Here is a 108,475-nt window from a genome sequence, read left to right on the forward strand (position 1 = left end):
ACCCAGGCAGGGCAGAGCTGAGATTCAGAGATAAAATCCAAGCAAGGCCTGCAGAGAGCTCCCCTGGGACCCGACAGCGATTCTGCCTCCGGCGCAGGAAGAGCCCCAGGGTGCAATTACCTCCTGGCTGCCCTGGGGATGGAAGTGCCACCAGCAGCCCCACTGAGACAGCTCTGGCAGGCACCCCCCGGGGTGCTGGGGACGCCCAGCAATGCCACAGCACCCTCCTGGATACTGGGGGTGAGGAGGAAGAGCTGTGGTCCGTGGCCTCACTCTCACCACCAGCCCCTGGGAGCCTCTCTGTGCCCTCCCTGCGCTGCACCTCCCCTCCCGCTGCACCCCACCCCCACCCCCCCGGGCACTCCCAAGCCCATGGCACCCCACAGCTCCACATCCCCCCTGGCTTCTCCAGCCCCTGGCAAGCACCAGTGCCCCATGCACAAGCCCAGGTACCCCCCTGCCTCAGCCACCCCCTGCCTCAGCCACCCCCCTGCCCCAGGCACCCCCTGCCTCAGCCACCCCCCCTGCCCCAGCCACCCCCTGCCCCAGGCACCCCCTGCCTCAGGCACCCCCTGCCCCAGCCACCCCCTGCCTCAGCCACCCCCCTGCCTCAGCCAGCCTCTGCCTCAGCCAGCCTCTGCCTCAGCCACCCCCTGCCTCAGCCACCCCCCTGCCCCAGACACCCCCTGCCTCAGCCACCCCCCTGCCTCAGCCACCCCCTGCCCCAGCCACCCCCTGCCTCAGCCACCCCCCTGCCTCAGGCACCCCCTGCCTCAGCCACCCCCTACCCCAGCCACCCCCTGCCTCAGCCACCCCCTGCCTCAGCCACCCCCTGCCCCAGACACCCCCTGCCTCAGCCACCCCCTGCCTCAGCCACCCCCTGCCCCAGACACCCCCTGCCTCAGCCGCCCCCTGCCTCAGCCGCCCCCTGCCTCAGGCACCCCGGAGACCCTGCAGACCCGGACACCCCGCAACGCTACAGCTCCCCCACCGCACAGGCCCGGGCGCCCCACAACCCCCCAGCTCCCCAGCTCCACAGATCTCTGTAATTATTCTCCGCACCCCCCAGGCCCGGGAAGTCCACAACCCCCCAGGGCTAAGGGCCCCACAGCTCCCTCGCCCCACAGGCCCGGGCACCCCATAACCACCTCACCCCACAGGCCTAAGGAGCCCACAGGACCCCACCTCTTAGGCCCGGGCCCCCCTCAGCACCAGAGAGCCGCCCCCTAGCCCGGAACCACCCCCCGGGCCGCGGCCCTCACCCGGGCGCCGCTCTGGGCCCCGCCGCCCCGGCCATCCGCCCCGCGCAGCCGCCCCTGCCCGCCGCCGTGGCCCCGCCCCGCCCATTCCCCATTGGTTCACACGGACGGCACTCTGGAAGCGGCGGTGTTGATTGGCCGCCGCGCCGGGCGCTCAGACGCTGGCTGGGCGGGACGCACTGCCCGCGGCACCTCTCCATTGGCGGAGCGCGGGGAAGGCGGGACAGGCCGCGAGCGAGCCGTGACGTGTCCGTCCTGGCTTGGGGGGCCCCCGGGTCACGTGAGCGGATGCGGAAGCGGGGCCGGCCCCGCCACGTGAGTGGTGCCACGTGGGCACCGCCCCGGGCAGGCAGCGGCCGCGGGGAGCGGGGGCAGGACTGGGGGCTCCCCGGCGGCACAGCGGCGGTGTTTTGACGTCATGGAGGCACCAGGGAGACCCCACCGGCCCGGCTCAAAGACAGGGGCAGGCGCAGGACAGCTGCGAACCGTGATTTCTCCGTTTAATGCTTCCGTGTGAAAATACTAGAGAAAAGTTGATAAACCGGCCCAAAAATCCAAACGGGGGTCGTGTGGGGACGCCACCGGGGTCGTCACCGGTTACGTCGTCGGCCCTACGGTACATGCACGGAGGGAGGGGTAGGGGGGAGATGGCACGGGGCGGGCGTCGTAGAAAAAGTCCGCTAGAAAAGGAGCAGCCGGCTCTTGGGGGCGGGCAGAGGGGTGACAAAAACACCGGCTTTCCCCCCAAAACCGCCGCCGCGAGAGGCTGGGAAGAGGCAGAAGTGACGTCGACGCCCGGGCGGGTGTCGCCTCTCCCCGGGGCTGGGCAGGGGCTCAGTGCCCCGGTGCAGCTGCTGCCGTGTGCTTGGCAGGGGAGGGCTGGGGGGAGAGGAGGCGCTCGGCCGGGGGAGAGGAGGAGGAGACGGAGGCGGAGGAGGAAGGGCCGCCGAGGGCGGACTGCAGGTATACGGTCTTGTGGAAGAGCCGGTTGCTGAGGAAAACCACCAGGGAGAAGAGCCGGAGCTGGAAGTGGCTGGAAGGGAAGAGAGCAGTCAGCTCCCGCCGGCGGGAAACACCCACTCTGGGGTAATGGGGGGGGGGGGGGGATGGAGTTCTGGGGTAAAATGGGGGGGGGGGGGGCGGGCTGGGGTTAATGGGGGGAGGGGGTGGATACTCACTAGGTCTTGCCGGGGGTCCTCGCTTCGTTGGCGCTGATGATGAAGAGAGGGAAAAGGATGGAAAAGAGGCAACCGCTGGAGGGAGAAAAGAGCAGAGAAGAGCTGCAAATGGCATAAACTAGAACCCAAGGGCACGAAGGAAGATGAAAGCACAGTAAAATAACCCCAGGAAATAAAGAGAACAGAAGAGAAAGCAACCAACCAGCACAAAAGGACCTTAAATCCCCACAGGATGAATTCAAGTGCGAGACAAAGCCACACACAGCCTGGTGAAATGAAATGAAAGAGAGAAGCTTCCCCTCAAGTAAACTGCAGTGAATTAAAACCACCACACACACACACACACACAAAAATCCATGGAACAAAATCAAGATGAAATGGAAAGTCACAGAAAGTAACTTAGACACAGTCTCACAGTGTCACCAAGGTTGGAAGAGATCTCAGAGATCACCAAGTCCAACCTGGCACCACAGACCTCATGACCAAACCATGGCTACAAGTGCCACATCCAATCCCCTCTGGAACACCTCCAGGCACAGGGACTCCACCACCTCCCTGGGCAGCACATCCCAAGGGCTAACAACTCTCCCAGTGAAGAACTTTCTCTTCACCTCCAGCCTGAACCTCCCCTGGCACAGCTTGAGACTGTGTCCTCTTGTTCTGCTGCTGGCTGCCTGGCAGAAGAGCCCAACCCCCACCTGGCTCCAACCTCCCTGCAGGGAGTTGCAGAGAGCAAGAAGGTCTCCCCTGAGCCTCCTCCAGGCTAAGCAACCCCAGCTCCCTCAGCCTCTCCTCACAGGGCTGTGCTCCAGACCCCTCCCCAGCCTCCTTGCCCTTCTCTGGACACCTTCAATTCTCTCAATCTCCTTCTTGACCTGAGGAGCCCAGAGCTGGACACAGGACTCCAGGGGTGGCCTCAGCAGTGCTGAGCACAGGGCACAAGGACTTCCCTGCTCCTGCTGGCCACACTCTGCCTGCTGCAGGCCAGGATGCCCTTGGCGCTCTTGGCCCCCTGGGCACACTGCTGGCTCATGTAGCTGCCAACCACTCCCCCCAGGTCCCTCTCTGTTTGGCTGCTCTCAGCCACTCTGCCCCCAGCCTGTAGAAAATGTAGAAAATGGTGCCACAGCCAGCTGGCAGCTAGGCACCAGTGGTGTGCCCCAGGGAGCAGTGCTGGGCCCCAGCCTCTTTAACACCTTCATTGATGATCTGGAAGAGGGAGTCGAGTCAGTCATCAGCAAGTTTGCAGCTGACACCAAGCTAGGAGCAGATGTTGGTCAGTTAGAGGGCAGCAGAGCTCTGCAGAGGGACCTTGACAGACTGCACAGATGGGCAGAGGCCAATGGGATGGCATTCAACAAGTCCAAGTGCCAGGGGCTGCACTTTGGCTATGGCAACCCCATGCAGAGCTACAGGCTGGGGGCAGAGTGGCTGAGAGCTCCCAAACAGAAAGGGTCCTGGGGGTGCTGATTGACAGCTGCCTGAATATGAGCCAGCAATGTGCCCAGGTGGCCAAGAGGGCCAATGGCATCCTGGCCTGCAGCAGGAAGAGTGTGGCCAGCAGGAGCAGGGAAGTCATTGTGCCCTGTACTCTGCATTGGTTAGGCCACACCTTGAGTCCTGTGTCCAGTTCTGGGCTCCTCAGTTTAAGAAGGAGATTGAAACACTTGAAGGTGTCCAGAGAAGGGCAAGGAGGCTGGGGAGGGGTCTGGAGCACAGCCCTGTGAGGAGAGGCTGAGGGAGCTGGGGTTGCTTAGCCTGGAGAAGAGGAGGCTCAGGGGTGACCTCATTGCCCTCTACAACTCCCTGAAGGGAGGTTGGAGCCAGCTGGGGGTTGGGCTCTTCTCCCAGGCAGCCAGCAGCAGAACAAGAGGACACAGTCTCAAGCTGTGCCAGGGGAGGTTCAGGCTGGAGGTGAGGAGAAAGTTCTTCACTGAGAGGGTTGCTGGCCACTGGGATGTGCTGCCCAGGGAGGTGGTGGAGTCCCTGAGCCTGGAGATGTTCAAGAGGGGATTGGATGTGGCACTTGGTGCCATGGTCTGGTCATGGGGTCTGTGTTTACAGGTTGGACTCAATGATCCTCGAGGTCTCTTCCAACCTCAGTTATACTGTGATACTGTGAATGAAGCAAAGCCAAGCAGCAATGAACCAAAGCACAACATCAAATGCCCCAAAGTCACAAAACCTCAGGAAGTACATTGGGAAAACGAAGTTATAACAACATAAACCCCCCAGAACATGAAACAAACCCCACAAATGATCAGAACAAAGTGCAATCCCCATAGAAGAGCCTAAAACAACCCTCAAATCACCTATTTCAAATGAATTAAACTAATCAAAGTGATTCAATTAATTTCAAACAGCCAAATATAACCAAATTCCAACCCCCAAAAAAACCCCACCCAAATTCAAACTAAACAAACTCAAATCCCACCAGAGGGGAATCTGTTTGAAGTGACAACACCAAATAACCCAAAGAGCATGAATGGAATGCAAGGGCCCAGGTGAGACCCTAAACATCTCATCAAAGTAATGCAAGGCAAAGTGACATCATGGAAAGAACAAAGGGATGGCAGAAAATGGCAAAATACTTAGAAGAGCACAAGAAGGGCAGAGGGAGAGCCAAGGAGGGGCACAAAAGGCCATTAATAAATGAACCAACCCAAACAGAGCCAAGGAGGGGCATGGAGGGAGCCAAGGAAGGGTATGGAGGGAGCCAAGGAGGGGCACAAAAGGTCATTAATAAACCAACCCAAACAGGAAGATCCAAGGAGGTGCATGGAGGGAGCCAAGGAAGGACACAGAGCCAAGGAAGAGCATGGAGAGAGGCAAGGAAGAGCATGGAGAGAGGCAAGGAAGAGCATGGAGAGAGGCAAGGAAGAGCATGGAGAGAGGCAAGGAAGAGCATGGAGAGAGGCAAGGAAGAGCATGGAGAGAGGCAAGGAAGAGCATGGAGAGAGGCAAGGAGGGGCAGAGAGAAAGCCAAGGAGGGGCAGAGAGAAAGCCAAGGAGGGGCAGAGAGAAAGCCAAGGAGGGGCAGAGAGAAAGCCAAGGAGGGGCAGAGAGAAAGCCAAGGAGGGGCAGAGAGAAAGCCAAGGAGGGGCAGAGAGAAAGCCAAGGAGGGGCAGAGAGAAAGCCAAGGAGGGGCAGAGAGAAAGCCAAGGAGGGGCAGAGAGAAAGCCAAGGAGGAGCAGAAAACACCATTAATAAATTAACCAGTCCTAACTAACTCAAAGAGAAAGAGCCAAGGAAGGGCACAAAATAACATAAACAAATAAACCAACTCAAACCAACCCAAACAGAAAGAGCCAAGGAGGGGCATGGAGGGAGCCAAGGAAGGGCATGGAGGGAGCCAAGGAAGGGCACAAAATACCATTAATAAATGAACCAACCCAAACTAAACCAAACAGGAAGAGCCAAGGAAGAGCATGGAGGGAGCCAAGGAAGAGCATGGAGGGAGCCAAGGAAGGGCATGGAGGGAGCCAAGGAAGGGCATGGAGGGAGCCAAGGAAGGGCACGGAGGGAGCCAAGGAAGGGCACGGAGGGAGCCAAGGAAGGGCATGGAGAGAGCCAAGGAAGGGCATGGAGAGAGCCAAGGAAGGACACGGAGGGAGCCAAGGAAGGGCATGGAGAGAGCCAAGGAAGGGCACGGAGGGAGCCAAGGAGGGGCACAAAACACCATTAATAAATGAACCAACCCAAACTAACCCAAACAGGAAGAGCCAAAGAGGGGCAGGGAGGGAGCCAAGTAAGGACACAGAGCCAAGGAAGGGCATGGAGGGAGCCAAGGAAGGGCATGGAGGGAGCCAAGGAAGGGCATGGAGGGAGCCAAGAAAGGGCATGGAGGGAGCCAAGGAGGGGCATGGAGGGAGCCAAGGAGGGGCATGGAGGGAGCCAAGGAAGGGCATGGAGGGAGCCAAGGAAGGGCATGGAGGGAGCCAAGGAAGGGCATGGAGAGAGCCAAGGAAGGGCATGGAGAGAGCCAAGGAAGGACACGGAGGGAGCCAAGGAAGGGCATGGAGAGAGCCAAGGAAGGGCACGGAGGGAGCCAAGGAGGGGCACAAAACACCATTAATAAATGAACCAACCCAAACTAACCCAAACAGGAAGAGCCAAAGAGGGGCAGGGAGGGAGCCAAGTAAGGACACAGAGCCAAGGAAGGGCATGGAGGGAGCCAAGGAAGGGCATGGAGGGAGCCAAGGAAGGGCATGGAGGGAGCCAAGGAAGGGCATGGAGGGAGCCAAGGAGGGGCATGGAGGGAGCCAAGGAAGGGCATGGAGGGAGCCAAGGAAGGGCATGGAGGGAGCCAAGGAAGGGCATGGAGGGAGCCAAGGAAGGGCATGGAGGGAGCCAAGGAAGGGCATGGAGGGAGCCAAGGACGGGCAGGGAGGGAGCCAAGGACGGGCAGGGAGGGAGCCAAGGACGGGCAGGGAGGGAGCCAAGGACAGGCAGGGAGGGAGCCAAGGAAGGGCAGAGGGAGAGCCAAGGAGGGGCACAAAAGGCCATTAATAAATGAACCAACCCAAACTAACCCAAACAGAGCCAAGGAAGGGCACAAAGTATCATTAATAAATGAACCAACCCTAACTAACCCAAACAGGAAGAGCCAAGGAGGGGCATGGAGGGAGCCAAGGAAGAGCATGGAGGGAGCCAAGGAGGGGCATGGAGGGAGCCAAGGAAGGGCATGGAGGGAGCCAAGGAGGGGCACAAAACACCATTAATAAATGAACCAACCCAAACTAACCCAAACAGGAAGAGCCAAAGAGGGGCAGGGAGGGAGCCAAGTAAGGACACAGAGCCAAGGAAGGGCATGGAGGGAGCCAAGGAAGGGCATGGAGGGAGCCAAGGAAGGGCATGGAGGGAGCCAAGGAAGGGCATGGAGGGAGCCAAGGAAGGGCATGGAGGGAGCCAAGGAGGGGCATGGAGGGAGCCAAGGAAGAGCATGGAGGGAGCCAAGGAGGGGCATGGAGGGAGCCAAGGAAGGGCACAAAATGCCATAAACAAATAAACCAACTCAAACCAAGCCAAACAGAAAGAGCCATGGAGGAGCATGGAGGGAGCCAAAGAAGGACACAGAGCCAAGGAAGGGCATGGATGGAGTGAAGGAGGGGCATGGAGGGAGCCAAGGAGGGGCACAAAATGCCATTAATAAATGAACCAACCCAAACTAACCCAAACAGGAAGATCCAAGGAGGGGCATGGAGGGAGCCAAGGAAGGACACAGAGCCAAGGAAGGACACAAAATATCATAAACAAATAAACCAACTCAAACTAACCTAAACAGAAAGAGCCAAAGAAGGGCATGGAGGGAGCCAAGGAAGGGCACAAAATATCATTAATGAACCAGCTCTAACTAACTCAAAGAGAAAGAGCCAAGGAGGAGCACAGAGGGAGCCAAGGAGGGGCACAAAACACCATTGATAAATGAACCAACCCCAACTAACCCAAACCCAAAGAGAATGAACCCAACTGAGCCCAAGGGCAGCCGAGGGAAGGGCCCTGAGCGCCCCGGGGCGCTGGCAGGGTCAGGCCGAGCTCGGGGCAGCCGTGGCCTCACCTGATGATGTAGGAGGACTGCATGGCGGTGAGGAAGGCCAGGGGCAGGCCGAAGCCGAAGTAGTAGGGCCAGTTCCTCTCGATGTTGGAGAGCCGCTGGTGCATCTCGATCCCTGGCGGTGGGGGAGAAGGCGTTGGGGAGGAGCGCGGGCGGCGCCGCGGCCCCCGCCTGGGGCGTGCCCCGCTCACCTTTGTTGAACCAGCGGTACTCGAAGCAGTAGAGCGAGTAGAGCAGCGACATGTGCAGCAGGCTCACCAGCTGCCCCACCAGGTCGATGGGGAAGAGGCTGACGATCATTCCCTGCGGGTACCGAGCAGGGAGAGGCGCTGGGACCGGGCAGGCGGCGACCCGCGGCCCCCGCGCCGGCACGGCTGGCAGCTCACCGCGGTGAGGAAGAGAGCCTGCAGCAGCAGCAGGCTGGGTGGGAGCTCACCTGGATGAGGAAGAGAGCCTGCAGCAGCAGCAGGCTGGGTGGGAGCTCACCTGGATGAGGAAGAGAGCCTGCAGCAGCAGGTTGAAGAGCATGTCGGCGATGATCTTGCTGACGCTGGGGAAGGGATGCGGCTTCCTGCCCGACACCTCGAACGCCAGGTCTGCAATGTCCTGGGAAGAGATGGGGAGGGCTTGAGGGAAAGGCAACTGCACAGAGGGGACAGGGAATTGCAGGGAGGAAAAGGGGCTTGAGGGAAAGGGAATTGCAGAGAGGGAAAGGGCTCAAGGGAAAGGGAACTGCAGAGAGGGAAAGGGCTCAGTGGTCCCTTCCAACCCTGAATGAAACTATGAAACTATGAAACTATGAAAGGGAACTGCAGAGAGGGAAAGGGCTCAAGGGAAAGGGAACTGCAGAGAGGGAAAGGGCTCAAGGGAAAGGGAACTGCAGAGAGGGAAAGGGAACTGCAGAGAGGGAAAGGGCTCAAGGGAAAGAGAACTGCAGAGAGGGAAAGGGAACTGCAGAGAGGGAAAGGGCTCAAGGGAAAGAGAACTGCAGAGAGGGAAAGGGCTCAAGGGAAAGGGAACTGCAGAGAGGGAAAGGGCTCAAGGGAAAGGGAACTGCAGAGAGGGAAAGGGCTCAAGGGAAAGAGAACTGCAGAGAGGGAAAGGGCTCAAGGGAAAGGGGACTACAGAGAGGAAAAGGGGCTTGAGGAAAAGGAACTCCAGGGAGGAGGAGGTTCTTAAGGCCAGGCTGGATGTGGCTGCAAGCAACCTGCTGTAGTGTGAGGTGTCCCTGCCCATGGCAGCGGGGTTGGAACTGGATGAGCCTTGAGGTCCCTTCCAACCCTAATAATTCTATGATTCCATGAAAAGGGGTTGAGGCAAAGGGAATTCCAGAGAGAAAAAGGCACTTGAGGGAAAGGAAACTCCAGAAAAATGGGGGCTCAAGGGAGCTGAACATCCAAAGAGGAAAAGGACTTCAAGAGAAAGAAAATTCCAAAGAGCAAAAGGAAATTCAAGAGAAATGAGGCTTGCATGGGATGGAAATCCAGAGGGGGTTGAGAGGAAGGAAATACAAAGAGAAAATAAGGAGAAATGGGGGGTTGAGGGAGCTGAAATTCCAAAGAGCAAAAGGAAGTTCCAAAGAGGGAAAGGGGGCTGAGGGAAATGAAATTCCACAGACAGAGAAGTCTTGAAGAGAAAATGGGGCAGGGAAATGCCAAAGAGAAAGAGGGAACGGAAGGAAAGGCAATTCCAAAGAGGAGATGGAAGAGAAAAATCCCATCCCTACCTGAAACCAGATAGCATTGACAACCTTGCTGAGCACAAAGAGGGGAAGGACCCAGAGAGCACTGAAGATGGAGGTGAGGATGAACTCCAGCCAGGACCAGACGTCGCCGTGCAGGGAAGGGTCACCTGGGGGTGGCGAACAGGGGGAAGCGTCAGGGAGCGGTGGAGGAACCTCCTCATTGCACAGCACAAATACTTCCCAGTGGGGCTTCTCCACACCACGGGGAGCTTCTGATGAGGACAAACCTCCACCACCAACCTTTGGTCTTCCAAAGAAGATTCCCACCCCAGGGAGCCTGCAGCGCCCCGGGAGAGGCCAGCAGGAGGCACTCACCAATGATCTGCGCCGTGACCGACTGCAGCACCGGGATGAACACTCGGTAAAACAGGAAGAGGCTAAGCTGAGGGGAAAGCAACAAGGAGGGGCTGGTGAGCTGTTGGGTGCTTGGGTTTGCTGCTCCTGGAACCACCCAGCAGAAGGCAGCTCCCTGGTTAAACTTTGTGAGGTTCCTTCACACACACTGAAGACCAGGAATCTCTGCAGCCCACATCTACACTCCAGCACTTCCTGCTATGGTGCAATGCCCAGGGGGGGTTGGAAGCTCTCCACACCAGGACACTCCACAACCTCTCTGGGCAGCCTGCTCCAGGCCTCCAGCAGCCTCCCAACAAACAACTTGCTCCTCCTCTTCCCCTCCAACCTCCTGGCCTCCACTCTCTGCCCACTGCCCCTTGGCCTGGCCCTGGCCACCACTCAGCAGAGCCTGGCCCCAGCCTCTTGCCCCCCAGGGGCCCTTCAGCTCTTGCTGAGCATTGCTGAGCATTGCTCTGGGGCTGCTCTTCTGCAGGCTCTCAGCCCCAGGCCTCTCAGCCTTTGCTCCTGCCACAGCTGCTCCAGGCCCCTCAGCAGCTTCCCAGCCTCCCCTGCACTCTCTCCAGCACTTCTCTGGCCCTCTGCAGCTGGGCAGCACACAACTGCCCCCAGGGCTCCAGAGGTGGCCTCAGCAGGGCAGGGCAGAGGGGCAGCACAACCTCCCTTGCCCTGCTGCTGCCCACACTCTTCTCCATGCCCCCAGCACAGGCTTGGCCTTCTTGGCCCCCAGGCCACCTTGCTGCTGCTGGGCAACTCCTTGTCCCCCAGCACTCCCAGCTGCTTCTGCTTGGAGCTGCTTGCCAGCAGCTTCCCCCTGCCCTGTGCTGCTGCAGGAGGTTCTTCCTCCCCAGGGCCAGGCCCCTGCCCTTGCCCTGCTTCACCTGCAGGAGGTTCCTTCACAAGAACCCATCACAAAAGCAGGGAGTCTGTACCCAAACTGGGTCCCAGTGCAGCCCCAGGACTGGGAATTCAGTGCCTGCCCCCAGTGGTGCTGGCAGAGGCTTTCCCAGGGCTGAGGGCAGGAGCAGAGCAGGCACTCACCCAGAAGACTCCTCCGTTCCAGGCACAGCACTGAAAGATCCTGCTGACGATCCGCGGTTCGCTGCCGCCGGAGGGGGGAGAGACACAAGTGAAGGTTCTGGCCAAACAGCCCCTAAGGAGTGCCAGCTGCCTCTCTTCCTCACTTCAGGAATGCTGCAGCTCACCAGTGACCAAGCACAGGAATGCTGGAAGCAACCCCCCCCCCCCTCAGACTGGCAGCAGGTGCCAGTCAGAGCAAGCCTCCAGCTGCCTCTATGCCAGAGAGACTCTGAGCCTTTATCAACTCCTCATGTTTGCATGGAAATGGAGCAAAGGCAGATTTTCATCCCAAACTTGAAGGATTCATTGGAGATCTCAGGCTGTGTCCTCCTCAAACTCCCTCCACAATACATTTAGGAGGTTTCAGCTGCTTTTTGCTCTTGGGAGAGGCTGTTTCAGCTCAGGGGGCTTTGGCTTTCCTCTCTTTGCAGCCTATGGACGTGGAGCTCTCTGGGACTTCCCCAGCTTTCTGCTCCCACAGGGACTTGGCTCCAAGGAAAACCATCAAAATACAACCATTTGGACCTCCCCAAAGGTAAATTATTCCTCAAAGGAAGGTGCAGAGCTGCAGGCACCTCTGGGGAGGGGGAGGAGGAGGAGACTCACTTCTCTTGCTTCTTCTCTTCCATGTGAAACCTCCGCTGGGCCAGCGCGCTGTTCGCTCTCCTCCGCCGCTGCTCTTCCCTCTTCTGCTGGATCCGGGCATCCAGCTTGGAGATGGTGCAGATGCCCCAGATGGAGTCCTTGATTCCCTGTGGAAACCAGGAGAAGCCCTCATGCTCTGCAGTAAGAGCAGGAGGTGGTCCACCCAGGCCACCAAAGCCCTCCCCAAGAGAGGGATGCCAGAGCCAAGCCTGGAGCAGCAGCACCACCTGCTTTCCACGGCCCACTGGCCTAGAGCACCAGACCCTCCAGCACCCTGAGGCACACCAGGACGTTCTGGGTGTGGAACTGTGATTTCTCAGCCAATCTCCATTAGTTATACCCCTGGCAAAAGCCAGGGAGTCTCTTTCAGCCTTTTTCCTGCCTGGCAGGAAGGCCTCCATCCCCTGCCAGCACTTTCACGGCCAACAAGGTGGAATTCTACGAAGTCCCTCAGATGTGGCCCAGAAACCACACAGCCCTGCAGAGCTCTCAGCAGGGAAGTGCCTGGCAGCCTTTTCCTTACTCCCCACTTTAAAACCCTCCAGTAAAAGTACTCCACAAGCAGCTGTCTGCAGCTCTAGATGACACTGCAACCACAACTGCCACAACTTCACTTCCAAGTGATGACCACAGGACACCAAGTGGGAGCCAGGATGGTGTCATAGTATCATAGCATCAGTCAGGGTTGGAAGGGACCACAAGGATCAGCCAGTCCCAACCCTCCCTGCCATGGGCAGGGACACCCCACACTAGATCAGCCTGGCCACAGCCTCAGCCAGCCTGGCCTTAAACATCTCCAGGGACAAGGCCTCAACCACCTCCCTGCACAACCCATTCCAGGGCTTCACCACTCTCATGGGGAAGAACTTCCTCCTCCCCCCCAGCCTCAATCTCCCCACCTCCAGCTTCATTCCATTCCCCCTAGTCCTAGCACTGCCTGAGATCCTGAGCAGTCCCTCCCCAGCCTTCTTGTAGGCCCCCTTCAGATCCTGGAAGGCCACAATGAGGTCACCTGGGAGCCTTCTCTTCTCCAGACTGAACAGCCCCAACTCCTTCAGTCTGTCCTCACAGCAGAGCAGCTCCAGCCCTCTGCTCATCCTCCTGGCCCTGCTCTGGACACCTTCCAGCACCTCCAGGTCCCTCTTGCCATAGGGGCTCCAGAACTGGACACAGTACTTCAGGTGGGGTCTCCCCAGGGCTGAGTAGAGGGGGAGGATCACCTCCCTCGACCCAGCCTGCTGACCACATGATGCTCTGGTAAGTGGAGTTCTGCCCCCACCAGAAGCAATTTTCACTGAATGGTTTGGATTGGGAGGGACCCTAAAGATCATCCAGTGCCAACCCCCTGCCATGGGCAGGGACACCTCCCACTAGCTCAGGGTGCTCAAGGCCTCATCCAGCCTGGCCTTCAACACCTCCAGGTTTAGAGCCTCCACAATCTCCCTGTGCAGCCTATTCCAGTGTCAACAATTTCTCCCTCATCTCCAGTCTCAGTCTCCCCTCTCCCAGCTCAAAGCCATTGTTCCTCATCCTGGCACTCCAAGCCCTTGCCAAAAGCCCCTCCCCAGCTCTCCTGTAGCTCACTTCAGGCACTGGAAGGCTGCTCTAAGATCTCCTGGAAGCCTTCTCTTCTCCAGGCTGAGCAGCCCCAACTCTCTCAGCCTGTTCCCACAGAGGAATTTTGATGCCACAAGGGTATCTGAAATTTCAGAGGAGCACTGAGCCCCTTGTGCCAGACCCAGCAGCCAGCTCAGGGGGGTGAAACTGTCCCACAGAATACCTGGGGAGCAACACACCCCACGCAGCCACATCAAATGTGAGCAAGGACCCGGCCTACAGCCACCTCTGCTTGAAAAAGAAACCCTCAGAGCCCCTTTTGCTGCTTTGCTTTCTGTGCAGGAGGCAGAGGAGGAGCTGGCAGACTCACCCTGACGAGGTCATGAAGGAAGGTTTTCACGCTGTCTGCCATCTCGACTCCAGCATCACCTCTGCTTCCCAAACTATCAACTACAGGGAGAGGGGAAAAGCCGACCCCAAACCTCTCTCATCCTGGAGAGATGGGAAATGGATGGAGCCTGTGGAGGGAGAAAACACCAGGAGCACAGCAGGCCTTGCAGCATCGCTCTGTCGTGAGCACAGCCTCCATCCACAGCCTGGAGATGCCCAGCAGGCTTCCTGCCCATCCTTTGCTCCCCAGCAGCCAGGCCAGCAGGCAGAGGAGGGATCCAGCCTGCTGACTCCTTGGCCACAATGCTGCTTGCAGACTGCCCCACAAACAGCAAGAGTACTAACAGAACCAAATCAGCAGCCAGTACAGGTCGTGGCAGCTGTTCCAGCAGGATCCCATCTGCTCCAAGACTGGAGCTACCTGCTCTGGAGCTGGCTGCTGTCACAAGCCCTGACTTGTCAGCAGGGCTGCTGCTCTGCACCCACTGTGCAGGGCACAGGCAGTTAAAAGCAATAGCTAAAGAGAAAGAGAGAGATAGAAAGCCAGAAGGGGTTTTTGGCTGGGTTGCTCTGAGAGCAAGCCTGCTGGGGGTGAACTCTGCTCCTGCAGCACAGCCTGGGGGAAAGGCAGGGAAGCAGAGATGGCCTCCAGCTGCGTTGCCACCAGCTTTAATCCCCCCGAGCCCCAGCCTAGGGAGGCAGAGCCCCGGCAGAAACAGCAGGCAGGAAGGAGCCTGTGCTTTGTTGCAGGCAGCTGCTTCCCACCAGCCTCTCAGGCAGGGGAACCTCCCCGCCGAGGACAGCTGCCCCCAGCTGCCATATGGCGCCGGCTGCGGCTCAGCCCTGCCTGCTTCGCTGGGGTCCCCGCGGGGAGCCCCCACGAGGGGCTGGGGTCCCCGGGGGTCCCTCTGCACCCAAAGGTACCTCAGGACTGCCCCTCGTACCCACAGGGGTGCCCCCAGATGCCCTCAGGCTTCCTGCGCAGACCCCTGCGGACCCGGAGCGCCCTCCGGGCTGCCTCAGCGCCTCCCAGGAGCGGAATTGCCTCAGTGCTGCTCCGCAGATCCCCCCGCACCCAAACGTCCCTCGGGGCTGCCCCACAGCCCCCCGGGGGCTTACAACCAGCCCGGCCTTGCCCCGGGGACCTCTGCGGACCCCCGATCAGCTGAGGGCTGCCGTACGGCCATCCCCAGCCCCCAGCCCCTCTCGGCCACCCCCAGCAGCCACCTCCGGCATCAGATTTGCCTCAGCGCTGCCCCCTCGGATCGCTCCCGACCCAGAATTACCTCGGGCTTTCCCCTCGTGCCCGAAAGCATCCGAGGCTCGCCCCACAGATCACTGCGGACCTGCACTGGCCTCAGCCGTGCGGCACGGACACCTTCTGACCCACATTCACCTCCGAGCTGCCCCGCGGCTGCCCCAGGGCTGCCCTCACGGCTCCCGGCAGCGACTCCAGCCACCCCCCACCCCCCGCCCGGGGAGGGGCGCACGGCTCCCTCTGGGCTGACCCCACCCCGGCCCCGGGGCTCTCCCTCCCGCCCAGGCCCGCGCACTCACCGGCGGCTGCGGGCCGGGGGCGCAGGGGGCGGCAGGCGGGCCCAGCTCCCGCCGGCCCGGCCGCCACAGCACCGCGCATGCGCCGCGACCGCGCAGCCGCGGCCCCGCCCCCCTCCCGCCATGGCCCGCGCGCCGGCCCGCCCCCTACGTCCCGCCGCTGCGCATGCGCCCAGGCCCGCCGACCCCCTCCCCGGTACAGCACTGCGCATGCGCGAGCGCTGCTGCTGGCTGGCAGGCAGGCAACGACTGTCCCGCTAGGGGGCACCAAAACGGGCTGAGGGGCAGTCGCGATGAGCGGGGACAATGCGGGGTGATGGGGGGTAATAGGGGATAGTGGGGGGTAATAGGGGATAACGGGGGATACTGGGGAGTAATAGGGGATAAGGGGGGATAGTGGGGGGTAATAGGGGATAACGGGGGACAGTGGGGGGTAATAGGGGATAAGGGGGGGACAGAGGGGGTAATAGGGGATAACGGGGGACAGTGGGGGGTAATAGGGGATATGGGGGGACAGAGGGGGTAATAGAGGATAAGGGGGGACAATGGGGAGTAATAGGGGATAAGGGGGGGACAGAGGGGGTAATAGAGGATAAGGGGGGACAGTGGGGGGCAATAGGGGATAAGGGGGGACAGTGGGGGGTAATAGGGGATAACGGGGGATAGTGGGGGGTAATAGGGGATAACGGGGGACAGTGGGGGTAATAGGGGATAAGGGGGGACAGTGGGGGGTAATAGGGGATAACGCGGGATAGTGGGGGTGATAGGGGATAAGGGGGGACAGTGGGGGGTAATAGGGGATAACGCGGGATAGTGGGGGTGATAGGGGATAAGGGGGGAACAGTGGGGCTAATAGGGGATAAGGGGGGACAGTGGGGGGCAATAGGGGATAACAGGGGACAGTGGGGTGTAATAGGGGATAAGGGGGGACAGAGGAGGTCATAGGGTATAAGGGGGGATAGTGGGGGGTAATAGGGGATAAGGGGGGACAGTGGGGATAATAGGGGATAACGTGGGATAGTGGGGTGTAATAAGGGGCAGTGGGGGGTAATGGGGGATAGCAGGGGATGGGAGGGTAATAAGGGATATTGGGGGCTAATGGGGGATAGTGGGGAGGCTGGGAACTGGGACTGGAGGTAATGGGGGACACTAGGGATACTGGGGGGTAGTGGAGATACAGGGTAGGAGGTCATGGGGGCATACTGGGGGGTAAAGGAGGCTACTGGGGCACAATGGGGACACTGGGGGTAAAGGGAATGTTGAGAGCTAACGGGGGCTGCTGGGGATAAATGGGAGACAGTGGGGACAGCAGGGGGTGATGGAGATACTGGGGGGACAGAGGGGATACCCCAAGGGTAATGAGGATAACAGCTGCTGGGACTGGGGACACTGGTGGCTACTGGAGGACAATGGGGATACTATGGATACCAGGACTGGGGGCAGTGGGGGGTAATGGTGACACTGGGGTGGCAGCAGGGGATAATGAAGGCTCTGGGGCTGGAGGCAAGGGTGGCACAACAGAGCCACTGGGACTGGGGGGGCTGGAACATACCTGGGGCCTTGGGGGGAGGGGGGAATAGGGGCTACTTGGGACACTGGAGATAGTGGGGGGGCACTGGGGCTAGTGAGGACACTGGAGATAGGCTGGGGGGCAGTGTGGGGACCCTGGGGATTAAGGGGAGCACTGGGGTGGTAACAGTGACAGTGGGCCTGGGTGCACTGGAGAGGGATAAGGGGAGCACTGGGGCAGGGGACACTGGGGACAGGGGGGGCTGGGGATGCGGGGGCAATAGGAGAGCCTGGGGGAACAGCGGGGGTGCTGGGAGGGGAAGGAATAACAGATACTGGGGTGAAATGGGGACACTGGGAGGAGGGCATGAGAGATGCTGGGGGTGAAGTGGGGACAGTGAGGGAGGTAACAGTGGCACAGGAGTGACACTGGAACTGGGTGAGCTGCGGGGAAAGTGGGACGGTCCCCCCCGGGAGGGTCCCCCCCTCCCCCATACAACCCCCAGCACGCAGCAGCTGTCCAGTTTATTCCTGCAGGGCAACAGCACCAGCCTGGGGCAGGGGACAGGAAGGGGGTGGGAAGGGGTTGAGATGGAGCTGGGAAGGGGTCTGGAGGTAGCTGAGTCGTCAGGAGAGGCCCCACTGCCATCTCCATTTCCTACATGTCCATGCCCCAGTCCCCCCAGCAGTCTCACAGTCCCCTCGCAGCCCAGTGGCGCCCCCAGCAGTGTGTCCTAACCCTCCCCCCAGCAGTGTCCCCCAATCCCCCCAGCAGTGTGTCCCACTCCCCCCAGCAGTGTGTCCCAGCCCCCCAAGTGTCCCCCAGTTGTATCCCAGCCTCCCAGCAGCGTCCCAGTCCCCCCAGCAGTGTCCCAGTCCCCCCCAGCAGTGTGTCCCAGTCCCCCAAGTGTCCCCCAGTTGTATCCCAGCCCCCCAGCAGTGTGTTCCAGTCCTCCAAGTGTCCCCCAGTCATGTCCCAGCCCCCCAGCAGTATCCCAGTCCCCCCAGCAGCATCCCAGCCTCCCCACAGCCCAGCAGTGCCCCCAGCAGCATGTCCCAGTCCCCCCAGCAGTGTGTTCCAGCCCCCCAACAGTCCCAGTCCCCCCAGCAGTGTGTTCCAGCCCCCCAACAGCCCCAGCCCCCCAGCAGTGTGTTCCAGCCCCCCAACAGTCCCAGTCCCCCCAGCAGTGTGTTCCAGCCCCCCAACAGCCCCAGCCCCCCAGCAGTGTGTTCCAGCCCCCCAACAGTCCCAGTCCCCCCAGCAGTGTCTTCCAGCCCCCCAACAGTCCCAGTCCCCACAGCAGTGTCTTCCAGCCCCCCAACAGTCCCAGTCCCCACAGCAGTGTCTTCCAGCCCCCCAACAGTCCCAGTCCCCCCAGCAGTGTCTTCCAGCCCCCCAAGAGTCCCAGTCCCCACAGCAGTGTCTTCCAGCCCCCCAACAGTCCCAGTCCCCCCAGCAGTATGTTCCAGCCCCCCAAGAGTCCCAGTCCCCCCAGCAGCGTGTTCCAGCCCAACAGTCCCAGTCCCCCCAGCAGTGTGTTCCAGCCCCCCAGCAATCCCACCGCCCCCGCAGCCTAGGGGTGCCCCCAGCAGCATCCCAGCCTCCCAACAGCATCCCAGCCTCCCTGCAGCATGTCCCTGTCCCTCCCCACAGCGTTCCAGCCCCTCAGCAGGATCCCAGCCTCCCCGCAGCCCAGCCGTGCCCCCAGCAGCATATCCCAGTCCCCCAACAGTCCCAGCCCCCCAGCAATCCCACCGCCCCTGCAGCCCAGGGGTGCCCCCAGCAGCACCCCAGCCTCCCAAAAGCATCCCAGCCTCCCCGCAGCCCAGCGGTGCCCCCAGCAGCATGTCCCAGCCCCCCCAGCAGCGAGTCCCAGCCCAACAGTCCCAGTCCCCCCAGCACTGTGTTCCAGCCCCCCAAGAGTCCCAGTCCCCCCAACGGTGTGTTCCAGCCCCCCAACAGCCCCAGCCCCCCAGCAATCCCACCGCCCCCGCAGCCTAGGGGTGCCCCCAGCAGCACCCCAGCCTCCCAACAGCATCCCAGTCTCCCTGCAGCATGTCCCTGTCCCTCCCCACAGTGTTCCAGCCCCTCAGCAGGATCCCAGCCTCCCCGCAGCCCAGCAATGCCCCCAGCAGCATATCCCAGTCCCCCAACAGTCCCAGTCCCCCAACAGTCCCTGCCCCCAGCAATCCCACCGCCCCTGCAGCCCAGGGGTGCCCCCAGCAGTATCCCAGACCCCAGCAGCATCCCAGCCTCCCCACAGCCCAGCGGTGCCCCCAGCAGCATGTCCCAGCCCCCCAGCAATCCCACCGCCCCCGCAGCCTAGGGGTGCCCCCAGCAGCGTCCCAGCCTCCCAACAGCATCCCAGCCTCCCCGCAGCATGTCCCTGTCCCGCCCCACAGTGTTCCAGCCCCCCAACAGTCCCAGCCCCCCCAGCAGTCCTCCCCCGCCTCCTCCCGGCGGTGTCCCCGTTCCCAGCCGGCCGGTGCGGCCGGTCGCAGCCCGCCGGTGCGGCCGGTGCGGGTCAGACGACGCCGTCCTCCCGCAGGCGGCTGCCGTCGAGCAGGCGCTGGCAGCCCAGCCGCGCCAGGTCCAGGCTCTCGTAGCGGCCGCGCAGCAGCAGCTCGGCCAGCGCCCGGCCGACGGCGGGGGCGTGCTGCAGGCCGTGCCCGCTGAACCCCGCCGCCACGAAGAGGTTCTCCAGCCGGGGGTGGGGGCCCAGCACCCCGTTCTGGTCGAAGCAGTTGTAGTCGTAGTAGCCTGCCCAGGAGCTGCGCGGCCGCAGCGCGGCGAAGGCTGGGACCCGGGCGGCCAGCAGCGGCCACAGCCGCTCCGGGAAGAAGCTGTGGTCCACAGAGAGGTCGCTGGGGTCCGGCTCCTCGTCCTGGGGGGCAGAGTTGGGAGGGGCTCAGAGGAGGAGTTGGAAGGGAGGGGGTGGGGGTGTTGTTTTTAAATAACCCAAGGAAAGGGTTAAATAACAAGGGGTGCAATAATAAAGGGCCAACTAATGCATTAATATTACTTACTACTTGTATTTATTACGCATTAATTACCTATCAACTACCTCCTCATTTAATTGCCTATAAATCACCTATTACTCCTACCTCCTACTTATTTAATTGCCTATAAATCACCTATTACTCCTACCTCCTCCTTATTTAATTGCCTATAAATCACCCATTACTCCTACTTCTTATCCATTAAGGGGTTAAGTAATAAACTTGAAAGGCTCACAGTAATGATTTGGGAGGGGGTAAATATATAAATCAAGGGGAGAAATAATGAGTTAATAAGGTGTTAAATAAGGGTCAAGTAATCAATCAAGGGGTCAACTAATAAGGGATCAACTAATAAACTGAAAGGGTCAAATAGTGATTTTGGGGGATAAATAATAACTGAAGGGGTAATAAGGAGTAAAATAATCAGGGGTCAAGTAATAAATCAAGGGGTCAGGTAATAAGGTGTCAAGTAATAATGGGTCAAGCAGTAAGGGGTCAAGCAGTAAGGGGTCAAGCAGTAAGTTAAGGGGTCAAGTAGTAGGGGGTCAGTAATAAGGGGTCAAGTAATAAGGGGTCAAGTAGTAAGGGGTCAGTAATAAGGGGTCAAGTAATAAGGGGTCAGTAATAAGGGGTCAAGTAATAAGTCAAAGGGTCAAGTAATAAGGGGTCAAGTAGTAAGTTAAGGGGTCAAGTAATAAGTTAAGGGGTCAAGTAATAAGGGGTCAAGTAATAAGTCAAGGGGTCAAGTAGTAAGGGGTCAAGTAGTAAGTTAAGGGGTCAAGTAATAAGGGGTCAAGTAATAAGGGGTCAATAAGGGATGAAGTAATAAGGGGTTGAGTAGTAAGGGATCAAGTAAGGGGTGAAGTAGTAAGGGATCAAGTAGTAAGTTAAGGGGTCAAGTAATAAGGGGTCAAGTAGTAAGGGGTCAAATAATAAGGGGTCAGGTAATCAGGGGTCAAGTAATAAGGGGTCAAGTAGTAAAGGGTTAAGTAGTAAGTTAAGGGGTCAAGTAATAAGGGGTCAAGTAATAAATTAAGGGGTCAAGTAATAAATTAAGGGGTCAAGTAGTAAGGGATCAAGTAATAAGTTAAGGGGTCAAGTAGTAAGGGGTCAGTAATAAGGGGTCAAGTAATAAGGGGTCAAGTAATAAATTAAGGGGTCAAGTAGTAAGGGGTCAAGTAGTAAGGGGTCAGTAATAAGGGGTCAAGTAATAAGGGGTCAAGTAGAAGGGGTCAGTAATAAGGGGTCAAGTAATAAGGGGTCAAGTAGTAAGGGGTCAAGTAGTAAGGGGTCAAGCAGTAAAGGGTCAAGCAGTAAAGGGTCAAGTAATAAGGGGTTCAATAATAAACTGAAAGGGTCAAGGCGATTTGGGGGAGCAAAATAATAAGGGGTTAAATGATAAATCAAGGGGTTAAATAATAAACTGAAAGGGCCAAAGAGTGATTGGGAGGGGTAACTAAGTAAATTAAGGGGTAAAATAATGGCTTACATAATAAATTAAGGTGGTAAGCAATAACGTGAAAGGGTCAAAGAGTGATTTTGAGGGGTAAATAAGAGGTTAAAGAGTAAGGGGTTAAATAATAAAGGAGGTCAAGTAATAAATTGGGTTGAGTAATCAACTGAAAGGCTCAAATAATGATTGGGGGGGTACATAATAAAATAAGGGGCAAAATAATAAGGGGTCAAGTAATAAATCCAGGAATCAATAAACTGAAAGGGTCAAATAATGATTTGGGGGGGGGGGTGTAAATAATTAAGGGTAGAATAATAAAGGGTTAAATAAGAGGTTAAGTAATGAAATAAGGGGTTAAGTAATGAAGGGTTAAATAATTAAGTGGGGCTGAATAAGGGGTTAAATAATGAAGGGTTAAATAAGGGGGTTGAATAATTAGGGGCTTGAATAATTAGGGGTTAAGTAATGAAGGGTTAAATAATTAAGGGGGTTGAATAATTAGGGGTTAAACTGAAAGAGTCCAATACTGATTGGGAGTTAAATAATAAAGAAGTTAATAAAGGAGTTAACTGATAAAGGAGTTAACTAATAAAGGAGTTAACTAATAAACTGGAAGGGTCAATAATTGGGGGCTTAAATAATTAATGAGTTAGATTAAGAAACTGAAAGGGTTAATGCTTGGAGGTTAAATAATAAGGGGTTAAATAACAAACTGAAAGGGTCAAACAGTAATTGAGGGGGTTGAATAATGAAGGGGTTGAGGAATGAAGGGTTGAATAATTAAGGAGTTAAGTAATTGAGGGGGTTGAATAAGGAGGTTGAATAATTAGGAGTTAAGTAATGAAGGGATAAATAATTAAGTGGGGTTGAATAAGGGGTTAAATAATGAAGGGTTAAATAACTGAGGGGGTTGAGTAATTAGGGGCTTGAATAATTAGGGGTTAAGTAATGAAGGGTTAAATAATTAAGGGGGTTGAATAATTAGGGGTTAAACTGAAAGAGTCCAATACTGATTGGGAGTTAAATAATAAAGAAGTTAATAAAGGAGTTAACTGATAAAGGAGTTAACTGATAAAGGAGTTAACTAATAAACTGGAAGGGTCAATAATTGGGGGCTTAATGAGTTAGATTAAGAAACTGAAAGGATTAATGCTTGGAGGTTAAATAATAAGGGGTTAAATAACAAACTGAAAGGGTCAAATAGTAATTGAGGGGGTTGAATAATGAAGGGGTTGAGGAATGAAGGGCTGATTAATGAAGGGGTTGAATAATTAAGGGGGTTAAGAAATTGAGGGGGTTGAAAAAGCAAGTGGGTTGAATAATTAGGGGCTAAGTAATGAAGGGTTAAATGATTAAGGGGGTTGAATAATTAAGAGGGTTGAATAATTAAGGGTTAAACTGAAAGAGTCCAATAATGATTTGGGGTTAAATAATAAAGGAGTTAATAAAGGAGTTAACTAATGAAGGGGTTAACTAATGAAGGGGTTAACTAATGAAGGGGTTAACTAATGAAGGGGTTAACTAAGAAAGGAATGGAGTTAACTAAGAAAGGAATGGAGTTAACTAATGAAGGAATGGAGTTAACTAAGGAAGGAATGGAGTTAACTAATAAAGGATTTAACTAACTGGAAGGGTCAAATAATAATTGAAGGGATAACTAATTAAGGGGGTTAATAAATAAAGGGATTAAGGGATAAACTGAAAGGGTTAATCACTAGGGAATGAAACAGTAACTCAAGGGGGGGGTAAATGAGATTGGAAGGGTTAAGTAATGCATGAGGAGGGAGGTAATCCATTGAGGGTGCATATATAATAAATTAGGGGGATTAATAAACTAGGGGGGGATTAAATAATACATTTTGGGGGTAAATAAGGCGGGGGACCCCCCTGGGGGCTCACCTCGGCGGGGCTCATGCCACCAATGTAGTTGCCACCGATGCCCTCCCGGCGGAAATAGGCTCCGGAGGTGTCGATGAGGAAGGGGCAGGAGAGGCCGGGGCCGTCGGGGCAGTGCCAGGAGAACACATACCTGGGGGGGGGGGGTTCCAGGGGGCACCCCCAAAATGTGTAAGGGGAAGGGTGCACACCCCCCACCCCCCCACACACACTCTGCTAAATGGAGGGGAATAGGGATGGGGGGGTTGTGCCCACTGAAAAATGGCACTGAAGGGCTGGGTGTCACACTGGAGGTGGGTGCTGGGATGTGACCCCCCCCAGCCGTGACCCCCTCAAAACAAAGCAGCAATTGGGCTCAGCCCTACCTACCTAAGCCTCCCCTGGCACTATCTCAGGCCATTGCCTCTTGTCCTGTCCCTCGTTCCCTGGGAGCAGAGCCCAAGCCCCACCTGGCTCCAGCCCCCTTGCAGGGAGCTGCAGAGAGCAAGGAGGTCTCCCTCAGCCTCCTCTCCTCCAGCCTCACCACCCCCAGCTCCCTCAGCTGCTCCTCCCCAGCCCTCTTCTCCACACCCTCCCCCAGCTTCCTTGTCCTTCCCTGGCCCTGCTGCAGCCTCTCCAGCTCCTGCTGGCAGCCAGGAGCCCAGAGCTGAAGGCAGCACTCCAGGGGTGGCCTCAGCAGCGCCCAGCCCAGGGGCACAATCCCTGCCCTGCTCCTGCTGCCCACACCATTGCTGCTCCAGGCCAGGCTGCTGGTGGCCTTCTTGCCCAGCTGGGCACCCCCTGGCTCCTCTTCAGGCACTGTCAGCCAAGGTCAACTGAAAGCTCACCTACTCCAAGCCCCTACAGGCAGCAGGGACATCTCCAACTGCAGCAGGCTGCTCTGAGCCTTGTTGAGCCTGACCTCGAGTGTCTCCAGGGATGGAGCCTCAGCCACCTCCCTGGGCAGCCAGTCCCAGTGTCTCCCCATCCTCACTGTGCAGAACTTTCTCCTGGTGTCCAACCTAACTCTGCCCTGCTCCAGTTCCAAACCACTGCCCCTGGTCCTATCCCCACAGCCCCTTCTGAGCAGTCCCTCCCCATCTCTCCTGGAGCCTTTCAGGTACTGGAAGGTTGCTCTGAGGTCTCTCTGAAGCCTTCTCCAGGCTGCACAGCCCCAGCTCCCTCAGCCTGTCCCCACAGCAGAGGTTCTGCAGCCTCTGATCTTCTTTATGTCCTACTCTGGAGCCTCTCCAGCAGCTCCAGGTCCTTTCTGTGTTGTGGTCCCAGAGCTGGCCCCAGCCCTGCAGCTGAGGTCTCCCCAGGGCAGAGCAGAGGGGCAGGATCCTCTCTCCAGCTCTGGCCACACTGCTCTGGCTGCAGCCCAGGCTGCCCTTGGCCTCCTGTGCTGCCAGTGCCCATTGCTGGCTCCTGCCCAGCTGCTCCCCCCCAGCACCCCCAAGGCCTTCCCTGCAGGGCTGCTCTCACAAGCTCTCCTTTGCCCCCCAAGCACAGCCAAAGCTCTGTGCCCAGCCAGGCCCTTCCCTGCCAGCTCAGCTCCAGCACATGGGACCTGTCCCTCTGCCTTTTGGACTTCCCCCTGTACCTCCAAGGTTGCCTGCCAAGGGACTTTGCCTTCCATGCTGCCCAGCAGGCCCAGCCCTGCCCTTGTGCCCAGGTGGCACTGCTGACCCCTGCCCCCTCCCAGCTCTGCCATTTCCTGAGCGCTGTGTGGAAGCTGTTGGGGTGCCCCCAGCTGAACCAAAGCACCGAGGGGTTCACTCCTCCAGCCCTGAAGCTGTTGGGGTGCCCCCAGCTGAACCAAAGCACCAAGGGGTTCACCCTTCCAGCCCTGAAGCTGTTGGGGTGCCCCCAGCTGAACCAAAGCACCGAGGGGTTCACCCCTCCAGCCCTGAAGCTGTTGGGGTGCCCCCAGCTGAACCAAAGCACCGAGGGGTTCACTCCTCCAGGCCTGAAGCTGTTGGGGTGCCCCCAGCTGAACCAAAGCACCAAGGGGTTCACCCCTCCAGCCCTGAAGCTGTTGGGGTGCCCCCAGCTGAACCAAAGCACCAAGGGGTTCACCCTTCCAGCCCTGAAGCTGTTGGGGACCCCCAGCTGAACCAAAGCACCAAGGGGTTCACCCCTCCAGCCCTGAAGCTGTTGGGGACCCCCAGCTGAACCAAAGCACCAAGGGGTTCAGCCCTCCAGCCCTGAAGATGAGAGATGGGTGCTAGGGTGTGACCCCCCCAACTATGGCACCCCAAAAATAGACACTGACTGACAGGTTCCCCCAGCCTGAGGGAGGGACGGTGGCTGCAGGATGTGCCCCCCCCACACTGTGGCGCCCCAAAACCCAGCACCGAGGGGTTCACCCCCAACCTTGAAGAGAGATGGTGGGTGCTGGGATGTGCCCCCCAGCCCGTGGCAGCCCCACCCCCCCCCCGCTCACCTCTTCCTGGGCTGGATGGGCAGGGGGGGCTGCCGCAGCCCCTCGGGCAGCCCTGCCTCCTCCAGCAGCTTCCCGGCCCAGGCGCCCGCGGCGTTCACCACGATGGAGCAAGCCACAGGCTGGTACTCCAGGCTGTCCCGCGTGTGGATCTGGGGGGGACACACACAGGGGACCCTGGGGGGGTCAGGGACACTCGTGGGGACCCCCCTCCCCGGGGTGGGGGCCAGGCAAGCGCTCACGTGGATGTATTTGATGCGTGCGGACATCGGCGACGGTTCCCCCGGCGCCAAGTCCCTGGCTGAGGTGACAAAGCCTTCAGGGGGGGGTCAGCTGGGGGGCCCTGGGGGCTTTGGGGTGGGGGCCACAGGGGGGTACCTGCCCCCTCCTCACCTCGCACCTCCCCGCAGCAGCTGTGGGCCCCCAGGGAGGTGGCCTTGCGGCGGAAGGCGTTGAGCAGGGTCCAGGGATCAAACCAACCTTCGTCCTCCAGCCCTGGGGGCAGGCACAGAGTCACCCCCAGAGCACCCCCCAGAAACACAGCTGGCACCCACTGGGGGTGGGGCTGGGGATGGGAGGAGGGTGAAACAGGCAATGAGGATGTGGATGGAAATGGGAGCGAGGAGGATGAGGAGAGTGGAGATGTAGATGGGAGTGAAGAAGGTGAAGGAGAGAACAGGGATGGGGATGAGAGAGAAGAATGGAATGGAATGGAATGGAATGGAATGGAATGGAATGGAATGGAATGGAATGGAATGGAATGGAATGGAATGGAATGGAATGGAATGGACCAGCTTGGAAGAGACCTTCAAGATCATGGTGTCCAACCCATCAACCAATCCAACACAACCCAACCAACTAACCCATGGCACCAAGCACCCCATCAAGTCTCCTCCTGAACACCTCCAGGGATGGTGACTCCACCACCTCCCCAGGCAGCACACCCCAATGGGCAATCTCTCTCTGTATAGAACTGTCTCCTCACCTCTAGCCTGAACCTCCCCTGGCACAGCCTGAGACTGTGTCCTTTTGTTCTGCTGCTGGGTGCCTGGGAGAAGAGCCCAACCCCCAGCTGGCTCCAACCTCCCTGCAGGCAGTTGCAGAGAGCAAGAAGGTCTCCCCTGAGCCTCCTCCTCTGCAGGCTGAACAACCCCAGCTCCCTCAGCCTCTCCTCACAGGGCTGTGCTGCAGACCCCTCCCCAGCCTCCTTGCCCTTCTCTGGACACCTTCCAGCAGCTCAACCTCCTTCCTAACCTGAGGAGCCCAGAGCTGGACACAGGACTCAAGGTGTGGCCTAACCAGTGCAGTGTCCAGGGGCAGAATGACCTCCCTGCTCCTGCTGGCCACACTCTGCCTGATGCAGGCCAGGATGCCATTGGCCCTCCTGGCTGCCTGGGCACACTGCAGGCTCCTGTTCAGCCTACCATCAACCAGCACCCCCAGTTCCCTCTCTGCCTGGCTGCTCTCAGCCACTCTGCCCCCAGCCTGTAGCACTGCCTGGGGTTGCTGTGGCCAATGTGCAGCCCCTGGCATTTGGATGTGTTCAATCTCCTGCCCTTGGCCTCTGCCCATCTGTGCAGCCTGGCCAGGTCCCTCTGCAGAGCCTCTCTGCCCTCCAGCAGATCAACTCCTGCCCCCAGCTTGGTGTCAGCTGCACATTCACTGCTGATGGACTCAATGTCCTCCTCCAGATCATCAATGAAGATGTTAAAGAGCACAGGGCCCAGCACTGCTCCCTGGGGCACACCACTGGTGCCTGGCTGCCAGCTGGATGAGGATGGGGAGGAGAAGGAGGACAGGGATGAAGATGGAGGTGGAGATGGGAATGAAGAGGAGAATGGGGATGAGGAGGAGGAGAAGCATGGGGATGCAGATGAGGTGGGTAACAGGGATGAAGATGAGGGTGGGAATAATGATGGGGAGGAGGCTGAGGATGGGGATGAGGATAGGGATGAGCAAGAGAATAGGGGGGAAGGTATGGATGGGGGTGAGGATGGGGATGGGTGCTGAGGGGGGGGTCCCCACACCACCCCCATACCATAGGAGGCCACAGCCACCCCCTCTGTGTTCATCCAGGGGAACCTCTCCTTCAGCTGGGCTGGGGACAGCAGAGCCACTTGTGCCCCTTCCTCCCTGGGGACAGCAGCAGGCAGAGGGAGGGTCAGGTTGAGACCCTCCCCCTCCAGCACACCCCACCCCGAGTGGGCTCTGTGTGCCCCCCACCTCTGGAGCCGGACGGTGGCCTCCAGCCTGGCAGCAGCTTCTGTGGGGGCGAGGAAGAGGTACCCCGAGGGCTGGAACTGGATGTCGATGGGGGGCTCGTCGGGCACCCCGAGGTACTCCTGTGGGGGGGAGGGGCACTGTGGTGAGCGGGGCCGGCGCCCCCCGCCGCGGGCGAGCCCCCGGCGCCCCCCGTTGCCCCCCGCGGAGCGGCACTGACGTCGATGCGGCGCAGGAAGGCGGCGGCGAAGCGCGACATGCGGATGTTCTCGGGCAGCGAGAACTGCTGCCGGATGCCCCCCGCCGACAGCACCGTGGAGGCCTGGGAGTACTGCGGGAGCAGAGCGCCCTCCCCGGGGTCAGCCGGGCTGCAGGGGCAGCCCCCCGCGGGAGGGGCAGCCCCCCGGGCGGCGCGGCGCGGCGCGGCGCGGCGCTGTCTCACCGTGGGGTCCCTCTCCACCACCAGCACCCTCATGCCGTGCCGCCGCCCCTCCAGCGCCTTCAGCCAGTACGCCACGGACCAGCCCAGCACGCCGCCCCCCACCACCACCACGTCGGCTTCCTCGGGGGGGCGGGGGCCGGGGGAGGTCCCCGGGGGCGTCCAGCCCCCCCAGCCCCCCGGCCTCATCGCCGGCAGCTGGTCCTTCAGCGTCTGACCCAGGCGCTCCAGACCCTGTCCCAGCTCTGGGGGGATATTGGGGGGGGCGGGGGCTGCTGCCAGGCCTGGGAGGGAGCAGAGCTGGCAGCCCCCCCCCCCGCCCCGGATCGCTCAGGACCTCCCCAGTCACCACTGAGGGCTCCCCAGCATCCTCTGTGACCCCTGGTGTGGCTCCAGTTCTCCCAGTGCCTTCCCCATGCCTCTCTGGGAGCCCTCCCAGGACCTCCCCCCAAGTCCTCTGGAATCCCCCAGGACTCTCTGGGACTCCTCCAGATCCTCTGGGATCACCACCAGTCCCTCCTGGCTGCCCCCAAGATCTCCCTCTGGGCCCTGGGACACGAACCCCCAGACCCCTGGGACTTCCCTGACCCCTGCTCCAGTTTCCCCTGGACCCTCCCCAGCCCCCCCAGGCACCCCTCTGCCCCACCCCCGATTCCCCTCTGAGAACTCCCCCACTTCCCAGGGACCCACTCCAGCCCCTCTGGAACCCCTCCCCCCCATCCATACACCCCCTCCTCATTCCCACCCATGCCCCCTTTCCCATGGTGTCCCCCAACGTTCCCTGTGACCCCCCTAAATCGTCCCCCAGTGACTCCCCTCAATACCCCCCATGACCCCCCCCCCAAATCCCCATAGGCACCCCCACACACATGACCCCTTGGGACCTCCCAATGCCCCCCGTGACCCCCACCCAAATCCTCACAGGCACCCCCATTGCACCCCAAAACCACCCACTGACCCCCCTCAAGTCCCCCCCTCCAGAATCCCCCAGTTCCCCCTGGACCCCCACAGATCCCCTTCCAGTTCCCCTCAAGACCCCCCAACCCCCACAGTGACCCCCCAGATTCCCACAGCCCCCTCCCCCAATTCCCCCCGGTTCCCTCCAACACCCCCCATGACCCCAGATCCTCAGAGACCCCCCCCGATTCCCCCAGACCCCCCTAAAATTCCCACAGACCCCCCTCCCGTTCCCCTCGGCACCCCCCAGCGCTCGCAGTACCCCCCCGACCCCGCCGGACCCCCATCTCCCCGGGACCCCTCCAAGAGTCCCCTCGCCCCGCAGTGACCCCCGGAATTCCCACAGACACCCCTCCAATCCTTTCCCGTACCCTCCCACGCCCCCCGTGACCCCCAAATCCCCACAGAACCCCCCCTAGCACCCCAAAAATCCCTCTCGCCCTCCAGTGACCCCCGGTGACCCCCCCAGCCCCCGCCCGGGGGCTCCGAGGAGCCCCCACTCCGCCTCTCACCGCGGAAGATGTCAGCGCGGAGCGGGGCTGAGGCGCGGAGGGCCCGGCCAGGAGCCCCCCGAGGGAGCGAGGAGCCCCGCAGAGACCCCCATCGGGAGCCCCCCGGGGGGACCCCGGCCCTGACCCTCCTGAGAAGGCACCGAACGTGCCCCGGGCGCAGCATGCCGCGGCTGGACACGCCCCCGGAGGCATGGGCACGCCCCCGGATGTATGGCCACGCCCACCCCGGTCGTGACCACGCCCACTCGCTGAGCGGCTGCGTGGGAGGGGCTGGAAGGGACCTCTGGAGCTCCCCCAGCCCAAGCCCTGCCAGAGCAGGGCACCCAGGGCAGGGCTCACAGAACACATCCAGGGGGGTTGGAAAGGCTCCAGAGCAGACTCCACAACCTCTCTGGGCAGCCTGCCCCAGGCTCTGGCAGCCTCACAGGGACAAAGTTTCCGCTCCTGCTCCCCTGGCACCTCCTCAGTTCCAGCTTGCCCCCAGTGCCCCTTGTGCTGTGCTTGGCCACCCCTGAGCAGAGCCTGGCTCCAGCCCTGCACAGCTTTATCCCCAGCACTGAGGGCAGCCCTCAGGCTGCTCTGCTCCCAGCTCCCAGCCCCAGCTGCCTCAGCTGTGCTCACAGGAGATGTTCCACTGCCTGCAGCAGCTCTGTGCCTCTGGCCTGGCCTCTCTCAGGCACTTCCCTGAGGTCCTGCTGGAGCTGAGGGGCCCAGAGCTGGACACAAGACTCCAGCTGTGGCCTCAGCAGGGCAGAGCAGAGGGGCAGGAGAACCTCTCTGCCCCACTCCCCACAGCCCTTCTCATGCAGCCCAGGCTGCCAGGAAGGTCAATTCTTGCCCAGCAGGGCACACTGCTGGCTCAGGGGCATCCCTCTGGCCACCTTTGCCCTGCCCTGCTCTCCAGCAGCTCAGTCCCCAACCTCTTCTGCTCCATGTGGTTGTCATTCCCCAGCTGCCAGACTCTGCCCTGCCCTTGTTGGATTCCATTCCCTTTCTCCCCCCAGCTCTGCAGCCTGTCCTGGCCGAATGGCAGCACAGCCTGAGGGCTGTCACCACTGCTCCCAGTTTGGTGTCACCAGCAAACTGCCTGGCAGTGCCCTCAGCCAAGTCTCTGACGAAGATCCTGCACAGCTCTGCTCCCAGCACCAACCCCTGAGGGCCCCCACTGGATCCAGCCTCCTCCCCCCCCCGCCCTCTCCCCTCCAGCCCCGCCCTCTCCCCTCCCCTTCGCTCACAACCTGCCCCGCGCCCCCCGTCCCCATTCGCCCGCCGCCGCCCCGCCCCTTTTCCGCCCCCTCGGCCAATGGGCGGCGACTTCCGGCGGAAGCGCTGGGGGCAGTGCGACGTGTGCGCGGAGCCGGGCCCGGCGCCGCCGCCGCCATGCTCGACTTCTTCACTATCTTCAGCAAGGGCGGCCTCGTCCTCTGGTGCTTCCAGGGCGTCCGCGGGCCTGCCGCCGCCGCCACCGCGCCCGTCAATGCCCTCATCCGCTCCGTCCTCCTCCAGGTCCGGGCGGGGCGGCCGGGACCGGCGGCCTGAGGGAGGGAGGGGGGGGACACAGGCAGCCCTCCTGCCTGGGGGCTGGGGGAGGGCAGCTGGAGTCATCTGTCTGGGAGCTGGGGATGCCCCGGAACGTCTGGCGGGGGGAGGGGGCGCTTGGCATCGTCTGCTTGGGGAGGGAGGAACGGGCAGGACCATCTGGTGGGGGGATCCGGGCAGGACCATCTATCTACCTGAGGCGGGGGGCGCAGCTGGGAACATCTGTCGGGGATCGGAGGTGGTTGGAAACATTGGGAACGGGGATATTTGGGAACATCTGGCTGGGGAGAGAGAGTAGTTGGGAACATCTGGCTGGGGAGAGAGAGTAGTTGGGAACATCTGGCTGGGAACGGGGGCAGCTGGGAACATCTGGCTGGGGAGGGAGGGTAGTTGGGAACATCTGTCTGGGAACGAGGGCAGCTGGGAACATCTGGCTGGGGAGGAAGGGACAGGCCAGACTATCTGCCTGAGGTAGGGCAGGCAGCTGGGAACATCTGGCTGGGGAGGGAGGGCAGCTGGGAACATCTGGCTGGGGAGGGAGGGTAGTTGGGAACATCTGTCTGGGGAGGAAGGGACAGGCCAGACCACCTGCCTGAGGTAGGGCAGGCAGCTGGGAACATCTGGCTGGTGGGGCTGACAGGCACGCAGCTGAGGTAGGGAGGAGCAGTTGGGACCATCCCTGTGGGGCTGTGGAGCCATACCCCTGGGGGGGGGGGGGGGTGAGTGGTGAGTGGCTGGGACAGGCTGTCAGAGCTGGGGGGGCAGTTGGAGCCATCTAGGTGAGGAGGGAGCAGTCAGCACCACCTGCCTGAGGAGGAGGGGCTGGTGGGGACCACCTGCCTGGGGGGCAGAGGATGGAGAGGACCATCTGCCTGGGGGGGCAGGGAGACACCGGGGGAGGAACTGACCCGTTTTGGAGAGGCAGGATGGGAGCACCTGCCCTGTGGGGTGGGCTTGAGCTCCTCTAAGGGGTGCTGGACTGCTTTTTGGGGCAGAGGGGAGTGACTGGATGGTGGGGGGGGGGGGGATGGTTGTTGCTGCTGGCACCCCCCCTGCTGACGGCTCCTGTCCCTTAGGAGCGAGGTGGCAACAACTCCTTCACCCATGAAGCCCTCACGCTCAAGTACAAGCTGGACAACCAGTTTGAGCTGGTGTTTGTGGTGAGTGACCTCCCCCAGCCCCCCCAGGCACAGACTGGGGGAGGCTGACCCCCAGGAAGGGGCTCTCCCTGCAGGGGCTGGGTGGGAAGGAGCCTGCCAGGGGCCGACGTGGCACAGAGGCTGTGCTGCCTGCACCTGGGAGGAGGAGCAGCAGGGCCTCTGTGATCTCCAGAGGCTTTGGCTTGGCACCTTGGTTTCTCCCTAGCTGTGCCAGCAGCTCCCAGCATGGGTGAGGTGGGGCTGCCCTGCTCTTGCCAGGCTGCTGGCTCGGGAATGGCCTGGGAGGGGGCAGGGTGGTGCAGAGCTGGGCTCAGGGGCTGAGGGCTGGCCCTGGTGGAGCCAGGCTGGTGGGGTGTGGTGGGTGGGTGTCTCTTGGTGTCTCTCAGTGGTGGTAGGGACTGACTTAGCCATCTGTGGCAGGAGTAAATCTCATTAGCATCGTGGAGGTGATTGGAAAAGCTCTTGGAGCTCCTCCAGCCCAACCCTTCCCTATCTGCCAAGCCCACATCCCCCAGCCCCAGCCCTGAGGCTTTCCAGTGCCTCAGGGATGGGGATTCAGCCACCTCCCTGGGCAGCCTTTGAGAACCCTTTCAGTGAAAAAGTTGCTTCTCATGTTCCACCTGAACCTCCCCTGGGGCAGCCTGAGGCCATTGCCTCTTCTCCTGTCCCTTGTTCCCTGGGAGCAGAGCCTAAGCCCCACCTGGCTCCAGCCTCCTTGCAGGGAGCTGCAGAGAGCAAGGAGGTCTCCCTCAGCCTCCTCTCCTCCAGCCTCCCCACCCCCAGCTCCCTCAGCTGCTCCTCCCCAGCCCTCTTCTCCACACCCTTCCCCAGCTTCCTTGCCCTTCCCTGGCCCTGCTGCAGCCTCTCCAGCTCCTGCTGGCAGCCAGGAGCCCAGAGCTGAAGGCAGCACTCCAGGGCTGGCCTCAGCAGTGCCCAGCCCAGGGGCACAATCCCTGCCCTGCTCCTGCTGCCCACACCATTGCTGCTCCAGGCCAGGCTGCTGGTGGCCTTCTTGCCCAGCTGGGCACCCCCTGGCTCCTCTCCAGCTGCTGCCACCCAGCCCCCCCAGGGCCTTTCCTGCTGGGCACTTTGCAGCCCCTCTGCCCCAGCCTGGAGCCTTGCTGGGGTGGTTGTGAGCCAAGGGCAGGACCCAGCCCTTGGCCTTGTTGAACCTCACCCCCTTGGCCTTGGCTCACCCCTGCAGCCTGCCCAGGTCCCTCTGCAGAGCCTCCAACCCTCCAGCAGCTCAGCACAGCCACCCAGCTTGGTGCCCCTGCAGCCTGCCTGAGGCAGCCTCCATGCCCTCCCCCAGGCCATTGATGGAGACCTTGGGGAGCCCTGGGCCCAGCACTGAGCCCTGGGGACCCCCGCTGTGAGCAGCCCCAGTGGATCTAACTCCCTTCCCCACCATCCTCTGGGCCTGCCCAGCAGGTGGTTTTTTTCCCCACCTCCATCCCTGTGCCTTCAGGAACCATTTTCCTGCTCTCCCCTCTCTCATCTCTGAATCCACACAGCCCCAGAGATAAGGGCAGAGCCCTCCTGGCTTGGCTGCCCCCTGCCTGTGTTTGTCACTGCTGCAGCTGGGACAGGTTTGGTTCTCCTTGTGAAGAGGATTTGGAAGGGGAGTGGGGATGGAAACAGCCTGAGGGCTGCTGAGGGTAGCGAGCTGCAGGTTAGAGAGGAGGTCCTGAGCCCAGGGGCAAGCTCTTCCTCTTCCCCTGCCCCCTGCCTGGGGGGAAGCTTTTCTTCTGCCCTCTGCCCATTGGGGGGAAGCTCTTCCCCTGCCCTTTGGGGGAAGCTCTTCCCCTGGCCCCTGTCCATTGGGGGGGAAGCTCTTCCTCTGCCCTTTGGGGGGGGGAAGCTCTTCCTCTGCCCTTTGGGGGGGGGAAGCTCTTCCCCTGCCCTTTGGGGGGGGGAAGCTCTTCCCCTGCCCTTTGGGGGGGGGAAGCTCTTCCCCTGCCCTTTGGGGGGGAAGCTCTTCCTCTGTCCTTTGGGGGGAAGCTCTTCCTCTGCCCCCTGTCCTTTGGGGGGAAGGCTCTTCCTCTGTCCTTTGAGGGGAAGCTCTTCCTCTGCCTCCTGCCCTTTGGGGGGAAGGCTCTTCCTCTGTCCTTTGAGGGGAAGCTCTTCCTCTGTCTCCTGCCCTTTGGGGGGGAAGCTCTTCCTCTGCCCCCTGCCCAGTGGGGGGGAAGCTCTTCCTCTGCCCCCTGCCCATTGGGGGGAAGCTCTTCCTCTGCCCCCTGTCCTTTGGGGGGGAAGCTCTTCCTCTGCCCCCTGTCCTTTGGGGGGAAGCTCTTCCTCTGCCCTTTGGGGGGAAGCTCTTCCTCTGCCCTTTGGGGGGAAGCTCTTCCTCTTCCCCTGTCCTTTGGGGGGAAGCTCTTCCTCTTCCCCTGCCCTTTGGGGGGAAGCTCTTCCTCTTCCCCTGCCCTTTAGAGGGAAGCTCTTCCTCTGCCCTTTGGGGGGGAAGTTCTTCCTCTTCCCCTGCCCTTTAGAGGGAAGCTCTTCCTCTGCCCTTTGGGGGGGAAGTTCTTCCTCTTCCCCTGCCCTTTGGGGGGAAGCTCTTCCCCTGCCCTTTGGGGGGGAAGTTCTTCCTCTTCCCCTGCCCTTTGGGGGGAAGCTCTTCCCCTGCCCTTTGGGGGGGAAGTTCTTCCTCTTCCCCTGCCCTCTGGGGGGAAGCTCTTCCTCTTCCCCTGCCCTTTGGGGGGAAGCTCTTCCCCTGCCCTTTGGGGGGGAAGTTCTTCCTCTTCCCCTGCCCTTTGGGGGGAAGCTCTTCCCCTGCCCTTTGGGGGGAAGCTCTTCCCCTGCCCTTTGGGGGGGAAGCTCTTCCTCTTCCCCTGCCCTTTGGGGGAAAGCTCTTTCTCTGCCTCCTGTCCTTTGGGAGGGAAGCTCTTCCTCTGTCTCTGCCCTTTGGGGGGAAGCTCTTCCCCTGCCCTCTGCCCTTTGGGGGGAAGCTCTTCCTCTGCCCTTTGCGGGGGAAGCTCTTCCCCTGCCCCCTGCCCTTTGGGGGGGAAGCTCTTTCTCTGTCCCCTCCCGGGGGAAGCTTTTCCCTTCCTCACCTGCCAGGCCCTGCCATGAGAGTGCCCCCATCCTGCCCCCTCCCCATCCTGGAAGCCCCCCAGCCGCCCCCAGCTGCCCTGTGCTGCAGGTGGGCTTCCAGAAGATCCTGACGCTGACCTACGTGGACAAGCTGATCGACGACGTGCACCGGGAGTTCCGCGACAAGTACCGCACGGAGTTCCAGCAGGGGGGAGCCCTGGGGCTGCTGCAGGGCACCTTCGACTTCAAGGAGGACTTCCTGCGCCTCCTCCGGTACCGGCCCCGGCCCCGCCCCGCCCTGCCCTTCCCCCCCGGCCCGGCAGGGGGCGGAGCGGGGCCGAGGCTGAGCGCTGCTCCCCCCCCAGGGACGCGGAGGAGAGCAGCAGGGTCCGACCCCCCACGGTGATGAAGACGTTTGAGCAGTCTCTGAAGTCGCAGAAGACTGTCAAGTGTATGATAGAAACCCGAGGGGAGAAACCAAAGGAGAAGGTCAAGAGCAAGAAGAGCAAAGGCTCCAGGAAGGAGGGTGGGTGTGGGGAGGGGGCACAGGGGGTGGCCCACAGCCTGGGCTGCACCCAGGCCCTGCTCTGAGCTCAACCTGGGGCCTCCCTCTGTCAGCAGCTGAAGCTGTCTCAGCCCCTGGGAAGGGCTCTGCAGGGGAGAAGCAGCCCCCAGCAGCTGGGGAGAAGGAGGAGCTGACCAAGGATGAAATCCTGCAGAAGAACCGGGAGGAGTTCTTCAGGAGACACAAGAAGGCTGCAGAGAAGTCCAGGTGGGTGAGGAGGCCATGGCCACCCCCCTGGGCTTCAGAGCTGCTCCTCCTGCTCTGCCTCAGCCATGGCTCTCCTCCTGGTGGCCCCCAGGGAGAGGCAGACCTGCACTGTGCTTTCATAGTATCACAGCATCAGTCAGGGTTGGAAGGGACCACAAGGATCATCTAGTCCCAACCCCCCTGCCATGGGCAGGGACACCCCACACTAGATCAGCCTGGCCAGAGCCTCAGCCAGCCTGTCCTTAAACACCTCCAGGGACAGGGCCCCAACCACCTCCCTGCACAACCCATTCCAGGGCTTCATCACTCTCATGGGGAAGAACTTCCTCCTCCCCTCCAGCCTCAATCTCCCCACCTCCAGCTTCATTCCATTCCCCCTAGTCCTAGCACTGCCTGAGATCCTGAGCAGTCCCTCCCCAGCCTTCCTGGAGCCCCCTGCAGATCCTGGAAGGCCACAATGAGGTCACCTGGGAGCCTTCTCTTCTGCAGACTGAACAGCCCCAACTCCTTCAGTCTGTCCTCACAGCAGAGCAGCTCCAGCCCTCTGCTCATCCTCCTGGCCCTGCTCTGGACACCTTCCAGCCCCTCCAGATCCCTCTTTGCCTTTGCTTATTGCCTTGTGTGCTGGGAAGAAGGCCCTGGAGGGGAACGAGAGCTGATCCCTGCCCTGGGAGACCCAGAAACCCAGCTTGGGCCTTTGGAGAGTCCAGATCTGCTTTTGAGACAAGCCCAGCAGGGTGGGGGCTGCAAAAATCACCCAGCCCAACCCCACTGCCCCAGCAGGGCACCCCCAGCAGCTTGCCCAGGGGCACAGTGCCCAGGGGGGGTTGGAAGCTCTCCACACCAGGACACTCCACAACCTCTCTGGGCAGCCTGCTCCAGGCCTCCAGCACCCTCCCAACAAACAACTTTCTCCTCCTCTTCCCCTCCAACCTCCTGGCCTCCACTCTCTGCCCACTGCCCCTTGGCCTGGCCCTGGCCACCACTCAGCAGAGCCTGGCCCCAGCCTCTTGCCCCCCAGGGGCCCTTCAGCTCTTGCTGAGCATTGCTGAGCATTGCTCTGGGGCTGCTCTTCTGCAGGCTCTCAGCCCCAGGCCTCTCAGCCTCTGCTCCTGCCAGAGCTGCTCCAGGCCCCTCAGCAGCCTCCCAGCCTCCCCTGCACTCTCTCCAGCACTTCTCTGGCCCTCTGCAGCTGGGCAGCACACAACTGCCCCCAGGGCTCCAGAGGTGGCCTCAGCAGGGCAGGCCAGAGGGGCAGCACAACCTCCCTTGCCCTGCTGCTGCCCACACTCTTCTCCATGCCCCCAGCACAGCCTTGGCCTTCTTGGCCCCCAGGCCACCTTGCTGCTGCTGGGCAACTCCTTGTCCCCCAGCACTCCCAGCTGCTTCTGCTTGGAGCTGCTTGCCAGCAGCTTCCCCCTGCCCTGTGCCCTGTGCAGCTGCTGCCCCTGCCCTTGCCCTGCTTCACCTTCAGGAGGTTGCTCTCCCCCAGCTCTCCAGGCTGCCAAGGGACACCAACACCTGGCTTTAGGGAAGGCTCCAAGCTCAGAGCAGTGAACCCTGCAGGCAGACTCAGCTCTCACCACCACCTCAGTGTCTGCCCCCTGCAGCTGTCTGTGCTGCTCACTGCCAGCTGCCAAGGGGCTGTGGCTATGGCTGTGGCTTCCCTGCACTGAGCAGGGCCTGCCCCTGCTCTTCTGTTTCAGCAAATCTCCCAAGCCTGAGGCCCAGAAGGAGAAGGGGAAGAAGCCCAGGGTGTGGGACCTGGGCAACTCCAATGCCAAAGTTCTGGATTACAGCAACTCCGCCACCAACGGCAGCGCCGAGGCCGCGCCGGCCGAGGAGTTCGACCGCGCCACCGTGAGTGGGGAGCCCAGGGCCGCCTGGGCCCTTCCCTCTGGCAGCAGCTGGGCAGGGCCTGGCCTCCACAGCTGGCTGAGGTGGTGCCAGGCAGTGGCCTGTGCAGAATGCTTTCTCCAGCTGACTCCCAGGCTGTGACTTTTTGCCCCCTCCAGGCGCTGGGGGATCAGAACCGGGAGCCCGGCCGCCTCCGCGACCTGGAGTATGAGAGCGAGGACGAAGCTGAGGAGGAGAAGGTCACTCAGAACCCTTCCAAGCCCAGGTGAGAGGCTCCTGCAGCTCCTTCATGTCCCTCCTGGGGCTCTCCTTCCAGTCTCACCAGTAACGTGGCTGGGACAGACTGGGCTCGTGGTGGGCTCTGACTGCCTCTGGCTTCTCCTGCCTGAAGGTAGCTGCTCTGCTTCTCCACAGCACCAAGAAGGGAGGGGGCCTGGGGGGCATGTTTGGCATGCTGAAGGGCCTGGTGGGCTCCAAGAGCTTGACTAGGGAGGACATGGACCCCGTTCTGGAGAAGATGAAGGATCACTTGATTGGTAGGTCTGGCTCTGCTCTGAGCTGCTTGGCTTGAGGGGGCTCCTTGAGCAGGGCCTGGGGTAGGGGTGGCAGCTGGGGGGGGGGGGCAGTGGCAGGTGGGTTGGCAGCCGAGGGGTTGGGGGGCAGTGGCAGTTGGGGGGGCAGCTGGGGGGGTGGGATGGCAATGGCGGTTGGGGGTGGCAGCGGAAAGTGGGAGGGCAGCCAGGGGCTGGGGGGGCAGCAGTGGTTGGGGGGACAGTAGCAGTGAGAGGGGGCAGCTGGGGGGTGGAGGGGCAGCGGCGGTTGGGGGTGGGAGAGCACAGCCAGGGGGTCGGGGGGCAGCCGTGGTTGGGGGTGGGAGAGCACAGCCAGGGGGTCGGGGGGCAGCCGTGGTTGGGGGTGGGAGAGCACAGCCAGGGGGTCGGGGGGCAGCTGTGGTCGGGGGTGGGAGAGCACAGCCAGGGGGTCGGGGGGCAGCCGTGGTTCGAGCTGTTCTTGCCCAGAGGAGCTGTGTTGGGTTCCTGTCTCAGCTCTGGGCTCAGCCATCCACATGGGGCCGAGGGCCTGGTCGGGCAGGGGTCCTGCACAGTGACTGCTCCCTGCCTGGGTGCTGCTGGGTAACCCCTGCCCCCCTGCCCCCCAAAGCCAAGAACGTGGCAGCGGAGATCGCGCTGCAGCTCTGCGAGTCGGTGGCCAAGAAGCTGGAGGGGAAGGTCATGGGAACCTTCACCAGTAAGTGCCCTCCCCCCGCCCCCCTGCCTGCGGCCCGGGCTGCCAGGGCACCCCCCAAGTGCTTCCCTCTGCTCCTCCCCAGCGGTGACCTCGACGGTGAAGCAGGCCCTGCAGGAGGCGCTGGTGCAGATCCTGCAGCCGCAGCGCCGCGTGGACGTGCTGCGCGACGTGCTGGAGGCGCAGCGCCACCGCCGCCCCTACGTCGTCACCTTCTGCGGCGTCAACGGCGTCGGCAAGTCCACCAACCTGGCCAAGGTCCGGCACCGGCCCCCGCCCGGGGCTGCCCAGGGCTTGGGGCATAGCACTGGGGGGGAGGGAAGCAGAACTGGAGGTGGGGAGGTGCAGATTGGAGCCCACAGCAGCCTCCTGGCCAAGCTGTCAGCCCCTGGCCTGCATGGGAGCACACTGCGATGGGTTAGGAACTGGCTGGAGGCTGAGCCCAGAGAGTGGTGGTGAATGGTGCCACAGCCAGCTGGCAGCCAGGCACCAGTGCTGTGCCCCAGGGAGCAGTGCTGGGCCCTGTGCTCTTTAACATCTTCATTGATGATCTGGAGGAGGGCATTGAGTCCATCAGCAGTGAATGTGCAGCTGACACCAAGCTGGGGGCAGGAGTTGAGCTGCTGCAGGGCAGAGAGGCTCTGCAGAGGGACCTGGCCAGGCTGGACAGATGGGCAGAGGCCAAGGGCAGGAGATTGAACACATCCAAGTGCCAGGGGCTGCACATTGGCCACAGCAACCCCAGGCAGTGCTACAGGCTGGGGGCAGAGTGGCTGAGAGCAGCCAGGCAGAGAGAGACCTGGTGGTGCTGGTTGATGGTAGGCTGAACATGAGCCTGCAGTGTGCCCAGGCAGCCAGGAGGGCCAAGGGCATCCTGGCCTGCATCAGGCAGAGTGTGGCCAGCAGGAGCAGGGAGGTCATTCTGCCCCTGGACACTGCACTGCTTAGGCCACACCTTGAGCCCTGTGTCCAGCTCTGGGCTCCTCAGGTTAGGAAGGAGGTTGAGCTGCTGGAAGGTGTCCAGAGAAGGGCAAGGAGGCTGGGGAGGGGTCTGGAGCACAGCCCTGTGAGGAGAGGCTGAGGGAGCTGGGGTTGCTTAGCCTGGAGAAGAGGAGGCTCAGGGGAGACCTTCTTGCTCTCTGCAACTCCCTGAAGGGAGGTTGGAGCCTGCTGGGGGTTGGGCTCTTCTGCCAGGCAGGCACCCAGCACCAGAACAAGAGGACACAGTCTCAAGCTGTGGCAGGGGAGGTTCAGGCTGGAGGTTAGGAAGAAGTTCTACACAGACAGAGAGATTGTCCATTGGGATGTGCTGCCCAGGGAGGGGATGGGGTCTGTGTCTCTGGAGGTGTTTAAGCAAAGCCTGGGTGAGGCACTCAGTGCCATGCTTTGATGTTTGGTTAGGGTTGGCTCATTGGTTGGACTTGGTGATCTTGGAGGTCTCTTCCAGCCTGGTTGATTCTGTGAAGGTTGTGAGAGACTGGCCCAGGCTGCCCAGGGAGGTGGTGGAGTCCCCATCCCTGGAGGTGCTTCAAAGCCAAACTGAGAGCTGTGTGCAGGAGGGGTTAGGGGATGGTTGGACTCAGTGATCCTGAGGCCTCTTCCCAGCAGCTGATTCTGTGATCTGCAGGAGAGCCCAAAGGCAGCAAACATGTTCTGGGTTGGATCCATGGGGGATGGAAGTGGGGAGATTGAGGTTGGCTGTGAGGAAGTTGTTGCCCAGGAGGGTGGTGAGAGCCTGGCCCAGGCTGCCCAGGGAGGTGGTGGAAGCCTCCTGCCTGGAGGTGTTTGCAGCCAGGCTGGAGGTGGCTGTGAGCAACCTGCTGTGGTGTGAGGTGTCCCTGCCCATGGCAGGGGGTTGGGGCTGGCTGAGCCTCGAGGTCCCTTCCAGCCCTGGCAGTTCCCTGCTCTCCCTGGCCGCTGCAGATCTCCTTCTGGCTGATCGAGAACGGCTTCAGTGTGCTGATCGCAGCCTGCGACACCTTCCGGGCGGGGGCGGTGGAGCAGCTGCGCACACACACGCGGCGCCTGCTGGCCCTGCACCCCCCGCAGAGCCACGGCGGCAGGACCATGGTGCAGCTCTACGAGAAGGGCTACGGCAAGGACGCCGCCGGCATCGCCATGGAGGCCATCGCCTACGGTGGGTGGGGGCCGGGCCGGCAGCAGGGGGGCTGGGCCGGCCGGGGGGAGCTGCTTGCCTCATGCTGCCTCTGTGTGTCAGTACCTACAGGGTGAGTGCCCAGGGGCTGGAGCCAGGCTCTGCTGGGTGCTGCCTTCAGTTTTGGGCTCTCCAGTTTAAGAGGGACAGGGAGAGAGTCCAGTGGAAGGCTACAAGGATGAGTAGGTGAGGAGAGGCTGAGGGACCTGGGGCTGTTCAGGCTGCAGAGGAGAAGGCTGAGAGGGATCTGAGCAATGTCTCTCAAGAGCTGAGGGCTGGGGGTCAGGAGGGAGGGGACAGGGCCAGGCTCTGCTCAGCTGCACCCTGCCATAGGCCAAGGAGCAAGGGATGGAAAGTGCAGCCCAGGAGGTTGCAGCTCAGCAGGAGGAGGAACTTCTGCCCTGGGAGGCTCCCAGAGGCCTGGAGCAGGCTGCCCAGAGAGGTTGTGGAGTCTCCTTCCCTGGAGCCTTCCCAGCCCTGTCTGGATGTGTTCTGTGTGACCTGAGCTGGACTCTGTGCTCCTGCTCTGGCAGGGGGTTGGACTGGAAGATCCCTTTGGGTCCCTTCCAGCCTCTGCCATCCTCTGGTCCAATGCCAGCAGAAGGGGCAGTGGTGGAAGCTGAGGCAGAGGAAGTGCCATGGAAACAGGAGGAAGAATGATTTCCCTGTGAGGGTGACAGAGGCCTGGAGCAGGCTGCCTGGGGGGGCTGTGGAGTTGTCTATGGAGATACTCAAGCTGCACCTGGCTGTGTTCCTGTGTGACCTGCTGAGGCAGGGGTTGGGTTGGCCTGGATGAGCTCTCGGGGTCCCTTCCAGCCCCTGACACTCTGTGCCCCTGTGCCTGCCCAGCTCGCAACCAGGGCTTCGAGGTGGTGCTGGTGGACACCGCTGGCCGCATGCAGGACAACGCTCCCCTGATGGCCGCGCTGGCCAAGCTCATCGCTGTCAACGCCCCGGACCTGGTGCTCTTCGTGGGGGAAGCGCTGGTGGGCAACGAGGCTGTGGATCAGCTGGTGAGCACCCAGCCCCTGGGGCATGGAGGGTATGGGGAGGGGGAGCCTCAGTCCTGTTGGGTTTGTGGGCAGGTTCCAGCTTCTGGGATCCCCCCTGCAGGGCTGGGGCAGCTCTGGAGCCCTCAGCACAGCACAGGCAGGGAGCTGGGGCAGTAGGGCCAGAGGAGGCCACAGCAGTGCTGGCAGGGCTGGAAGCCCTCTGCTGGGAGCCAGGCTGAGAGAGTTGGCCTTGGGCAGCCTGCAGAGGAGAAGGCTCCAGGGACACCTTCTGCTGGCCTCCCAGCACCTGAAGCAAGCTGGGGCCAGAGCTTGGAGCAGGGCCTGTTGGGCCAGGCCAAGGGGGGATGGTTTGGGAGGCAAAGAGGGAGACTAAGAGTGGAGTTGGCCTTGGGCAGCCTGCAGAAGAGAAGGCTCCAGGGACACCTTGCAGGGTCTGAAGGAGACTCCAGGAGAGCTGGGGAGGGACTTCTGACAAAGGCATGGAGTGACAGCCCAGGGCTGGTGGCTTCAAAGTGGAAGCAGCTGGATTGAGAATTGAGCATTAGGAAGAATTTCTTCCCCCCAGGGGTGCTGAGACACTGGAAGAGGTTGCCCAGGGATGGTGTGGAGGCTCCAAGTCGAGGTGCTCAAGGCCAGGCTGGATGAGGCCCTGAGCAACCTGGGCCGGTGGGAGGTGTCCCTGCCCATGGCAGGGGCTTGGAACTGGGTGGGCCTTGAGGTCCCTTCCGACCCAACCCCTTCCGTGGTTGTACATCTGGCCAGTGGCAGCACCACAGCCGCCTCTGGGATCCCTCTGGGATCTGTTGTCTCCCGCAGGTGAAGTTCAACAAGGCCTTGGCTGACCACTCCATGGCCCAGACCCCGCGGCTCATCGACGGCATCGTCCTCACCAAGTTCGACACCATCGACGACAAGGTGAGGAGCGCCGGGGGGAGCCTGCTGGGGAGGGCGAGGGCAGCTCCCGGGGCTGGGGCAGTTCTGTGCCCAGCCTGGGGCGCTGCTGTGCCCGGCCTGGGGCGCTGCTGTGCCATCCCAGCTGCTTTCCCCTCGGGTGGGAGCCATTTAAAGCAGAGCAGCTCCCAAAAGCAGCAGCAGGAGGGATGTCAGAGGAGGTTCTTGAGGAGTCTCCTGGGGGCCATGTGGTGGGGGGGGGGGCAGTGTGGCTGGAGGGTCCGTGTGCCTGAGGGGGTGTCCATGTGCCTGGGGGGTGTCCGTGTGTCTGAGGGGGTCCGTGTGGCTGGGGGTGTCCATGTGTTTGAGGGGGTCCGTGTGTCTGAGGGGGTTCCATGTGGCTGGGGGGACAGTGTGGCTGGGGGGGGGGGTCCATGTGTCTGAGGGGGTCCGTGTGGCTGGGGGGACAGTGTGGCTGGGGGGGGTCTATGTGTCTGGGGGATGTCCGTGTGTCTGAGGGTGTCCATGTGGCTGGGGGGTGTCTATCTGTCTGAGGGGGGTCCATGTGGCTGGGGGGGGGGACAGTGTGGCTGGGGGGGGGTCCATGTGTCTGGGGGATGTCCATGCAGCTGGGGCTGTCCATGTGTCTGAGGGGCTCTGTGTGGCTGGGGGCTGTCCATCTGTCTGGGCTGTCCATCTGTCTGAGGGGGTCCTTGTGTCTGGGGGTGTCCATCTGTCTGGGGCTGTCCCTCTGTCTGGGGTGTCCATGTGTCTGAGGGGTCCGCGTGCCCCCCGTGCAGGTGGGTGCTGCCATCTCCATGACCTACATCACGAGCAAGCCGATCGTCTTCGTGGGCACCGGGCAGACCTACTGCGACCTGCGCAGCCTGAACGCCAAGGCCGTGGTGGCAGCGCTGATGAAGGCCTAGAGCCCCCCGGCAGGAGCTGCTTCCCCCAGCCCCACCTCCTCCCTCCTGGGCGGTGCAGCGCGGGGTGGGGGAGCCGCAGCGGCCAGGGGGCTTTGCTGGGGAGCAGGTTGTGCTCTCCAGGAGCAAGCTCCTGCCCTGGGTTCCTCCACCCTGGCTGAGGTGACGCCGGCTCCCCCCCGGGGAGGCTGAGCCCAGAGCTTTGTCTTGTTCCTGCTGCACGGGGGGGTGGGCAGAGCAGGCACCTGCTGCCCTTGGCGGGGGGCTTGGAGGCAGTTCTGAGCTGCTTTGAAGGTCTGAGATCAGGGCAGGGGGGAGCAGGGGCAGCGCTGCTGGCAGGCAGCCTTGGCTCTGCCTGCACAAACTGCTGCTGGGGGCAGCTCCACCCACGCTGAGAAACCAAAACTGGGAGCTGCTCTCTTGCCTTAAGGTCCCTGCTGGTCACCACTGGGGCTCTGGAGCGGCGTTGGGGCAGGAGCTGCAGAGCTGCAGCTGCCTGCTCTGCAGCAAGGCAGGGTCCTGCTGCCTGCTGGCCTCAGCTTTACCTCCTGGCAGAGCAGGAGCCAAACCCTCTCGATGCTGGAAGCTGCTGGTGGCTGCTTGCTGCTTTCCTGCAACCTTTCTCCCCCCTCCACCAACCTTCTCGAGTGCCTCTTGAGCCCAGCCTGAAGTGCTCCACGGGACAACACCAAGCTCTGTGCCCTGGCTTGTAGCTGTGTGCTGCAGTGCAATAACCCCAACCCCCCCCTGCTGTCTGCTCCAGACCTAATTTATACCCAAATAAACCTGGGAATTTGTGCTCTGTGTGCTGCTGCTGCCCTTGGAATGGGGGTGGGAAGGGAGCCCTGGAGCTCATCCAGTGAAAGGACTGGGTCCAGTCCAAGGAGCCACTGGCCACCACTCAGCAGAGCCTGGCCCCAGCCTCTTGCCCCCCAGGGGCCCTTCAGCTCTTGCTGAGCATTGCTGAGCATTGCTCTGGGGCTGCTCTTCTGCAGCCTCTCAGCCCCAGGCCTCTCAGCCTTTGCTCCTGCCACAGCTGCACCAGGCCCCTCAGCAGCTTCCCAGCCTCCCCTGCACTCTCTCCAGCACTTCTCTGGCCCTCTGCAGCTGGGCAGCACACAACTGCCCCCAGGGCTCCAGAGGTGGCCTCAGCAGGGCAGGCCAGAGGGGCAGCACAACCTCCCTTGCCCTGCTGCTGCCCACACTCTTCTCCATGCCCCCAGCACAGCCTTGGCCTTCTTGGCCCCCAGGCCACCTTGCTGCTGCTGGGCAACTCCTTGTCCCCCAGCACTCCCAGCTGCTTCTGCTTGGAGCTGCTGTTCCACCACATCACTCCCCTCCCTATGCTGGCGCCTGGGGTCGCCCTGTCCTGGGGGTGGGGGTGGGGGGAGTCAGGCAGCAGCAGAGGTGAGAGGGCTTTAATGCCAGGGTCCCACACAAAAGCTGTATCAAGAGAGGGTTAGAAATCTGGAGAGCTTCAGTACAAACCAGGAGGCCTGGGGGGGCTGAGCCCAAGCACAAAGTACCCAAGCAGTAGGAAGGAGAGCAGAGGAGGCTGCAGCTCCCTGAGGGACACCACCCCCTGCCACCTCCAGAAGAAGGCTGCTACATGACACCAGGTGTCCAGCCCAGGAGCTCCTGGCTCTGGCACCCTGCTCCCTGTGGCTCTGGGCTTCCACACAGGCCTGGAGCCTGCTCAGGGTGAGGTCAGTGCCAGGGAGTCCCCCGCGGTGGTGCACGGCTCCGGGGCTGAGGCCATGCTCAGGTGGTTCCTCCTGGGGGGAAGCAGAGGCCGTGGGCAGGCACTGCAGGGCCCTGGGCACTGACTCCTGGCATCTCCCCAGGCTCTTACCTGCCAGCTGCAGCTCGGCCTGGCCACTGGCAGAGCCCTTCAGCTGCTGGCCCTCCCTGGGCACACCTGGGGAGAGGAGAGAGCTGGTGGCAAGGCCATCCCCAGGAGACTGCCCAGGCACGGGGACACCATGGGGGAGGAGAGGAGCCTGCACTGACTCATGTCCCACACTGCCATCCTGGCTGGGTTTCACCCTCAGGCCAGCTGCCAGGCAAGCTCTGGGAAGCAGAGTGGATTCTTTGCCCCCCTGCTGTGGCTTATGAGTGAGCTCCTGGGCATGCTGAAGCTGAGCATCAGTCCTGGGCACTGCTGAGGCCAGCCCTGGAGTGCTGCCTTCAGCTCTGGGCTCCTGGCTGCCAGCAGGAGCTGGAGAGGCTGCAGCAGGGCCAGGGAAGGGCAAGGAAGCTGGGGAAGGGTGTGGAGAAGAGGGCTGGGGAGGAGCAGCTGAGGGAGCTGGGGGTGGTGAGGCTGGAGGAGAGGAGGCTGAGGGAGACCTCCTTGCTCTCTGCAGCTCCCTGCAAGGAGGCTGGAGCCAGGTGGGGCTTGGGCTCTGCTCCCAGGGAACAAGGGACAGGACAAGAGGCAATGGCCTCAGGCTGCCCCAGGGGAGGTTCAGGTTGGCCATGAGGAACAATTCCTTCCCGTTGAGGGTTGTCCAGGCCTGGCCCAGGCTGCCCAGGGCAGAGGTGCAGTGCCCATCCCTGGAGGGGTTTGGAGGCCCTGGGGATGCAGTGCTGAGGCCATGGCCTGGCGGTGCCTTGGCAGGGCTGGGTGGGACTCTGTGACCTGAGAGGTTTCACCCCAGGGCTCGGCAGGCCCCTGGGCTGTGTGGGGCTGCTGCAGCCCGGGGCAGCCCCTGCCCTACCTGCCTGTCCCTGCAGCCCTACCTGCCTGTCCCTGCAGCGCTGCAGCCCCTGCAGCCCTACCTGCCTGTCCCTGCAGCGCTGCAGCCCCTGCAGCCCTACCTGCCTGCCCCTGCAGCCCCTGCAGCCCTACCTGCCTGTCCCTGCAGCCCCTGCAGCCCCTGCAGCCCTACCTGCCTGTCCCTGCAGCCCTCCCTGCCTGTCCCTGCAGCCCCTGCAGCCCCTGCAGCCCTACCTGCCTGCCCCTGCAGCCCCTGCAGCCCTCCCTGCCTGTCCCTGCAGCCCCTGCAGCCCTCCCTGCCTGTCCCTGCACCCCCTGCAGCCCTCCCTGCCTGTCCCTGCAGCCCCTGCAGCCCCTGCAGCCCTACCTGCCTGTCCCTGCAGTGCTGCAGCCCCTGCAGCCCTACCTGCCTGTCCCTGCAGCCCCTGCAGCCCTACCTGCCTGCCCCTGCAGCACTGCAGCCCCTGCAGCCCTACCTGCCTGTCCCCACAGCGCTGCAGCCCTACCTGCCTGTCCCTGCATCCCCTGCAGCCCCTGCACCCCCTGCAGCCCTACCTGCCTGCCCCCCATTGCTGCAGCCCCTGCAGCCCTACCTGCCTGTCCCTCCAGCCCCTGCAGCCCTTGCAGCCCTACCTGCCTGTCCCCACAGCGCTGCAGCCCCTGCAGCCCCTGAAGCCCTACCTGCCTATCCCTGCAGCCACTGCAGTCCTACCTGCCTGTCCCTGCAGCGCTGCAGCCCCTGCAGCCCTGCATGCCCCCACAGTGCTGCAGGCCTTGCAGCCCTACCTACCTGTTCCTGCAGCACTGCAGCCCCTGCAGCCCTACCTGCCTGTCCCCCATTGCTGCAGCCCCTGCAGCCCTCCCTGCCTGTCCCTGCAGTGCTGCAGCCCCTGCAGCCCTACCTGCCTGTCCCTGCAGCCCCTGCAGCCCTACCTGCCTGTCCCTGCAGCGCTGCAGCCCCTGCAGCCCTCCCTGCCTGCCCCTGCAGCCCCTGTAGCCCCTGCAGCCCTACCTACCTGCCCCTGCAGCCCTCCCTGCCTGTCCCTGCAGCGCTGCAGCCCCTGCAGCCCTACCTGCCTGTCCCTGCAGCCCCTGCAGCCCCTGCAGCCCTCCCTGCCTGTCCCTGCAGCACTGCAGCCCTACCTGCCTGTCCCTGCCCCTGCAGCCCTACCTGCCTGTCCCTGCAGCGCTGCAGCCCCTGCAGACCTACCTGCCTGCCCCTGCAGCGCTGCAGCCCCTGCAACCCCTGCAGCCCTATCTGCCTGCCTCCGGAGCACTGCAGCCCCTGCAGCCCTACCTGCCTGCCCCTGCAGCACTGGAGCCTGGGGCAGCCCCTGCAGCCCTACCTACCTGTCCCTGCAGTGCTGCAGCCCCTGCAGCCCTACCTGCCTGTCCCTGCAGCCCCTGCAGCCCTACCTGCCTGTCCCTGCAGTGCTGCAGCCCCTGCAGCCCTACCTGCCTGTGCCTGCAGCACTGCAGCCCTACCTGCCTGTCACTGCACCCCCTGCAGCCCTACCTGCCTGTCCCTGCAGCCCCTGCAGCCCTACCTGCCTGCCCCCACAGCGCTGCAGCCCCTGCAGCCCTACCTGCCTGTCCCTGCAGCGCTGCAGCCCCTGCAGCCCTACCTGCCTGTCCCTGCAGCGCTGCAGCCCTACCTGCCTGTCCCCACAGCGCTGCAGCCCCTGCAGCCCTACCTGCCTGTCCCTGCAGCCCCTGCAGCCCTACCTGCCTGCCCCCACAGCGCTGCAGCCCCTGCAGCCCTACCTGCTTGTCCCTGCAGCGCTGCAGCCCTACCTGCCTGTCCCCACAGTGCTGCAGCCCCTGCAGCCCTACCTGCCTGTCCCTGCAGCCCCTGCAGCCCTACCTGCCTGCCCCCACAGCGCTGCAGCCCCTGCAGCCCTACCTGCCTGTCCCTGCAGCGCTGCAGCCCCTGCAGGCCCTACCTGCCCCCACAGTGCTGCAGCCCCTGCAGCCCTACCTGCCCATCCCTGCAGCACTGCAGCCCCTGCAGCCCTACCTGCCTGCCCCCCATTGCTGCAGCCCCTGCAGCCCCTGAAGCCCTACCTGCCTGTCCCTGCAGCCCCTGCAGCCCTACCTGCCTGTCCCTGCAGCACTGCAGCCCTACCTGCCTGTCCCTGCAGCACTGCAGCCCTACCTGCCTGTCCCTGCAGCCCCTGCAGCCCTACCTGCCTGTCCCTGCACCCCCTGCAGCCCTCGCTGCCTGTCCCTGCACCCCCTGCAGCCCTCCCTGCCTGCCCCCGCAGCACTGCAGCCCTACCTGCCTGTCCCTGCAGCACTGCATCCCCTGGAGCCCTACCTGCATGCCCCCACAGTGCTGCAGCACCTGCAGCCCTCCCTGCCTGCCCCCAAAGCACTGCAGCCTCTGCAGGCCCTACCTGACTGTCCCCTCAGCACTGCAGCCCCTACAGCCCTACCTGCCTGTCCCCACAGCACTGCAGCCCCTGCAGCCCTACCTGCCCATCCCTGCAGCACTGCAGCCCCTGCAGGCCCTACCTGCCTGCCCCTGCAGCCCTATCTGCCTGCCCCTGCAGCCCTACCTGCCTGCCCCTGCAGGCCCTACCTGCCTGCCCCTGCAGCACTGGAGCCCGGGGCAGCCCCTGCAGGCCCTACCTGTCCCTGCAGTGCTGCAGCCCCTGCAGCCCTACCTGCCTGCCCCCACAGTGCTGCATCCCCTGCAGCCCTACCTGCCTGTCCCTGCAGCCCCTGCAGCCCTACCTGCCTGCCCCCACAGCGCTGCAGCCCCTGCAGCCCTACCTGCCTGTGCCTGCAGCACTGCAGCCCTACCTGCCTGTCACTGCACCCCCTGCAGCCCTACCTGCCTGTCCCTGCAGCCCCTGCAGCCCTACCTGCCTGCCCCCACAGCGCTGCAGCCCCTGCAGCCCTACCTGCTTGTCCCTGCAGCGCTGCAGCCCCTACAGCTCTACCTGCCTGTCCCTGCAGCCCCTGCAGCCCTACCTGCCTGTCCCTGCAGCGCTGCAGCCCCTGCAGCCCTACCTGCCTGTCCCTGCAGCGCTGCAGCCCCTACAGCTCTACCTGCCTGTCCCTGCAGCGCTGCAGCCCCTACAGCCCTACCTGCCTGTCCCTGCAGCCCCTGCAGTCCTACCTGCCTGTCCCTGCAGCCCCTGCAGCCCTACCTGCCTGTCCCTGCAACCACTGCAGTCCTACCTGCCTGTCCCTGCAGTGCTGCAGCCCCTGCAGCCCTGCCTGCCCCCACAGTGCTGCAGCCCCTGCAGCCCTACCTACCTGTTCCTGCAGCACTGCAGCCCCTGCAGGCCCTACCTGTCCCCACAGCACTGCAGCCCCTGCAGCCCTACCTGCCTGCCCCTGCAGCACTGGAGCCTGGGGCAGCCCCTGCAGGCCCTACCTGTCCCTGCAGTGCTGCAGCCCCTGCAGCCCTACCTGCCTGTCCCTGCAGCCCCTGAAGCCCTACCTGCCTGCCCCCACAGTGCTGCATCCCCTGCAGCCCTACCTGCCTGTCCCTGCAGCCCCTACAGCCCTACCTGCCTGTCCCTGCAGCCCCTGCAGCCCTACCTGCCTGTCCCTGCAGCGCTGCAGCCCCTACAGCTCTACCTGCCTGTCCCTGCAGTGCTGCAGCCCCTGCAGCCCTACCTGCCTGTGCCTGCAGCACTGCAGCCCTACCTGCCTGTCACTGCAGCCCCTGCAGCCCTACCTGCCTGTCCCTGCAGCGCTGCAGCCCCTACAGCTCTACCTGCCTGTCCCTGCAGCGCTGCAGCCCCTACAGCCCTACCTGCCTGTCCCTGCAGCCCCTGCAGTCCTACCTGCCTGTCCCTGCAGCCCCTGCAGCCCTACCTGCCTGTCCCTGCAGCGCTGCAGCCCCTGCAGCCCTACCTGCCTGTCCCTGCAGCGCTGCAGCCCTACCTGCCTGTCCCCACAGCGCTGCAGCCCCTGCAGCCCTACCTGCCTGTCCCTGCAGCCCCTGCAGCCCTACCTGCCTGCCCCCACAGCGCTGCAGCCCCTGCAGCCCTACCTGCCTGTCCCTGCAGCGCTGCAGCCCTACCTGCCTGTCCCCACAGCGCTGCAGCCCCTGCAGCCCTACCTGCCTGTCCCTGCAGCCCCTGCAGCCCTACCTGCCTGCCCCCACAGCGCTGCAGCCCCTGCAGCCCTACCTGCTTGTCCCTGCAGCGCTGCAGCCCTACCTGCCTGTCCCCACAGCGCTGCAGCCCCTGCAGCCCTACCTGCCTGTCCCTGCAGCCCCTGCAGCCCTACCTGCCTGCCCCCACAGCGCTGCAGCCCCTGCAGCCCTACCTGCCTGTCCCTGCAGCGCTGCAGCCCCTGCAGGCCCTACCTGCCCCCACAGTGCTGCAGCCCCTGCAGCCCTACCTGCCCATCCCTGCAGCACTGCAGCCCCTGCAGCCCTACCTGCCTGCCCCCCATTGCTGCAGCCCCTGCAGCCCCTGAAGCCCTACCTGCCTGTCCCTGCAGCCCCTGCAGCCCTACCTGCCTGTCCCTGCAGCACTGCAGCCCTACCTGCCTGTCCCTGCAGCACTGCAGCCCTACCTGCCTGTCCCTGCAGCCCCTGCAGCCCTACCTGCCTGTCCCTGCACCCCCTGCAGCCCTCGCTGCCTGTCCCTGCACCCCCTGCAGCCCTCCCTGCCTGCCCCCGCAGCACTGCAGCCCTACCTGCCTGTCCCTGCAGCACTGCATCCCCTGGAGCCCTACCTGCATGCCCCCACAGTGCTGCAGCACCTGCAGCCCTCCCTGCCTGCCCCCAAAGCACTGCAGCCTCTGCAGGCCCTACCTGACTGTCCCCTCAGCACTGCAGCCCCTACAGCCCTACCTGCCTGTCCCCACAGCACTGCAGCCCCTGCAGCCCTACCTGCCCATCCCTGCAGCACTGCAGCCCCTGCAGGCCCTACCTGCCTGCCCCTGCAGCCCTATCTGCCTGCCCCTGCAGCCCTACCTGCCTGCCCCTGCAGGCCCTACCTGCCTGCCCCTGCAGCACTGGAGCCCGGGGCAGCCCCTGCAGGCCCTACCTGTCCCTGCAGTGCTGCAGCCCCTGCAGCCCTACCTGCCTGCCCCCACAGTGCTGCATCCCCTGCAGCCCTACCTGCCTGTCCCTGCAGCCCCTGCAGCCCTACCTGCCTGCCCCCACAGCGCTGCAGCCCCTGCAGCCCTACCTGCCTGTGCCTGCAGCACTGCAGCCCTACCTGCCTGTCACTGCACCCCCTGCAGCCCTACCTGCCTGTCCCTGCAGCCCCTGCAGCCCTACCTGCCTGCCCCCACAGCGCTGCAGCCCCTGCAGCCCTACCTGCTTGTCCCTGCAGCGCTGCAGCCCCTACAGCTCTACCTGCCTGTCCCTGCAGCCCCTGCAGCCCTACCTGCCTGTCCCTGCAGCGCTGCAGCCCCTGCAGCCCTACCTGCCTGTCCCTGCAGCGCTGCAGCCCCTACAGCTCTACCTGCCTGTCCCTGCAGCGCTGCAGCCCCTACAGCCCTACCTGCCTGTCCCTGCAGCCCCTGCAGTCCTACCTGCCTGTCCCTGCAGCCCCTGCAGCCCTACCTGCCTGTCCCTGCAACCACTGCAGTCCTACCTGCCTGTCCCTGCAGTGCTGCAGCCCCTGCAGCCCTGCCTGCCCCCACAGTGCTGCAGCCCCTGCAGCCCTACCTACCTGTTCCTGCAGCACTGCAGCCCCTGCAGGCCCTACCTGTCCCCGCAGCACTGCAGCCCCTGCAGCCCTACCTGCCTGCCCCCCATTGCTGCAGCCCCTGCAGCCCCTGAAGCCCTACCTGCCTGTCCCTGCAGCCCCTGCAGCCCTCCCTGCCTGCCCCTGCAGCCCCTGCAGCCCTACCTGCCCGCCCCCCGGCGCGATCTCTGCCGCCAGGCGCCGCAGGTAGTCGGGCAGGTCTCCGTAGGCCTCGCCGTAGGACACCACCTTGATGCCCTTGTCCAGCAGGCTCTGCCGCAGCTGCCGGAACTCCGCCGCGTCCCCGCGCCGCACCAGCATGAAGTGCTCCAGCTCCGACCTGTGCTTGACGGCCTCCAGGAAGAGGGCCTGGAAGGTGGTGTCCCCCACAGCCCAGCCACAGCCCAGGAACAGGAAGGATTTGCTCTCGTACAGCTTCTGGATCTCCCGCTGGAAGAGAGGGGGAAGGAGCAGCTCAGCCTGGGCCCCGGTGCAGCCTGCTCGGCTCACAGCTGCCCCTGCGCCCCGCGGAGCCCTGCAGGGGGCAGGGCCAGGCTGGGGGGCTGCAGCCTCCCTGGGGGGAGAACAGGCTGAGAGCCCTGGGGCTCTGCCACACCCCTGTGTGAGGCTTGGCCTTCACACTCAGCTCAGTCTCTGCCTGGGTACCTCCCAGCCCTGCAGGGCAGTAGCACAGTCCGGACCCCCAGCGTGGAGAGAGGGGCAGGGACCTCTGGAGCTCCCCCAGCCCAACCCCACTGCCCCAGCAGGCACCTCCAGCAGCTTGCCCAGGGGCACAGTGCCCAGGGGGGGTTGGAAGCTCTCCACACCAGGACACTCCACAACCTCTCTGGGCAGCCTGCTCCAGGCCTCCAGCACCCTCCCAACAAACAACTTGCTCCTCCTCTTCCCCTCCAACCTCCTGGCCTCCACTCTCTGCCCACTGCCCCTTGGCCTGGCCCTGGCCACCACTCAGCAGAGCCTGGCCCCAGCCTCTTGCCCCCCAGGGGCCCTTCAGCTCTTGCTGAGCATTGCTGAGCATTGCTCTGGGGCTGCTCTTCTGCAGCCTCTCAGCCCCAGGCCTCTCAGCCTTTGCTCCTGCCAGAGCTGCTCCAGGCCCCTCAGCAGCTTCCCAGCCTCCCCTGCACTCTCTCCAGCACTTCTCTGGCCCTCTGCAGCTGGGCAGCACACAACTGCCCCCAGGGCTCCAGAGGTGGCCTCAGCAGGGCAGGCCAGAGGGGCAGCACAACCTCCCTTGCCCTGCTGCTGCCCACACTCTTCTCCATGCCCCCAGCACAGCCTTGGCCTTCTTGGCCCCCAGGCCACCTTGCTGCTGCTGGGCAACTCCTTGTCCCCCAGCACTCCCAGCTGCTTCTGCTTGGAGCTGCTTGCCAGCAGCTTCCCCCTGCCCTGTGCTGCTGCAGGAGGTTGTTCCTCCCTGGGGCCAGGCCCTGCCCTTGCCCTGCTGCAGCCTCAGGAGGTTGCTCTCTCTCACCATCACGGGGGTGTTGCTCAGCACGCTCTGGTAGCCGGCCGGGTGCAGCACGATGCCGCTGGGGTTGGTGTAGACGCCGTGGATGTGCAGCACGCTCAGCTGCCTCTTCTCCTGCGCCCACTCCAGCACCTGCACCACACCAACCCCTCCACCAGTGTCACCAGGGGCAGGCTGGCTGCTTCCCACACCGCCCCCACGGCGCTCAGCCTGCTGCTCAAGGCTGCAGAGTTGTCTTCCTCGGCCCCTCGAGGCTCTGGGCAGCCCTGGGGGCCCTCAGCACCTGCCCTGCCCTTTGGAAGGCCACTGCTGAAGGGCTCAGTTTCCTCCCTGGAGGGCTCAGTCTCCTCCCTGCAGGCCTCAGCTGCTTTGAGCTTGCAGGAATGAGAACCATAAGGTAACCCTGAAAGCACCTCCAGCCATGGAGAGTAAGAGGTGAGGCAGGAACCAGGGAGCAGAGAGAGGCCTCAGGATGGGAGGAGACCGAGAGCTGCAGGGCACCAGGGCTGAGAGGCAAACAGGATGAGCTGCTCCCCCCAAGAGCTGCTCCCCCCAAGAGCTATTCCCCCCCAGAGCTGCTCCCCCCAGAGCTGCTCCCCCCAGAGCTGCTCCCCCCCAGAGCTGCTTTCCCCAGAGCTGCTCCCCCCAGAGCTGCTCCCCCCCAGAGCTGCTCCCCCAGAGCTGCTCCCCCCAGAGCTGCTCCCCCCAGAGCTGCTCCCCCCCAGAGCTGCTTTCCCCAGAGCTGCTCCCCCCCAGAGCTGCTTTCCCCAGAGCTGCTCCCCCCAGAGCTGCTCCCCCCCAGAGCTGCTGAGCTGAGCTGAGCTGTGCAGCTCTGCAGGGCTCAGGGCCTGGGTTGCTGCTGAGGGGGCAGGGGGAGGGCAGCTGTGTGAAGGAGCAGCAGCAGCCCCCCAGGAGCATGGCTGCAGGAGGGGGGGCAGGAGGAGGGCAGATGTGTGAAAGAGCAGCAGCAGCCCCCCAGGAGCATGGCTGCAGGGGGGGGGGGCAGGAGCCCAGCAGGTGCCAGCAGCTCTCTGAGGAGGCCTTGGGGCAGGAGGGAAGCTCTGAAGGCTGCAGCCTGGGGACCCCAGGATGGAAGTCACCCCCCAGGCTGTGGGGACAATGGGAAGGGCAGCCCTGGGTCTGCACAGCCTGCTGCAAACATCTGGGGTGGGAGTGAGGCCTGGGGGGGTTCACAGAGCCCCAAGGACAGGGCCTGGAGCCATGAGCCCAGGGCTCCTCCTGAGCTGTGGCTGGCAGCCACCCAGAGCAGGGCTTGAGGAGCAGACCTTAGCTGCACTGCTCTGCTGGCCACCAGCCCAGGGCCTCTGCTGGCCACCAGCCCAGGGCCTCTGCTGGCCACCAGCCCCTGACCCTCTGCTGGTCACCAGCCCCTGACCCTCTGCTGGCCACCAGCCCCAGACCTCTGCTGGCCACCAGACCAGGGCATCTGCTGGCCACCAGCCCCAGACCTCTGCTGGCCACCAGCCCCTGACCCTCTGCTGGTCACCAGCCCCTGACCCTCTGCTGGCCACCAGCCCCTGACCCTCTGCTGGTCACCAGCCCCTGACCCTCTGCTGGCCACCAGCCCCAGAAGAGATCTTTCAGGTCTTCAGTGTAGCCACTGAGCACTGCAGGGCACCACAGCCCCAGGGCTCTGAAACCCCTCCAGGGGTAGGGATTCAACCTCTGCCCTGGGCAGCCTGGGCCAGGCCTGGACAACCCTCAAGGAGAAGAAATTGTTCCTCATGGCCAACCTGAACCTCCCCTGGGGCAGCCTGAGGCCATTGCCTCTTGTCCTGTCCCTTGGTACCTGGGAGCAGAGCCCAAGCCCCACCTGGCTCCAGCCTCCTTGCAGGGAGCTGCAGAGAGCAAGGAGGTCTCCCTCAGCCTCCTCTCCTCCAGCCTCACCACCCCCAGCTCCCTCAGCTGCTCCTCCCCAGCCCTCTTCTCCAGACCCTTCCCCAGCTTCCTTGCCCTTCCCTGGCCCTGCTGCAGCCTCTCCAGCTCCTGCTGGCAGCCAGGAGCCCAGAGCTGAAGGCAGCACTCCAGGGCTGGCCTCAGCAGTGCCCAGCCCAGGGGCACAATCCCTGCCCTGCTCCTGCTGCCCACACCATTGCTGCTCCAGGCCAGGCTGCTGGTGGCCTTCTTGCCCAGCTGGGCACCCCCTGGCTCCTCTCCAGCTGCTGCCACCCAGCCCCCCCAGGGCCTTTCCTGCTGGGCACTTTGCAGCCCCTCTGCCCCAGCCTGGAGCCTTGCTGGGGTGGTTGTGAGCCAAGGGCAGGACCCAGCCCTTGGCCTCGTTGAACTTCATCCCTTTGGGCCAGGTGAGCAGCTTAATGCCCTCATGCAGGACCCCTCCCCAGCCCCTCCAGCCCCCTCCCCACCTTCTGCTCATCACTCAGGTCGAGTGACTCCAGCTGCCTGCCCTGGTGAGCAGCGTAGAGCTCCAGCAGGTTGTCGAAGTTGGTGGTGAGCACCAGGGCTCCACTCTCCATCAGCTGCAGCACAGACTGCAGCAGCTGCTTGCCTGCATCTTCCATCTTGGCCTCCAGGCCATCAAAGACCTCATACAGACAGTCCTTGAAGAAGGAGGAGCGGACGGAGCTGGTGCGCTGCGGGGAGAGAGCGAAAGGGGCTGGGGCGGGGCTGGGGAGGGGCAGGGGCGGGGCAGGGGCGGGGCAGGGGCGGGGCTGGGGCTGGGGCTGGGGCTGAGCCTGGGGCTGGGGCTGGGGCTGGGGCTGGGGCTGGGGCTGAGGCTGGGGCTGAGGCTGAGCCAGGGGCTGGGGCTGGGGCTGGGGCTGGGGCTGGGGCTGAGGCTGGGGCTGGGGCTGGGGCTGGGGCTGAGGCTGGGGCTGAGGCTGGGGCTGGGGCTGAGGCTGAGCCAGGGGCTGAGGCTGAGCCTGGGGCTGGGGCTGAGCCTGGGGCTGGGGCTGGGGCTGGGGCTGGGGCTGGGGCTGGGGCTGGGGCTGGGGCTGAGCCTGGGACTGGGGCTGGGGCTGGGGCTGGGGCTGGGACTGGGGCTGGGGCTGGGGCTGGGACTGGGGCTGGGGTTGGGGCTGAGCCTGGGGCTGGGGCTGGGGCTCTCTCTCCCCCCACCCCTCAGACTCTCCTCCCCCAGCCCCTAGTCTCTCTCACCCCACCCCCCAGGCTCTCTCCCCCACCCCCCAGGCTCTGTCCCCCCCAGTTCCAGGCTCTCTCCCCCAGCCCCAGCCCCTCCCCCCAGCCCCCAGGCTCTCCCCACCCCCCAAACTCTCCCCCCAGACTCTCTCCCCCCACCCCCAGACTCTCCCCCACCCCCAGACTCTCTTCCCCCCCCAGACTCTCCCCCCCCACCCCCCAGACTCTCTCCCCCAGCCCCAGACTCTCCCCCCCCAGTCCCAGACTCTCCCCCCAGGCTCCCCCCACCCCCAGCCCATGCTGCTGTCCCTGCCCCCAGCACTCACAGGGGACAGCTTCTGGATGAGGTCGTGGGCCAGGTGCACCAAGTCCCTGTCCTCCTGCAGGGCCCTCTGGAAGGCTCTGCCCTCCTCAGCCTCCAGCAGGTCGAAGTCCAGGGCAGCATCCAGCAGGGCCTGGATCAGCCCCTTCCAGGACTGCAGGGCTGGCACCTGGGGAGCCACTGCTGCACTGATGCCTGTGCCCACCACCAGCACCAGCTCCTGGGCATGCTTGGCCCTCAGGCTGGGCAGCAGCTTCCTGGGGGAGGAGAGAGGCAAGGGGAGAGGTCCTGGGGCTGGGGGAGAGGAGAGAGGCACAGGGGAGAGGTCCTGGGGCTGGGGGAGAGGAGAGAGGCACAGGGGAGAGGTCCTGGGGCTGGGGGAGAGGTCCTGGGGAGAGGTCCTGGAGCAGGGGAGAGGTCCTGGGGCTGGGGAGAGGTCCTGGGGGCTGGGGAGAGGTCCTGGGGGTGGGGAGAGGTCCTGGGGCTGGGGAGAGGTCCTGGGGCTGGGGACAGGTCCTGGGGCTGGGGGAGAGGTCCTGGGGCTGGGGGAGAGGTCCTGGGGCTGGGGGAGAGGTCCTGGGGCAGGGGAGAGATCCTGGGGGCTGGGGAGAGATCCTGGGGGCTGGGGAGAGGTCCTGGGGGTGGGGAGAGGTCCTGGGGCTGGGGAGAGGTCCTGGGGGCTGGGGAGAGGTCCTGGGGAGAGGTCCTGGGGCAGGGCAGAGATCCTGGGGCAGGGGAGAGGTCCTGGGGCAGGGGAGAGGTCCTGGGGAGAGGTCCAGGAGCTGGGGACAGGTCCTGGGGCTGGGGGAGAGGTCCTGGGGCTGGGGGAGAGGTCCTGGGGCAGAGGGAGAGGTCCTGGGGCAGAGGGAGAGGTCCTGGGGCAGGGGGAGAGGTCCTGGGGCAGGGGGAGAAGTCCTGGGGAGAGGTCCTGGGGCAGGGGGAGAAGTCCTGGGGAGAGGTCATGGGGCTGTGGGAGAGGTCCTGGGGAGAGGTCCTGGGGCTGGGGAGAGGTCATGGGGCTGTGGGAGAGGTCCTGGGGAGAGGTCATGGGGCTGGGGGAGAGGTCCTGGGGAGAGGTCCTGGGGCTGGGGAGAGGTCCTGGGGAGGGGTCCTGGGGCAGGGGAGATGCAAGCTGAGGCCAAGGGTCACTCTCTGCTAGGTGCTGAGCCTGGCTGCCCCCTGGTAGCCTCAGCCTCCACATCCCAGCTGCCCAGCACTAGCAGGGATGGAGTCAGAAGCCCTTTGGGGGTGGAGGCAGTTCCTGGGGGGGTCAGCTCCACCCTAGGCCCCTCCTGAGCAAGCTGCTCCAGGTACAGAGGGCATTGGGAGGCCAGCAGGGAGGCTGGAGGGGGAGGGGAAGCTGTGCTGAGCAGCCTGGGACCCCAGCCCTGGCTGTGCAGAGCCAGCATGGGCAGCAGAGCACACTGGGGCTGCCCCCACCATGGGCAGCAGAGCACACTGGGGCTGCCCCAGCACAGGCAGCAGAGCACACTGGGGCTGCCCCAGCAGGTGCCCCAGGCAGCAGCCCACTCCTCCCAGCACAGCAGGAAGGGAGGGAAGGTTCCTCCTGCCCTGGGAAGCTCTCTCCCACCCCCAGCCCCCCCTGAGCTGAGCAGGCCCCCAGCAGCACAGCTCTGCTGCAGAGCTCTCCTCCCTGCCACACCTCCAGTGCAGGCTGGCTGCTGGGGGCCAAGCTCCAGAAGAGGCCCAGCTGATCCCACAGCCTGCTGGGGGGCTCCCTGCTCCTGCCCCCTTCCCATTGCCCTCCCCCCAGCCCCCCCCCCCCCCAGTGCCTTCAGCTGGGTGCTGAGCTCCTGCTCAGCATTGCCCTGCCCGGGGCCAGGCTGCTCGGCAGCAGGGCACAGCACAGGCCAGGGGCAGCCCCTCTGCAGGGCAGGAGGGGAAGGAGCCAGCCCCACAGAGAGGGAGCTTTGCCCTCCCCCAGCCCCACAGAGAGAGCTTTGCCCTCCCCCAGCCCCACAGAGGGAGCTTTGCCCTCCCACAGCCCCACAGAGAGAGCTTTGCCCTCCCCCAGCCCCACAGAGCAGTGAGGTTCCTGGGGAGGGGATGGGTGGCTGTGCTGTGAGCCTGCTGAGCTCATGGCAGCCCCACAGAGAGGTTACTTGAGAGCTGGGGCTGGGGCCCACAGGCAGCCCCAGGAGCCCAGGCCCTGCTGCCACCCCTGGGAGGGACACTGTGCCCACCCTGACCCAGACCCTGCAGCTGCCCAGCTGCCCTGAGCAAGGGGAGAAAGCCCTCCCAGCCCCTTCACTGCTCCCCCCACAGCCACAGCTCTGCCCCCCTGCAGCTCTGCCCCCCTGCAGCTCTGCCCCCTTGCAGCTCTGCCCCCTGCAGCTCTGCCCCCTGCAGCACTGCCCCTTGCAGCTCTGCCCCCTTGCAGCTCTGCCCCCTTGCAGCTCTGCCCCCTGCAGCACTGCCCCCCTGCAGCTCTGCCCCCCTGCAGCTCTGCCCCCTGCAGCTCTGCCCCCTGCAGCTCTGCTCCCTTGCAGCTCTGCCCCTTGCAGCTCTGCCCCCTGCAGCACTGCCCCCCTGCAGCACTGCCCCCCTGCAGCTCTGCCCCCCTGCAGCTCTGCTCCCTTGCAGCTCTGCTCCCTTGCAGCTCTGCCTCCTGCAGCTCTGCCCCCTGCAGCTCTGCTCCCTTGCAGCTCTGCTCCCTTGCAGCTCTGCCCCCTGCAGCTCTGCCCCCTGCAGCTCTGCTCCCTTGCAGCTCTGCCCCTTGCAGCTCTGCCCCCTGCAGCACTGCCCCCCTGCAGCTCTGCCCCCTGCAGCTCTGCCCCCTGAAGCTCTGCCTCCTGCAGCTCTGCCCCCTGAAGCTCTGCCTCCTGCAGCTCTGCTCCCTTGCAGCTCTGCTCCCTTGCAGCTCTGCCCCCTGCAGCTCTGCCTCCTGCAGCTCTGCTCCCTTGCAGCTCTGCCCCCTGCAGCTCTGTCCCCCTGCAGCTCTGTCCCCCTGCAGCTCTGCCCCCCTGCAGCTCTGCTCCCTTGCAGCTCTGCCCCCTTGCAGCTCTGCCCCCTTGCAGCTCTGCCTCCTGCAGCTCTGCCCCCCTGCAGCTCTGCCCCCTGCAGCTCTGCCTCCTGCAGCTCTGCCCCCTTGCAGCTCTGCCCCCTGCAGCTCTGCTCCCTGCAGCTCTGCTCCCTTGCAGCTCTGCCCCCTGCAGCTCTGCTCCCTTGCAGCTCTGCCCCCTGCAGCTCTGCTCCCCTGCAGCTCTGCTCCCTTGCAGCTCTGCTCCCTTGCAGCTCTGTCCCCTTGCAGCTCTGCCCCCCTGCAGCTCTGCCCCCCTGCAGCTCTGCTCCCCTGCAGCTCTGCTCCCTTGCAGCTCTGCTCCCTTGCAGCTCTGCCCCCCTGCAGCTCTGCCCCCTGCAGCTCTGTCCCCTTGCAGCTCTGTCCCCTTGCAGCTCTGCCCCCTGCAGCTCTGCCCCCTGTAGCTCTGCCCCCTTGCAGCTCTGCCCCCTTGCAGCTCTGCCTCCTGCAGCACCCTGTGGCAGGAGCTTGGCTGTGGCTGTGGCTGTGGCAGGGAGCTGGGGCTGGGGCTGTGGCTGTGGCAGGGAGCTGGGGCTGGGGCTGGGGCTGTGGCAGGGAGCTGGGGCTGGGGCTGGGGCTGTGGCAGGGAGCTGGGGCTGGGGCTGGGGCTGGGGCTGTGGTTGTGGCAGGGCTGGGGCTGTGGCAGGGCTGGGGCTGTGGCTGTGGCTAAGGGGAGCCTCAGCCTTGCAGCACCAAATTCAGCTCCATTTGAGCTGCAGGGCTGGGAACCACATCCAGCCCGGGAGAAGGAGCTCAGCAGCACAGCTGAGCGGTGGGCAGGGGCTGAGCTGGGCTCAGCACTGAGCAAAGCCCAGAGCCGGCTCGGGGGGCAGCCAGCTCTGCCCCTCCTGCCCCAGGGCTAACCAAACCCAGCAGCAGAGGAGGCTCTGCCGTGGCCAGAGGCAGCTCTGCTCGGACCAGCAAGCAGAGAGGCTGCTGGGGGGGTGCTGGGGCTGGGGCTGAGCCTCCTGCCCTGCCAGGAGCGCTGCAGGGGGCTGGGAAGGGGAGGCAGCAGCCCCCTGGGGGGGTGGGGGGTACCTGGGCCTCTTGGCAGGGGGCATCCCATCCTCCAGCAGGCTGTCTGTGGGCAGGCTCAGCGTGGAAGCCATCCGGGGTCTGCAGGGCACCAAGCAGCACAGGGGAGTCAGGGCAGGGGGCAGGGCAGGGGCGGCAGGGCAGGGGCAGAGCAGGGGCAGAGCAGGGGCAGCAGGGCAGGGGGCACAGCAGGGGCAGCAGGGCTGGGGGCAGGGCAGGGGCAGAGCAGGGGCAGCAGGGCAGGGGGCAGAGCAGGGGCAGCAGGGCAGGGGGCAGGGCAGGGGCAGCAGGGCAGGGGGCAGAGCAGGGGCAGCAGGGCAGGGGCAGAGCAGGGGCAGCAGGGCAGGGGGCAGGGCAGGGGCAGCAGGGCAGGGGGCAGAGCAGGGGCAGCAGGGCAGGGGCAGAGCAGGGGCAGCAGGGCAGGGGCAGCAGGGCAGGGGCAGCAGGGCAGGGGGCAGAGCAGGGGGCAGGGCAGGGGGCAGGGCAGGGGCAGCAGGGCTGGGGCAGAGCAGGGGCAGCAGGGCAGGGGGCAGAGCAGGGGCAGCAGGGCAGGGGCAGGGCAGGGGGCAGGGCAGGGGCAGCAGGGCAGGGGCAGCAGGGCAGGGGGCAGGGCAGGGGCAGCAGGGCTGGGGCAGAGCAGGGGCAGCAGGGCAGGGGGCAGAGCAGGGGCAGCAGGGCTGGGGCAGAGCAGGGGCAGCAGGGCAGGGGGCAGGGCAGGGGCAGCAGGGCTGGGGCAGAGCAGGGGCAGCAGGGCTGGGGGCAGAGCAGGGGCAGCAGGGCAGGGGGCACAGCAGGGGCAGCAGGGGGCAGGGGGCAGGGCAGGGGCAGCAGGGCTGGGGGCAGGGCAGGGGCAGCAGGGCTGGGGGCAGGGCAGGGGGCAGGGCAGGGGCAGAGCAGGGGCAGCAGGGCAGGGGCAGGGCAGGGGCAGCAGGGCTGGGGCAGGGCAGGGGCAGCCGGGCAGGGGGCAGAGCAGGGACAGCAGGGCAGGGGCAGGGCAGGGGCAGCAGGGCAGGGGGCAGAGCAGGGACAGCAGGGCAGGGGCAGGGCAGGGGCAGCAGGGCAGGGGCAGAGCAGGGGCAGCAGGGCTGGGGGCAGGGCAGGGGCAGCAGGGCAGGGGCAGCAGGGCAGGGGGCAGAGCAGGGGCAGCAGGGCAGGGGGCAGAGACCCCCACGGGGGCTCCTCAGCTGCAGGTCACCTCTGGGCTGCCAGCAGGGCTCCAGGCTCTGGACTTCGGCCCAGCCCACAGCAGCGATCTGGGGAGCTGGAGGAAAGCACAGCCGGGGGGGTGGGCTGGGCTGTGTGGGGCAGGGCTGTGTGGGGCAGAGCAGGGCTGTGTGGGGCAGGGCTGTGTGGGGCAGGGCAGGGCTGTGTGGGGCAGGTCTGCTTGGGGCAGGGCTGTGTGGGTCTGGGCAGGGCAGGGCTGCTTGGGGCAGGGCTGTGTGGGGCAGGGCTGTGTGGGGCAGGGCTGTGTGGGTCTGGGCAGGGCAGGGCTGTGTGGGTCAGGGCAGGGCTGTGTGGGGCAGGGCAGGGCTGCTTGGGGCAGGGCTGCTTGGGGCAGGGCTGTGTGGGGCAGGGCTGTGTGGGTCTGGGCAGGGCAGGGCTGTGTGGGGCAGAGCAGGGCAGGGCTGTGAGGGGCAGGGCTGTGTGGGGCAGGGCTATGTGGGGCAGAGCAGGGCAGAGCTGCGTGGGGCAGGGCTGCGTGGGGCAGGGCTGCGTGGGGCAGGGCTATGTGGGGCAGAGCAGGGCAGAGCTGTGTGGGTCTGGGCTGCGTGGGGCAGGGCTGCGTGGGGCAGGGCTATGTGGGGCAGAGCAGGGCAGAGCTGCGTGGGGCAGGGCTGCGTGGGGCAGGGCTGCGTGGGGCAGGGCTATGTGGGGCAGAGCAGGGCAGAGCTGTGTGGGTCTGGGCTGCGTGGGGCAGGGCTGCGTGGGGCAGGGCTATGTGGGGCAGAGCAGGGCAGAGCTGCGTGGGGCAGGGCTGCGTGGGGCAGGGCTGCGTGGGGCAGGGCTATGTGGGGCAGAGCAGGGCAGAGCTGTGTGGGTCTGGGCTGCGTGGGGCAGGGCTGCGTGGGGCAGGGCTGTGTGGGGCAGGGCTGTATGGGTCTGGGCTGTGTGGGGCGGGGCAGGGCTGTGTGGGGCAGGGCTATGTGGGGCAGGGCCGGGCTCAGCGCCCCCTGTCTGCCGGCCATGGAAGCCAGCAGCAGCTCCCCAGTGCGGCGGTGAGGGCCCCAGGGCAGGCAGGGGGCAGGGGGCTGGGAGCTGGGAGGGCAGGGAGGGCTCCCTGCCAGCTGCACTCAGAGCCCTGCAGCGGCTCCGGGCTGCTGCCTCCTGCCAAGGGAAAGCTGAGCTGGCCCAGCCCCAGGGGCTTGGAACCACACCAAGAATGGAGGGGTGGGAAGGGACCCCTGGTGCTCAGCCCAGGCCCTGCTCCAGCAGGGACCCCCAGCAGCTTGCCCAGGGGCACAGTGCCCAGGGGGGGGTTGGGAGCTCTCCACACCAGGACACTCCACAACCTCTCTGGGCAGCCTGCTCCAGGCCTCCAGCAGCCTCCCAGCAGCTTCCTTGCCCTTCCCTGGCCCTGCTGCAGCCTCTCCAGCTCCTGCTGGCAGCCAGGAGCCCAGAGCTGAAGGCAGCACTCCAGGGCTGGCCTCAGCAGTGCCCAGCCCAGGGGCACAATCCCTGCCCTGCTCCTGCTGCCCACACCATTGCTGCTCCAGGCCAGGCTGCTGGTGGCCTTCTTGCCCAGCTGGGCACCCCCTGGCTCCTCTCCAGCTGCTGCCACCCAGCACCCCCAGGGCCTTTCCTGCTGGGCACTTTGCAGCCCCTCTGCAAAGCACTGGGCACTGGCAGCACAGGAGGCCAAGGGCAGCCTGGGCTGCAGCCAGAGCAGTGTGGCCAGAGCTGGAGAGAGGATCCTGCCCCTCTGCTCTGCTCTGGGGAGACTTCAGCTGCAGGGCTGGGGCCAGCTCTGGAGCCCTCAACGCCAGAGGGACCTGGAGCTGCTGGAGAGGCTCCAGAGGAGGCCGCAAAGAAGATCAGAGGCTGCAGAACCTCTGCTGTGGGCACAGGCTGAGGGAGCTGGGGCTGTGCAGCCTGGAGAGGAGAAGGCTCCAAGCAGACCTCAGAGCAACCTCCCAGTACCTGAAGGGCTGCAAGGAGGCTGCAGAGGGACTGTCCCCAAAGGCCTGCAGGGACAGGAGCAGAGGCAATGGTTTGGGCTGAGAGCAGAGCAGATTGAGATTGGAGGTGAGGAACAAGTTGTGCAGCAGGAGGCTGCTGGGAGGCTGCAGCAGGCTGCCCAGGGAGGTGGCTGAGGCTCTGATGCCGAATTTTGCCCCAAAAGGCGAGAATAACTGCCTGAGAGACTCAGTTTCAGTCAGATAGACAGGAGGTATTTTTATTGGCAACGCGTTGGAGAAATCACTAAAGGGATTTCTGCCTTTCCCGTAACCAAAGCATGCCTTCTATACAGTTTGGGATGTAGTACTACATCAGATCATATACATAATCATATCTTTGCATGCATATTCATAGGGGGCGTGGTGTAGGCGGCGCGTGGGCGGGGACATCTCCTTTGAGGATCTTCTCGGTGGTCATTCCGGTGGCCTTCATCATGGGCAGGGGTCTCCTGATGAGTCTTCCTCCTTAAACTTTTGACCTCCTTTCCTAATTTGGTCAATTCCCGGTGTACCTGGCTTGGTTCCCCTGGCCTGACAAGGCTCTTAGGGTCAGTTTGACCTTGTTGGCTCTGAATCATGCTTAGCCCAACAGTCCTTATCAGTCTCTATTCCCTATCTCCTTTTTCTGTCACAGTGTCCCATGCCTTAGCCGATTTATTGCTCTATCTGGTTTATGCTTTCTTCAAATGCTCCACATTCTATGTTTTAACCCATCATTTCTCGAAAGCTATCTGTTTTGGGGCTTCATCTCCAGCCCTGGAGCTACTCAAGGGCAGGCTCTGAGCAACCTGCTCCAGTGGAGGATGTCCCTGAGATCCTGAGCAGTCCCTCCCCAGCCTTCCTGTAGCCCCCTGCAGATCCTGGAAGGCCACAATGAGGTCACCTGGGAGCCTTCTCTTCTCCAGACTGAACAGCCCCAACTCCTTCAGTCTGTCCTCACAGCAGAGCAGCTCCAGCCCTCTGCTCATCCTCCTGGCCCTGCTCTGGACACCTTCCAGCCCCTCCAGATCCCTCTTGCCATAGGGGCTCCAGAACTGGAGGCAGGACTCCAGGTGGGGTCTCCCCAGAGCTGAGCAGAGGGGGAGAATCACCTCCCTTGCCCTGCTGGCCACACTTCTCCTGCTGCAGCCCAGGCTCTGCTTGGCTTTCTGGGCTGCAGGTGCAGACTGAGAGCTCCTGGTGAGCTTCTCCTCCCCCAGCACCCCCAAGGCTCTCTCCTCAGGGCTGCTTTCCAGCCAGTCCCTGCCCAGCCTGGATTTGTGCCTGGGATTGCCTCCACCCAGCTGCAGGACCCTGCCCTTGGTCTTGTTGAACCTCCTGAGGTTGGCTTGTGCCCAGCTCTGCAGCCTGTCCAGCTCCCTCTGGATGCATCCCTTCCCTCCAGCCTGCCCAGCTCCCTCTGGATGGATCCTTCCCCCCTGCTGTCTGCTGCACCACCACACAGCTTGGTGCAGGGAGGCTGCAACTCAGACCTCCTGGTAAATCCAGAGGGTTTAAGATGCTGGCAGAAGGCAAACATTTTGCTGCCCTTTAGGAGAGTTCATTGCAGCCAGACTCGATGCTCCCAAAGGTCTTTGCCAAACTAAATGCCTCTGAACCTCTCTGCATTTCAGCCAGGGGAATCTCACAGGCCTCTAATGAGCCATTCCTGGCTGCTTCCCAAGCTCTGCTCCTCCACATGGGAGCTGCAACTGGAGCAGCTCCCCATGGCTCCTGTAGGCTGGCCTGGAAAAGGACAAGCTGCAGAGGCAAGGAGCAAAACCTCCTGCTCCTGCTCCTGCCACACAAGATGCAGCTCCTCAGCTGCCCCTTCAAATTCATCAGAGAGGTTTATTTCATGCTGCAGTCCCCCACGGGCTTCTGTGCCGGGAGGCACAAGGGGCAGTGCCACAGCACAGCCTGGAAGGGGTTTGTGTCCCCCCAGAGCCAGGCAGGAGCCGGCTGGGGGCTCAGACGGAGGCTGGCTTCACCCTGCCTGATCCAAGCCCCAGAGGAAGAGGCTGTGGGGCAGCCCTGAGGCAGGGGCTGTGCAGGCTGGGGCTGTGCAGGCTGGGGCTGTGCAGGCTGGGGCTGTGCAGGCAGGGACTGAGCGGGCAGGGACTGAGCGGGCAGGGACTCTGCGGGATGGGGCTGAGCGGGCAGGGGCCGTGCGGGCTGGGGCTCTGCGGGCAGGAGCTGGGCAGGCTGGGGTTGTGCGGGCAGGGGCTGTGCGGGATGGGGCTCTGCGGGCAGGAGCTGGGCAGGCTGGGGTTGTGCGGGCAGGGGCTGTGCGGGATGGGGCTCTGCGGGCAGGAGCTGGGCAGGCTGGGGTTGTGCGGGCAGGGGCTGTGCGGGCTGGGGCTCTGCAGGCTGGGGTCTCTGCAGGCTGGGGCTGTGCGGGCAGGAGCTGGGCAGGCTGGGGTTGTGCGGGCAGGGGCTGTGCGGGCAGGGGCTGTGCGGGATGGGGCTCTGCAGGCTGGGGTCTCTGCAGGCTGGGGTCTCTGCAGGCTGGGGCTGTGCGGGCAGGAGCTGGGCAGGCTGGGGTTGTGCGGGCAGGGGCTGTGCGGGATGGGGCTCTGCAGGCTGGGGTTGTGCGGGATGGGGCTCTGCGGGTAGGGGCTCTGCAGGCTGGGGTTGTGCGGGCAGGGGCTGTGCGGGATGGGGCTCTGCAGGCTGGGGTTGTGCGGGATGGGGCTCTGCGGGTAGGGGCTCTGCAGGCTGGGGTTGTGCGGGATGGGGCTCTGCAGGCTGGGGCTCTGCCCCCCCGCGCAGGCGCGCGCGCTCAGCCCCGCCCCTCCGGCGGGCGGGGCCAATCTCTGCTCACGGCATCGCTTCTCTCCTGTGTGCCCGCCTCCATCGGCTGACAGCGGGCGGGGGGAAGAAAAGGCGCATGCGCGATATTCGGCAGTAATCTCGCGATACTGCGCGGCTATAAAGGGCAGAGGGGGCGTGCCCTGCGCAGCTGCCGCCTGTGCGCAGGGGCGGCCGGCTGGCTGTCAGACTGCGCTTTCGATGGCTGCCGGCCCGCAGCCGGCCCAGCGCTCGGGTGGCAGTGAGTGAAACTTCCGTGGTCACTTGCTGAGGAGGCTGCTGCTGGCTTGTGGCCTCTGACCTTCCGGGTGTGGCCGTGCCCCGGGGGCCTTCCCTGGCGTGGGTTCATGTCTGTGAAGCGGCGTCTGCAGCCCTCCGAGGTAAGAGGAGCGGCGCTTGGGCTGGTCCGGCCGCCTCGGCGCTCTGCGGGGTGGCGCTCGGGGCTGTTCGGGAGGCGCTCAGGGCTGCTCCGCGGCGCTGGGTGCTGGCTCTGAATGCAGCCTGGCGATGGTGTGGGTCGGGACAGGCTGATCCTTTCCTCACCTGAGCGCCTCGGTGCTCTGCGGGATGGCGCTCAGGGCTGTTCAGGATGCGCAGCAGCAGCAGCAGCTGGTGCCTGGCGCTCAGGGCGGCTCCGCGGCGCTGGGTGCTGGCTCTCAATGCAGCCTGGCGATGGTGTGGGTCGGGACGGGCTGAGCCTTTCCTCACCTGAGCACCTCGGTGCTCTGATGGATGGCGCTCGGGGGTGCTCGGGGCTGTTCAGGAGGCGCTCAGGGCTGTCTGGCGCTCAGGGCGGCTCCGCGGCGCTGGGTGCTGGCTCTCAATGCAGCCTGGCGATGGTGTGGGTCGGGACAGTCTGAGCCTTTCCTCACCTGAGCGCCTCGGTGCTCTGCGGGATGGCGCTGGGGGCTGTTCAGCAGCAGCAGCTGCTGGTGCCTGGCGGTTACGGCGGCTCCGCGGCGCTGGGTGCTGGCTCTCAATGCAGCCTGGCGATGGTGTGGGTCGGGACAGGCTGAGCCTTTCCTCACCTGAGCGCCTCGGTGCTCTGCGGGATGGCGCTCAGGGCTGTTCAGCAGCAGCAGCAGCTGGTGCCTGGCGCTAAGGGCTGCTCCGCGGCGCTGGGTGCTGCCTCTGAACGCAGCCTGGCGATGGTGTGGGTCGGGACGGGCTGAGCCTTTCCCAACTTGAGCGCCTCGGTGCTCTGCGGGATGGCGCTCAGGGCTGTTCGGGAGGCGCAGCTGCTGGTGCCTGGCGCTCAGGGCGGCTCCGCGGCGCTGGGTGCTGGCTCTCAATGCAGCCTGGCCGTGGTGTGGGCAGGGACAGGCTGAGCCTTTCCTCACTGCAGTCCTCTGACGTTGCTGTCAATGTTGAGGGTCAGATACAAGGGCTGTGCTTTTCTTGGATAGAAATGTGTTTTGTTGGTTTTTTTTTTTTTGTTCTAATTAGCCTTTAATTTAGTGTGGCATTTTAGTCCTGTTCACTCAAGTGAACAACAGAGTTTCTCAAAGCAATTGTGTTCAGCAGAGCTTGCATGTTAATTCCTATGGCTGGGTCATTCTCTTCTGCTCAGCACCCTTCAGATTCCTTTTCCTAACATAAAACTGAAGGGAGGTTGTAGACAGGCAGAGGTTGGTCTCTTCTCCCAGGCAGCCAGTGCCAGAACAGGAGGACATAGTCTCAGGCTGCGCCAGGGGAGGTTTGGGTTGGATGTTAGGAGGAAGCTCTACACAGAGAGGGTGATTGCCCTTTGGGATGTGCTGCCTGGGGAGTGTGGCCAGCAGGAGCAGGGAGGTCATTGTGCCCCTGGACACTGCACTGCTTAGGCCACACCTTGAGTCCTGTGTCCAGCTCTGGGCCCCTCAGGTTAGGAAGGAGGTTGAGCTGCTGGAAGGTGTCCAGAGAAGGGCAAGGAGGCTGGGGAGGGGTCTGGAGCACAGCCCTGTGAGGAGAGGCTGAGGGAGCTGGGGTTGCTTAGCCTGCAGAAGAGGAGGCTCAGGGGAGACCTTCTTGCTCTCTGCAACTCCCTGAAGGGAGGTTGGAGCCAGGTGGGGGTTGGGCTCTTCTGCCAGGCAGCCAGCAGCAGAACAAGAGGACACAGTCTGAAGCTGTGCCAGGGGAGGTTCAGGCTGGAGGTCAGGAGGAAGTTCTACACAGAGAGAGAGATTGGCCCTTGGGATGTGCTGCCCAGGGAGGTGGTGGAGTCACCATCACTGGAGGTGTTCAGGAGGAGATTTGTTGGGGTGCTTGGTGCCATGGGTTGGTTGTTTAGGTGGGTTGGATTGGTTGATGGGTTGGACAGGATGATCTTGGAGGTCTCTTCCAACCTGGTTTATTCTGTGTGTTCTATGATTCCATGTGTTCTCACCTGAGTGCCTGGCCAGGGCTTTGCCTTTGGCCCTGCTTTGTCCCCACCTTGTCCTCGCTCTGCTTCCTACCCCTGCACGGGCAATGGGCTGAGCCCCAGGCGCCCCTCTCACGCTGCTGTGGCCCCGGGAGGGTTTGTGCTGCCCCCGGGTGTCAGCGTGGAGGTGCTGGTGGCTCCAGGGGCGGTGTGAGTCGAGCTGGGCTTGCTTAATTACCCTGCTGCCTCTGATGATAATCGTGATATTGCAGCTGAGGCAGGGGGGTGTCCTCTTGTTCTGCTGCTGGGTGCCTGGAAGCAGAGCCCAACCCCCACCTGGCTCCAACCTCCCTGCAGGCAGTTGCAGAGAGCAAGAAGGTCTCCCCTGAGCCTCCTCTTCTCCAGGCTAAGCTCCCTGTGGTCTTGTGGGGTGAAACCCCTCAGGGCCTGGGGTTTGTGTGGTGATTGCCTCTGGGGCACGGCCCAGCAGCTCAGGGGGTTGGTGGTGGTGCTGAGTCAGCTGCAGTGCTCTCCCCTGGCGGGGGGGAGCTGATTCTTGGGGTGGTGGCAGCAGCACAGCTGGCAGGTTGGAGCTCAAAACAGGACAAGTGATGCGTGACCCACAGCTGGCAGCCGCCTGGGGGTCACTGTGAGGCTCAGCGTGGCTTGGTCCTGGCTTTTTCCCCTTGTGAGGGGCTGGCTGGTGGCTCCTGCGTGGTGCCTGGAGGAGAGGGAGGCAGCTGGGCTGGTGGCAGGGCTGCAGGAGCAGCTCCTTGCCTCTTGGCTTGGTTACCTCTCTGGGCAGGGCTGCAGGAGCAGCTCCTTGCCTCTTGGCTTGGTTACCTCTCTGGGCAGGGCTGCAGGAGCAGCTCCTTGCCCCTTGGGTTGGTTACCTCTCTGGGCAGGGCTGCAGGAGCAGCTCCTTGCCCCTTGGGTTGGTTACCTCTCTGGGCAGGGCTGCAGGAGCAGCTCCTTGCCCCTTGGGTTGGTTACCTCTCTGGGCAGGGCTGCAGGAGCAGCTCCTTGCCCCTTGGGTTGGTTACCTCTCTGGGCAGGGCTGCAGGGGCAGCTCCTTGCCTCTTGGCTTGGTTACCTCTCTGGGCAGGGCTGCAGGAGCAGCTCCTTGCCTCTCAGGTTGGTTACCTCTCTGGGCAGGGCTGCAGGGGCAGCTCCTTGCCTCTTGGCTTGGTTACCTCTCTGGGCAGGGCTGCAGGAGCAGCTCCTTGCCTCTCGGGGTGGTTACCTCTCTGGGCAGGGCTGCAGGAGCAGCTCCTTGCCTCTTGGCTTGGTTACCTCTCTGGGCAGGGCTGCAGGGGCAGCTCCTTGTCTCTTGGCTTGGTTACCTCTCTGGGCAGGGCTGCAGGGGCAGCTCCTTGTCTCTTGGCTTGGTTACCTCTCTGGGCAGGGCTGCAGGGGCAGCTCCTTGCCTCTCGGGGTGGTTACCTCTCTGGGCAGAGCTGCCTTCATGTGCTCCAGGTTCCTCTTGCCTGCAGCCCTGTGCTCCATGCTGGGCAGGGGATAATGGGTGCCCACCAAGCAGCCTGCCCCTCCTGCACAGCCCTTGGTGCCTTTCAGGGCTTGTAGAACTCCTGGCCAAGCTGTCAGCCCCTGGCTTGGGCAGCACTCTCTGAGCTGGGTTAGGAACTGGCTGGAGGCTGAGCCCAGAGAGTGGTGGTGAATGGTGCCACAGCCAGCTGGCAGCCAGGCACCAGTGGTGTGCCCCAGGGAGCAGTGCTGGGCCCTGTGCTCTTTAACATCTTCATTGATGATCTGGATGAGGGCATTGAGTCCATCAGCAGTGAATGTGCAGCTGACACCAAGCTGGGGGCAGGAGTTGATCTGCTGGAGGGCAGAGAGGCTCTGCAGAGGGACCTGGCCAGGCTGCACAGATGGGCAGAGGCCAAGGGCAGGAGATTGAACACATCCAAGTGCTGGGTTCTGCACATTGGCCACAGCAACCCCAGGCAGTGCTACAGGCTGGGGGCAGAGTGGCTGAGAGCAGCCAGGCAGAGAGGGACCTGGGGGGTGCTGGTTGATGGTAGGCTGAACATGAGCCTGCAGTGTGCCCAGGGGGCCAGGAGGGCCAAGGGCATCCTGGCCTGCATCAGGCAGAGTGTGGCCAGCAGGAGCAGGGAGGTCATTCTGCCCCTGGACACTGCACTGGTTGGGCCACACCTCGAGTCTTGTATCCAGTTCTGGGCCCTCAGGTTAGGAAGGAGGTTGAGCTGCTGGAAGGTGTCCAGAGAAGGGCAACAAAGTTGGTGAGGGGTCTGGAGCACAGCCCTGTGAGGAGAGGCTGAGGGAGCTGGGGTTGCTTAGCCTGGAGAAGAGGAGGCTCAGGGGAGACCTTCTTGCTCTCTGCAACTGCCTGAAGGGAGGTTGGAGCCAGCTGGGGGTTGGGCTCTTCTGCCAGGCAGGCACCCAGCAGCAGAACAAGAGGACACAGCCTCAAGCTGTGCCAGGGGAGGTTCAGGCTGGAGGTCAGGAAGAAGTTCTACACAGAGAGAGTGATTGCCCATTGGGATGTGCTGCCCGGGGAGGTGGTGGAGTCCCCATCCCTGGAGGTGTTCAGGAGGAGACTTGCTGGGGTGCTTGGTGCCATGGGTTAGTTGTTTAGGTGGTGTTGGATTGGTTGATGGGTTGGACACCAGGATCTGGAAGGTCTCTTCCAACCTGGTTTAAAAAACAATAAAAATAAAGAGATGTACTGGGAGGAGAGATCCTTGAGGAGGGGGAGGTGCTTCCGAGGGGCAGGGGTCGAGGCCACCCCCAGTGCCACAGGGCTTTGGGTTTTGAGCTCTGTCCTTGCCTGCCCTCCTGCCGCGGGCAGCAGCGGTGGAAGAGGGCTCTGCCCCCCGCCGGCTGCAGGAGGAGCTCCTCAGAGACCTGCTGGGCATCATCAAGGGAGGTCTGCTGGGCATCATCAAGGGAGGTCTGCTGGGCATCATCAAGGGAGGTCTGCTGGGCATCGAGGGAGGTCTGCTGGCCTTCAGCCCTTCTTCCCAGCAGGCCCAGAGGCCGCCCCGGGGGAGGAGGCTGTGGGCAGCCTGCCGGCGAGGCGCTGGATCCAGCCCTGGCTGCGCCGCTGCCTCGGCCCGGCCGGCCCTGGGGGCTGCTCCCGGGCTTAGAGGGGGCGGGGGGGGGAGGCTTTTGGTGGGGGTTGGAGGACTGGGGGCTTATCCCTGAGGAAAATGCCTCCCTGCAGGCGTGTGGAGGTGCTGGGGCTGTCATCCCAGTCCACCTGCAGGCAGGTTGGGCTGCCGAGCACCTGGCCGCAGCTGTGCCCCCCGGGGAGGCAGGGGGCTGGGAGTGCTGCTGCTGCAGGGACAGCGGCACCAGCAGCTCCAGCTGGGCTGGCTCTTGCCGTTTGCTCTCTACCCCCACCCCAGCAGTGCCACCTCGCCCCCGGCAGCCCTCCTGCAGCCTCCACCGGCTGTGCAGCCGGAGCCGCCGGATGGAGCTGGGCTGCAGGGCTGGGGGGTGAAACCGAGAGGATGAGCCCTGGGAAGGGGGAGCCGGGAGGGGCTCTGGGGGCAGAGGGAGCCTCGGTTGGTGACTTTGGCTCCTGGGGCGGGGGTGGAGCCGGCTGTGGTTGTGAGAGCGGCGGGCAGGGCTGGGGGGCAGCTGGGCAGGGGGGCAGGGCTGGGGGGCAGCAGAGCAGGGGGGAGCTGGGCAGGGGGGCGGGGCTGGGGGGCAGAGCTTGCAGGCAGCGGCTCGGGGCTGGGCAGGGCTGGTGGCCAGCGGGGCAGGGCAGCAGGGCAAGGCTGATGGGTGGCAGGGCTGGGCAAGGCGGGGCAGGGCTGGGCAGGGCAGCGGGGCAGATCTGGTGGGTAGCAGGGCAGCGGCTCGGGGCTGGGCAGGGCTGGGGGGCAGCGGCTCGGGGCAGGGCTGGGGGGCAGCAGAGCAGGGCTGGGCAGGGCTGGGGGGCAGCTGGGCAGGGGGGCAGGGCTGGGGGGCAGCAGGGCTGGGGGGCAGCAGGGCTGGGGGGCAGCAGGGCTGGGGGGCAGAGCTTACAGGCAGTGGCTCGGGGCTGGGCAGGGCTGGTGGGCAGCGGGGCGGGGCTGGGCAGGGCTGGTGGGCAGCGGGGCAGGGCTGGGCAGGGCAGCAGGGCAGGGCTGTTGGGCAGCGGCTCGGGGCTGGGCAGGGCCGGGGGGCAAGGGCCGGGGGGGCAGCGGCTCGGGGCTGGGCAGGGCTGGGGGGCAGGGCAGTGGGGCAGGGCTGTTGGGCAGCGGCTCGGGGCTGGGCAGGGCTGGGGGGCTGGGCAGTGGGGCAGGGCTGTTGGGCAGCGGCTCGGGGCTGGGCAGGGCCGGGGGGCAAGGGCCGGGGGGCAGCGGCTCGGGGCTGGGCAGGGCTGGGGGCAGGGCTGTTGGGCAGCGGTTCGGGGCTGGGCAGGGCTGTTGGGCAGCGGTTCGGGGCTGGGCAGGGCTGGGGGCAGCGGCTCGGGGCTGGGCAGGGCTGTTGGGCAGCGGCTCGGGGCTGGGCAGGGCTGTTGGGCAGCGGCTCGGGGCTGGGCAGGGCTGGGGGCAGCGGCTCGGGGCTGGGCAGGGCTGGGGCGCAGGGTTTGCAGGCAGCGGCTCGGGGCTGGGGGGGCAGGGCTGGGGGGGCGGGGGCTCGGGGCTGGGCAGGGCTGGGGGCAGCGGCTCGGGGCTGGGCAGGGCTGGGGGCAGCGGCTCGGGGCTGGGGGGCAGGGCTGGGGGCAGCGGCTCGGGGCGGGGCAGGGCCGGGGGGCAGGGCCGGGGGGCAGGGTTTGCAGGCAGCGGCTCGGGGCTGGGCAGGGCTGGCTGCTGCTGGCGGATGTGGGAGGGAGGCCCCGGGGGCAGCTTCCCTCTCCCGGCGCTTCGGCACGCCCAGGTGGAGCCGGGACCTGCCGGCAGGGCCTCGGGGGCTCTGCGCTGTCCCCAGCGAGGCTGCTGGGTGCTCCTGCGCCGCCCCTGCGCCGCCCCTGCGCCCCGGATCGCTGCAGCAGGCTCTGCTCCGGCATGGGGCAGCCGTAAGGATGGCTCAGCCTGGCCTCTCGCCGCGGCTGCCATCAGGCTGCCCAGGCAACACTCAGCCTCTCCTTCCCCACCCAGCTGGGCTCAGATCTTCCTGCTGGCCGCTCCCCGGGGCCGATGCATCCTCCTGCCCTGCTCCAGTGCCCAGCTCCTGCACCCCAGGTAGGCAGCTCCCAGAGCTCCTCCCCACCACTCCCTCCCTGCCTGAGGTTTCGCTGGGGCTCAGCTCTGGACAGTTTCACTTCCGTGGCTCTGCCTCGGCTTCAGCAGGGCCTTGGGCACCATGGCCTAGAACATCCTCCCAGGCAGGCCCAGGAGGTGTGGGCTGAGCCCTGCCTGAAGGACACAGCTCAGAGGGTTGTGGTCAGTGGGGCAGGGGCTGGTTGGAGGCCTGCAGCTCCTGGTGTGCCCCAGGGCTCAGGGCTGGGTCCAGTCCTGCTCAGCATCTTCATCACTGACCTGGCTGAAGGCTCAGGGTGGAGCCTCAGGCAGGTTGCTGCTGGCACAGGGCTGGGAGCAGTGGCTGAGAGCCCTCAGGCTGTGCTGGCAGCCAGGGAGCCCTGGGCAGGCTGAGAGCTGGGGGAGAGCAACCTCCTGAAGGTGAAGCAGGGCAAGGGCAGGGGCCTGGCCCTGGGGAGGAACAACCTCCTGCAGCAGCACAGGGCAGGGGGAGGCTGCTGGCAAGCAGCTCCAAGCAGAAGCAGCTGGGAGTGCTGGGGGACAAGGAGTTGGCCAGCAGCAGCAAGGTGGCCTGGGGGCCAAGAAGGCCAAGGCTGTGCTGGGGGCATGGAGCAGAGTGTGGGCAGCAGCAGGGCAAGGGAGGTTGTGCTGCCCCTCTGGCCTGCCCTGCTGAGGCCACCTCTGGAGCCCTGGGGGCAGTTGTGTGCTGCCCAGCTGCAGAGGGCCAGAGAAGTGCTGGAGAGAGTGCAGGGGAGGCTGGGAAGCTGCTGAGGGGCCTGGAGCAGCTCTGGCAGGAGCAAAGGCTGAGAGGCCTGGGGCTGAGAGCCTGCAGAAGAGCAGCCCCAGAGCAATGCTCAGCAAGAGCTGAAGGGCCCCTGGGGGGCAAGAGGCACACAGCTCCAGGCATCACCCAGCCTGCCTTCACCAGCAGCTGGTCCCTGCTCCTCCCTCCCACAGGATCCTCTCCCTGCTGCCAGGAATGAAGGTCTCTGCTGCCCGCTGGCTCTTGGCCTGGCTTGCTGCAGGTGAGTACCCAGAGGTGGTGACAAGCAGCTTCCAGCCCTGCTGGGGCTCAGAGCCTTCCTTCCTGAGCCCTCTGGGATGCTGAGACCGAGCTGCAGCTGCTTCCTGCCCTGCTGAGCTCTGTGTTCTGCTGCAGGAGAAGCCTCCCGGCAGCGCCCGGCAGCTGAGCAGCGCCCTGCCCGCCATGGCTGGTGAGTCTGGGGGGGGCACAGCCCCTCCCTGCTGCCCCCTCCAGCACTGCTGCCCTCCACACAGCAGGGAGCAGCTCCCTGGGGGCGGCTGGCATCTGGGCTGTGGCAGCAGCCAAGGTTTGAGTGGCTGTGAGCTGGTTTTGGGGGGGTCAGGGTGGGATCCCTCCACTTGGAGGTCTCCTCCTGAGCTGTGGGGTTTGTTTTGGGGGGGTTCAGGGTGGGATCCCTCTACCTGGAAGTGTCCCCCTGAACTGTGGGGTTTGTTTTGGGGGGGTCAAGGTGGGATCCCCCCACCTGGAGGTGTCCCCCTGAGCTGTGGAGTTTGTTTTGGGGGGGTCAGGGTGGGATCTCTCCACCTGGAGGTCTCTTCCTGAGCTGTGAGGTTTATTTTGGGGGGGGGTCAAGGTGGGATCCCTCCCCCTGGAGGTGTCCCCCTGAGCTGTGGGGGTTGTTTGGGGGGGTCCAGGTGGGATCCCTGCAGCTGGAGGTGTCCCCCTGAGCCGTGGAGTTTGTTTTGGGGGGGTCAGGGTGGGATCTCTCCACCTGGAGGTGTCCCCCTGAGCTGTGGGGGTTATTTGGGGGGGGTCAGGGTGGGATCCCTCCACCTGGAGGTGGTCTCCTGAGCTGTGGGGGTTATTTGGGGGGGGTCAGGGTGGGATCCCTCCACTTGGAGGTCTCCTCCTGAGCTGTGGGGGTTGTTTTGGGGGGTTCAGGGTGGGATCCCTCTACCTGTAGGTCTCCTCCTGAGCTGTGGGGTTTGGTTTTGGGGGGGTCAGGGTGGGATCCCTCCACCTGGAGGTGTCCCCCTGAGCTGTGGGGTTTGTTTTGGGGGGGTCAAGGTGGGATCCCTCCAGCTGGAGGTCTCCTCCTGAGCTGTGGGGGTTATTTGGGGGGGGTCCAGGTGGGATCCCTCCACCTGGAGGTGTTCTCCTGAGCTGTGGGGTTTGGTTTTGGGGGGGGTCAAGGTGGGATCCCTCCACCTGGAGGTCTCCTGAGCTGTGGGGTGGATTGGGGGGAGGGGGGTCAGGGTGGGATCCCTCCCCCTGGAGGTGTCCCCCTGAGCTGTGGGGGTTATTTGGGGGGGTCAGGGTGGGATCCCTCCAGCTGGAGGTGTCCCCCTGAGCTGTGGGGGTTATTTGGGGGGGTCAGGGTGGGATCCCTGCAGCTGGAGGTGTGGGTGTGAGTCTCACAAGCACCTGGAGGAGCCCTGTGGAGCGCTGAGCCCTGCTCCAGCCCTCACCATGGTCTCTCCAACTCCACAGGCTGGTTTAGGCGGCTCCTGCCCAAGCCCAAGCCCAGCTCGGGGGAGAGCAGCCTCAACAGCAGCCGCTCTGCTTCCTCCTCACCTTCCTCCTCCTCTAAGAGCCTCAGCCCCCCCTCCGGCGCCAGCCCGGCCAGGCCGCCGCGCCCGCCGCCCGCGCCGGACATCAGCGCCTCGGGCAGCGCCCGCTGGGCCAAGAGCTACGACCTCTGCATCTGCCACAGCCAGGGGGACCTGGAGCTGGTGCTGGAGCTGGTGTCCTACCTGGAGGCCCAGCCCCCGGCCCTGCGCTGCTTCCTGCAGCTGCGGGACGCGGCGCCGGGGGGCGCCCTGCTGAGCGAGCTGTGCGAGGCCGTGCGCGACAGCCACTGCTGGCTGCTGCTGATCACCCCGGGCTTCCTGCGCGACCCCTGCTGCCAGTACCAGATGCATCAGGCCCTGGCCGAGGCGCCCCTGGCCGACGGCAGGGCCATCCCCGTCCTCAAGGACCTGGACAGGAAGGACTACCCCAAGGAGCTGAGGAACCTCTACTACATCTACATGGCCCTGAAGGAGAGCAGCTTCAGGCAGATCAGGGACACTGTTGTGCGCTGTGAGTGTGCTGGGGGGAGGGCAGGGGGCACCCGGGGGGGGCTGGGGCTGTGGGGAGGGATGCATGAGTCTGTGGAAGCAGTGGAGGTTGCAGAGGAGCTGATGGGGGCTCAGCTGCAAGCAGAGTTTCGTGGTGGGGGTGGGAAGGGACCCCCAGAGCTCAGCCAGTCCAAGCCCTGCTCCAGCAGGGCACCCCCAGCAGCCTGCCCAGGGGCACAGTGCCCAGGGCCATGGCTCTGGTTGGGGGAGCCAGGGGCTGGGGTCAGTGCTGGCAGGGATCTGGGAAGGTCTTGGTGGCTCCAGACAAAGCAGCAGCAGCCTGGGGAGCAGGGGGGCTTGGAGGGGGGCAGGGCTGGACTTGGCTTCCCCAGCAGGCTGAGGTCCATCTGAAACCTTCCTCCTAAGCAATGCTGGAAGTGGATTGGCAGCAGAGGTTTGTCTCAGTGCCAGAATGGTTATGAGCTTGAAGGGACTCCCAGAGCTCCCCCAGCCCAACCCCACTGCCCCAGCAGGGCACCCCCAGCAGCCTGCCCAGGGGCACAGTGCCCAGGGGGGGTTGGAAGCTCTCCACACCAGGACACTCCACAACCTCTCTGGGCAGCCTGCTCCAGGCCTCCAGCACCCTCCCAACAAACAACTTTCTCCTCCTCTTCCCCTCCAACCTCCTGGCCTCCACTCTCTGCGCACTGCCCCTTGGCCTGGCCCTGGCCACCACTCAGCAGAGCCTGGCCCCAGCCTCTTGCCCCCCAGGGGCCCTTCAGCTCTTGCTGAGCATTGCTGAGCATTGCTCTGGGGCTGCTCTTCTGCAGGCTCTCAGCCCCAGGCCTCTCAGCCTTTGCTCCTCACACTTTTCTCTGTGCCCCCCAGGCCACCATTGGCCTCCTTGGCCACCAGGCCACACTGCTGGCTCATGGTGAATTTGTTGTCCACTGCAGACCTCCAGGAGCTGTGCCGGAGCTCCAGCAGCAGCTCAGAGTAGTGCTGGGAACCATCCCCCTGGGTGCTGTGGTGCTCTCACCCCCGGTCCAGGATGTGGCCACATCTCAGTGGACCATGAGGAAGATGCCAAGTTGCTTGGAGCTGAAGACAAGAAGGTTACTACCCCTGTGTGGGGACAGGGGTGTGGAGCTGGTGATGCCACCACTACCCTCCTGGTGCCAAAACTGCCTTGGTGCAGGTGGGGACAGCCTTCAGCAGGCCCCTGCTGCTCATCAGGCAAACACTAAGCTCAGAGGGGCGAGGACTGCCCCCCAGGAAGCTGACCTGGTGCCTGCTACGTGGGCAGGAAGAGGAGGAGCATGGACCTGGGGCTATGAAAATGCAGTTCTGATGCGTTGGGTTTTATAATCCTCTTGTGTCGTGGAGTTTGTCACGGGCAGGCCAGGGAGGGTGGCACTGACATGGGGTGGGGGATCCCTGACCGCTCTGTGTGGGCACCACGGGGCTCAGAGGCAGCTCCTAGGTGGGGAGGGGGCGGTGCCAGCACCCTCTGTGCGTCCTGAGGGGCTCTGGGGGGGAGAGGAGAGCCTGAGGGTGGTGGCGCTGGGGAGCGGGGCTGCTGGGGAGCGGGGCTGCTGGGGAGCCGGGCTGCTGGGGAGCGGGGCTGCTGGGGAGCGGGGCTGCTGGGGAGCGGGGCTGCTGGGGAGCGGGGCTGCTGGGGAGCTGGGCTGCCGGGGAGCCGGGCTGCTGGGAGCGGGGCTGCCGGGCTGCTGGGGAGCCGGGCTGTTGGGAGCGGGGCTGCCGGGCTGCTGGGGAGCGGGGCTGCGGGGAGCGGGGCTGCTGGGGAGCTGGGGAGCCGGACAGCCGGGCTGCTGGGGAGCGGGGCTGCTGGGAGCCGGGCTGCCGGGGAGCGGGGCTGCTGGGGAGCCGGACAGCCGGGCTGCTGGGGAGCGGGGCTGCTGGGAGCCGGGCTGCCGGGGAGCGGGGCTGCTGGGGAGCCGGACAGCCGGGCTGCTGGGGAGCGGGGCTGCTGGGAGCCGGGCTGCCGGGGAGCGGGGCTGCTGGGCCGCTGGGGAGTGGGGCTGCTGAGGAGCCGGGTTGCGGGGCTGCTGGGAGCCGGGCTGCTGGGCTGCCGGGGAGCGGGGCTGCCGGGGAGCCGGGTTGCGGGGCTGCGGGCGGCTGGGGAGCTGGGGGGCGGGGCGCTGCCTCCGAGCCGCTGCCTCCGAGCCGCCGGGGGGTGGTGGTGGTAGGCACCTCCGAGCCGCCAGGGGGCACTGTGCGCGCCGGGCGCCGCCTGGCCGTACGGCGCAGGCGCAGTGCGGGCGGGCGCGGGGCAGCCATGGCGGAGGGCCCACAGCTGAAGAGGAAGCGGCAGGAGGAGGAGGAAGACGCCGGCTCCGCGCCTCAGGACGGGGCCGGGGCCGCTCCCGCCCCTTTCCCGCTGGCGGAGCTGCGCCTGCGGAAGGTGCTGCGGGAGTCGGCGCGGGACAAGGCCGTGTTCCTGCACGGGGAGGTACCGCGCATGGGTGGCGGGAGCGGGACTGGTCCCTGCCATGCTGCCCGCCCAGGCCACGCCCCCGGGGCGGGGCGGCCGGGATGGGGCCCGGGGCGCTCTCGGTCCCGCCTCAGGACCCCCCCCCCCCCCGCCCCCCCCGCCCCCCCGCCCCCCCCCCTCCCTCCATCTCTCTCTCTCTCTCTCTCTCTCTCTCTCTCTCTCTCCCTCTCTCCCTCCCTCCCTCCCTCCCTCCCATGGTGTCCTATGGCCAGGGACACCTCACACCACAGCAGGTTGCTCACAGCCACCTCCAGCCTGGCTGCAAACACCTCCAGGCAGGAGGCTGCCACCACCTCCCTGGGCAGCCTGGGCCAGGCTCTCACCACCCTCCTGGCCAACAACTTCTTCCTCACAGCCAATCTCAAGCTCCCCACTTCTAGCTCTGCTCCATCCCCCCCAAGTCCTATCCCTCCCTCACCCCCTCCAAAGTCCCTCCCCAGCTTGCTTGCAGCCCCCTGCAGATCCTGGAAGGCCACCAGAAGGTCTCCTGGGAGCCTTCTCCTCTGCAGCCTGCACAAGCCCAACTCTCTCAGGCTGTCTGCAGAGCAGAGCAGCTCCAGCCCTCTGCTCCTCCTCCTGGCCCTGCTCTGGACACCTTCCAGCCCCTCCAGAGCCTTCCTGGCACAGAGGCTCCAGAGCTGGCCCCAGAGCTGCAGCTGTGGTCTCAGCAGAGTGGAGCAGAGGGGCAGAATCCCCTCCCTGGCCCTGCTGGCCACACTTCTCTTGCTGCAGCCCAGGATGTCCAAAATATCAGAGAATCAGAGAATGGTAGGGCTGGAAGGGACCTCTAGACATCATCCAGTCGAGGGAGGTTCTCCTCCCCCTGCTGAGATCTCATCCTATTCCTCCCTCACACCCTGAAGATGCTGACCCTGGGGCTGTGGGCAGGCTGAGCACAGCAGCTGGGCACTGAGAGGGCTTGCAGCAGGAGAGGCTGCCCATGGTGCAGGAACCCCTCAGCCCCCTCAGCTTGGCTCTCCTAGAGGTGATGAGGAGGGTGCCTGAGGGGGGCTGCACACTGGCTGGCAGCAGAGCTCAGAGGGCTGGCAGCAGTGGCACAGAGTCAGCTTGGAGGCTGTGCCCAGGGCTGCTCCCCAGGCACCAGTGCTGGCTCCAGCTGTGTTCAGTATCTTTATCAACCACCTGGCTGAGGGCTTTGAGGGCACCCTGAGCAAGTTGTGATGATACCAACCTGGGGGTGGCTGACACCCCTCAGGCTGTGCTGCCATCCAATGTGACCTGGGCAGGCTGAGAGCTGGCTGCAGGCAAACCTCACGGAGTTCAGTGAGGACAAGGGCAGGGCCCTGCACCTGGGGAGGAACAGCAGGCACCAGGACAGGTTAGAGGCTGCCCTGCTGGAGAGCAGCTCCAGGGAGAAAGACCTTGGAGTGCTGGGGGGCAGCAAGGTCTGCAGGGGACAGCAAAGTGCCCTGGGGGCCAAGAGAGCCAAGGGGAGCCTGGGGTGCAGCAAGGGAAGTGTGGCCAGCAGGGCTGGGGAGGTTCTGCTCCCCCTCTGCTCTGCCCTGCTGAGACCACAGCTGCAATCCTGTGCCCAGCTCTGGGCTCCCCAGCTCCAGAGAGACAGAGAGCTGCTGGGGAGAGTCCAAGGGAGAGCCAGGAGGATGCTGAGGGGCCTTGAGCATCTCCCCTGTGGAGAGAGGCTGAGAGCCCTGGGGCTGTTGAGTCTGGAGAGGAGAAGGCTGAGAGGGATCTGATCAATGTCTATCAATAGCTGAGGGCTGGGGGGCAAGGGGAGGGGGCCAGGCTCTTGTGGGTGGTGCAGAGGAATAAGATAATGAACACCAGGAACAAGCTGGAAGAGAGACTTCAGCTCAGCATGAGGAGAAACTTCTTTGCAGTGAGGGTGACAGAGGCCTGGAGCAGGCTGCCCAGAGAGGTTGTGGAGCCTCCTCTGGAGCCTTCCCAGCCCCACCTGGCTGCAGCCCTGTGCAGCCTGCCCTGGGTGCTGCTGCTCTGGGTGATCTCTGGAGGTCCCTCCCAGCCTCCCATGCTCTGTGGTACTGTGACAGGGGAGCCTGAAGCTGCAGCTCAGCTCTCAGGGCCGTGGGTTGGTGGTCCCTGGGTTGCAGCCTGGGCACAGGGCTCTGCCCTCTGAGTGGGGCTGGCTTGGCAGCCTGAGAGGAGCCCCTTGCTCTCCCCATGTGGTGTGCAGGGAGGCTCTGCCTGGGTCCTGTGTGCTCAGGAGGGATCTGGGGGGGGTGCTCCAGCGCCCTCAGGCTGTGCCTGGAGCTGGGCTGTGGGTCCTGGGGGCAGGGCAGCAGCTCTCCCAGCCCCAAACCAGCCTGGCCCCAGTGCAACCCCCTGGGCCTGCCTCTGCCCTCTTCCTGTCCCTCCCAACCCCCAGCCACTGCCCCACCTTGCCTCCTGAGGGATGAAATCGGTGCTGTGGGCCCCGGGAGCATGTGGGGAGGAGCAGGAGGGCTGAGACACTGCCCACATCCTGGGCTGCCCCCACAGAGCCACCGCAGCTCCCTGCTGGGGAGCAGCTTCCTGCTGAGCTCCAGGGCAAAGCCTCCTGGGGGCAGGGCTGGGAAGGGCTCTGCCCAGGGCTGAGCTGCTGCAGGATGGCCTCTGTGCTCCCTGGCTGCAGTCACCCAGCTCCTGGCCTCGAACTCTCCCCCCAGCACGGGATCTGTGTGTGCTCAGAGCTGTGTCCTCCCTGGCCCAGGTGACCAACCCCTCTGGAGAGGCCACAGATGCTGTGATCATCCTGGAGAAGACTCCCTTCCAGGAGGAGAAGCTCTTGGAGCTGCTGAAGAAGCACACAAAGCTGGAGCTGCAGATGCACAACGACATTTACAGCACCTACCACCTCTACCCTCCCCCAGAGCTCAGTGGTCAGTGCTCCTGGGGGGCAGGGGGGTGCTGGGGGGGGGCTCTGTGGGCCAGTGGTGGTGGCTGGGTTGGCTCTGCAGGGGAGGCCACAGGGAGGCAGGCAGGAGCTGCTGCTGGACCTGCTGAGGGGTGCAGCTGAGTGGATTGTGGCAGCTCTGAAGCTGACTTCTCCCCTCGAGGCTTTGGCTGCTGCCTCCTTTCACCTCCTTACAGTCACAGAGCTGTCAGGGCTGGAAGGGACCCCAAGGCTCAGCCAGTCCCAACCCCCTGCCATGGGCAGGGACACCTCACACCACAGCAGGTTGCTCACAGCCACCTCCAGCCTGGCTGCAAACACCTCCAGGCAGGAGGCTGCCACCACCTCCCTGGGCAGCCTGGGCCAGGCTCTCACCACCCTCCTGGGGGACAGCTTCTCCCAGCTCAGGAGCAGCTGAGCATCTCTTGGTTGCTTGCAGCCCCCTGCTTGTGCCTTCATGTGAGGGTGAGGAAGGGCAGCTGGAGCCTCTCCAGTGTCAGCTCACCTGGGAGGGTGTTCCTGCCTGCAAGGATCAGCTTGGGTATGGAGCTGTGCTCTCCAGAGAGAGCTGCTGTGTGCCCCTGGGCTGGGCACTGCTGAGGCCAGCCCTGGAGTGCTGCCTTCAGCTCTGGGCTCCTGGCTGCCAGCAGGAGCTGGAGAGGCTGCAGCAGGGCCAGGGAAGGGCAAGGGAGCTGGGGAAGGGTGTGGAGAAGAGGGCTGGGGAGGAGCAGCTGAGGGAGCTGGGGGTGGGGAGGCTGGAGGAGAGGAGGCTGAGGGAGACCTCCTTGCTCTCTGCAGCTCCCCGCAAGGAGGCTGGAGCCAGGTGGGGCTTGGGCTCTGCTCCCAAGGGACAAGGGGCAGGATGAGAGGAAATGGCTTCAGGTTGCCCCAGGGGAGGTTCAGGTTGGGTGTTAGAAGAAAGTTCTTCACTGGAAGGGTTCTCAGGGCCTGGCCCAGGCTGCCCAGGGGTGGCTGAATCCCTACCCCCAGAGGGGTTTCAGAGGCAGAGCTGTGGTGCTGAGGCCATGGCTGAGCCCCAGCCTGGGGAGGGACTGTTGGATTCTGTGACCTTTGAGGTCTTTTCCAACCACAGCTCCATGGTTTCAGCCTCTCCTGGAGCTGAAGGAGCTGGGGGTGGTGAGGCTGGAGGAGAGGAGGCTGAGGGAGACCTCCTTGCTCTCTGCAGCTCCCTGCAAGGAGGCTGGAGCCAGGTGGGGCTTGGGCTCTGCTCCCAAGGAACAAGGGGCAGGATGAGAGGCAATGGCCTCAGGGTGCCCCAGGGGAGGTTCAGGTTGGCCTTGAGGAACAATTTCTTCCCCTTGAGGGTTGTCCTGGCCTGGCCCAGGCTGCCCAGGGCAGAGGTGCAGTCCCCATCCTGGAGGGGTTTCAGAGCTGTGGAGAGGTGGTGCTGAGGACCCTGGCTCAGTGGGGCCCTGGCTCAGTGGGGCCCTGGCTCAGTGGGGCCCTGGCTCAGTGGGGCCCTGGCAGTGCTGGGCTCAGGGTTGGACACTGAAGTTCTCTTCCACCCAACTCATTCTGTTCAAGGATTCCCATCCCAGGCTCCCATCTCCTGTGCCCTGATGCCCCTGGAGCACAGGCAGCTGGCACTGCAGTGCTGACAGGCCCCAGTGCCCTGGGCAGGTGGGGACCTGGCCTCTGGCTTCTGAGCCTCTCCTCTGGGCTGTGAAAGCTGCTGAGTGCCTGAGGGAGGGGAGCAGGCAGGAGGGCTGCAGGGGAGGCTCTCTCCTGCTGTCAGCTTGGGTTCTCCTCACAGGGCAGAGGTGCCCAGGGAGGTGGTGGCAGCCTCCTGCCTGGAGGTGTTTGCAGCCAGGCTGGAGGTGGCTGTGAGCAACCTGCTGTGGTGTGAGGTGTCCCTGCCCATGGCAGGGGCTTGGGGCTGGCTGAGCCTTGAGCTCCCTTCCAGCCCTGTGATAATGTCCCAAACAGTTCCCCCCAGGCAGGTGGCAGAGTCCCCACCCCTGGAGGGGTTTCAAAGCTGCCTGGCTGTGGTGCTGAGGGCCCTGGGGCAGGGCTGGGCTTGGGAGCTCTGGGGGAGTGCTTGGACTTGAGGAGCTCAAAGCTCTCTGCCCTGAGCAGAGCACCACAGAAGGGTGGAGGTTGGAGGGGACCTCTGGAGCTCCTCCTTGCCCAACCCCCTGCCCAAGCAGGACCAACCAGGGCAGGTCCCACAGCAACACATCCAGGTGGGGTTGGAAAGCCTCCAGAGAAGACTCCAGAACCTCTCTGGGCTCTCTTCCAACCCTGGTTTGCCCAGGGAGGTGGTGGAAGCCTCCTGCCTGGAGGTGTTTGCAGCCAGGCTGGAGGTGGCTGTGAGCAACCTGCTGTGGTGTGAGGTGTCCCTGCCCATGGCAGGGGGTTGGGAAGGCTGAGCCTTGAGCTCCCTTCCAGCCCTGCCAGCTCTGTGTCCTCTGCTGTGCTCAGCACTGGCATGGATCTGCCCCCTGGGGGTGCAGTGATCAGCTCCAGCTCAGTGCCTCCAGGAGCAGCAGGGTGAACACTGAGGCTGCTGAGGCTGGCAGCCTGGGCCAGGAGGGTGCAGGGCAGAGCTCTGGGCATGCCTGGGGCTCCCTGCCCAGGCTGCAGCTCTGTGGGGCAGGAGGTGCTGCTCATCTGCCTCCAGCAGGTGACTTCTGCAGAGCTCCTCCTGAGCCTCACTCAGAGCTTTCAGCGTTGCAGAGCCACAGCTGCTGCTCAGGAAGGGGCCAGGACCCCACTGCAGTGCTGTGGGGAGATGTTCAACTCCCTGTGCTGGGCTTGGGGCCAGCAGCCCTGCAGGGCTGCCCCGAGGTGGCAGCACAGGACTGGCAGCTGGGGCTCCCTGCAGCTGCAGCCTGCTGGGCTTGGGGCTCCTTGCAGCTCTGTGCTGCAGCCTCTGGAGCTCCAGCCCCACTCTGACAGCAAAAGCACTTTGGTTGGAGGTGCCAGCAGGCAAGGAGCCCCCCCTGGGCTGAGCAGGCTGTGAGGGCAGCTCTGAGCTGCAGAGGGCTGAGGGGTGCAGTGTCCAGGGGAAGGAATTGGTTGGGTGGTCCTCTCCCTCTCCTCTCCCTCTCCTCTCCCTCTCCCTCTCCTCTCCCTCCCTCTCCTCTCCCTCCCTCTCCTCTCCCTCCCTCTCCTCTCCCTCCCTCTCCTCTCCCTCCCTCTCCTCTCCCTCCCTCTCCTCTCCCTCCCTCTCCTCTCCCTCCCTCTCCTCTCCCTCCCTCTCCTCTCCCTCCCTCTCCTCTCCCTCCCTCTCCTCTCCCTCCCTCTCCTCTCCCTCCCTCTCCTCTCCCTGCAGCCTTTGAAGCAGCCAGAGTGGCTCTGCCCAGCAGCAGCTCCTGGACTGGGGCAGCTGGGAAGGGTCTTCTGCAGCCAGGGGCTGTGCTCACCACCCCCAGCCCGGCCTGAGGGCTTCCTGCTGCTCTTCTGGAGCACCAAAAGCAGCTGGGGGGGGGCTGAGCCTGGGGCCCTCTGCCCCTTAGGCCTCTTTGTCTCCCCCAGTGCAGTGGGGGGTGGGCAGTGGGGCAGCCCCAGCCTGCTCTGCTTAGCTCCCCCTGCAGCCCTGTGGGGCAGCCCCAGCCTGCTCTGCTTGGCTCCCCCCTGCAGCCCTGGGGGGCAGCCCCAGCCTGCTCTGCTTTGCTCCCCCTGAGCCCTGGCAGTGCAGCCCTGGGGGGCTGGTGGGAAGCAGCCCAGGGCTGCCCTTGGGGCTTTGGTCTCTTCCCTTTGCCTCCTGCCAGCACTTGGCTGTCTCTGATGAGGCTGGGCCTGGCCTGCAGTGCAGGGGCAGAGAGCCTCCTGGCCTGGGCAGCACCAACCTGAGCAGAAAGCCCAAACCAAACAACCCAAACCCAGGACAAAGTAAGGGTGGGGTGGGGGAAAAGCCTCAGCCCAGGCTGAGAGCTGCCCTGAGGAACAAAGAGAGCTTTGTAGTCTGCCTGGCTGGGCTCTAGGCCATGGAATCACAGACTGGGCTGGGAGGGACCTTAGATCAGCTGCACCCAGCCCTAGCCATCAGCACAGCAGGTTGCTCAAGGCTCCATCCGGCCTGGCCTTGAACACTTCTGGCTTGGAGCCTCCACAGCTGCTCAGGACAGCCTGTTCCAGAGCCTCCCCACCCCTGGGCAGCAACCTCCTGATCTCAGCTCCAGCCTGCTGCTCCCAGGCAGGAGCCATCAGCCCTGGCCTCTCCTCCAAGCCTTTGTACAGAGCTCCTCTCCAGCTCTCTGGGAGTTCCCTGCAGCCCCCAGGGACATCCCCAGCCACAGCAGGCTGCTCCCAGCCCCAAGCAACCTGCCCTGCCCTGCTGCCAGCCATGGGGCAGCTCCACCTCTCTGGGCAGCCTGGGCCAGGCTCTCCCCAGCCTCAGCACCAACCATTTCTCCTTCTCTCCACTCTCAAGCTCCCTCTTGGCCTTCCAAACCATCCCCCCTTGGCCTGGCCCAACAGGCCCTGCTCCAAGCTCTGGCCCCAGCTTGCTTCAGGTGCTGGGAGGCCAGCAGAAGGTGTCCCTGGAGCCTTCTCCTCTGCAGGCTGCCCAAGGCCAACTCTCTCAGCCTGGCTCCCAGCAGAGGGCTTCCAGCCCTGCCAGCACTGCTGTGGCCTCCTCTGGCCCTGCTGCCCCAGCTGCCTGCCTGTGCTGTGCTGAGGGCTCCAGAGCTGCCCCAGCCCTGCAGGGGGGGTGAGCAGAGCAGAGCAGAGGGGCAGAATCCCCTCCCTGCCCCTGCTGCCCACCCTGCTGGGGCTCAGCCCAGGCCAGGCTGGGGCTGGGCTGGCAGCGCTGGGTGCCGGCTCCTGGCCAGCTCTGCACCCCCAGCACCCCCAAGGCCTTCTCCTCAGCCCCAGCCTGGGCTGGCACTGGGGATGTCCTGAGCCAGCTGCAGACCTTGCTGACCTTCATGAGGTTGGCTTGGGCCCAGCTCCCCATCCTGCCCAGGTCCCTCTGGGATGTTCTGTTCCCTGCCCTCCCAACTGGGCAGGTGGAGCCCTGCTGCTGCCCTTGGGGCTGTGTCCATCCCCCTGGTGCGCTGCCGACCCCTGGTGCCGACCCCTGGTGCAGTGTCGACCCCTGGTGCTGAGCCCCTGGTGCTGAGCCCTGGTGCGGTGCTACCCTGGCAGTGCTGTCTGTGCTGGTGGTTGTGGCTTGCTGGTTGGAAAGGTCACCTCCAGGATCCGTTCAGGAGCTGCTGCTGCCCCAGGGCTGTGCTGCTGCCCCAGGGCTGTGCTGCTGCCCCAGGGCTGTGCTGCTGCCCCAGGGCTGTGCTGCTGTCCCCTGCTGGGCACCTTCCCTCCCCTCCTGCACTGCCCTTTGGGGCACCCAGGGGGGTGCTGGGCAGCTCCTGGCGGTGTCCCCTGCCGGCCCTGCCCCCACAGCAGCAGCAGCCTGGGCAGCATCTCTCTGCCCCAGCTCTGCCCTCCCCCTGCCTGCTCCTCTCAGTGGTGTCTGCTCCTGGGGGGCTGCCGTGGGCTCCCCTGGGGGCGCAGGGCGGTGCTGGGGGCGCAGGATGGTGCTGGGGGCGCAGGGCGGTGCTGGGGGCACAGGATGGTGCTGGGGGCGCAGGGCGGTGCTGGGGGTGCAGGATGGTGCTGGGGGCGCAGGGCTGTGCCGGGGGCGCAGTGCGGTGCTGGGGGCGCAGGGCGGGGCCGGGGGCGCAGGGCGGTGCTGGGGGCGCAGGGCGGTGCTGGGGGTGCAGGGCGGTGCTGGGGGCGCAGGGCGGGGCTGGGGGCGCAGGGCGGGGCTGGGGGCGCAGGGCGGTGCTGGAGGCGCAGGGCGGGGCGGGGGTCGCAGGGCGGGGCTGGAGGCGCAGGGCGGGGCGGGGGGGCGCAGGGCGGGGCTGGGGGCGCAGGGCGGTGCTGGGGGCGCAGGGCGGGGCGGGGGGCGCAGGGCGGGGCCGGGGGCGCAGGACGGTGCAGGGGGCGCAGGGCGGGGCCGGGGGCGCAGGGCGGGGCGGGGGGCGCAGGGCGGGGCTGGGGGCGCAGGGCGGGGCTGGGGGGCGCAGGGCGGGGCTGGGGGCGCAGGGCGGGGCTGGGGGGGCGCAGGGCGGGGCCGGAGGTGCAGGGCGGTGCTGGGGGCGCAGGGCGGTGCTGGGGGCGCAGGGCGGTGCCGGGGGCGCAGGGCGGGGCTGGGGGCGCAGGGCGGTGCTGGGGGCGCAGGGCGGTGCCGGAGGTGCAGGGTGGTGCCGGGCGGGGCTGGGGGCACAGGGCGGGGCTGGGGGCGCAGGGCGGTGCCGGGGGCGCAGGGCGGTGCTGGGGGCGCAGGGCGGTGCCGGAGGTGCAGGGTGGTGCCGGGCGGGGCTGGGGGCACAGGGCGGGGCTGGGGGCGCAGGGCGGGGCTGGGGGCGCAGGGCGGGGCTGGGGGCGCAGGGCGGTGCCGGGGGCGCAGGGCGGTGCCGGAGGTGCAGGATGGTGCTGGGGGCGCAGGGCGGTGCCGGGGGCGCAGGGCGGTGCCGGTGGTGCAGTGCGGGGCCGGGGGCGCAGGGCGGTGCCGGAGGTGCAGGGCGGTGCTGGGGGTGCAGGACAGGGCCGGGGGCGCAGGGCGGGGCTGGGGGCACAGGGCGGGGCCGGGGGCGCAGGGCGGTGCCGGGGGCGCAGGGCGGGGCGGGGGGTGCAGGGCAGTCCTGGGCCGCAGGGCGGTGCCGGGGGGCGCCCTCTAGCGCTCAGCCTGTGTCTGCCTGCAGAGCTGAAGGCCACCGTGGTGTTCCCTGCCAGCCAGAAGCACCTCCAGAAGTACCTGCGGCAGGAGGTGTTCCTGGTGCGCGAGACCTGGCAGGACTACCAGGACATCACCCTGCCCTTCCTCCGCGAGCAGAGCCTCAGCCTCCAGGTACGGCCCCCAGGCACCCCCTTCGCCTGCCCCCTCCACAGCCTGAGCTCCCAGGGCTCTGTGCTGAGGGCTGGGGTGCAAGCAGAGGGCTCAGGACTGCTCTGGCCCTGGCTCCCTCTTGGTTCTTCTCTCAGCATCTTCTCAGCTCCGCAGCCTGCACCCTGCCAGCTGCTGGGAGCCTCTGCTCAGGAGCCAAGGCCAGGCTGGAGCCATGGCTGAGAGCAGTGGGATGAGGGTCAACGAGGCCAAGGCTGCAGAACCTCTGCTGTGGGGACAGGCTGAGGGAGCTGGGACTGTGCAGCCTGGAGAGGAGAAGGCTCCAGGGAGAGCTCAGTGCAACCTCCCAGTACCTGAAGGGCTCCAGGAGAGCTGGGGAAGGACTCTGGACAAGGGCTGGGAGTGCCAGGAGGAGAGGGAATGGATTTGAGCTGGAGCAGGGCAGAGTTAGGTTGGACACCAGGAGGAAGCTCTGCCCCAGGAGAGTGGTGGTGACCCTGGGGCAGGCTGCCCAGGGACATGCTTAAGGCCCCAGCTCCTCAAGGGCAGGCTCTGAGCAGCCAGAGCCAGGGGAGGATGTCCCTGCTGCCTGCAGGCTGGGCTGGCTGAGCTGTGCAGCTCCCTTCCAGCCCAACCCATCCTGGGAGTCTCTTCCATTTCACAGCTGAAACTCTGCTCTGGATGGTGCCTGGCTCTGCAGGAGGAGCTGCTGGGGGCTAACCAGAGCAGGGGTTAGAGGCTGAAACCTGAGCTGGGGAGGAAGAAGAGCCAGGAGCTGCTTTCTGAGCAGCCAGGAGAGCAGCAGATGTGCCCTGCCCCAGCAAGCACAGCCCTGCCTCTGCTGCCAGCAGCTGCAGCCACATCCAGCCTCAGGCTGCCAACAGCTCTGCTCCCTCCCTGTGAAAGGCAGCACAGCCCCAGCCCAGCTCCCTTCCCAGCCCTGGCTTCAGAGCTCTCAGTGCAGCCTGGGAGGCAGGGAGGTGGGATGCAGCCTGGGGGGGATTTAGTGCTGGCAGCAGCTCCATCTCCAGCCACGTCTGGCTTAGGGCTGGGGGAATTGCCTCCAAATCCTCTTAGGGGCTGAGTGGAGCTCTGCTGGGCTGAGCCAGCTCTGCTCACTGCCCTCAGCTCCAGCTGTGGCCTGAGAGGAGAGCAGCAGCCCTGCCTGCCGCAGGCAGTGGGGTCAGGGGGTGCCTGCACACTGCTGCTGGGGCCTGGAGGTGCTTGGTGGAGCCTGCTGAGGGTAATGAAGCAAGGAACTGCTCAGCCAGGAGGAGAGCTGGGCGGAGGCAAGGCCTTGGGGAAGGGCTTCTTGTGTCCTGGTTAGTCACAGAATTGCTCTGGGTGGGAAAGGCCTTGAAGCTCCTCCAGCCCAACCCTGCTCTGACTCTGCCAAGGCTGAGGCTCAGCCATGGCCTCAGCACCACAGCTCTGCCTCTGAAACCCCTCTGGGGGTAGGGATGCAACCACTGCCCTGGGCAGCCTGGGCCAGGCCTGGATAGCCCTCAAGGGGAAGAAATTGTTCCTCAGGGCCAAGCTGAACCTCCCCTGGGGCAGCCTGAGGCCATTGCCTCTTCTCCTGTACCTGGGAGCAGAGCCCAAGCCCCACCTGGCTCCAGCCTCCTTGCAGGGAGCTGCAGAGAGCAAGGAGGTCTCCCTCAGCCTCCTCTCCTCCAGCCTCACCACCCCCAGCTCCCTCAGCTGCTCCTCCCCAGCCCTCTTCTCCACACCCTTCCCCAGCTTCCTTGCCCTTCCCTGGCCCTGCTGCAGCCTCTCCAGCTCCTGCTGGCAGCCAGGAGCCCAGAGCTGAGCCCAGGGTTTGAGGTGCAGGGGGAGAGAAGACCCCAGGCTGGGAGCAGGGCAGTGCTCCCTGGCTGTGCAGGAGGTGCTGCTGAGGCTGTGCTGGCTCAGGGCTGTGCTGGCTCAGGGCTGTGCTGGCTCAGGGCTGTGCTGCTCTTGCAGTGGGTGTACAACATCCTGGAGAAGAAGGCTGAGGCTGAGAGAATCATCCACGAGAACCCAGACCCCTGCAACGGCTTCGTGCTGCTCCCAGACTTCAAGTGGAACCTCAGCCAGGTTGGTTTGCTGCTCCCTGCCCCCCGGGGGAGGCTGCAGCCCTGGGGGCAGAGCATGGGCTGGGCTGGAAGGGAGCTCCACAGCTCACCCACTGCAACCCCTGCTGGGGGAGCTGGGGCTGTGCAGACTGGAGAAGGCTCCAGGCAGACCTTAGAGCAGCCTCCCAGTGCCTGAAGGGCTCCAGGAGAGCTGGGGAGGGACTCTGGACCAGGGCTGGGAGTGCCAGGAGGAGGAACAATGGCTTGGAGCTGGGAGAGAGGAGACTGAGAGTGGAGATGAGGAAGGAATTGTTGAGGGTGAGGCTGGGGAGACTCTGGCACAGGCTGCCCAGGGAGGCTGTGGATGATTCCTCCCTGAGCCAGATCCCAGCCAGGGCCCAGCAGGGCTGCCCTGAGCCAGGGAACAGCACCTGGGCTGCAGCTGGGCTGGGCCTGATCCTGGCATCACCCCCAGGGGCTGATCCTGGCATTCCCCCTCCCAGGGGCTGATCCTGGCATCCCCCCGGGGGCTGATCCTGGTATCCCCTCCAGGGGCTGATCCTGGCATCCACCTCCCCCAGGGGCTGATCCTGGCACCCCCCACCAGGGGCTGATCCTGGCATTCCCCCTCCCAGGGGCTGATCCTGGCATCCCCTCCAGGGGCTGATCCTGGTATCCCCTCCCCCAGGGGCTGATCTTCTTCCCCAGACCCTTCCCCAGCTTCCTTGCCCTCCCCTGGCCCTGGTGCAGCCTCTCCAGGTCCTGCTGGCAGCCAGGAGCCCAGAGCTGAGCCTGGCTCAGGTCCATCTCAGACTGGCTTCAGCCTGGGCTGGGCTCAGCTGCCCTCTGCAGTGCCTGGGGGGCTGCAGCTGCTCTCTGCAGTGCCTGGGGAGCTGCAGCTGCTCTCTGCAGTGCCTGGGGGGCAGCAGCTGCCCTCTGCAGTGCCTGGGGGGCAGCAGCTGCCCTCTGCAGTGCCTGGGGGGCAGCAGCTGCCCTCTGCAGTGCCTGGGGGGCAGCAGCTGCTCTCTGCAGTGCCTGGGGGGCTGCAGCTGCCCTCTGCAGTGCCTGGGGAGCTGCAGCTGCCCTCTGCAGTGCCTGGGGGGCAGCAGCTGCCCTCTGCAGTGCCTGGGGGGCTGCAGCTGCTCTCTGCAGTGCCTGGGGGGCTGCAGCTGCTCTCTGCAGTGCCTGCAGCTGCTCTCTGCAGTGCCTGGGGGGCTGCAGCTGCTCTCTGCAGTGCCTGGGGGGCTGCAGCTGCTCTCTGCAGTGCCTGCAGCTGCTCTCTGCAGTGCCTGGGGAGCTGCAGCTGCTCTCTGCAGTGCCTGCAGCTGCTCTCTGCAGTGCCTGGGGGGCTGCAGCTGCTCTCTGCAGTGCCTGGGGGGCTGCAGCTGCTCTCTGCAGTGCCTGGGGAGCTGCAGCTGCTCTCTGCAGTGCCTGGGGAGCTGCAGCTGCTCTCTGCAGTGCCTGGGGGGCTGCAGCTGCTGTCTGCAGTGCCTGGGGGGCTGCAGCTGCTGTCTGCAGTGCCTGGGGGGCTGCAGCTGCTCTCTGCAGTGCCTGGGGAGCTGCAGCTGCCCTCTGCAGTGCCTGGGGGGCTGCAGCTGCTCTCTGCAGTGCCTGCAGCTGCTCTCTGCAGTGCCTGGGGAGCTGCAGCTGCTCTCTGCAGTGCCTGCAGCTGCCCTGGGGTCACCTCTCTCCACCCTCCTGCCCCTGCAGCTGGAGGACCTCTACCTGATCGCCCTGGTGCGGCGCCGAGACCTCCGCTCGCTGCGGGACCTCACTGCTGAGCACCTGCCCCTGCTGAGGACCATCCTGACTGAAGGGCAGGTGAGGCCCAGGGCTGCCCTGCTGCCTGCCCAGCCCCTGCTCACCCAGCCCTGGCACTGCCTGGGCACCACCCCCCGAGAGGCCTCAGACTGGGGCAGCAGGGGGTGGGAGAGCTGTGCTGTGGTCAGGGCCTGGAGGGGAGCCCTGCCTGGGAGTGGGGTGGGTGGGAAGGGACCCCCAAAGGTCTTCTATCCCAACCCTCTGCAGCCCCCAGGGACATCCCCAAGCACAGCAGGCTGCTCCCAGCCCCAACCAACCTGCCCTGCCCTGCTGCCAGCCATGGGGCAGCTCCACCTCTCTGGGCAGCCTGGGCCAGGCTCTCCCCAGCCTCAGCACCAACCATTTCTCCTTCTCTCCACTCTCAAGCTCCCTCTTTGCCTTCCAAACCATCCCCCCCTGGCCTGGCCCAACAGGCCCTGCTCCAAGCTCTGGCCCCAGCTTGCTTCAGGTGCTGGGAGGCCAGCAGAAGGTGTCCCTGGAGCCTTCTCCTCTGCAGGCTGCCCAAGGCCAACTCTCTCAGCCTGGCTCCCAGCAGAGGGCTTCCAGCCCTGCCAGCACTGCTGTGGCCTCCTCTGGCCCTGCTGCCCCAGCTGCCTGCCTGTGCTGTGCTGAGGGCTCCAGAGCTGCCCCAGCCCTGCAGGGGGGGTGAGCAGAGCAGAGCAGAGGGGCAGAATCCCCTCCCTGCCCCTGCTGCCCACCCTGCTGGGGCTCAGCCCAGGCCAGGCTGGGGCTGGGCTGGCAGCGCTGGGTGCCGGCTCCTGGCCAGCTCTGCACCCCCAGCACCCCCAAGGCCTTCTCCTCAGCCCCAGCCTGGGCTGGCACTGGGGATGTCCTGAGCCAGCTGCAGGACCCTGCCCTTAGCCTTGTTGCTGCTCAGGAGGTTCACTTTGAGCCCCTGAGGTCCCTTGGCTGGGTGCTGTCCCCTGGCAGTGTCACCTGCAGCCTGCTGTCACTGCAGCCCCGGGGGGGTCACTGGATCCCCCTCCCCCCTCCTGCTCTGACCTCCTTCCCCCCCTCAGCCTCTGCCCCTGCTGGGTTTTTCCAGCCCCATGCTCAGATGGATGCTGATAGCTGCTGGGGCTGTGGAAAGTTCTCTGCCTTGGGGCAGGGGAGGTGCAGGAGGTTGGCCTGGGGCTGGGGCTGGGCTGGGGAGCTCAGCAGCTTTAATTACAGAGCTGGTAACAGGAGCCCAGGCTGCCAGGGAGAGGGAAAGAGGAGCTGGGCAGAGGACACCTCCTGGCATGGGGGGGGGAAGTGGGGCACTGAGGGCATGGCTGCAGCCCTGGAGAGGCTGAAAGCATGGAGCTGGGGTTGGAAAAGACCTCAAAGGTCACAGAATCCAACAGTCCCTCCCCAGGCTGGGGCTCAGCCATGGCCTCAGCACCACAGCTCTGCCTCTGAAACCCCTCTGGGGGTAGGGATTCAGCCACCCCTGGGCAGCCTGGGCCAGGCCCTGAGAACCCTTCCAGTGAAGAACTTTCTTCTAATAACCAACCTGAACCTCCCCTGGGGCAGCCTGAGGCCATTGCCTCTTCTCCTGTCCCTTGGGAGCAGAGTCCAAGCCCCACCTGGCTCCAGCCTCCTTGCAGGGAGCTGCAGAGAGCAAGGAGGTCTCCCTCAGCCTCCTCTCCTCCAGCCTCACCACCCCCAGCTCCCTCAGCTGCTCCTCCCCAGCCCTCTTCTCCACACCCTTCCCCAGCTTCCTTGCCCTTCCCTGGCCCTGCTGCAGCCTCTCCAGCTCCTGCTGGCAGCCAGGAGCCCAGAGCTGAAGGCAGCACTCCAGGGCTGGCCTCAGCAGTGCCCAGCCCAGGGGCACAATCCCTGCCCTGCTCCTGCTGCCCACACCATTGCTGCTCCAGCCCAGGCTGCTGGTGGCCTTCTTGCCCAGCTGGGCACCCCCTGGCTCCTCTCCAGCTGCTGCCACCCAGCCCCCCCAGGGCCTTTCCTGCTGGGCACTTTGCAGCCCCTCTGCCCCAGCCTGGAGCCTTGCTGGGGTGGTTGTGAGCCAAGGGCAGGACCCAGCCCTTGGCCTTGTTGAACCTCATCCCCTTGGCCTTGGCTCACCCCTGCAGCCTGCCCAGGTCCCTCTGCAGAGCCTCCAACCCTCCAGCAGCTCAGCACAGCCACCCAGCTTGGTGCCCCTGCAGCCTGCCTGAGGCAGCCTCCATGCCCTCCCCCAGGCCATTGATGGAGACCTTGGGGAGCCCTGGGCCCAGCACTGAGCCCTGGGGCCCCCAAGGCTGGAGGAGAGCTTTGCCCTCTCCCCCTACTTCTCCCCCTGAGGGAGGATGCAGGGAGCAGGAATCTCTTCTGCTTTCCTTGTGAGGCACCTGGGGATGTTGCTTCCCCTCCCCCCCAGGCTCTCTGTGTCCATCCCCTGCCTCCCCTGTGCCCCTTGTGGGTGCTGCCAGCCCTGCCCTGTGCCCCCTGTGCCCACTGTGGGTGCTCCCCCCCCTGCCCTGTGCCCCCTGTGTATGCTGCCCCCTTCCCCTGTGCCCCTTGTGGGTGCTGCCCCCCTGCCCCGTGCCCCCTGTGCCCCCTCTGGGTGCTTGCCCTGTGTCCTGTGCCCCCTGTGGGTGCTGCCCCCTTCCCCTGTGCCCCCTCTGAGTGGTGCCCCCTGTGCCCCCTCTGGGTGCTGCCTCCTTGCCCTGTGCCCCTGTGGGTGCTTCCCCTGTGTCCTGTGTCCCCTGTGGGTGCTGCCCCCCTTGCCCTGTGCCCCCTGTGGGTGCTGCCAGCCCTGCACTGTGCCCCCTGTGCCCCCTGTGCGTCCATCCCCTGCCTGCCCTGTGTCCCTTGTGGGTGCTGCCAGCCCTGCCCCATGCCCTGTGCCCGCAGGAGGCGATCTCCCGGCGCTTCGGCGTGCCGGGCTGCCGGCTGCGAGTCTTCCTGCACTACCAGCCCTCCTACCAGCACCTGCACGTCCACTTCACGGCGCTGGGGCTGGAGGCAGCGGGCAGCGGGGTGGAGAGAGCTCACCTGCTGCCGGACGTCATCGACAACCTGCAGCTGCAGCCCTGCTACTACCAGCAGCGCGCCCTCAGCTTCCCGCTGCGCGCCGGCGAGCCGCTGCTGCAGCGCTTCCGGGAGGCAGGCAGGCTCTGAGCCCCTGCTGCTGCTGCTGCTGTGGCTGCTGCGGGAGGCAGGCAGGCTCTGAGCCCCTGCTGCTGTGGCTGCTGCGGGAGGCAGGCAGGCTCTGAGCCCCTGCTGCTGCGGGAGGCAGGCAGGCTCTGAGCCCCTGCTGCTGCGGGAGGCAGGCAGGCTCTGAGCCCCCTGCTGCTGCGGGAGGCAGGCAGGCTCTGAGCCCCTGCTGCTGCGGGAGGCAGGCAGGCTCTGAGCCCCTGCTGCTGCGGGAGGCAGGCAGGCTCTGAGCCCCTGCTGCTGCGGGAGGCAGGCAGGCTCTGAGCCCCTGCTGCTGCAGGAGGCAGGCAGGCTCTGAGCCCCTGCTGCTGCGGCTGCTGCAGGAGGCAGGCAGGCTCTGAGCCCCTGCTGCTGCTGCTGCAGCTGCTGCTGCGGCTGCTGCGGGAGGCAGGCAGGCTCTGAGCCCCTGCTGCTGCGGGAGGCAGGCAGGCTCTGAGCCCCTGCTGCTGCGGCTGCTGCGGGAGGCAGGCAGGCTCTGAGCCCCCTGCTGCAGCGGGAGGCAGGCAGGCTCTGAGCCCCTGCTGCTGCTGCTGCTGCGGCTGCTGCTGTGGCTGCTGCGGGAGGCAGGCAGGCTCTGAGCCCCTGCTGCTGCTGCTGCTGCGGGAGGCAGGCAGGCTCTGAGCCCCTGCTGCTGCTGCTGCTGCAGCGCTTCCGGGAGGCAGGCAGGCTCTGAGCCCCTGCTGCTGTGGCTGCTGCGGGAGGCAGGCAGGCTCTGAGCCCCCTGCTGCTGCGGCTGCTGCGGGAGGCAGGCAGGCTCTGAGCCCCCTGCTGCTGCGGCTGCTGCGGGAGGCAGGCAGGCTCTGAGCCCCCTGCTGCTGCGGCTGCTGCGGGAGGCAGGCAGGCTCTGAGCCCCCTGCTGCAGCGCTTCTGGGAGGCAGGCAGGCTCTGAGCCCCTGCTGCTGCGGGAGGCAGGCAGGCTCTGAGCCCCTGCTGCTGCGGGAGGCAGGCAGGCCCTGAGCCCCCTGCTGCTGCGGGAGGCAGGCAGGCCCTGAGCCCCCTGCTGCTGCGGGAGGCAGGCAGGCTCTGAGCCCCTGCTGCTGCGGGAGGCAGGCAGGCTCTGACCCCTGCTGCTGCGGCTGCTGCACCACCGCTGGGGCTGCAATAAACCCTCTGGGGACCTGGGCTTGTTTTTAACAGGTGTGGCTGGCTTTGTGGTGTTTTTAACCCCCCTCCTCCCCCCACCAGTGTTTTCCTGCAGCCTGTTCAGGAGGAGACTTGATACAGTGCTTGGTGCCATGGGTTAGGTGGTTGGGTGGTGTTGGGTGAGAGGTTGGACACAATGATCTCCAAGGTCTCCTCTCTCCTCCTCCTCTCCCTCTCCCTCTCCCCCTCCCCTCCCCTCCCCTCAGTATCCTGCAGCTGGGGGCAGAGTGGCTGAGAGCAGCCAGGCAGAGAGGGACCCGGGGGGAGTGGTGGAGAGCAGCTGAACAGGAGCCAGCAGTGTGCCCAGGGGGCCAAGAAGGCCAAGGGCAGCCTGGCCTGCAGCAGGCAGAGTGTGGCCAGCAGGAGCAGGGAAGTCCTTGTGCCCTGTGCTCAGCACTGCTGAGGCCACCCCTGGAGTCCTGTGTCCAGTTCTGGGCTCCTGAGGTCAAGAAGGAGATTGAGAGGCTTGAAGGTGTGCAGAGAAGGGCAAGGAGGCTGGGGAGGGGTCTGGAGCACAGCCCTGTGAGGAGAGGCTGAGGGAGCTGGGGTTGCTTAGCCTGGAGAAGAGGAGGCTCAGGGGAGACCTTCTTGCTCTCTGCAACTCCCTGAAGGGAGGTTGGAGCCAGCTGGGGGTTGGGCTCTTCTGCCAGGCAGGCACCCAGCACCAGAACAAGAGGACACAGTCTCCAGCTGTGCCAGGGGAGGTTCAGGCTGGAGGTGAGGAAGAAATTCTACAGAGAGAGAGAGATTGCCCTTTGGAATGTGCTGTCCAGGGAGGTGGTGGAGTCACCATCCCTGGAGGTGTTCAGGAGGAGACTTGATAAGGTGCTTGGTGCCAAGGGTTAGTTGATTAGGTGGTGTTGGATGATAGGTTGGACTTGATGATCTCCAAGGTCTCTTCCAACCTGGTCTATTCCTATTCTATTCTATTCTATTCTATTCTATTCTATTCTATTCTATTCTATTCTACTCTACTCTACTCTACAGAAGAGGTAATCAGGTTAATTCTACTCCACTCTATACAGGAGAAGAGGTAACCAATGCAGAAGCCCTACCAAGAAACACCTCTGCTCAAAAGGCAGCGATGAGAGCCCTGACCAGAGCCCTTGAGCTTCCCCCAGGGACATGTGCAAACACAGGGACTGACTCAAAGTATGCCTTTGGGGTGGTGCATGCCCAGGGAGCCATCTGGAAAGCAAGAGGACTGTTGTCATCTCAAGGAACGGCTATCAAACACGTGGGAGAGAGACTGAGGCTGCTGGCAGCAGGGCAAGAGCCAAGCAAGGCACTGCAAAGCCCCCCAGAAAGGGAACACCGGACAAGAGAGAGGCAATCCACGGGCAGATGACACAGCTCAAAGGGTGGCCAGGGAGGGCAGGAAGGTGGCAGAGTCTGCTCTGATCCCAGAGGCTGAATTGAGCCAAAGGAGCCGGAACCTGTGTACAGCACAGAGGATCAGACATTACTCACAGATTAATTAGGGCTTAGGATAGGAAAGGGCTGGGCCAGGACACCAGATGGGAAGCGAATCACACCCACCAACCTCCTCTGGGCTTTTGTTCAGGTGCAACATGCAAAGACTCCCTGGGGAACAGAAGCCCTGGATGGAGACTTGCTTCAGGAGTGTCCAGCATGAAAGTCATACAGCACAGCAGAACAGCTAACCCAGCAGTGGGAGTGTGGCTTAAGGCTAAGCCCGAGGGAAGGAGAGGAGTTAGCCTGGGACAGGCTAGCAAAGGAAATGAGCCAGGACAACAGCGGCAGCTGCCCGCTGCGCACCGGCGAGCCGCTGCTGCAGCGCGTCCGGGAGGCAGGCAGGCTCTGAGCCCCTGCTGCTGCGGCTGCTGCACCGCCTCTGGGGCTGCAATAAACCCTCTGGGGACCTGGGCTTCTTTTTAACAGGTTTGGGTGGTTTTGTATTGTTTTTTCCCCCCCCCCTCCCCCCCCCGGTGTTTTCCTGCAGCCTGTTCAGGAGGAGACTTGACAGGGAGCCTGGTGCCATGGGTTAGTTGATTAGGTGGTGTTGGGTGAGAGGTTGGACACCATGATCTTGAAGGGCTCTTCCAACCTGGTTAATCCTCTCCTCTCCTTCTCCTCTCTTCTCCTCTCCTTCTCCTCTCCTTCTCCTCTCCTTCTCCTCTCCTTCTCCTCTCCTTCTCCTCTCCTTCTCCTCTCCTTCTCCTCTCCTCCTCCTCTCCTCTCCTTCTCCTCTCCTTCTCCTCCCCTTCTCCTCTCCTTCTCCTCCCCTTCTCCTCTCCTTCTCCTCTCCCTCTCCTCTCCCTCTCCTCTCCTTCTCCTCTCCTTCTCCTCTCCTTCTCCTCTCCTTCTCCTCTCCTTCTCCTCTCCTTCTCCTCTCCCCTCCCCTCCCCTCAGAGACTTGTTGGGGTGCTTGGTGCCATGGGTTAGTTGATTAGGTGGTGTTGGATGATAGGTTGGACGCGATGATCTCCAAGGTCTCTTCCAACCGGGGCTATTCTATTCCATCCCATCCCATCCCATCCCATTCCATTCCCACAGCAGCCAGGCCTCCTCCCCCTCCCTGCAGCTCCCTGGGCAGCCCACTGCCTGCCACCCAAGGGGGCACCCTGTGGGCTGCAGAACAAGGTGGTGCTGGGCTGCTGAGGGTGGGGAGAGCCTGGCACAGGCTGCCCAGGGAGGCTGTGGCTGTGCCCTGCCTGGGGGGGTCCCAGCCCAGGCTGGATGAGGCCCTGAGCAGCCTGGGCTGGGTGGATGATCTCTGAGGTGCCTTCCACCCTGAGCCCTGCTCTGATCTTCAGGGCCCCTCCCAAACCATTCCAGGACTCTCAGAGCTCTTTCCCAAGCAAACTGATTCCAGGAGGCTCTGTCCCTGCCCCTCCAGCACCAAAGGGTGGAGGAAACTCCTTGTCCCTCACAGAGCCTCCCTCCACTCCTCTCTGTCCACCTCTCTGGGCAGCCTGGGCCAGGCTCTCCCCAGCCTCAGCACCAACCATTTCTCCTTCTCTCCCCTCTCAAGCTCCCTCTTGGCCTCCCAAACCATCCCCCCTTGGCCTGGCCCAACAGGCCCTGCTCCAAGCTCTGGCCCCAGCTTGCTTCAGGTGCTGGGAGGCCAGCAGAAGGTGTCCCTGGAGCCTTCTCCTCTGCAGGCTGCCCAAGGCCAACTCTCTCAGCCTGGCTCCCAGCAGAGGGCTTCCAGCCCTGCCAGCACTGCTGTGGCCTCCTCTGGCCCTGCTGCCCCAGCTGCCTGCCTGTGCTGTGCTGAGGGCTCCAGAGCTGCCCCAGCCCTGCAGGGGGGGTGAGCAGAGCAGAGCAGAGGGGCAGAATCCCCTCCCTGCCCCTGCTGCCCACCCTGCTGGGGCTCAGCCCAGGCCAGGCTGGGGCTGGGCTGCAGCTCTCCTGGGGCAGGGCAAAGCTGTTGGAGGATTTTTGCTCTCCCAGATACAGAGCTTCAGAAGATTCTTCATCTCTCCTCCCCCCCCAGCCCTGCTGCCTCTGCTCCAAGCCCCGGAGCCATCACCTCTGCCCTGCTAATTACTCATGGATCCTGTTTAATGTTGCTGCTCCTGGGGGGCAGCCCCTCCCTGGCACAGGCATCTGCCAACCCCCCCCGGACTGCTGGGGGCTGCTCTGCTGCTGCCAAGGTGGGGGCAGGGCAGGGCTGGGGCTGAGAGCCTCCTCAGCCCTCCAGCTCTCTGGAAGCTTTTCTTCCTCTCCCAGGGAGGCAGCAGCCTCTTCCTCACCGCTGCCTGCTGGGGAGGGGCAGCCCCAGGCCCTGTGCAGAGAGGGAGCCTGCAACCACTTCTCCTCTGGACACCAACCTCTGAACACTTGGTGAGCTCTTGGTGCCAGGAAGGGCTCTGGGCTCTGCTCAGCCAGGCCTGGCACTGCTGCTGCTCCCCCAGCTCCTGGCTGCTGAGAGCAGGACTTGGGGCTGGGGAGGAACACAGGCAGCAGACTTGGTGGCTGCTGGGCAGGGCAGCAGCAGAGATGTTCACCTGCCCTGAGTAATGAATGGCCAGGAGAGAGCAGCTCCCAGGACAGGCAGCCACCAGGGCAGTGCAGCTCCCAGGGCAGTGCAGCTCCCAGGACAGGCAGCCACCAGGACAGTGCAGCTCCCAGGGCAGTGCAGCTCCCAGGGCACAGCAGCTCCCAGGACACAGCAGCTCCCAGGGCAGTGCAGCTCCCAGGGCAGTGCAGCTCCCAGGGCAGTGCAGCTCCCAGGGCACAGCAGCTCCCAGGGCAGTGCAGCACCCAGGGCAGTGCAGCTCCCAGGGCAGTGCAGCTCCCAGGGCACAGCAGCTCCCAGGGCAGTGCAGCTCCCAGGGCAGTGCAGCTCCCAGGGCAGTGCAGCTCGCAGGACACAGCAGCTCCCAGGACACAGCAGCTCCCAGGGCACAGCAGCTCCCAGGGCACAGCAGCTCCCAGGGCAGTGCAGCTCCCAGGACACAGCAGCTCCCAGGGCAGTGCAGCTCCCAGGGCAGTGCAGCTCCCAGGGCACAGCAGCTCCCAGGGCAGTGCAGCTCCCAGGGCACAGCAGCTCCCAGGGCAGTGCAGCTCCCAGGACACAGCAGCTCCCAGGGCAGTGCAGCTCCCAGGGCACAGCAGCTCCCAGGGCAGTGCAGCTCCCAGGGCAGTGCAGCTCCCAGGGCACAGCAGCTCCCAGGGCAGTGCAGCTCCCAGGACACAGCAGCTCCCAGGGCAGTGCAGCTCCCAGGGCACAGCAGCTCCCAGGGCACAGCAGCTCCCAGGGCAGTGCAGCTCCCAGGGCACAGCAGCTCCCAGGGCAGTGCAGCTCCCAGGGCAGTGCAGCTCCCAGGGCACAGCAGCTCCCAGGACACAGCAGCTCCCAGGGCAGTGCAGCTCCCAGGGCAGTGCAGCTCCCAGGACACAGCAGCTCCCAGGGCACAGCAGCTCCCAGGGCACAGCAGCTCCCAGGGCACAGCAGCTCCCAGGACACAGCAGCTCCCAGGGCACAGCAGCTCCCAGGGCACAGCAGCTCCCAGGGCACAGCAGCTCCCAGGACACAGCAGCTCCCAGGGCACAGCAGCTCCCAGGGCACAGCAGCTCCCAGGGCAGTGCAGCTCCCAGGGCAGTGCAGCTCCCAGGGCAGTGCAGCTACCAGGGCAGTGCAGCTCCCAGGACACAGCAGCTCCCAGGACACAGCAGCTCCCAGGGCAGTGCAGCTCCCAGGACACAGCAGCTCGCAGGGCAGTGCAGCTCCCAGGGCACAGCAGCTCCCAGGGCAGTGCAGCTACCAGGGCAGTGCAGCTCCCAGGGCACTGCAGCTCCTGCAGCAACCTTTCCTCTGGTCTCTGCCCAGAGCTGCTGAGGAGGTTGCCTGCAGCTGCCTGGGCTCTCTGGGCCTTGCTCCACAGCTCTCCTGTGCCAACAGCTGTAGGAGCTGCAGGATGTGGCCAGGGAGGTTGGCTGTCCCCTGGCTCTCTGCCTCCCTGCATAGGAAGTTGCTGAGGGGAAAGTGGTGAATTAGAGCTGAGAGGGTTGTGGGCAGTGAGGCAGGGGCTGGTTGGAGGCCTGCAGCTCCTGGTGCTCCCCAGGGCTCAGGGCTGGGTCCAGTCCTGGTCAGCATCTTCATCACTGACCTGGCTGAAGGCTCAGAGTGGAGGCTCAGGCAGGTTGCTGCTGGCACAGAGCTGGGAGCAGTGGCTGAGAGCCCTCAGGCTGTGCTGGCAGCCAGGGAGCCCTGGGCAGGCTGAGAGCTGGGGGAGAGCAACCTCCTGAAGGTGAAGCAGGGCAAGGGCAGGGGCCTGGCCCTGGGGAGGAAGAACCTCCTGCAGCAGCACAGGGCAGGGGGAAGCTGCTGGCAAGCAGCTCCAAGCAGAAGCAGCTGGGAGTGCTGGGGGACAAGGAGTTGCCCAGCAGCAGCAAGGGGGCCTGGGGGCCAAGAAGGCCAAGGCTGTGCTGGGGGCAAGCTGCTGGGGGTGCCCTGCTGGAGCAGGGCCTGGGCTGGCTGAGCTCCAGAGCTCCCTTCCCACCCACACCATGCTGGGGGCTGGGATCCAGGCTCTCCCTTCCCCAGCTCTCTGCCTTTCCACAGACACTTTGCAGGGTGCAGCCTTCCTCCCTGTGTCCTCTCCTCCTGCCAGGGCAGGCAGGGACAGCTCCAGCCTGGGCTCCATGTGTCCTGCCTGCTCCCAGAGGAGCTGGCTGATGGCAGGCAGCATCTTCTGCAGGCTCTGAGGAGAAATGAGTGCTGCAGACAGATGGTTTGTGGAAGCTGTGCTGCTTGGTCGTCTGTCACAGCCCTCAGGTTCTATTTTCAAGACAGTTTGGGTTGGGTTTTTTTAAAGCCTAAAGAAGATGAAGGCTGCCTGGGAGGGTCCTGGGTGTTAACCATCTCCAGTCCTGGGCTGGCAGAAAGCAGCAACAGGGAGAACAAAACACTCTGCTGTCAAAAACCCACAGCCCCCAGCAAGGGGGTGGGGAGGGACCCCCAGAGCTCCCCCAGCCCCTGCTCCAGCAGGGCACCCCCAGGGGCACAGTGCCCAGGGGGGGTTGGAAGCTCTCCACACCAGGACACTTCACAACCTCTCTGGGCAGCCTGCTCCAGGCCTCCAGCACCCTCCCAACAAACAACTTGCTCCTCCTCTTCCCCTCCAACCTCCTGGCCTCCACTCTCTGCCCACTGCCCCTTGGCCTGGCCCTGGCCACCACTCAGCAGAGCCTGGCCCCAGCCTCTTGCCCCCCAGGGGCCCTTCAGCTCTTGCTGAGCATTGCTGAGCATTGCTCTGGGGCTGCTCTTCTGCAGGCTCTCAGCCCCAGGCCTCTCAGCCTTTGCTCCTGCCACAGCTGCTCCAGGCCCCTCAGCAGCTTCCCAGCCTCCCCTGCACTCTCTCCAGCACTTCTCTGGCCCTCTGCAGCTGGGCAGCACACAACTGCCCCCAGGGCTCCAGAGGTGGCCTCAGCAGGGCAGGCCAGAGGGGCAGCACAACCTCCCTTGCCCTGCTGCTGCCCACACTCTGCTCCATGCCCCCAGGGGTCAGTGCCACCCCGGTGCCAGGCCAGGCTGCCACCTGCCTAAGGATGCTTTAACTGCCAGCAGCTGGCAGACAGTCCCAGGGACAATGAGCAGGGGCTGCAGCGCCGGGGGGGGGCAGCAGGGCTCTGCTGCAGGCACCCTCAGAGCTTGGGGTCTCTGTGGCTCTCCAGCAGGTTTCCTGCCTCTGAGCACCATGAGCAGAGCCTGGTGGGAGCCTGGCACTGCAGGACCCGCCCAGAGCTGTGTTTCTGACCTGTCCCCAGGACAACAGGCACAGGCTGCACAGCTTCACTCCCCAGGAGCTGCTCTCAGCTCCCAGGCTGCTCCTGGGTGGCTCATGCCAGGCTCCAGCATCTGCTCACAGCCTGGGGCAGCATCTCCAGCACTCAGAGCAGAATGAAGCCCTCCTGGAGGTGCAAAGCCAGCCTCGGGGAGCTGCTCCTCCTCCACGTGTCCCATGGCAGCTGCCCTGCCTGGCCTTGGTGCTGTGCTCTGAGGGGGGCTCATCCCACCCCTGGGTTGTGTCCCCCTTGGAGGAGGCTCAGGAGGGCTGAGCACCCCCGGGGCAGGCTCCAGGTATCAGAGGATCAGAGAATCACCAAAGCTGGAAGAGACCTCAAAGATCATCAAGTCCAACCTGGCACCACAGACCTCATGACCAAACCATGGCTCCAAGTGCCACATCCAATCCCCTCTGGAACACCTCCAGGCACAGGGACTCCACCACCTCCCTGGGCAGCACATCCCAAGGGCCAATTCCTCTTGCTGGGAAGAACTTTCTCCTCACCTCCAGCCTGAACCTCCCCTGGCACAGCTTGAGACTGTGTCCTCTTGTTCTGCTGCTGGGTGCCTGGCAGAAGAGCCCAACCCCCAGCTGGCTCCAACCTCCCTGCAGGGAGTTGCAGAGAGCAAGAAGGTCTCCCCTGAGCCTCCTCTTCTCCAGGCTAAGCAACCCCAGCTCCCTCAGCCTCTCCTCACAGGGCTGTGCTCCAGACCCCTCCCCAGCCTCCTTGCCCTTCTCTGGACACCTTCAAGTCTCTCAATCTCCTTCTTGAGCTGAGGAGCCCAGAGCTGGACGCAGGACTCCAGGGGTGGCCTCAGCAGTGCTGAGCACAGGGCACAAGGACTTCCCTGCTCCTGCTGGCCACACTCTGCCTGCTGCAGGCCAGGATGCCCTTGGCCTTCTTGGCTGCCTGGGCACACTGCTGGCTCCTGTTCAGCTGCTCTCCACCACTCCCCCCAGGTCCCTCTCTGCCTGGCTGCTCTCAGCCACTCTGCCCCCAGCCTGTAGCTCTGCCTGGGGTTGCTGTGGCCAAAGTGCAGCCCCTGGCACTTGGACTTGTTCAATGCCATCCTGTTGGCCTCTGCCCAGCTGTGCAGCCTGGCCAGGTCCCTCTGCAGAGCTCTGCTGTCCTCTAACTGACCAACATCTGCTCCCAGCTTGCTGTCACCTGCAAATGTGCTGCTGACTGACTCAATCCCCTCATCCAGATCATCAATGAAGATGTTAAAGAGCACAGGGCCCAGCACTGCTCCCTGGGGCACAGCACTGGTGCCTGGCTGCCAGCTGGCTGTGGCACCATTCACCACCACTCTCTGGGCTCAGCCTCCAGCCAGTTCCTAACCCAGCTCAGAGAGCTGCTGTCCCAGCCAGGGGCTGACAGCTTGGCCAGGAGTTGGCTGTGGGGGATGGTGGCAGAGGCCTTGCTGCAGTCCAGGCAGAGTTCATCCCCAGCCTGCCCCACACCCACCAGGAATCCCCTGGGCATGGAAGGAGATCAGGTTGGAGAGGCAGGACCTGCCCTTCCTAACTCCGTGCTGGCTGGACCTGAGCCCTTGGCCATCCTTCAGGTGCAGTTATTGCCCCCAGGATAATCTGCTCCATCACTTTCCCTGGCACTGAGCTCAGGCTGCCAGGCCTGGAGCTTCCAGGTTCCTCCATCCGACCCTTCCTGTGGCTGGGGACCACCTTGGCCAGTTTCAGTCACCTGGGACCTCTCCAGAGCCAGGACTGGAGGAAGATGATGGAGAGCACTTGGCAGCTCATCTGCCAGCTCTCTCAGCACCCTAGGATGGATCCCATCCGGTCCCAGGGACTTGTGAGTGTCCAAGTGGCTCAGCAGGTCCCCAACTAATTCCTCACGCTGCATTGCCTTCTGCCGCCGAGGCTGAGGAGCTCCCAAGGGGCAGCAAGGAGCCGGCAGTGGCAGCAGAGCTCCGGCAGCGGCGCTGGGGAAGCCCAGCCCGGGGAAGGTGCAGGCTGCCCCCGGGGAGCGCTGGCAGCTCGGGCTGGGTCATTAGTCACTGCTCGGGACACAGCCTGCCCCAGCGCGTAATTAGCCGAGGACTAATTGGATTAATTCAGCCTGATGAGCAATTTGGAGAAGAGGAGGAGGGCACAAAACCCTCTCCGGGCTGGGGGGGGAGAGGATTTGTGACCAGCTCCGGTCCAGAGCTCTTCAGAGAGGACCTCGGTGATGGGAGAGAGAAACTGCCCCAGCGGCAGGGCTGAGGGAGGAGGTTGGGTTCAGCCCCAGGAGAGCCTGGGCAGAGCTCTCCCCCCGGGGCAGAGCCGCTCCTCAGAAGGGTGAGCAGCACAAAGCAGGAGGCTGACAGCAATTAGCAGAGCAGCAGGGGATGTCCTGGGCCAGGCTGCTGCCCAGGGATGAGAATGGGAGGATTCATGGCCAGAACAAGCTGGCTTTGTCCTGGAGACCACACAGTGACCTGGAGAGGAACATCATGGAGCTGCAGCAGGGCAAGGGCAGGGGCCTGGCCCCGGGGAGGAACGACCTCCTGCAGCAGCACAGGGCAGGGGGAAGCTGCTGGCAAGCAGCTCCAAGCAGAAGCAGCTGGGAGTGCTGGGGGCCAAGGAGTTGCCCAGCAGCAGCAAGGTGGCCTGGGGGCCAAGAAGGCCAAG

The 108,475-nt window shown here is 64.5% G+C and overlaps 7 protein-coding genes across 10 annotated transcripts in view; 3 read left to right on the forward strand and 4 right to left on the reverse strand.

Moving 5' to 3' along the window:
- Positions 1–1,326, reverse strand: part of STT3A (STT3 oligosaccharyltransferase complex catalytic subunit A) — an 18,846-nt gene extending 17,520 nt beyond the window's left edge. The window contains exon 1 of the mRNA XM_068167267.1: positions 1,263–1,326. The gene's annotated coding sequence lies outside the window, so the exon portion shown is untranslated. The remainder of the gene's footprint in view (positions 1–1,262) is intronic.
- A 670-nt stretch (positions 1,327–1,996) lies between these two features.
- On the reverse strand, positions 1,997–15,415 carry EI24 (EI24 autophagy associated transmembrane protein). The gene is made up of 11 exons (XM_068167205.1): positions 15,319–15,415; positions 13,742–13,889; positions 11,776–11,921; positions 11,131–11,191; positions 10,051–10,117; positions 9,718–9,842; positions 8,478–8,597; positions 8,183–8,294; positions 7,995–8,106; positions 2,438–2,512; positions 1,997–2,292 (listed from the first exon to the last, which is right to left on the reverse strand). Exons 2-11 carry the CDS (start codon positions 13,781–13,783, stop codon positions 2,094–2,096), a joined length of 1,059 nt encoding a protein of 352 aa, XP_068023306.1. The 5' UTR covers positions 13,784–13,889; positions 15,319–15,415; the 3' UTR covers positions 1,997–2,093.
- Positions 15,416–19,258: 3,843 nt separating this feature from the next.
- Positions 19,259–29,903, reverse strand: FOXRED1 (FAD dependent oxidoreductase domain containing 1). Its single transcript, XM_068167215.1, has 10 exons — positions 29,724–29,903; positions 28,258–28,499; positions 28,036–28,146; positions 27,819–27,937; positions 27,634–27,728; positions 25,989–26,090; positions 25,838–25,911; positions 25,599–25,747; positions 23,177–23,306; positions 19,259–19,709 (listed from the first exon to the last, which is right to left on the reverse strand). Exons 1-10 carry the CDS (start codon positions 29,884–29,886, stop codon positions 19,350–19,352), a joined length of 1,545 nt encoding a protein of 514 aa, XP_068023316.1. The 5' UTR covers positions 29,887–29,903; the 3' UTR covers positions 19,259–19,349.
- Positions 29,904–31,041: 1,138 nt separating this feature from the next.
- SRPRA (SRP receptor subunit alpha) lies at positions 31,042–45,112 on the forward strand. Of its 2 annotated transcripts, none has more exons than XM_068167289.1 (14): positions 31,042–31,229; positions 32,339–32,422; positions 35,565–35,728; positions 35,821–35,981; positions 36,074–36,227; positions 37,934–38,087; positions 38,243–38,349; positions 38,499–38,620; positions 39,246–39,332; positions 39,415–39,587; positions 41,253–41,466; positions 42,334–42,497; positions 43,314–43,412; positions 44,189–45,112. In XM_068167289.1, exons 1-14 carry the CDS (start codon positions 31,104–31,106, stop codon positions 44,315–44,317), a joined length of 1,938 nt encoding a protein of 645 aa, XP_068023390.1. In that variant the 5' UTR covers positions 31,042–31,103; the 3' UTR covers positions 44,318–45,112. The 2 variants fall into 2 exon arrangements, with proteins under 2 accessions (XP_068023390.1, XP_068023391.1); XM_068167290.1 differs by having other exon boundaries at positions 36,077–36,227.
- Positions 45,113–46,191: 1,079 nt separating this feature from the next.
- Positions 46,192–62,913, reverse strand: FAM118B (family with sequence similarity 118 member B). Its single transcript, XM_068167291.1, has 7 exons — positions 62,892–62,913; positions 61,700–61,777; positions 57,626–57,878; positions 56,567–56,794; positions 54,186–54,314; positions 52,859–53,143; positions 46,192–46,232 (listed from the first exon to the last, which is right to left on the reverse strand). Exons 2-7 carry the CDS (start codon positions 61,768–61,770, stop codon positions 46,206–46,208), a joined length of 993 nt encoding a protein of 330 aa, XP_068023392.1. The 5' UTR covers positions 61,771–61,777; positions 62,892–62,913; the 3' UTR covers positions 46,192–46,205.
- A 4,890-nt stretch (positions 62,914–67,803) lies between these two features.
- Positions 67,804–79,590, forward strand: TIRAP (TIR domain containing adaptor protein). Of its 3 annotated transcripts, XM_068167221.1 has the most exons (6): positions 67,804–68,042; positions 75,076–75,159; positions 76,135–76,202; positions 76,337–76,391; positions 77,654–78,244; positions 79,179–79,590. In XM_068167221.1, exons 4-6 carry the CDS (start codon positions 76,385–76,387, stop codon positions 79,220–79,222), a joined length of 642 nt encoding a protein of 213 aa, XP_068023322.1. In that variant the 5' UTR covers positions 67,804–68,042; positions 75,076–75,159; positions 76,135–76,202; positions 76,337–76,384; the 3' UTR covers positions 79,223–79,590. The 3 variants fall into 3 exon arrangements, with proteins under 3 accessions (XP_068023322.1, XP_068023324.1, XP_068023323.1); XM_068167223.1 differs by lacking the exon at positions 75,076–75,159; XM_068167222.1 differs by lacking the exons at positions 67,804–68,042; positions 75,076–75,159 and having other exon boundaries at positions 76,109–76,202.
- Positions 79,591–80,436: 846 nt separating this feature from the next.
- DCPS (decapping enzyme, scavenger) lies at positions 80,437–97,400 on the forward strand. Its single transcript, XM_068167280.1, has 6 exons — positions 80,437–80,695; positions 83,427–83,595; positions 90,281–90,426; positions 92,386–92,499; positions 94,188–94,298; positions 97,134–97,400. The coding sequence occupies exons 1-6, from the start codon at positions 80,522–80,524 to the stop codon at positions 97,398–97,400; spliced, it is 981 nt and encodes a 326-aa protein (XP_068023381.1). The 5' UTR covers positions 80,437–80,521.
- The last annotated feature ends 11,075 nt before the right edge of the window (positions 97,401–108,475 follow it).

Source organism: Melanerpes formicivorus, unplaced genomic scaffold (assembly GCF_026170545.1).
Source record: "Melanerpes formicivorus ecotype bairdi unplaced genomic scaffold, bMelFor1.0.p_v2 SCAF_114, whole genome shotgun sequence".
Classification (NCBI taxonomy): domain Eukaryota; kingdom Metazoa; phylum Chordata; class Aves; order Piciformes; family Picidae; genus Melanerpes; species Melanerpes formicivorus.

What these genes read in the sequence shown, in the direction of transcription:
- TIRAP (XM_068167221.1), top strand. An exon ending in CAGGGACACTGTTGTGCGCT is followed by an intron (nt 78,245 to 79,178) that starts GTGAGTGTGCTG and finishes TGTCCACTGCAG; the next exon opens with ACCTCCAGGAGCTGTGCCGG.
- FOXRED1 (XM_068167215.1), bottom strand. Translation starts at nt 29,886, where the DNA reads ATGCTGCGCCCGGGGCACGTTCGGTGCCTTCTCAGGAGGGTCAGGGCC. An exon ending in TGGTGGAGAGGGACCCCACG is followed by an intron (nt 28,147 to 28,257) that starts GTGAGACAGCGC and finishes CTGCTCCCGCAG; the next exon opens with TACTCCCAGGCCTCCACGGT. An exon ending in CCTTCCTGCGCCGCATCGAC is followed by an intron (nt 27,938 to 28,035) that starts GTCAGTGCCGCT and finishes TCCCCCCCACAG; the next exon opens with GAGTACCTCGGGGTGCCCGA.
- EI24 (XM_068167205.1), bottom strand. Translation starts at nt 13,783, where the DNA reads ATGGCAGACAGCGTGAAAACCTTCCTTCATGACCTCGTCAGG. An exon ending in AGGCTCTCTTCCTCATCCAG is followed by an intron (nt 8,295 to 8,477) that starts GTGAGCTCCCAC and finishes CGGTACCCGCAG; the next exon opens with GGAATGATCGTCAGCCTCTT. An exon ending in AGGACCCCCGGCAAGACCTA is followed by an intron (nt 2,293 to 2,437) that starts GTGAGTATCCAC and finishes CTTCCCTTCCAG; the next exon opens with CCACTTCCAGCTCCGGCTCT.
- FAM118B (XM_068167291.1), bottom strand. Translation starts at nt 61,770, where the DNA reads ATGGCTTCCACGCTGAGCCTGCCCACAGACAGCCTGCTGGAGGATGGG. An exon ending in TCATCCAGAAGCTGTCCCCT is followed by an intron (nt 56,795 to 57,625) that starts GTGAGTGCTGGG and finishes CTCTCCCCGCAG; the next exon opens with CGCACCAGCTCCGTCCGCTC. An exon ending in ACCTGAGTGATGAGCAGAAG is followed by an intron (nt 54,315 to 56,566) that starts GTGGGGAGGGGG and finishes GGTGTGGTGCAG; the next exon opens with GTGCTGGAGTGGGCGCAGGA.
- DCPS (XM_068167280.1), top strand. Translation starts at nt 80,522, where the DNA reads ATGGCGGAGGGCCCACAGCTGAAGAGGAAGCGGCAGGAGGAGGAGGAA. An exon ending in AGCAGAGCCTCAGCCTCCAG is followed by an intron (nt 90,427 to 92,385) that starts GTACGGCCCCCA and finishes CTGCTCTTGCAG; the next exon opens with TGGGTGTACAACATCCTGGA. An exon ending in TCAAGTGGAACCTCAGCCAG is followed by an intron (nt 92,500 to 94,187) that starts GTTGGTTTGCTG and finishes CTGCCCCTGCAG; the next exon opens with CTGGAGGACCTCTACCTGAT.
- SRPRA (XM_068167289.1), top strand. Translation starts at nt 31,104, where the DNA reads ATGCTCGACTTCTTCACTATCTTCAGCAAGGGCGGCCTCGTCCTCTGG. An exon ending in AAGGCTGCAGAGAAGTCCAG is followed by an intron (nt 36,228 to 37,933) that starts GTGGGTGAGGAG and finishes CTTCTGTTTCAG; the next exon opens with CAAATCTCCCAAGCCTGAGG. An exon ending in CATGGAGGCCATCGCCTACG is followed by an intron (nt 41,467 to 42,333) that starts GTGGGTGGGGGC and finishes GTGCCTGCCCAG; the next exon opens with CTCGCAACCAGGGCTTCGAG.